We start from the raw sequence: 117525 nt of genomic DNA on the forward strand, positions 1-117525 counted from the left end.
AACACGGTAAAATAACCGATGTCAAGACTATGCTGCTAGTGTGAAATTCTTTGTACTGGCGGTGTATATGAATCAAACTCCTCTCATAAAAGTTGATGCATTTTCACCAAGTATGGTTGTTGATTCCAATTCCCTTGATAATCTTACAACTCAAAAATCTTGTCTTCATCATCAAAATGAGTAAAGTAAGATGGTCCAGTAATAAAGCAATCATAGTTTAGTTCACCTGGCTTGGCTATCTTTTGCCTTCATAGAAAAATCAAATCAAAAATAGATAAACAAAAACCCCAAGTGAATTATTAAAGCACAAAAGATGAGTAGCTTGTTACCATTCTTGGTCAATTAGCATTTCATCAGTCATTCCAAACTTCTGCAACTCCTCCCTTGTATGGTGCATTGACAAGCAGTACCTGCAGATTTTTCACAAGCAGTGTTTTTAAAAGCGCGAAGAAGCAACAACATCCATGGGGCTTGAAGAACAGATTTTGAAAGTTTGGCCAAACGGATTGTTCATCAAGAAACTAGAGAGATCATCAAATGGTCTTGTTTACCTTCCACCATAGCCTCTTTCCATGACAATCATGCCTCCATTAGTCATATTATGTAGTCCTTCAAATTGCTCCACAGTCCATTTATACCATCTCATCAAGAACACCCTTAGAGTAAGTCCATGTGAAACTATAACAAGGTTCATATTTGGACTCTGCTGACCTGGTGGTTGAAATCTTCCTATGTCAATATCATTTCTAAGTGTTTCCCTGAACCCTGCAAGCTTGACACAACCACAGTTTTAATGATAATGGGGCGGCAAAAGCATACAAAGATACTAAGGTTTCCATCGCGATAGGTCAGAAACAGAATTGGCCTATCGATTGGAAGTTAAGAGAGAAGAATAGGACTTTTGACTCCAAGCCTATCCTATCCGAAATCTTCACCTATTGATGTAGCCTCTTGTTGATATTACTAATCTTCTTGCTACCTACTAGAAATCGATGACCTATATACTTCAAGTAAAGGCACAAGGGCGTAGCGAGCACAGAACATATTAAAAATGAAGAAAAAAAATCTCAAAAGAAAAAACAGACACACCTGTGATTCTGTCATAAACATCTGCTGCTGATTCTCCATTAGGAAACCTATAAAAGAAACGACCATAACGAGCTCGAACAGCTTTCTCTATCTTCATTTGTTCTCTGTCCTGAAAATTTCCTTCATAAACACAATTCATAAGTAGCTATAATACTACTACCAAAGCCAAGTAATGCAAAGGAAATGAACGTGCCCTGGGGCATTTGGTCTAGTGGTAAGAGCACATCGTGTGACATGTGTATTAGGTACACGTTACTAGTTTGATGAGTGCCACGTATAAAAGCCTTGTATTCAAACAGTTAGTAGTAGAGGGGTGAACTCATTATCCACCGAGTTGCCCTCGGAGATTTCTCCATTATCCCAATAAGAAAAAGGAGACACCAACTCATTCCCTCACAAGCGGATGAAGCCTATTGTCTTTGAATTATACTGAATTCAGTATTTTGAGACGGAACATAAATATAAATGTGAAATACTACTAAAATTTCAAGAAATATTGAATTTTGAACCCATAATTTCAACGGAAACTTACGCAAATGTACCCTTAGTATACACTGTCGATACACTTCAGCTGTATATGTAGTGTATAGATATGTATAGGTATGTATAATATGTGTCTATTTAGTATAAAGTATACACTGTATACACATTTTGTAAACTAGATATTCGAATGGTATTTAAATTTTCCTAATTTCAAATGTTAAAAGTACTCTGCATTCCCTCAACTGATGTGGAATCCCTAGTACCCCTCACATATATGCCAAAGTAGGACATTTAGAGCGTGAACAACATAACATAGAATTCGAACATTATGTAAATCAAGAAATGAGATGAAACTAACTCTGATACTATCTAAAAGAAATGGTCGTTAAAGATTATCCAAGATCATATAACGACTTATTCCTTCGACAAATGTAGGACACTTAACAAGAAACCCAACTACAACTAGTCAAAAAAATAAAATAAAATTGATGGACAAAATATGTTCATACCAAAATCTTGTTCTCTCAAACGAGGCTCTTCTCTAACACCAGCAATTCTTGAACGTTCAAAAGACTGCGCCAAATTTCTCAATGTTTCAATTCCCCTTTTATAAGGTGAAACATAGAAATAAACTTTCCAATCATCTCCACCATTTTTCTCAATCATTTCCCTCATTTTCCTTCCACATTTCTCTGCTTCTGTTACCCCTTTTTCTGTTAATCCAACTTTAGGATCAGCAACTCTTGTGTAAACACTTTCATCAACATTTCCTTCACTTTCTCCATGTCTAACAAGAATGATTCTTTTTGGTCTAGGTGGTTTTACTATGCCATATTGATGTTGTACTAGGTTCTTTTCTGGGAAACTGCTAAATACCCAACCATTTTGTTCTTTACTAGAGTATTCATCATTATTGGAGCAATATCTTATTGTACTAGAATTTTGTTGAAACTTTTGATGATTTAATCTAAAAGAGGGTGGATAAATCTTGGAGAAAAGGTTACTCATCTTGATGAAAAAAATGTTCTTTAGATATGTAACCTCAAGACCAATTGTAGTGGGATGAGATGTATGAGACTCTTCCCACCATCTGTTGCTTGTGGCAAGTGGCAGGTATTTTGTGAAACTAGCTAGTTGAGGTGGGCACAAGTCGGTTTTGGGTTGAAGTTCAGAAAATTGAGAAATTATGGGTAAATAGTTATTTCTCCCATTTGTGAGTCTACGCCATGCGAATTTGAATTAAACGGATCACGGTGGATTGTAGTGGCATGAGATGGGTGAGATTCTTCTGTTCTTAATTTGAGATCTCGAATTGGAGTTCACGAAATTAAGAATTTAAGAATAAAGAGCTATTTTTGTTTAGTAAGACTATATCACGCGAATCTAAATTAATTGAACTAGTGGAATTCGAATATCTCATAGACACAAGTACTATGCAAATGTTGCTACATATATTGTATATAATAATGGAGAGAAGTGAGAGTTTAGTGATTTGTGTGTATTGTATTGTGAAAATAAAAAAGAGCCAAGCAATTTGTTTGCCTTATCTAAGAGGACACCATGATGGACAATTGTGAGGTGGAGGATGAACTTGTGACATTGACAAGAATTTAGAAATTTGTTGAGTTTCTTTTTGTCATTTAAAGCTTAGTTGTTGATTAAAGGACACACCAGCTTCTACTTATTGGGATTTTTTTTGTGTTTCTTCTTTTCCTCTGTAGAATGGTAGGTGTAAACATGGGCTGAATTGGATCTTGTGACACACATTGAGGTTAAGCTAGGTAAATAGTTATCTGTATCGAGTATTTATACCAAGTTGATGTAATATACTGTAGTTAATTAATTTGATGGAGTGATTATATGCATTAATTAACCATAGTTAAGTGATGTTATCGTATATACATATCATACACATAACATGTCTTTATTGGCTTGACATAAACCCTCGATGCGGATAAGGTTTTACCAAAATAAAGTAAGAGCTACATTTGGAAAGTGCCCACATTAACACGTGTCATCCTCATTTGGTAAACTCAGAGAAAAACAACTTTTGTAAGTCACGTATCAAAGCTTCGAACTTTAGTATATGTGTTTTGGAGACTCAAGTTGTTCCGTATATTTGCTAGTGATATTTTTATTCATTTATTTTTTGTATTAAAAGGTGGCTATTTACCAATTACATTTGAAACGATGGTTAAACTTTGATTGACGGCTCCATATAGTCGAGAAAATAGATTTTCATGGACAGGATTTAATCTAATGGGTTTATCAGAGTCCAGGAAGGTTATTGGACTGGATTTGTTAACATCCCCTTTTCTAATGGGCTTGAATGATATCCGTTGATACTAGAGATACAAGCCCAATTTGGTAACTCAGCTTTTTCCCCTTACAAGATGGGTCATTTGCACTTTTACCCCCTATTTTATGCCCCTCATAACATACAACTTTTTTTTACGGGACATAATGGTTATATTTTCGTATCATAATATCTTACAAGTTATGCATGGTCATCATGTCTTCAATTTCTAAAGAATTTATGTCCAAATAGACATAATTTTGATTGTTAAAGGATAAAAATTAAAAATCAACCCACTCGAAAGTGAAAACATGCAATTTTATGTTGCAGGATTGAAGATTTGATAGTATAATTATCTAGTATAACCCAAAAAAATAAAATTGTGAGTCGGGTTTGTAGTCACAATTTTTGTCACATTATTTTCTATTGATTTATTCTTCATATCTCTTCTCATTGTTTTCAAGATCTATTGAAACCAACATTTCTATCTTAACAATGTATGGATAAGGCTGCATACACATCAATATTCTCCTAAGACCCTATTAATTGTGGATGTGCACTCAGAGATGGACGTAACTTTGTGACATCAAAGTCATCTAAACTTAGTGTTTTAGATGCAACACTTAAATATTTATTAGTAAAAAAAAATATAAAAAATAATATATATGAAATCATAATTTTAAAAATACAATATTAATTACTTCAAAAATAAAACACATAAAATTTAAATCTTGAATTCACATTTTTCCTTCATTAAAGGTTGCCTAATTGGGCAGCTAAATGCATAATTTTTTTGTGTGTGTATAAGAAAATAATATGATATTAACAAGTGCAACAATAACATGATTCTCTTGAGTTATTTTCTCTTATTTTTTTTCCTTCTTTTTGGAGGAAAATTCTATAGCTATGTTGTTGAGATTATTGATTACTTTAAAGATACATTCAGAGACAAATATGCTGGCATTTATACAATGGACTGTTTTATTGGTAACAGTACCAATCATTGGAAGATATATATCAGAATCTTCCAATTATTATTGATGGGAAATACTATATAGTATAATAAGTTGACTTATAGTCAATCTAGAAGTGCACTAATTTACTTGCCTAGCTAGGCCATATGTACCTTTAACATTAGAAAAATGTGTCCCTAGCTCTATTATGTTGTTTACTTTTATCGCCTTTCCTTCATATATACATATATATATATATATATATATATATATATATATATAGTGTTTGTGATTTATTTATGGCTTCCCTTTCATGTGTTTGATATATGAGATGTATTAATTTCAACATCTAATTAAAATTTTAAATTCATAAACTTAGGAGCAAATGCATATTTTTCAAGTTCTTTGTGAATGGGGAGATAGGTAATTAGGCAAGAAACAAAGTATAATTTATGATAAGAAAATATATATATAGATCTTGAATCCAATTTCTATATGTGTTTAAGAAATTACTTTTGTTGAAATTTTGTATATGTGTTAAATAATTTACGTAAAATGTATAAATGATTTATCTAGAACACTATAAAAACTGTCTTTTCTAGAATTTAGAACACATAAATACAAAATTTTGGATTCGTCTTTAGGCGAAACATCGAATAAACCAAAAATTGGGATGATTCGACTCTATTACAATGATAAGAAAATGAATTTTGAATCTAACTCTGGAGAATTAATTCACGAGGAGAGAATTGTCCAAAATTATATCTTTTGAGACTTTTCATCTCTAAATAGCCGATTTGAGAACTCAATGGTTTACACTTTGCACTATATTACTTTATAAAATATGTAGTAGCATTAGATATTTACATCAAATCAAATAATATAAATTTAATATATAACTTGACGATAATTAATTGATAAAAGCTTGTCTCGACACATGTCTTCTATTTAAGTTATTCTAATTTCTTCCCAAAAAAGAAAATACTGAGGAAGAAGTGTGGCTTAATTTCTTGATGTGAATTGTGAAGTAGAAGAAAAATAGACTATTTCTTGAACTACTTGAAAACTACTCTTCCAATACAATTTTTTCCCTATAAATATAAATGGGTTATTTGTTTTATATAGGGCCACGTATTAGAAAATTGAAGATAAATGTCTAATAAAAACAAAATGGTTGAATCAGACTAAATTTGGCATTACTAGAAAATTTCCCAAGAAACTTCTTGTGATTGTCTGTGGAAATTATTATTCTAGGGTGGATTCGTGCAAGTTCAAATAACTTCTTTAAAAAAAAAATTTAAAATTTGTTGATATAGAAATTCTGTTTTTTTATATTAAATTGTTTATGATTTTCTTTATGTCATTTGCATTGACCTTAGTCCTATCGAAAACTTTTTTTTTCTATTTTGTGTCCGATATTTGCTCTGAAATCTCTGAATTCGAATGGCCCACTGCAATATCCACTTTAGAGAGGAACGTTTCCAACAAAAAATTGTTTCATTATCAAGGGCTCGAACCTCATATTTTTGATTAAGAGAATAGAAGGATTCTAATCATCCCACCACAACGAATGTTGGTTATCAGAGACTTCTTACTTGTTAAGAAAGTACTATTAGTTCAAGATATGCATTATTGTGAACTAATCTACCAACCATATTTGGATTTTTTGATCCAATAATAAAATATTAGAATTTTATCTCTCTACTTTTTGTTTGGCATAAAAATTGTAAATTAATAAGTGATTTAGACCATTAAAATGTATAAATTAAATGTCTTGTAGCATTTGAAGTTGCAAGTTACCTGAGATATTATTTTCTACAAAAAAAATAAAAATAAAGGAAACTTGACTTACAATAACTCCACCAACCCCCTTTCTCCATTAGGAATTTTGGTCAATGTTTCTAATGAAGAAATATTTCCTTTTGATAGCATAAATTGTAAAATATATATTTACTAGTATAATTGTAAAAATATGCTTCGTAAAGTTTGTGCATGAAAATTAAAATTTTACTCGATGATTATTATGATGGCACGATAGTGGCACACATTACATGCCAAACCCCCAAAAAACAAAAAATAAAATTCAACACATCTAATAATAACTTTGACTTATATTTCATCTAATGTAAGAAGAAAATATTTATTATAATTTAGTTTATTTATATATGAAAATGTGAAACAATTGAAGGAGTAATGGACCGCAAAATTGACGAATTAATTATTTCTTCAACAAAATTTAGCCCCACACATAAAGGAGTGTGGAAAAATAGCTTTGTGAACTTGACTTTGTGTTGATTGTTCAATGCTACAATCTTGTCATTTGATGGCCACAAATTTTGATAAGATTGATATGTGTGAAGTGAAAGGCAATTTTGTCATTCCATTGGCTACAAAAAACAAAAAGGTATTCCACAAATTCTAGAGATAATTGTTGGGAAGTAAGCATTGACGGAAAGAATTACGCAATACTTATCTAAAGTCATGTCTTTAAAGAACGATCGATATAACACAAATCAATCAATGTTGTTATAATCAACTTCCATCAATCGAGTACGCGTTTAATGCACTAGGTTAATAAAATTGCCAATGTCAAGAAAATAAGTCCGGAGAGTTGAATGAAAGCTTGCTTGTATTAAAAAGAACATCGATTTCTAGAGAGGTAACGTGATGTCAAGTATTCGGAGTTTTACCAATAAGAGTTGTGGTGAAGTGGTAAGTACTTCTTCATCATTAACCAGTTCGAGTTTTCTTGGGTACTGAGTCGTCTTTGTTAGCTAGGGAGCGCTTTACCCCCAATATAGGACTTCCCGACACAAAATCAAATTTAGTCAGACTCCAATATAGGTATATAACACTGAGTGGAAAAAAAAGTATTCGAAGTTTTATCCATATTTTTTAGCAGGGTGTGATTTTAAGTTGTAAATTGGTATAGTCATGTATTATTATGCATATATGGCAAAACTCAACGCGTACGAATGTTAAAATTCAAGAGATAGGTAAGAATATGTTTTTTTTATGTGAGTTAGGTCCAAGTTTTATATTCTTACATGATACAGATCATGAGCAGAGATTCATCTTATCCGATATTGGACCCTCATATTAAATTGCTCATGTTCTAAATATCCAGCTCTGATCAGACATGAGTTGGAGAGTTGCAGATCGAAGAAGTTCCCACATCGATAATTAATAAAATTAGTTATAATTTTATAAGATTCATTTCTTTGCGGAAAACTTAGACGTTTACTATAAAGTTGCAATTATATGGGCAAAAACATGTAACTAATTGAATTTCCCTCAAAGGTTTCAATGTAATCATTTAAAGAAGTTGATATTTAGACAATATTTAGGCGTCTCAATTTATTTGTATATATTTATTAATTATAGCTATATAATTTTAATACATCTATGTTGCATGTATAATTCATTTTAATATATATTGCATATTTTTTTAATTAAAACAAGCCTAATATATTTTAAAATACTTATAATACATTTATATTGAATACATAATTACTTTTATACATAGTGTAATACATTTATATTACATACATAATTTGTTCTTAATACATAGTGTAATTATTTTTACCAAAACAAGTATAATACATTTATAATACATACATATTGCTTATATAATTTACTTTTAATAGATGATAAATATTTTCTAAATATGATATATCTAGCTAGGTAATAAATAAAAATATACTTACAGCAGTAAATATTTATAAAAGGAACTTAAAAATATAATTATTCATTTTTTTTCATATATCACTGCTAAAGTTGGGCCCAAAAAGGACACGTGGCAGGCCATCATTTAAGTTCTATCCTGGCCCAAAACATTCCACGCCCAAAAAAGTATGTGTAGAATTGTTAATTAGTGTGTGTTTGTTAGAAATCAGATGAAAAGCTACGAAATTTTGGGAATTTTCTGTATCTCATTGCATACTGTATCTGAATGTATTTATACAAATACCTAATGATTAAACTATTAAGTAAAATAGAAAAATCCTATACATATTTGTGCTCCTCTTATTGGTCAAATGGATAACAAACTAACTAATTTTGTTTCTATGTACAGGTTACACTAGACTGAGGTGTATGGCTCAGATTCAATTGATCAAACTATTTTCAATGGCTGTGATACAATCTTGGACATTGAATGGCTGTGATGCAATCTCATATATTCAATGGCTTTGATGCAGCCTTGGAAATCAATGGTCCTGATGAAGTGTGTCCACTATCTTAGACACATAAAAGAAGACTCTGGAAGTCTTCTTGCTTTCTGAAGTGTCCGTTCATTTCTGAAGTCTTTGAAGCTGAAGAGTTGTGTCCTCATTTTCTTCTTCTTCTTCTTTCATTTTTCTCTTCATCTTCATCCTGCTTCAGAGATGGCTGTATGCCAACATCCCCCCTCAAGTTGGGGGGAAGAGTCATAACACCCAACTTGGTCATAAGCTCACGGTGAGAAGCCCCAGAGAGAGGCTTGGTAAATAGATCTGCAAGCTGATGGTGAGAGGGAACAAAATGAAGCGAAATCAGACCGGAGAGAAACTGTTGACGCACGAAGTGACAATCCAAATCAACGTGTTTCGTGAGTTCGTGGAAGACAGGATTCCGAGCGATATGAATAGCTGCCTGGCTATCAGAATGAAGTGGAATAGGAAGAGAAGGAGGAGAGGAGAGGTCATCCAGGAGGCGCACTAACCAGGTAAGCTCCGCTGTAACTCGTCGCATCGATCTATACTCTGCTTCGGCAGAAGAGAGGGAAATAGACATCTGTTTCTTTGATTTCCATGAAATAGGAGCACCTCCCAGTGTAATAAAGAAACCACTAACTGATCTCCGAGTGTCCTTGCAGGAAGCCCAGTCGGCGTCGCAAAAAGCAAGTAGATCAAAAGAGGGCGTAGATGATAGAAGAATACCTTGGCCTGGATCTTCTCTAAGATAACGAAGCACCCTCTGAGCAGCGGAGAAATGTGAAAGACAAGGCCGCTGCATGTATTGACTAAGACACAGAACTGCATAGGAGAGATCAGGTCTGGTATGAGTCAAATAATTTAATTTTCCAACTAAATACCGATATTCAGTGGGGTTGTCCAGTAAAGGGCCATCATCAGCTTGCAACTTCATATAAGGGTCAAGAGGTGAGGTTACACTTGAACCAGTACAGTCAAAATCCTTAAGAAGATTCATAGTAAATTGTCGTTGACTGATGATGAAACCTAAGGCTTCCCTGATGATTTCCATACCCAGAAAATAGTTGATATCACCCAACATTTTGACTTTAAATTCAGCATTAAGAAAATTAGTAACATCAATGATCTCGGAAATAGCATCACCTGTGAGTAAAATATCATCCACATAGACTGCGATAATAGAAATAAGACCACCAGTAGTCTTGAAAAACAAAGAATAGTCATTTAAAGAACTAGTATATCTTTTGAAACTCAAAGCTCCAGCAAGCCTAGCATACCACTGTCGAGATGCTTGCTTAAGACCATACAAAGACTTCTTGAGAAGGCAAACATGCCTAGGTGAAGGAGGTTTCAAACCTGCTAGGAATCTCATATATACCTCCTCTTGTAATTCTCCATATAAAAAGGCATTATTGACATCAAGTTGAGACACTCTCCAACCCTTCTTTATAGCAACTGTGAGTAGACATCTAATAGTGGTCATTTTGACCATTGGGGAAAAAGTTTCAGTAAAATCTATTCCTTCTTGTTGAACATCCCCCCTTACGACCAACCTGGCTTTTAGTCTTTCTATGGAACCATCTGATTTATGTTTCACTTTAAATACCCATTTACAGGGCAAAGATTTCTTCCCTGTAGGCAATTCCATTATTGACCATGTCTTATTGTCTTGTAGGGCTTGAATTTCAGCTTCCATTGCTTTGATCCAACCAGGGTGTTGGCTTGCCTCAGCATAACTTGTAGGCTCTGAAATTTGTAAAAAAGATTGAAGGAGAGTCTGGTTGGAAATAGATAGAGATGCAAAGGAGAAAGAGGTTGGTGTTGTGGGATGAATGAAGCAGGAACTTGTAACATCAGTCAACTGGATGCTGTTGCAGATGAAGTCTTGAAGGTAAGCAGGTGCCTGTTTAATTCTGGTGGATTGTCTAGTGGAAATAGGATGAATTGTATCATTGGATGGTTGAAGGTCATGAATAGCAGAAGGTGAGCCAGAAGATGCATTAGGAGGAGAGAGTTGAGAAGTAGATGGTAAATCTGAGGAAAAACTAGGAGTGTTGGGTGAGGGTGTTAATGTAGCAAGTGATGATATAGAGATAGGATGTGGGGACTCAGTAGCAAGGTCAAAAAGTGGAAAAAGAGTCCCCCCTGAATTAGGGACTTTGGCAAAAGGGTAGTACTCTTCATGAAACTTTACATTCCTATAAACAAACACTTTCCTGGTTTCCATATGCAGAACTTTATACCCTTTTTGAGTCTAAGAATATCCCAAAAAAACACATGTTTTAGCTCTAGGTTGGAATTTGTCTCTGTTTTGTACTAGACTGGAAACAAAACATAAACATCCAAAACACTTAAAATTGTTGTAGGATGGTGCTCTTCTGAAAAGAACTTGATATGGGGATTTGTTCATCAAGACCTTAGTAGGCAATCTGTTAATGATATGAGTGGCAGTGAGTATACACTCACCCCAGTATTGAATAGGAACTCTAGACTGGAAATATAACCCCCTTGCCATTTCCAAAAGATGTCTATGCTTCCTCTCAACAATTCCATTTTGTTGAGGTGTTGCTACACAAGATGTCTCATGAATGATCCCTGTTGATTTGAGATAAGCAGCCTCTAGTGATCCTTTTCCAAGCTCTAAGGCATTATCTGATCTTATCCTTTTAACTTTTACTTCAAATTGTCTTTCCACCATTGACAAGAAATCCTTGAGAACTAGAAATGCATTAGATTTAGTTTTCAGGAGAAAAGTCCATGTCCCCCTGCTATAGTCATCCACTATGGTTAAAAAATAAGAATAATCACTGTAAGTAGCTTCCTTAAAAGGACCCCAAGTGTCAATGTGAATTAATTCAAACATTCTCTGTGTTTTGATGAAACTCAATGGGAAAGGTAATCTACTTTGTCTAGCTTGAGGACATATAGGACACACATAACTTGAGCAAGAAGGAAATTGAATGAAACTTAAATTCTTCATTGCTGGAAAAGGCAGGTGCCCTAGTCTGATGTGCCACAATATTACATTAGAAATAGTGTTTGCATGCACACCAATAGAAGAAGCATTACATTCTGTATTGGACACTAAAATAGAACTAGGAACAATTTTGGTAGCTACTGCCTTTGAAACTGAAACTACTTTTCTAGGAACTGTGGAATTTCCTCCTTTTTGAATAGAAAAAGCTTCCTTGACTTGGCTTGGATCTAATTTAGTAGGCTTGAGTAGATAGAGTCCATCCCCTACTTCACCAAAAACTTGTTCCTTCCTCAGGAAAGGGTCCTGTAACACACATCCAGTAAGAGTGAATAAAAGATCAGATTGAAGTTGCACACACAATCTATGAACTGACAGTAAGTTGTATTTAAATTCTGGGATAAGCAAGACATTGTTCAGAGTCAGATTAGGAAGAACAGAAACACTTCCTATATGTGTGACAGAAATTCTAAAAGAATTGGGCAGACTTATATTCAATGGTGCAGGCAAGGGCTTAAGAGTTAGAAAGGAATTAGGATTAAAACACATATGTTCTGAGGCCCCTGAATCAATGATCCAGGTGCTAGTGTTATATACTGCAAAACATGAACCTGAATATTTTAGAATAGTACCAGCCATGGCATTGGCATTGAGAACTGAACCTGATGAATTTGATTGGCTGAGTTTCATTTCCTTTAGTACCTGCTGTACTATTTCATTATATTGTTCTTTGCTAAATTGGTTTCCTTGGTTAGTGGTGAATTGACTTGATTGAGCAGTAGGTGTGGGGGTCATGTCCTCAGCTTCTTCATTTCCTATAACAGCATTTCCTCTAATATTGTGTCCATATTTTTTGGACTTGGTGAATTCAAAATCTTCAGGGAAACCATGAAGTCTGAAGCAGTCATCATGTACATGTCCTGTCTTCTTACAGTAAGTACAAGAAATATTAGAGTTGTATTTTGCTCTCCTCTGTTTGAACCTCTGGCTAACTCCTCCTCTTGTAGGTTTAGCGGCACTATGTCCATTGAAATGAAGACTGTTTCCTCCCTTGTTAAGCTAATTATCAGGTTTGTAGTTTCCTCTCATTTTCCCAGAAACCATAAAGGAACCAGAATCAGCTGGGTTGCTGAAAGCAGTAACATTAGCCTCTCTTTGATTTTCATCTTGAAGCAGCAAAGAATAAGCAACATCCATTGATGGTAATGGATTCATCATGATAATAGTACTCCTAGCTTGAGCATAGGCATCATTGAGGCCCATAAGAAAATGAATTAACTTTTGATCTTCTAGTGACTTCATTAGCTTAGCCTTACCATCACATACACAGACACAGGTGCAATGTGAAACAGGGTTAAGAGAATCTAGCTCATCCCATATCCTTTTAAGCTTGGTAAAATACCCAGCTATGTTGTTGTTACCTTGCACTACAGTTGATAATTCCTTCTGAAGTTGATAGAGTTTAGCTCCATCCAGCTTTCCAAATCTTTGTTCCAAACTATCCCATAGCTCTTTAGCTGTTTTCGAGTAAATAACACTATCTCTAATATCTAGAGATAGTGCATTCAAAAGCCATGCTATTATCATATCATTTACACAGCTCCATTGTTCATAATCTCTAGATGTTGGTTTTGGTGCTTTAATGTAACCATTAATGAATCCTAATTTCTTCTTTGCAGACAAGGCGATGAAGATTGATCTTCTCCATCCTGGAAAGCCTCTTCCATCAAATATAGAGTGAATGAGATTCATTCCAGGAGAATCTGAAGGATTGAGATGATATGGGTGGCTTACATCATAAGGCACCATGGTGTTATTGGTTGTATCAGCTACTGATGGAGCATTGTCACCCATTTCTGCTCAGCCTTTTGTGGGCAAAATGAATCTGAGACAGTAGTAATGAAAATGATGACACAGAAATTTAGAGATGGATCGAGATCAAGGCTCTGATACCATGTTAGAAATCAGATGAAAAGCTACGAAATTTTGGGAATTTTCTGTATCTCATTGCATACTGTATCTGAATGTATTTATACAAATACCTAATGATTAAACTATTAAGTAAAATAGAAAAATCCTATACATATTTGTGCTCCTCTTATTGGTCAAATGGATAACAAACTAACTAATTTTGTTTCTATGTACAGGTTACACTAGACTGAGGTGTATGGCTCAGATTCAGTTGATCAAACTATTTTCAATGGCTGTGATACAATCTTGGACATTGAATGGCTGTGATGCAATCTCATATATTCAATGGCTTTGATGCAGCCTTGGAAATCAATGGTCCTGATGAAGTGTGTCCACTATCTTAGACACATAAAAGAAGACTCTGGAAGTCTTCTTGCTTTCTGAAGTGTCCGTTCATTTCTGAAGTCTCTGAAGCTGAAAAGTTGTGTCCTCATTTCCTTCTTCTTCTTTCATTTTTCTCTTCATCTTCATCCTGCTTCAGAGATGGCTGTATGCCAACAGTGTTTGGGATAGAGAAAAATATTTTTAGGAGGAATTAAGCTAAAAAAAATAATTGTTTGTAATTATATATTTATATTAATGAACTATTTCTTAATAGTTCTTAAGAAATATCTAATAAATAGGATAACTTAATAAACTATAATTTATATTTATTTTTATTTTTAATGAACGTAAAATTCATTAAAACAACATTTATTTTGAATCGAAGAGAGTAGTTATAATGCCAAAATATATGAGGTTCACAAACTATATATATTTTAACCTAATTTGATGTGTCAATTATGAGGAAGTTGAAACTATTTCCTTTTGTTCTTAATGCCAAAAATAATATAGCCCCACCCCACCCCCACCCAAAAAAGTTAGTTGTTGTTGCAATTTGTTCACAAAGGTTTAACAGTCAATTCAAGATGAGCATTATATCCATTTATGGTGATGTGTGCATTTGAGCAAATTATATTTGTTCCATTAACTATTCTTAAAGAGTTTCTAGTTGTATTCGATGTATACGTTTCTTCTATATCATTAGGTAACATATATTGACCTAAAATAATAGGGTAACCATCATATATATCAAAAGTAAGTATGAAACGAACAATAACTCGAGAAATAGAGTCATGAGAATTTGACTATAACTGATTAAATTATGATTAGAAGGTAATAAGTTCATTACATTGTCAATATATATAACTTATTATTGCAGGAAACTATTACAAGTTTAAAGATGTTGATATTGAATGCAAAACAAATGTCATTTTCTTGCTTTTAATGGTCATTGGTCACTCAAAATAAATTGAAAAATAAAATAAATTAGAAAGTAGATAAGATTAAAGAGAAGATGATGAACATCACCTTCATATATTTGCTTTCTTACTTATGTCTTGATTGAGAGAAAAATATCATTAAAGAAACAAAACAAAAATAAATATAGAGAAAGTGTCTATCCCACTTGCATGGAATATTGTTGTCTATAAATAACTGTATGACAATTACATTTTACTATATATTATATGATCACTTTGAAGTTCCAACTTGTTATGAGATATCAAAATCATATTCTTTCACTTTCACTCACATAATTTTAAAGAAGAGGATACATTGGTTCTTGCTTTCTTTGTGCCTCCACGTGTATGTGTGTAGGTACCTCCACGTGTAAATTTATCAATTCTGAATTTTATTATTTAATAATAAAGTTATTGAGTTTAAATTTATAATTTTGTATATATTAAGTAAAGTTATTAAAAATAAATATATGATTTGCCGCTAAATCTATATTAGGTCTGTTCAGTGCGTTAGGATTGCCTCATTTCGCGTTGTCAACCCCAGAGAAATTCTAAATACATGGCTAGGATCATTTACACGGACAAAATTTTTGAATGCTAAAATTCAAAATCAAGAGAGAAACATTGTAGCCCAAATTGTACGCTAAGGTCCTGATCAAACTACTGATGATTCGATCGGACTATAAGCCTTTTAGATTATTGAGAATTTGAAAACATATTTATTGTGTGGACGATTCCTACTAATACTAAGATTATGTTAATGTGTTTTTATTAGGGTATGAAAGCATCAAACAGAATATAGACAGTCCATTCAATAACAAAACATATGAAGCTATACTTTCATGTAACAAAGAAACAAACATTGGTTTTAACAGGCATCAAACAAAATAAAAATGAAATAAAAAACGAGTTTATTGGACTATGTCTATGTCACTATTTACATGTAAATTAAAAGTGGGCCGCCTATATATGTTTTATTAGGAAGCACATTTATGCCAAATTTTCAATATTATTAATTTATAGAATTTAAAAAGGATTTTACTAATAAGAAAATGATCGATTCCATTGATTTTTAGATCTTTGGAAATTTTAGAAAGAAAACGTTTTCTAGTTTAATTATTTTTATGCATAAAAATGCTCGGTAATGTTTAAATATATAATATACGTTAATTGTTTGCTTAATCGTTAAATAAAGAAGTAACACAAGAAGAATTCAATGAGATAAATATTTACTATTTATACATAAAAATAATTATTGATGACCTAGTATATATATATATATATATATTGTAATTGTTTGACGAAGGGTTCCTTTGTGTCCCCCTGGCTTCGTTGCTGGTCTATAAATTGCGGGATCAGTAATTTGATCAATAAGATATGTTATTTACTATGACAAGTTAAATGATATTGATACATTGTCAACATATATAAGTTAAAAATATATATCAAGAAAAAGATATATAGCTAGAGAAAGAAAATGAACCCTTTTTCTTTTCATCCGCTAAAATAGATGGATTAATTGATTGCAACCCTAAGTTTATAATAAAAGCAATATTAGGGTTAATCAAGATTTTGCCAATGAAGAGGGAAGCATGGAAAACAACTCTGAATCTTTGCTAGCTTACGATAAAATCATTAAAAAATTAAAGGAATGGTAGGGAATAGTGTAGGCAAAGGTTTTATACTTTTATAAAATAATTCTATATCATTATTAGCTCATGATTGACCGACATGAATTGTGCGCCGGATGATTGATATTTCTCCACCTTTAATCAAAAGTTTTGAATTCGAATTTTTAAAAAGTAAAAAAAAAAATATTGTTGGGAATGTTATTCTCAAAAATAAGTTCTGCAATGTGTTTAAATTTAATTTTTTTAGTCGGACTCCAAAATAAAATTTTGTCTCATAATTGACGTGAACATTAACTAATCAAAAAGATTGAGTCAAATAATAAGACATACGAGTAAAGAAAAACGTACCAATTAATTTATAACTTCAAACCAACCATAGGATTGGAATTTTTTAATTAATTTAAGTTTTTGAAATCTAGTGTTTATTTAATTATATTATTTACTAAGCCAAAGGGTTGGTAGGAAAAAACAATATATATTTTTTCGTGGTGGACAGTGATATATGAAAATGACATGTTTCAAGATTTAATATGAATCATATATACAACTTGTGGTACTGTAAATTGTAACGTAGGAATTGGTTGGTTGACTTAATATGATGAGATTTTTGTGACTTATTCTGTGTCAGCTAGCTTTTAAAGTTCCCTTTCTTAGCTGCAATTGTTTAGTTTGAGGGGTTACGGTGGAATGAATAGAATTTTTTAATTGTTAATTATGTTAGATTTTGGATTTGAATATTTTTTAATATGAAAAAATTGTGAAAAAATGTGCGCTTTCACTCTTAATGGATATTATGGTGTGAATTCAACTTAATCAACACCTAATATGGAGACTAGATATCAGATAGGAAATAAAATTTTCATGGATGAGAACAATTAGAGGCGGATTTAGTATTTTTAGCTCATAATTTTAAATTCTAAAAATAATAATTTACTTACTATACTATGAATAAATTATTTATAAATATTCAGAAAGTTATACATGTATATATATGTTTTTATATGAAAAATGAAATGGCAACAAAATAGTGGAATACAGTATAGTATCATATCAAATTTTATATTGGTATTATTATTCTACTAATTATTTGGGTATCAAACGACTCCTAAATGGAGTGATATCTCCGTTCCACTTTGTTTAGTATGGGTTGAAGTATGAGAGTTAAAATATTTAAATTTCGATGTACATTCAAATATAAATAGTATTTAAAAGTAAATCATACTTGAATTACCTTAAAAGGAGTACTATTAGTTGAAAGGGTTAATTATTTAAAATATTTTTTTAAAATGCCGGTAAGAAAACGTTATCAAAGAAGAACTTTTTGCCTCTCTAGGTAGTAAATATGTCAAATAACGTGTGAAAACTCAAAAAAAAAGAAGAAGAATCATATAGGTTGTGGAGGATGATTGGAATCCTCCGTTTTTAATTTGAAGTATTGAATTTGAGTTTTGGATATGTAATTTTTTTTTGTTGAAAACGCTATTCTAAAAAATAAGCATTGTAATGCGAAATTCAAATTAATCAAAATTTTAATATAGATGACACCAATAAGCATCACTTGGACCTTCAATTCATGATACTCTCAAAACAAGTAATTCAAGAAAAAGTGTGCCTAGAAGTAGCAAATTATTAATTGCAACAGTTTCAACCATCTAAAACTAAAAGTCTCATCATTAGGAAAAATGTAATTAAAAACTTTATATCATTACATTTCATAACATAAAATTATTAGGTACTTGATGAAATTTAATCATAATTAAGGTCTCCCCGACTAGAATTAATAAGATGTAGATAGGGTCAGAAGTCAGAAGCTACAATCATTACTGCATGCAGTACTACTACTATTTAAAATATACTTTATTAATTATTATCAACAGAGAGTCAACTAAAGGTAAATCATTTACCAAGACCAAAATTTACTATATCATAGGGGAAATAGGATGGTCCATACTAAGCATCACGGACCACACTATAACGTACCAAAAAAAATTAAAACCTAGAACAAACTAGCTTAGGCTATATATAGTACTATGAACAGTAGAGTACTACTATTTATGTACATGGTACAAATAACTCCAGCTGCAAAAAGAAATTTCCAAAAACATAACTGAATCATGTATACTGTTGGGTTATGCTTTTTGGTTTTTGACATATATGTTCGTCTAATTTCACTTATGTACGCTGACAATATTAAATTCGTAACATATTTTATTTTCTATAGAAGAAAATAGGAGTACGAAGAGGCTATTTTAGTAAATTGATACATGAGCTGAGATACGAAAAAGTAAGGGCTAATAAGAAGTCAGAAACTATCAGAGTAAAAGTCGGATAGAACTTACATAAGCAAGGAAGAGACACATTCATGAAAAAATAAAAGTCCTGCTGTGGGAGATTGATTAACTATGAATAAGCCATCTTACTTGCATATTTATCTCACTTTTATATAAACAATTACCTATAAATATTTTTATGTACTGATATAATCACTATTTTACAATATTGTTAATATATGGAAGTTAAACTCATGACCTTACACAACGCTATACCGCACTAAACTTTAGACTTTGGCTCAATTTATGAATACAATTATACAACAACAATAACAACATCTAGTTATTGATATAATTATAATTTCTAAAATATGTAATACATATTAAATTGGAGGACATTGACACAAAAGAATAGGTATTTTACTTATTAATAATTTAGTTTTAGGGCAAATTAGATGTTAGGTAACATCATAATAAGCTTTAAATTTTGGATTTCTATGAGATATGTCATTGAAGTTAATAGAACTTATCCATCAAATATAGTTAAACGAAGCAGGATTCAAATCTACGTTACAAAATTTTAATATGTCGCTCGCTTTGGATCGGACACTTTCCACCTTAGCTTCATGATAATGTTACATTAGTTGAATTTCTATCTTTAAAACAAATTAGAAATATTAATGTTATTCTAATTTGAGAAGAATTAAATCATTAATGTAGAATAAAAACAATAGTTCTCAACACATATATATCCACATAAAAACGATACCGTTAGATCCACAAAGCAAAGCAAACCTGATAAACATTATCCCTACACTATCAAGATTCTTGACATCCAATATATATATATATATATATATATATATATATTATGTAGAAGAATATGAATAAAAAGTAATTAAGCACATGGTACAAAAAATAACATGCACTAGATAGCAAACAGTGCATATTAATATGGACCTACAAAAGAAGAGAGGGGGCCTAGCACATTAAATCACAACAAAAAATTGCGTAGGCACAGAAACACCTTTTGATACACTACACAACACAAACGCCACGCCAACACCAATTAATTAGTCTGTTTGATCGAGTTTTTAAAAATCAAAGTATAGAGCGAGCTTTAAAAAGTTAAGGTGTTTATTAAGCTTAATTTTAGAGGGGGGGGGGGGGGGGAGTTAAATATCTTTTAATTACTGCGGAAGTTGTTTTTCAAAAATTTAAAAAAATGATTTTTTTTTCCAGAAGCGATGCGTACATCAGTCTTTATACAATAATAATTGGTTCATAAATTAAAGGTTGTTAACGTGTGCGCATATATGCTTCCAACTATCGAACCATCATTCTAGTAACTATATGTATAAAATGTAGGAAAAATTATCTAAATACATAATTTATTTAATATATTCTTTAAAAAAAAAATACTATTTGAAAAAATTACAATAATTCCTACTCTCTTTTATCCTCGGATACATCACTTTACGCGATGTATCAGAACGTTTTGGGATGTATTCAGATTTCACCAAATTTAAGAGATTTTTGTAATTTAGAAAATAATAAAAATATGATATAATTAGCTCTTAACACTATTAGATTTGTGTAATTATTTCCTAAAATGTACCCTCAATGGAATATGCACCCATGGTTTACAAATGAAAGGGCTTAAGAATAGTAGGTAGAGTCATCTTATCCAGAATTTAAATGATGTGAGTTTTGGGTTGATAGAATGAGTTCTATATCATCTAACTTTATTTATACTATACTTGTTTTCCTACACACATATAAAAAAAGGTTCAATATTGAAATATAGAATTTTATCGAATTTATAAATTTAGATTCGCCACTGATCATATATGGATTTAGAATTTTAAGGCTTTGAACTATATTTGATTGATCTTTGAAAAATAAAATATTTGAAGGTGAATTAAAAAATGAATTGGACATGAATTTTATTTGAATTTTAAAAAAATAAAATTGTGAGCGAAAATCATGATTTCACTTGATATACTCCTTAACTAAATCAATTTTTTCAAACTTCACAATCTCTATTTCAAGTTGAAAAATAGACAGTCAAACTAAATTCAGAAAAATTCAATAATATTGATTCAAGTTCTATATTTATATTACGAAATTAACTTAATATATATAATAATTTATCAACCATATAAGTAAGAACAATATAATATAATATCTATAAATTTAAAAATCTTAAATCCACTTCTACTCTAACTTAATATATATACATTTATAAATAAATTAAAATTTATAGATAATTTGAGCTAAAAGCAATGAATATCGGAGGAAAGAAATAGCAAACGGCAAAGAAATTAAAGGTTAGTAAAGGACCACTTGCCTTTAAAAGACAAAAAATAAAGTTAGGAATAAAAAAGTAGTGAGGTCCACGCACGTGATTTAAGCGTGGGCACATCCCCACTGTGTTACTATACTAACCCAAATATAACCAACTTCATCATGTGATTTTTTCCAACAAGTATTACTTTTGTCTTTTTAAAATTTTTGCCCCCCACTTTAATAAACCATATTGAATAACCAATAGGAATTTTACTTCCTTTTCTCAAAGTCATGGAAAATATACCATTACCCTCATGTTAAAAAAAAAAGGAAAGACTATGCTCGAAGCATTATACGTTCACGTAGGATTTAAGAAAAGGCCACATATCAAGAAAGTGTAATAGTTGTAGACAGTTTATCCTGACGTGAGCATCAGACTAATTTCATGTTTAAAAGACAATATGGTGTAGAAAGTATTTTGCGTTCATATAGGGCACAGAAAAGGTGCTTACCTCAAGAGAGTGTAATTATGTAGCCAAGCAACTTGTCTTGACGTAAACAGTAATATCTAATTCCACGACTCAAATATATGACTAATAATCTATAGATATCACATGACAAAGATAATGTTATTGTTGTTTCAAGACTTCCCTTTATTAGTTTTAAGCTAGCCTTTTAAATCTTTTTTATTTTGAATTCTTTGAGTTCTTTGTCTTATAGAAATATATCTCTAGTGTCCACACATTGAAACTGAGACATGTTTGACATGTCTTTGAGTACATGTTTGACATGTCTTTGAGTACATGTTTTTAAGTTAAGATTCTCTTTGACGTGTTTTTTGAAAATATCTTGCAAGTTCATTTTTTAAAAAATAAATAAATTGTGGAATAATATTGATGTTAGTATGTTACCTGTAGCTCTATCTCTCAAGAAGCTTCTTAAAGACTAACATATAACATAACTTAAGTAGGAGCTCAAATTGGGACAAACTTGCTGGTAGGCTTAGGATAAATATCCATTTTTAAGTCTATTATTTAGATGTGTAGAGTTAATACTGAATAAATAAAATGAACGATGGAAGTATTTTTTTTTTAAGAAAATAGGAAGGAAAAAAAAATGATGGTCCCAAAAATTGGAAAAAGAAAAGATTGGTGGGTGGCTTTAATATAAGGGGTGGGGGGGGGGGATGGTGTTTAATTAGAATTAGTTGGAAAAAAAGGACCACCTCATCTGATGACAATAGGGCCATAGTTTTGGGAATATTTTGCACTGCCACAATGTTAGTGGCATCTAATTCCAACCAGTAGTAGGCTGACTCTTCTCACTCTTTTCTGTCTTTACATGCCTCACCCCCAACCCTACTCAAAAATCTTGTTCTAAAAGGTCTAGTTGTGGAATTTTTGATCGGATTGTTATAGCCCCACAAATGAAGGAAACAGACTTGTGAAAAAAAACACCATCTGAAAAAGCCTGGTTACAAACTATAGCTTAGCTTCAGTTCTAGGGATTTGTATCTTTTTTTTCTTGGGACTCCCCCCACCCCCAATTAACTAATAATGACATAATGAGTTTTTAGGGTTTAAGATTATAAGTATAATATATGGTATAGTAGTAATCAAGAACAAAAAATTAAAAATGTGATTTTGGCAGCTTGTAATATAGAACTATGTATGATCTTTTTTAATTCTCTGACTCATGGTTCCTGTTTAGATGTCTACTTCACAAAGCAATACTTAGCTTGAAATTTTATATAGTACTCTCGTTGTTTTATTTTATGTGATGATATTTGACTAAATATTAAAGATCAAAAAAATAGATTGTCAAAATTTATATAATTTTAAATATGACATGGTATTCGTATTTATGAAATACTCTCTGTTCGATCACAAATTATATATCTATAGCTTTCTGTTTTTTCGAGATTGAAATTATGATGAACTTTGACCAACATGTTAAAATGTATCTTTCCTTCATCGTATTGACATGGATGGGAAGAACTGTAACTTATAATACTTTTCGTATCATTTTTGAATATCAAAAATTTACTTTTAAATTATTGAATTGGCCAAATCCATTCTAGGTACAATGATTAGTCAAATTGACTCTTGAAAAGAAAAGGCAACATATGTATTCTTTGGACGGTAAAAGTACATTATTAGGGGTAAAATGAAAAGTTTATAGCTAACTTATTTATAAATATAGAAAACATGGTTATTTTTAGAATTAAAAAAAAAAGGAAGTGTCACATAATTAAAGAATACTGGTATAACTTACTACAACAATAATATACTCAGTGTAATCCAAATGAGAATTTGAGGAGGGTAGATGATATGCATACCTTATCCTACTTTGGAAGATAAAAAAATTATTTTTGATAGACTCTCGACTCAAGAAAAAATATTTCAAAGCAGGTCAGAATAGTACTAGTATAACATAAATCATATTTTAAAACAATGTACACAATCTCTTTTTTAGATCTCACTTATGAAATTACGCTGAGTATGTTATTGTTGTTAGATTGAATTCATTTTACGTCGTCTTTTAATTGGTTTAAGGATTAATTATTGAAGAGGGAGAGGGGTGTCTTTAATTAATTTGATTTGATTTTCTTTCTAGGAAGTCTATTTTGTACGTATTGATTATATCTTGTTTTGCATGAGAGAGAAAGTAAGAGCAAAAAAGCATATATCAATGAAAAAACATGGCTTACAAGTCATCATCACACACCCTCTTAGGCCACACTATCTCTCTCTCTCCTTAACCTCTGGAAAATCCATAATGTTTTCTCCTTCATCTGATCATCATCATCATCCTGTGTAATTTCTAAGGATGTTTTTTTTCATAGTACGCCATGCTTCTTGTTTTCTTTGAGAAAAACAACACAAAAAAAAGGTCCAATTCTTGATCTTCTTGAAGTTTTATCTAGTCATCTATGTGCAAAAACAAGTTGGTACAAGCATTTGAATGAGTAAAAATTCAATCTTTTTGTTGAAAAAAGGTAACTTTGATAGTAACTAAAAACCCCTTTTATTTTTAGTTCACTTTGATTATTTTATTTTTCTTGTTTTGAAATTTTTAACTACTCATCTATGTTGTACAAGCACTTGAGTGAGTAAAATTCAATCTTTTTGTTGAAAAAAGGTAACTTTGATGTTAACTAAAAAAAACCTTTATATATAGTTCGCTTGATCTTGTTTTTACTTTTTTGTTTCTTGTTTTGAAGTTTTAACTAGTCATCTATGTTGGTACAAGCACTTGAGTGAGTAAAAATTCAATCTTTTTTGTTCAAAAAAGGTAACAAATATTTCTAGTTCACTTGATCTTTGCCTTTTGATGTTCTTCACTCTACCTATGTTGTTTTTTTGCCATTTTTGGGTTGTTTTAATAAAAGATATGCAGATCTTGATGGGATTTTTGTTTGTTGCAGAATCATGAAAGTACTTAAAGAGTGATAAAGCAGAGATCTTTATATATGTATATTATATATGGCTGGTCATCAAGAAAGTGAAGAGATAAAACCAAGATCATCATCAATGGTTACTAATACTGGTTATTGGTTTTCATCAGATAATCCAAATCCAACACATATGGTGAATCATCAGTTGCAAAATTTTGAAACAAATCCAGAGATGTACAATTTGAGTAGTACTTCTAGTATGGAAATGATAGGGTTTCCACCAAACAACAATAATCCTCATGTGTTGTGGAAAGGTAATTTTCTCATCAACAAGATCAATGGTGATGATCATGGTACTCCTTCATCTTCCAAGAACATTACTGAACAATTTTACCAACATGGTAGTGAAAATATGTTGGTTGCAACGACGACAACTCATGATGATGATCATCAAGAATCTTGGCATCATGAGAATAACAGAACATTACTTGTTGATGATCCATCTATGAGATGTGTTTTTCCTTGTGAAGGAAATGAAAGGCCAAGTCAAGGACTTTCATTGTCTCTCTGTTCATCAAATCCTTCTAGTATTGGTTTACAGTCTTTTGAGCTAAGACATCATCAAGAAATAGGACTAATACATGATGGTTTTTTGGGTAAATCTGCAAATCTACAACAAGGGTACTTTCATCATCATCAAGTTAGGGACTCTAAGTACTTAGGTCCAGCTCAGGAGTTGCTCGGTGAATTCTGTAGTCTCAGAATAAAGCAGAATAATGATCATTCTTCATCAAAAGTACTAAAGCAACAAGAGATCAGTGCTAGTACTTCAAAAAAGCAACTTTTACAGTCTCATGACCTCTTAGAACTTCAGAAAAGAAAAACAAAATTGCTCCAAATGCTTGAAGAGGTATGTTCTTTAAATTCTGTTTAATGTTTCTTTCAATCTTTTGACATGAAAAAGTTGAAAAAAGTTAAAGTGTTTTGTTTTTTAACTGTTTGTAACAATTCAAAGTTCAAATCTTGATGAACTAATTGAGAGGCTGAAAGACCCTTTTCCATTAATGCCCACATGGTGACAATTTCACTATTCCATTAATTTTCTAGAACCCTTTTCTCCTTTTTTTCATTACTCATACTTCACCATGCTATCAAAAACAACTTCTTTGTCTTCCAAGGTAAAGGTAAGGTTTGTGTAGGTTCCTCCAGGCCTATGTTACTCGGACTCTTCAAAAATGTCAACAGATGCGTGTCAGATTCTCCAAAAATAGTGTATTTTTGGAGAATTCATCACGGATGAGACATCGAAAATGAAGAATCCGCGCAACTTGGCCCCAGACCCCACTTGTACGTATGTTGTTGTTGTTCATGCTTCACCAGGCAAAAGAGATAAAAAAAGATTCAATTTTTTTTGCTTTTCTTGGTTTAACTTTTTTCACTGATTTTACATAGACTAACGTGTCTGTTTTTATTTATTTATGTGTAGGTGGATAGAAGGTACAAACATTATTGTGATCAAATGAAGGCTGTTGTATCAACATTTGAAGCAGTGGCTGGAAATGGAGCAGCAACAGTTTACTCAGCGTTAGCATCAAGGGCCATGTCAAGGCATTTTAGATGCCTAAGAGATGGAATTGTGGCACAAATTAAGTCCACAAAAAATGCCATGGGAGAAAAAGACAGTACTAGTACTCTTATTCCTGGTTCAACAAGAGGAGAAACACCAAGACTCAGACTTCTTGATCAAACTCTAAGGCAGCAAAAAGCTTTTCAACAGATGAATATGATGGAGACTCATCCATGGAGACCGCAACGCGGTCTCCCAGAAAGATCAGTCTCCGTTCTGCGTGCATGGCTCTTTGAACACTTTCTTCACCCGTAAGTCGAATCTCAGATTTAAATTTGATGAATTCAATTTACTGTGCGTACTACTTTTTAACTTATGGTATGTGCTTATGCTCTTTGAACACTTTCTTCACTTGTAAGATGGATCCGAAATTTAAATTTGATGAATTCAACTTACTATAAATTATATATATAATTAACGCAAGTTACACATTTGGCTGTCGAGCAAAATAATTTATATATATTATACATTTGAACTTGTCTAGTTCTTTTATCAGTAATTGTTGTTTCTTTGGCTAAGTTATTATTATTTGTTGTTACTTGTTCATTTCAACATATCTTGTTCGCTATTGTATTTATTTTACATATTTGATTTTTTATATGCTTCTATTGAAACAGTCTCTCTATCTTCACAAGATAGAGGTAAGACTGTGTACATACCACTCTTTCCGGAGATGGTTTACACTGAATATATTATTGTTGTTGTATATTATATTTTTGAATGCTATTATTTTGAGTGATGGCTATTATTTACTGAGGAAAAATCAAAGTTTTGTAAATAAAAAAATGAAACAATATAACCCCACTTGTAGTTGTAGTACCAAGGATCTTTCCATGGGTCATCAATCATTGTTCACAATAATAGCTAAATATCTTGGAGTTACTCTCAATCTGTTGTTACAGTAACTCCTTTTTCTTTTTTCCTTTGTCGGTTTTAACTATACTTATACTATACTACCTCACAACAATTCTGCCTATAGAATTTTTGTTGATTTCATTTTGTTACATCATATAGAAAGTACAATATATATGTTATTATAAACTATGCTATAAGTACAAATTATGTTTACTTTCTTCTTTATGGCAACAATATTTGCAGGTACCCAAGTGATGTTGATAAACACATTTTAGCTCGCCAAACTGGTCTTTCAAGAAGCCAGGCATGTCACTTTCTACACCATAACATTTTATTATATATATATAGCCTTTTGTCTTTGAATTTATGTTATATATATACTAGTATAAAGATTTTTTACACTATCGACCAGTTAATTATCATTCTCATCATGTTACATACTTTTGCTTATAATAGAGATGTAATGCGGAGTTTAAGTTATATGCTCTGACAGAGTGACAATATAAAGGTTTTTTATACTCTCGAGCGTTTTGACCTATTATATAGAAGATTGATTTCCATTTGCGTAGAGAGTTACTTGTAGTTATCTTTTAGATGATCTGATAGTGTCTTCAGTACATAGAACTTATACTCTTACTAGTACATATAGTAATTATCTTATAACTGGTTTGACTGTTTACATTATCAGTACATATATAACTTGAACTATTTGTCTTTTACAAATTAAAGTCATCATGCATGAAAGATTCAATGCATTTTTTCTTTTGTTCTTTTTGGGCAGGTGTCTAATTGGTTCATTAATGCAAGGGTAAGGCTATGGAAGCCCATGGTGGAAGAAATGTACTTAGAAGAAACCAAAGAAGAGGAAAATCTTGGATCTCCAGATGGATCAAAAGCCTTTGATGACATGACAATTCATCAAAATAACATGACAATTCATCAAAATAATCCTCATCAATCATCACACATTGATCATCATCAAGATCAAAAGCCAAATCTTGTAAGAATTGACTCTGAGTGCATATCTTCCATCATAAATCATCACCCTCATGAGAAAAATGATCATACCAACAAAAATTTCATTCAACATGATCATCAAGTTCAAAACTATGGAGTAATTAGAGGTGGAGATCAATCGTTTGGTGCGATTGAGCTAGATTTTTCAACAAATATTGCTTATGGTGATGGTGATCATCATCATGGAGGAATGAGTAACAAGAATCTTGGAGGGGGTGTTTCTTTAACACTGGGATTACAACAACATGGTGGAAGTGGATCATCAATGGGGTTAAGTACATTTTCATCACAACCATCACATCATCAAAGTTCACTTTTTTATCCTAGAGATGATGATCAAGTTCAATATTCATCACTTTTGGACAGTGAAAATCAGAATTTGCCATATAGAAACTTGATGGGGGCACAACTTCTTCATGATTTGGCTGGTTAAAAAAACAACAACAACAAGAAGAAGGAGAATATTATTGATTTTGGACCTTATAATATATTGGTTCTTGATGAATTATTATCGGTGGTGATGATAGGTAGATATTTTAAGTAGTAATACCTAGTAGTTGCAACAATATGGGGTATAGATTAAAAGAAGTGATTTGGAATCATACAATTATTAAAAATTCTACATTTTGGAATTTTTAGGTATTTTGGGTGACATGAATTTTGTTTCTATAGCTGGTAATTCTTGGATGCTATAGCTTTTTTTTTTGTGAAAATCTTGGTAAATGTTTACCACCATGCATCCAAATTATTGCCATGTGATTGAAGCAAATATCAGTATATACAGATTTTGTAATTTCGAAAGAAAAAAAAAATACTATATATTATTATAAATCTCTCTCTCCTGAGCCAAGTTACCGGTCTATCGAAACAGTCTTCCTATCAAAGTAGAGGTAAGATCTGTGTATTCCTTCTCAAATTCACTCGTGAAATTATACTGAGTATGTTGTTGTTCCCTCTCTAGCTCTCTTTTATGTTTGAGATTATTTGGTAGCATAAGTGATGGAATCATGTGTGGTTCTAATAATTCAAATGAGAAAAAAAAAACAATTTTAATTTGTAAGGATGCTTTGGAGATTTTGTTTTCTGGGATTGGTACAAGGAGAATTAAATTAAGCTGCAAAATCAGTTAGCCTCTCAATTACCAAGATTAAGACCATCCAACAGAAACTGGAAAAAGAAGCATCATTAATTATTTCATAATAATCCATGAATAATATCACACACACACAAAAAAAAAAAAAACTTCATTTGTCCAATTATCAGGAATTTTTTTTACCAAAAAATTGCGAAGAAGCTATTTTTCTTGAGAGTCATGAGTGTGACGCTCATGATAGAAGACCGATCGAAGAGAAGAATGAATAGACTTTTCTAGGCTTGAGATTTTCCAAGAAGGTGTACATGCATGTTACCTTAGATGAATCTCATTTAAATAAAAAAAATCAAAAAGGAGAAGAAAATGAAGAAATTTATATAAGACATATATTCACATGATACACAGTAACGTTGTTGGATGTGATGATATTATATATAATCCAAGTTGAGACAAATTCATAAGCTTTATTGTACAAAAGTGAATAATACATAACATGAGCTTTGGTCGTGACACTCAGGAAATTGAAAGAGACCTTTCTTTTTGTAGTTTATTCAATGCCCTTTCTCTTTATTGTTAGCTTAAGATTATAGTAACTTTTAGTTAATTTCCAATATTTTATATTTATATTGTAATTTGTACTATATATGAAAATTGATTTGCTTATTTTACTATAGAACATGCATGGGAGTTTAATAATTTAAACCATCTATAAAATTTCTATTCATCATGAAGAAAAAAAAACATTTTTTTATAATAATGGTGTTCAGGGTCAGCTTGCATGTATTTCGATTAATTTTATAGAATATCTGTCAACTTTCACCAACAATAGATATTAGGTAACTCTGTCCATCAAAACTAAAACAGATATGAAGAAATCACCTAATATTTTGTCTCTGCTAGGATTTTCTTTTTAATTAATTAGTTATTTTATCGTATGGTATTTTATTTTCTTTCTTTCGTGGTATCTTGTGTCCACAGCTGAATTTTAAGGTAGCAAATGGCTGGTAGTTGGAGTTTAGTTCTGCACATGTAAAATATTCTATTTTCAGAAACATTATGTTTATTGCTTTCTTTCTGTTTCCATGGTTTGTTTTAGATACTTCCCATTTAGATATCTTTTTCTAGAAAATGAAAACATTCAACCATATTTATTTGTTTTGAAATATGCATTGACTTGCAAGAGGTAATCATATTATAAAAATAGGAATTAGCGATAGAAAAATTCTATAACTAAACAATAAAAAAATTATAGCTAATCCTAACAAAATTCGGTTAGGATTAGCCACAGCCTCAAGCTAAGGAGCAAAACAGGAACGTATTAGCAAAAGTAGGAGCAAAGACAACTTTTTGATGACGTTGTAGTTCATTTAGTTGTTTCTCCTTTCTTTGTTATTGATGTTTTTATAACAAATAAATTAAAAATTACTTTTGTTAGAAATATTTTGATGTGTAATAATAGTCATAAGACTGACTCTGATACAAAAAGGAGGTGGGTTGACGCTCAATGTGGAGGTGCGAAAGGTTGGTTATAAGGGGTAACCAGAAGGGTAGAAGTAGGTAGAAAAAATATTGGGAAAAAGTGATTTGACAGGATTTGGTGTAGCTTCATATTATCGAGGACGTGACTCTAGATAGGAAGGAATGAAGGACGCATATCAGGATAGAAGGTTAGTAGGAGTGAAGTGTTGTTTTGTCTTATGTTATTATGTTTCGATTATCACATTATTTTGTTGTTATTATTGTTTTTTTCTTGTAGACTTTACATTGCCTTTTTTATTAACGATTGTTTTCTACATTGTTTTTTCTTCTTATTATTTTACTTAGGTTTGATGCATTTGAGCCGAGGGTCTTTCGGAAACAGTCTTTCAATCTTCTCAAAGTAATCGTAAGGTCTGCGTACACTCTATCATTCCCAAACCTCATTCAGTGAAATTTCACTGAGTAGGTTGTTGTATACACCTTCCATTACTAAGTGAAGAGAACTCTTAAGTTGGAGCTTTTACCATTTTCAACAATGTGACATAAGACATTTATAAATTTGATGAAATCTTTTCCTTTATTTTACTCTTTAATCTTAAAAAGTGAAAAAGAAACTTATTGTAGGACAAAGGAGTAAAATTTCAATAAATGATATATAAACATGCAAACTTGAATAAGAATCCTAAAGTAAAGTTTTCAAACGAATATTTTGAGTAATGAAGTAATAAATCCATTAACATATTCAGAAGCCGAAGGTATATTCCAATAATTTAACTTGAATTTCCCATTTTACTCCTAATAATAAGTTTTTATAACCACACAATATTTCTTTTTTAAATTTTGTATTCGATCAAATTATTTCTTATGTAAATTAAAAATGAGAGTATGAGATTTATCTATTAGTACTATATACAAGCAGTGGTGGAGCCACCTTATATACTAAACTAGGGTGTTAATTGACATTTCTTCACCGAAAAATTGTATTAGCTATTTAGCTAAGTTAAAATTCTAGTTTTATGTATTAATACAATGTGTTGATTCTCCTTCTTGTTTTTGAACATGTATCTAAGTTTTAATATTTTGACACGCCGTAGTAAAATTTCTGGTTCGCCACTACTGTATACAAGGGTGCACCTATAGCATATATAGTTTATGGGTTGCATTAACAGTAGCATAATTTGCACATAACTTCATTAAATATTTATAAATATGTAGTTGCAAACCTAATTATTATTATATATTAATTTAAAATTGTTATAAAAATTCATAAACTTTAAACTTTAAATTCTAAATTCTTATATATTATTTTTTTACTTTCAAAATAAAAACTATTTTTTTTTTCAAATACGGTCAAAAATCAAAATGGCACCTATGTCAAAAACTGCAATTCGGGTCGTGAAATCAACCCGGCCCAAGAATGAATAAGACACACGGGCCGGGCCCAGTTCAAATCCAGTCCACCCCCTTTTAACGTTTTGACCCGACTTTCTCTATTTCCGTCTCTTTCTTCAGTTCCTCTCTGCGATCTCATCTTTTGTCTCAGGTAAACTCACAACACCATAAGATTATAAGCTTTTCGTTATTCGTTTCTTTTGTACAGAGAAAAAGCGTTTTTTTTTGAGCTTTGAATTGTTTGTTCTCGTTGATTTTATGGTAAAGTCAATAGTCCTTTATTATAGTTTTGAATTTCTTAGAAAAAATAATTTCACTTGTATTTGATCGAAATTAATGTCAATTTCTTATCAAGTTTTGATTTTTTTTTCGAATTTTAGATTTGGGTTTGACCCTATTGTTCGCTATTGTTAAATGAGGGGATTTTGTTTTTTCGTAATGTATTCCAGAATTTGAAGAATTGTGATCAGCTGCTTGTAGACGGATGGATTTAGTTGCCAAGTATCAGGTATTTTTTTGGTTTCCTAAAATAGGTGATTTTTAATTTTCATGGAAAATGTAGTATGGATGGTTGATAGCCGAGGGTGTGGCCTATGAAGTGAGTTGAGCACCATCAGGTGTGAGGTTCAAATCCTGGTACATGTTGCTGGTGGGAAGCGACATGTATCCTGAGTTGCGATCAAGCTGACTCAGACCCCACGTTATCAAAAGAAGAATTAGTATGGATGGCTGATGATGAATGTTTTGATGATGTGTAACTAGTTGTGATTGAAAATGTTTTGTTTTGCAGGGTGTAGTTGGAAGGGTGTTTCGTAATGAAAACTCGGGTTCAAGTGAAGATAGGTAAGTTTTTGTTTGATCAATTCCCATATTGATAGCTCTAACGGGATAAATTCCAATGTGCATTTATGACTTGATGTTGTTTATGTGATGAACAATTCGTGCACCTGAAAACAAAAATAACTACAGACTCAATCTCAAATTAGCTGAGGTCAGCTATATGAATCCTCACTTGTTTGGGCGATATTCGATCATTTGAAAAATTGGTATATGAGTGAAGAAAGGTAAAGGGATGGACCCATTATCCTTCAAGTTCAAGCTGGTGCCGCTCGTCTTCAAGGAATTCTCTGTTATCAAGAAAAATCCTTTTAAAACTAATAACCTTACTAAGAAAAGATAATAACATAAATGATCCACTACCTGGCAGGAAAATGGATTCTGGTCTGTATTTATTCACTTTGAATTCAGGAGAATACTTTTTTTAATCATATTTCTTGATGGGTTAAGTGTTTATAGCATCCATCAAATATGAGCCCTTAGTAGAGATCGTCTGCAGAACTTATATTTTCGGTATGGTTAGAAGAAATGTCTTCTTGCTAAAATTGGGAAATGTTTAAGACATTATGATCCTGGAAATTAAGTTTTTCCCTTAGTTTCCCTTAGATTGTCCAACTGATTATCTTGTACTCTATTTGCTTTTTTTAAGTTAGGAAAGCACAATTTCCATGTTGCAGTCTAATCTAACTTGTCTAGCATGTTAAGTAATCTAGTTTGTTGTCTTTACCGATAGCTATGTCGAACGCTTGCTTGACCGGATTAGCAACGGTGTGCTGGCTGAGGACAGGAGAGCTGCTATGCTTGAACTTCAGTCTGTTGTCTCTGAAAGTCGTGCTGGACAAATGGCCTTTGGAGCAATGGGTTAGTGTCTATATTTTGTTATCTGCACGCGAAGTTCACCATCATATAATAATGTTTATTTAAATCTGTTATTTCTTGCAGGATTCCCAGTGATATTGAGCGTCTTAAAGGAGGAGCGTGATGATTTTGAGATGGTACAATTGCTTTGTTGCCAATTTTAAAACTAAGATATGTTAATGTTATTTTAGTGGGGCTTATGCATTCTGTGTATTATTATCATGAAAGTTCAAGCTATATGTTTGTAGAAACTTCTCGTCTTTTCATGATGTCTGGTATATAGTCCTAACTATATGTTTGTAGAAACTTCTCGTCTTTTCATCTACAAGTGCTTTATTGCTTGTGTGGTACCAATGATCGCTGTAAATTTGGCTTGAGTGAACATATTGATGATCAGAGTGAAATCAATACTATTTTTGTTAAAGGCTAATGTTGTCAATGTTGTCGGTAACTATGTTTCATTACCTTCTGCTCGTGATGGTTACGTGTGGACACGTCTCTTTACTGGTTCTAAAAGACAAAAAACACGTCTTATATTAATTTATGCTCTGGCTGTTATTTAAGATCTTTCCTTTTCCCCCTTCATTTTTGTTTCTTTTTTTTTAAAGAATTACTACTAATATTAGGTTTGTTTAAAGAGACTAACCAGAGGGAAGGGAACATTTGAGAACTACAGTTTCTTTTTTATTTTATTCTTTTTGGAAAAGGTAACATAAGTTGTATATATATAAAACAGACTGCAACATGTGCAGTTACCATAATTACAATGTGGAATACAGGAAGGATTCCAATCCTTTGTCTTCTTGTAAGGATTCTAAAACATCAAAAATAGATTCAAGATCTTCTAGGTACTCTTGTTTACTCCAAAAATAGAAAAGGACTAGACACTTCAGCTTCAGCTTCTGTATAATACTGCATTTATCTTCAGAGCACATTTGATTTCTTCTTTCCAAATTGTCCACCAAATACAAGCTGGGACAATTCTCCGTCTCTTTCCGGTTTAGGAGATTATGTTACTGTTCCAACATGCTAGAACTTCAGATATTCTCATTGGCATAGCCCACATGATTTCCCTTATATTGAGAACTATCCTCCATAATTGATCTGTCTTCTTACAATGCATAAAGAGATGATTATTTATTTCTGCCTCCTCTCCACATAAGTGACATTTGGAGAATAATTGGTATCCCCTCTTGATAAGATTATTCTGTGTCATGACTGCCTCTTCTGCCAACAGCCATCTAAAGCAAGCAACTGTATGTGGAATTTTGACTTTCCATATCAGTTTCCTAGGACAACAGCCAATCAGAGAAGTACAGTTAAAACAATTTTCAAATTCCTATTTCTGTTGAGATCTTTTTCACTATTACTGTGGAATATTTTTTGTGTCATTGATCAAACTGTGCGGTCTTCTGCTGGTAAAGAACAATTTTTGGTAGATACTATCTCAAAACTAAATTCTTTGTGTAACTATCTCAGTTTTGTTGGCGGAACCCTTTCTTTTCTCTTTTAAAGTTTCGGACCACAAGGTATTTACTTTTGAAAGTTGAGTAAGATCTAATGCATTTTGTTGTTTTGGTTGATGCCTGTATGATAGAGCCTGCTACTTTTTACTTTATCAAAAATAAATACACAGCAACAACTTTTTGCTGAAAAGGTCCTCAATTTTCCGTTGGTGGCAAATGATAAAATCTTCCCTTTTTGTCAATTGATGTACGTTTTTATGCAACATTATTATCTTCCTCATCTGACTCAGTACTAAGTTACTCATATTGGGTACTTGAAGGTCAGGGGGGCTCTGGAAACTCTTGTGGGCGCTTTATCTCGAATTGGTCATGCAAAAGGGCCTGCAAATGAGGTTCAGCCAACTCTGATGAATAGTGACTTGCTTTCTAGAGAAGTAGATAATATCTCTCTTCTCTTAAGTTTGTTGGTAAGAATGTTATTGCTATTATTCTTGCTTGTTTTAGTTGTATAGTCAGTAATCTCTTTGCGATTGGCTGATCTAATACTCTGGCAGTCAGAGGAGGATTTCTATGTACGATACTATACACTTCAACTTTTGACGGCCCTCCTAACTAATTCTCCACAAAGGTATGTTTAGTACTTCCACTGCATTTAGTTTCGAGTACTTTTTCATAAGCCCATTTTGAGGAGACGACATGCTGAAATAATATTCAGGTTACAGGAAGCTATTCTTAGCATTCCCCGTGGTATCACACGGCTGATGGATATGCTTATGGATCGTGAGGTATGAACTGGAAATGATAAAATTATTATGCTCTGTCTTTGTGGTATTCTAACTTATGCATGTCTTGAAGGTCATACGAAATGAGGCACTGTTACTTCTGACTTACTTGACCCGTGAGGCTGAAGTGAGTGCTGCTTCCTTTCCTTGGTGGCTGCCTCCCCCTGTTCTAAATCTTCAAAATTTACTTACTTTGTGCCTAGCATTTGACTTAACTCCCTTAAAATCTACAGGAAATTCAAAAAATTGTGGTCTTTGAAGGTGCTTTTGAAAAGATATTCAGCATTATTAAAGAGGAAGGAGGTTCAGAAGGAGGTGTTGTTGTGCAGGTTTGGACAAGTAATCTTAAGCTTAAGTCTAAAATGTTTTTTGTAGAATAGTAGAGATCAGAAAACTTGGACGACTCTGATGTTGCATTCCCATCTCCTTGTTAACAAAACAATCCAAAGAATTTTCTGGAGGGAGCTGGGGAAAATAATTTTTCAGTCATCATGTGCTCAATTCACTTCAACTGTCATTGAAATATTTTGGGTTCTTCACTTAAATTCATGCTGATTTTGGTATAAATACTTTGTAACTACGCAACACTTATTATTGGCTAATCATGCTGGAATTTGTTCAAAGGTTTTGAACTTGTGAAGTTTATCATTATCTTGCCTTTTTACCCTTTCCGTTCATTATCTAAGCATAACTTCCGTCTTGTTCTTACCTATTTATGGCATTCATTCACCATCATTTTTTATTGTAAAAATTCGTAATTCATGGTTTCTAGAAATTGCCTATATATGTGTTACAGTGCACTTCCATCTGGGTTCCTAGAAAATGTGGGACAGTACAACATACCCAGTGTAATCCCACAAGTGGGGTTACCTCTACCTTGGGAAGTATTGGGAGGTAGAGAGGAGGTTTCCGCTAGACCCTCCCTTCGGCTCAAGGAAAAGCTTATCAAAGAAGATTATTTCTGATCACTGCATTCTTATTGAACATTTATCTGAAACCCTTTGTTGCTTTTACTTTGGGAATTCTTCAGGACTGTCTTGAATTGCTGAACAATCTCCTGCGTAATAGTGCATCAAATCAGGTTTCTGCTTGGGTGCCTCCCCAATGTTCATTACTCATATAATTTTAATTTTCCTAGTACTTACTATGAATCTATTGCAGGTATTACTTAGAGAGACTATGGGCTTTGATCAGTTGCTATTAGTTCTGAAGCTGAGAGGGACGACCTACAAATTTACACAAGAGAAGGTTAAACCCATAATCCATTTATATATTCAGTGTGCTGCTGATATGATTTTCTCATGTACCTAAGCCTTACTGGTCTTTTCTCATTTCTTTGCCTTAAATGATTGCCAGTAGACAATAAATCTACTCAGTGTGCTAGAAACCATTAATTTGCTAATCATTGGTGGCCCAGAAACTGATCCTGGCAGAGATTCAAATAAGCTGACTAATAAAACAGTCTTGGTTCAGGTTTGTTCTTTCCATCAATGTGAGAACTGCTTATGTTTGGATTATTGCCTCACTTTCCTAATGTATCTGATTGATATTATAGAAAAAGGTCTTGGACCATCTTTTCATGTTAGGAGTTGAAAGTCAATGGGCTCCAGTTCCAGTGCGTTGTATGGTGAGTTGACTAGTTCTTGATACCTTCAAGTATTTGATTTTCTTTTGTAGTTAATCAACTATCATGATTTCTTTCTGCATTCATAATAGTTGGTTAGGCAAAATAAAAATAAAGAGAGTATAAGGGGGTGAGGAGGTATTGCCGGTTACTATGACTTTTCTACTTCAAATTCCATTTACATTATAATGTAGTAAACATTGTTCAGTATAGATGCTGCTATATCTAGTTCGTTCTTGTAACTTTATCTTCAAAACGCCTTTTGTCCATGTCAGGCCCTTCATTGCATTGGTGATCTGATTGCGAATCACCCAATGAATCTTGAAGAACTCGCAAGCAAAAGGCTCGGAGAGGAACCAGATTTAGAGCCTGCTTTGAATTCTGTCCTTCGGATACTTTTGCGCACTTCTAGTAAGCAAGAGTTCATGGCAGCTGACTATCTTTTTAAGAACTTCTGTCAGGTTGGCATCTTAACTGAGTTCTTACTTAAATGGTTAGATATTTCAAGCAGTTGTATGTTATGCTTTCAGAATGATGTTAGATATTGTTCAACAGAGCTTCTTTTACTATCTCCTTTGTTGGGTCTTTAGTTGTGCATTATGCTTTCTTGAAATGTGCCATTTTTTAAAGCATGTTCTGTGTCATTGGTGCAGCAAAATCCTGATGGCCAGACAATGTTGGCATCTACCCTAATTCTGCAGCCACAGTCAATGATTCATGCCCCTGTTGAGGAGGATATTAACATGTCATTTGGAAGGTAATCTATGCAGTTGACAGTTTTACTTCCTAGTTTTTCTTTTAGAGTATTTGAAATGTCTTCTGATTGATTAAAGTGTCCACTAATTACCCCCAATCATACCATAAATACACGTAACACATTCAAAATAAAAAAGCAAAAGATAAAGAAAATGAACACTTTAATTTGCTTCAAAATGACCTTCACATCTCATGCCCCTATCTCTATTTTTCTCTTCTTCTTTTTTTGGCAGCATGCTTCTACATGGTCTTACCACAGGTGAAAACGAAGGTGATCTTGAGGTAATGTCATATGTTTTATACACTTTCTTGGTGGTTCTCTGAATATTTTAAATAGACACTTTATTATTGAAGAAGTTTCAAAATAGACACTTTAATACTTGATATTTATTAGTTTGAAATCTTTAAGACTATTATTTGAGGTCCCTAGACTTATCCAGTACACATGATTCTGGATACATAATCCTTTAGTTCATGGAAGAGAAACAATTGGCAAGGATTACCTAACCTAAGGACGTAATTTGCTTGCGATATACTTTGTAAGTTGTAGAAAGTTAAACATAGTACACTAATAAAGATTCTAGAAATCATTTTTACTGAGTTGTACATAGAAGAAAGATGATATCAAATACTTACTAGAAAAAAAATTATATCAGATTGCAACACAAAAGGATAGTAATTTAATCGGTAAAATGTGGGGATTTTCCTTTATTGTTAATTTTGTGAGGGAATATTTATTGTTTCAATCTTGATGTAGTGTTCTCAAAGGTAACAAATTCATTTTCTCACCTCGACTAATTCCACGAGACACCTGCAACCTCCCATCCGCAACAGGTATCAGGTAACTCTGTCCACCAAGGCTTAGGACAGATGGGAAGATATCACCTAGTGTTTTTGTCCCTTCTGGTATTTGAACTTGAGAACCTCGTGGTTCTTAATCAATTTCATTAACCACTACCACTAGGCCACACCCCTTGGGTAAAACATCCACTTTTTTCAATTTCCTGGTTTCATCTTCCATGAAAATTAGAAAATTGTGTTGAAGGTGAAAATTGACCTGTTATTTTTCTTGAATCCATTATCATTTTACTCCATTATCGTTATTTCTGTTCTTGGTATATCTGATGTTCACAAGAGTATTGCACACTTTAGATTCTCTCCATGCTTCCGATCAACTTTTCTTGGCCAGAACACCTAAACCCACATTCCACCGGCACATGGATCATGGAATACTTGAAATATGCCACGTTAATTCTGAACAAAGAAAGCAAAATTCCTTGTTTAATTAGCTCTAAATATTTGTTGAATAATTGTCTCAAAAGATTTTAAATCTTGGTGCTTCGCCCTCAGCCAGGACATATCTGTTGATTCAGGAATTAATATGCATCTTTGGAGCATTAATTGTCATGTTGTCACTGACTCAGCATGTTAACCTTTAATATGCAGACTTGTTCTAGAGCTGCCAGTGTTCTTTCGCATGTCATCAAGGGTAATAACCAATGCAAGGAAAAGGTATGCTATGTTCTTCCCACCATCCAAAGATGTCTTCTTAATCTGAATAAAATAAGTTTTTTACACACATGAATAAAAAGATAAAAGGTATTTTCGTTTTGGAGAGGATGGACCAATATTTGGTTTTTTGGATCTTTTTTTTTGGGGGGTGGGGGGATGTAGTATGACTGTGGAGATGTTGTAGCTTTGTCTTGTACTTGGACCTGTACCATCTTGGTACCATATTAATAAAAACTTTTACCCATCAACAAAGAAAAAAATCATCGTAGAGTGCTGTTATCAATAGTTTTTTCAGCACCCTATATTGTTATTGTTGCTTTCAGTATTCGTGTGCGCTCTGAACTATTATATTTTGTGGAGCTAGAATTCATTTACGTCTTATAGATGCTGCAAGATACACCTTATATTTGGGAGAACGGTCATGCTGGACTGTGTTGCTGTTTCTGTGATAAGAATTATAAGATACAGAAGTTGTCTACCTTATTCTTTGGTTATAACATATAAGTGAATTGCAGGTTCTGCAAATTGAACTTGAAGCACCTACGCCCATTCTAGGAAGGGCGGAGCCTTTGTTACACCGTATGGTGAAGTATCTGGCTCTTGCCTCTTCTATGAAAAGTAAAGATGGAAAATCAAGCACATCCGAGAATGTGTTTGTTCAGCCCATTATCCTGAAATTGCTAATTATTTGGCTTTCTGATTGTCCAAATGCGGTGCAATGCTTCCTGGATTCACGTCCTCACCTAACGTATTTGCTAGAGCTGGTCTCAAATCCTACCACAACTGTTAGTGTAAGGGGATTGGCTGCAGTACTATTAGGGGAATGTGTAATCTACAACAAAAGCAATGCTAGTGGAAGGGATGGCTATAGCATAGTTGATGCCATAAGCCAAAAAGTTGGGCTTACATCGTACTTCTTAAAGTTTGACGAAATGCAGAAAAGCTCTCTTTTCACATCTGCTAAGCCATTTTTGCCACGTAAACCATTGACAAGATCTTCCGCTGCTAATATGGCTGAGATTGAAGATGGCGCAAATGAATCATCTGATCAGAAGAATGAGCATCCTATGCTTACATCAGTTTTTGATTCTCCATTCGTCTATTTTTTGAAGCGCTTAGAGGCTGATATAAGAGAAAAGATGGTAGAAGCTTACAGTAGCCCAAAGAGCCAGGTGACCGTGGTACCAGCAGAACTTGAACAAAGGAGTGGGGAAAACGATGTTGACTTTATCAAGCGGCTGAAGACTTTTGTGGAGAAGCAATGCCATGAGATACAGGTAGCAAGGACTTTTTGGATAAATTATGGTCCTAATAAATGCACAGTCCATTTAGTACAGGCTTAGAATTATTTGCGTCTCACTATTTTACATCTGAATATAGTTTTGCATGCACATTTACTCAGTTAGGGTCTCAGCTGCAGGAAAAACTTCATTATAAAACAAAGCTGGTGATACTTAATTCACTTGAGAATTCTATTTCAATAAAAACTTAATATACTTGAGAAAACTGACAATTATTTAAATAATTCTGTCATCTTTATTCAATATGATTGAAAATTGCAGCACGACAACTAAAAGAAGGTAAAGTACCTTCTCTTTGATAAGCTTAAGAAAGGTTAAGTTGCTAGTAGGACCATTATATACGAAAATGGACCTCTAGTACCTCAGTGAGTAGGTCTATTTTAATTCTGCATTTATGTGAATATATCTTACCTGTGTGATTTCTGAGTGGTATAATTCTTTCTATGTCCTTCTACTTAAAGTATGAGCCTCCTTGGAGTCTGCCCTGTTTAAAAGTTCTGGCTCCTCCACTCATAAACCATTGTATTAAATTTGCAAAATGAATGCTAGTCATACCCTTACCGAGGACATAACTGTTGATAGGAGAGTGTGGAGGTCGAGGATTCGGGTAGGAGGCTAGCAGTAAGTAGTTTCGTGTCTGGTCTCTACGGCTAGTAATATTTTATTAGTATTATTTCTGGTATTTTTACTATTTCTGTATTTCTCACTCTTAGCTTTCTAATATTACTACTTGTCTCGTATGCCTCTATTTTCTTACTATAATGTTATTGCTTATGTCTTCATAAATGTTGTGTGTTTGCTTTCTTTGAGCCAAGGGTCTTTCGGAAACGGTCTCTCTACCTGACAAGGTAGAGGTAAGGTCTACATACACTCTAACCTCCCCAGACCCCGCTTTTGAGACCATACTGGGTATGTTGTTGAATGCTAGTCATATTACTAAAAGTTGCTGAATCTTAGTCAAGTAATTTACTCTCCTATACTTTGAAGTCCTATCTAACTATCCTCCAATGCGACCTGGCAGACAAAAAGTAGCATTTCAATCTCCAAGCAGCTTCCTTTGCGTTTCATGCATTGTTGGGATGCATGTTTGCATTCCTCCTTTCCTTTTGCTTCATACCTTTGCTTTTCTGACAATATTCACCTGCTCCAAATAGGACCTTTTGAGTCGGAATGCCACTTTGGCTGAGGATCTGGCCAAAACTGGTGGGAATAACTCATCCCCGCTTGAGCGTAAAGTCAGTGGGGGTTCAGACAGAGTTCAACTAGAGACTCTGCGTAGAGATCTTCAAGAGGCTTCTCAACGTATAGAGACACTAAAGGAAGATAAGGCCAAGGCTGAATCGGAAGCTTCAATGTACAAAAACTTAGCTGGGAAGACAGAATCTGATCTTAAAAGTTTGTCTGATGCATACAACAGTCTGGAACAAGCCAACTTCCGACTAGAAAAAGAAGTGAACGCTTTAAAGAGTGGAGACATCGAGTCGTTAAAGGAAGAAGCAAGGGAAGAAGCCCTGAAGGAGAGTGAAGCTGAATTGAGTGATTTGCTTGTGTGCCTCGGACAAGAACAAAGCAAAGTGGAGAAACTTAGCAGTAGGCTAAGAGAGCTAGGTGAAGATGTTGATAAATTGCTGGAAGACATAGGTGATAATATTGGTGCTGATGATGCTGATGAAGAAGATGAAGAAGACTAGTTTTACTGGTGTTTTCTTTCTCAAGGAAATTCATTTCACTGTATTTCTTCTTAGTTTTTCTCTCCCCCCCCCCCCCCCCCCCCCCCCCGTGGTGCATACATTGTACATTGTAAAAATTTCACAGTACAACATAGTTTATGCTTGAACCATGTAAACCATCTTGAATGATTATCTGGTAGGTTACTTTCAGTTGCCTGTCTAAAATGAAAAAAAATCTCTTCTTTAGCAGTTAAGTCGTTTAAATGTGGCACAACAGTATGGTATTCGGAAGCAAAAACATTAGGTGATATCTTTTTATTTATCCAAGTTTTGTTGTACTGAGTTATCTGGTACATGTGTTGGTGAGTGGTAGTAGGGGAATTAGGTGGAATAGCCCATTCTCACGTATGCTATGAGTTTTTAGGCATAGTTAAATGACCACTAATGCGAAAATAATTTAAACAAGCATACCGTTGCATAGAATTAAAAAAAAACTTATTGAACCATACGAACTGCTTTTAAATTTTGAACTATTAAGTTTACGGGATTTGAAACTCTAGAAAATTTTTGAATCTCAGAACTGTTTCTTCAATTCGATGTATTTCCAATCGTGTTTTTAGTTGGTGGTATTTCTGTATTATCGAAATGAGTTCACCGTGCTAAGGTACACTTTCGATTACTGAAGTTATTCAGATTTATAAAGAGCCCTATCTTAGGAAATTCTTATGTGTTGACTGTAATTCATTTCATTAACGATAAAATAAAATAAAATAAAAATTTATTTTAAATATTAAAAACTATTTTTTTTCGCTCTCTCGGAATTTAAGAACTCATCGAGATAATAATAACATTTCGATCCAACAAGATCGTTACCAACAAAGTTAACAACCAAAAGTTTTCAAAATCTAGCTAGGGAAGGGAACTAAACTCTTTAATCCAAAGAGTAATGTTGTCAAATAATAATTTTAAAAAAAATTGGGATGAATCAAAAGAGTAATATTGATAAATTACTCTTTAATTATTGTCTTTAAATATCTTTCTTAAGGTTGTGTCCCTTCTCAATAATTTATTTTGGGAAAAGGCTCTGATATACCTTTTAGTTTTGCCATTTAGAGCTAATAAGTGATTTATATATAGCCTTATTGTAACATAAATAACTCACATATACCATTTTTCTCTAAAGAAAGTAAAAAAATTAATTTTAAATTAATTTTTTAAAATTTTTTCACATAGGAGTATATATGATCTTTCTCACACATAATTTTATTTGTTAACTTTTTTTAAAGAATGATATTTCAGGTCTAAATATAAAATTTAGTATATATGAGGTCCTTTTCCCATTTATTTATATTAGACTAGAGGGAGTACGTGAAGAATAGTGAGAGTTGAATGTTGTATCTTTAACAAATAAAAGAAAGGGACAAGAGTAGTTGGAACCTAGGACACACAATCATGTTCCCTAAATTTTTGCCCTTTCCACTAATTTGACCTAACGCACATCACTACCTTCGACTTTTTTGCCACTTTACCTAATATATTTTCTTATTAATATGCCATAATGACATTATACATAATTTTGGCCTTAAAATTATTTTGGGAAAACCATAAAAAATGGTCCCTTATCTCTAGTAGTAAGTTCAAAATAGTCACTTAAATATCACCATAGCAATTTTAAGTGTGTAGTACAACTTCTTGAACAATTTCTATTATTTTTTTTTATCTATTTATTTGTGTCTTTAAGTGTAGCTTTTGCTATAGTGATTTCTATGGTTCAAGTAAATTTCTAGTATTTTTGGTTAAACCTTTTTCTTCACATTCCGGGTTTAAATTAACAATCAAAGTTAAATATTTAACGGAGACTAAAAATATTCACTTTTTGCAAATTTAAAGGACCAAAAGTGCTCATTTTTACCAAACTTAAAAGGCCAAAACAGCTCAAGTGATACTTAAGGCACTATATTGAACATACTACCAAAGATGAGAAACCATTTTTGTCATTTTCTCAAAACTATTTTAGTCAACAAAATAATCACCACACACACTTTTACTAGATCCAAGTATGAATAGTAGATGTCAATGGCACTTCTTCCACTGCCTTTGACAATTGGCATATTTTTCAAAGCAACACCATACTTTCTTCTTGACAAAATTAATACATATTGTACCAAACTTAATAGACAATAATCAAAAGACCATTATTTCAAACTAGAGCCAAAAGTGTCCACACAACATCATTTGGTTTCTGAATAATGAATTCAAGATTTTCACTTTTCTTGATGGAGACACAAATCTTCAATATTTCAAATAAAAAAAACCAAATCATTGATGCTACTTGTAGCTGAGGAGCAAGAACTGTCTTTGACAAATGTTGTCCAAAGGACTAAGGTCTAACATTGCGAAGTCCAAACATATTTGACACAAAACACAATAATAATATAAAAGTACACTTGTAGAAAAGGTACCGCTAAGATATAGCAATGTTTAATCATAAAATAAAATTGATATTATAGTATACTAGCTTCTAGTTCACCTTTTGTACATTGAAGATCTCTTATATGGAAAATATTAATGAAGACTATGGAGGTAGCACTAGTACATGGAAGCTCCTTGTAGAATAATTTAATCTTTTCCAAATTGCAAGTGTTTCCTAATCAAATAGAGTCTCCATTTCAACATAGACATTAGCATCATCTTGCCTTACTTTATATCGTCAGTACAACACAAGAGAGCCTTCTATTTTTAGCATTGTCTTAGGCATGCTTTATGCTAAAAAAAGTACCTTGTTCCCTAAGCATTTCTTGAAGAATTTAAACAGATCATGAATATAAAATACCTTTGAATCTTCAAGAGAATTTGTCGTCTTCCACGCCGAAGATGCAAATCAAACTTAACAAAAAAAGGAAAGAGGGAACCACTAGGAAGGAAGAAGAATAAGACCTCCAAGTTAAATTGCAGAAAATTGAACTCAGAAGACTTTTGGAACCAAGAAAGATCAAAGTTCTGAAAAAACTATGCTACATTAATCATCGGACAAGGATATCTAGTGTATACATAGGATATTTTACATTAACTTGGTCGTTTTCCCTAAATATAGTGGCCATAAGTGAAAGAAACTTGGATGGATCCAACAAAATTTTTCATAAGTTCAACAAATGAAGAAATACATTCGGGAATCAATTGAGGGGCTGATACAAGGAGAGAAGACGGAAGGAGAAGAAAGGCTCGAGTTATTCATCATCATACTTCACTGAGCTCACCTTCCTTACATGCACCTACATCCACCACCATGCTTTTTCCATTTGATCTTAAGACTCTGCAACAATTCCGCCTTGGAGACTGCCAAATATCAAAATACACCGGTCAATTATATGTAGAGAACAATTGGCTACTTAATAAAAGAAATTAACTACAATTTTTTTCCCAAATGAAAGTGTCTTAGCATGCTCCGATTCTGTTGTTTAGGTAGCTATCAAGATTATGTAAATCTTTTTTTCTTCTTTGTTTTGGTAATGTATAAGTTCAAATCGACCCTTAACAGGATTCACGTTTTCCTATCTCATATCATTCTAAGAACAGGTATGCCCAGCCAAGAACACAATTGAAAGACACTGCAGTTGCGAACATCTTCGATGTTTATGAAGCAAAAATAAGCTAATTAACAAAAGGAACTTACCCGATCCCACAGATGTGGGTCAGGCTTCTTATAAACCTGAACGTGATCAACATCAGCAGGGTCTGACGTCTTCCACTTGCATGCTGGATGAGGAACTCGATGACGAGTATACTGGCTCACTGTTTGGTTGCTGGAAGGATCCATCTTGGCACTTGATAAATAAAACACAAAAGGTTTTTGACATGGATTCCTTGCAACAGGCCTCGTGTTAAAAGCATATGCAGTGTAATCTGCTCTTTTATACCAATTTAGGAAAGTTCTTGATGGCATTTCTATTTCACGGGGGGACAACACTCCACGGAATATTTGAACTGCAAATCCCCATGACACTGATATGGTCCAACTGTTAGCTTTGTCATAGCAAATCGATTGTTGCATAAGCCCAGCCGAGTCAAGCTTCAGTGGAACTGTAAGACGCCGTAAAGCTTGCACTCGAGTCACATTGGGAAAGATTGGCTCCACCACATCAAGATGGTGCAATGTTACCAATGGCGATATTGGATGTGATGCTAGCAGACCAAATAAGTTTCCGTACACATCGTACTGCATCCCATCACCAAGAAGTCATAATCAGATAGGCCTTTATTAAAATGATTAACAATGTATAAAATACAGGGTGAAATTACTTTTTCACCAGCATTTTCTGTTATGCAGTAAAAACAATAGATCGCTATAAATTCGTGGTTGCAGAAGCCAGAGACCGATAAACAAAAACACAGATTATAAGGTCTTTTTTGCTTACAAAGACAAACATAGATGAACCATTTAGGACATTCTATGCAGAATCCGGCAATTGGCTTAATCTTTCGCTACACACTTAATTAAAAAAAAAAAAAGTAAAATCCATCATTTACCAATTACCAGCAACAACTACTTCATTCCACATTCCACCCCAAATTATCCCAGACCTCATCACTAAAATAAATATTTTCTCATGGACAACTCAACAGGATGTTAAAAAGAGTAAGAAGGAAGAAAAACAATACAAACAAACATATTTTTCGAAGCAGATTTAGTTCAATCTTCGTATTAAGAGGAGTCTTTTTTCCCTGTTCTTTCACATAAAAAGAAGTCGTCTTAAATTAGTATATAAGTCTCCATGCTTCTACTATCACTCTTGCTTTCTTCTCCTGTGAGTTTGGCACACATGTGCCAACTGATTCTTTGACTTGTCACAGAATTTACAAAGTCACCAGACTCCTCTTGTGACTTACAAGTAAGCAGATACACATGTGATGTGTTTAAAGACTCATTAAGAGAACCCCACTACCAATTGTGAAAATGCAGTGAAAAGTACTCAACAATGCTTACCAAATTTACAAAACCAACATGTGAGATCCTGAGATGTTGTCAGATATGAGCATAGAGAACATTACATTGTAAAAATGGAAAAACAAATCATACAAATACATAATATATGAACAAACACTCAAACTTGGCTCAACAAGTAAACACTTCAACTTTGATTATGCATATCTAGACACCTCAACTCATCTCCACTCTGTCAGTTGAAAGCTCCTAACTTACAAAATGATCCTCTAGACACCTCCAAAATTTAAGTCCCACATCAACATCAGGTGTCTACTAGACACAATGGGGATGAGTTGGAGCATTTAGTCCTATGTTGAAATCAAGTTTAGGTGTCTAGATATGCACTCTCAAAGTTGGACTGCTTACTTGTTTTAAGAGTTTGCTTATGTATTATACCTAAAAATACATATATTCAAGATTCACCCCTGAAGAAACATCAAAAGAACATAAAGCAACTAAACAAACCCAAAAAAGGACTAAACTAACCTGGTGAAAACCAAGTTCTTTGGTTAATGGAACACCAAGTTCAGCCATACAAGCCTGCATTCTATCATCAGAACCATAAAGACCAGGGTACCTTTGAATACATTTATCTTGCATTTTCTCAAGTGCCTTGGCTAAAGGATAACTAATAGCAAATCCACCACCCCCATACGCCATACTATAAGAAAAATAAATATTCTGCAAATGGCTTTCACTTAAACTCCCAATATAATAATACTGATTATGATCATATTTGTTCAAAATCCTCACTAAATTATCAGTAACAAACACTGTATCATCATCGCCCATTACAAACCACCTCACATTCTCCATCCCCAACCTTATTGTCTCCGATACAATCCTCGATATCCGTATCGCAGACCGATGACCCTGCCGGTTTCTGTAAGCAAACCGGGAAGTGTCACCGGAGATTCTCAGCTCCGGCAGAGATTCCCCGTCACCTTTAGACGTTTTCACCGGTTTATCTAACCAAACAATCCCTCTCATTTCTTCCTCCGGTTTCCACCATAGCTTTATATATTCCTTCCGTTTCTCCCATAGCTTTGCAGAAGCAGCAATGCCGAAAACTATATGCTCCAACCCGGTTCTCTCTTCCAGTTCTTCGTTAACTATCACCGGCCGGATCGATTTAGTGGAATTGATTTCCGATGAGTGAATAAACAAACTATTATGAGCGAAAACGACGTCGTTGCAGGATTTAGTGGAAACGAGCTTCAGCGTGTAAACAACATAAGTGGCGAAAACAAAAAGGATAAACCATACCATGAGCTTCGGCAAAGCTCGATTTAGTGAACCGGCAATTGAAAATGGTGACCCAGAAGCACTTCTCATCTGATCCCAGATGATTTTTTCTGAATCTTTTTCTTTCTGGGTCACTTTCATCGTCATTAAAACCCCTCAACCCAAAAAAAAAAAACAGAAGCTTCACAAAAATGTTTCAAGAACCCATTTGGGTAAGCTAAATTTTGGATTTTTTACAGAATATTGAAAAGGTGAGTGATGGATCTGGTGAAAAAGAGAAAAGGGTGTTTGAATATGTAGAAGAAATTTGAGAATCAATGACGAAAATAAAGAGATTAAGGCTGAAAAAAAACGTAAGGGATTTCAGAAAGAGAAAGAAAAGGGGATAACATGCATTGGGGAATTGCTGCTATCAAGAAAAAGAAGAAGAAAAACCGCAACTCTTGTGATTTCTCTCAGCAAAAGATCAGAGGGAGAGAAGGAGAAGAGAGTCCTTTTTTAGTTTAAGGTGTCATCTTTTTTACTAGCTAGACATAAGATTAGTGGTGACAAATCATATCGTAATATCATACTTCGGTTAGAATTATGCAATAACATATGTAATTGATACACAAAAAATAACATGTAATAATATAATTGAAGAATAATATATTAAGAAAACATTAATAATAATATTAATAAAGAGAAATTTGATAACTCTATACTATTAAGAATTTGTTTGAATTGGTTTATAAATTGTTTATAAGATGTTTTCAGTTTTTTTGAATGTTTGGATGAAGAACTTAAAATCATTTTAATAAAAACTACATATAAGAGTATTTTTTAATAAATAATTATCGATTTTAGTGATATTTTTTATTTATTACTATTTATAACAGTACATAATAATATTATGATAAATCTGCACTATGTATTAAAAGTGAATTATACATATAATATAAATGTATTATAAATGTTTTAAAAATATATAAAAATCGATACAGTATATTATAATTATATTAAAGTGTGTGATAAATGTATTACCTATCAATAAAAATGTATTGTAGATGTTTTATAAGTTGCTTAAAATAAGTTAAGTCAAACAGATACTTATTAGATCATATCCTTAATAAATTATAAATATATCGTATTATATTTTGTCTAATTACTTCTTCTCAATAGTGTTTCAATTTTTCTCTACCCCTCCTACAATTCACCATACTTCTTGTTATTATTTTTGTCCTGTAAAATTTGTATCGTTTTTCATTTTTTGTGTCGTTATGCTATATATATATTATTTTTCTCTTTTACTTGGAGCTATGACTTTTGAGTCAAGGGTATTTCAAAAACAGACTCTCTATTTTCATGAAATAGTGATAAAGTCTTACCCAGACCCCACTTGTGTTGTTGTTATTGTTGATTATTTACTTTATTTATGTGTTATTATTTTATAATTAAAAATTTTATAATCTTCAAAAATAATTATTACTACAAATGAAATCAAAAAAAATAATTAATTTATTTTAAACTTAAAAATAATAATAATTTAAAGATAATTATTTTTAAAAAATAGTCCACAAAAGATAATTTAGGACGTAAGAGAGAAACTTTTATATTTGAATTGAACTATACGAAAAGTTCTACTAATAGCAATTTCACAGTACATCAACTATGATTTCAATTCTAAATTGTTTAGGAGACTTTACTAAATTAAATAAATTCTCTAAATTTTATCTTTTTCTCATGCATGTAATTAGTTTAATCTCAACTTTATTGTTATTTGTGTCGATAATTTTGATTTCATCATTTTTTTTCTTCTGACTAGATCTCTTTTCATTTTAAGAAAACTTTGGATCCTCTCAAAAAAAAAATTGTTATCTCATATTATAAACTCTTTTAACACGATGTTTTATTCAAATAATTATATTCTCATTTCCTTTCAATACTAAATTAGTATAACTTACTAACATAACCAATTAACGGCGTTTTTCTAAATTAATCCCAACAGTTTTGATTAACATTATGTGATATGTGAACAAATTATTCAATTGTAAAAGATAGCACCTACTCTTTTTCGTACTATATTTTTTAAGCATTTTTTTTACTACACAATTCACCACCTCAATTTTCTGCAAAATACATAAAAATAAAAATGGAACTATAGATTAATTATACCTGAGTATTTTTTTGTCGGGTCGGGTCGGTATCCATTAACATTCTCTCTCACGCAGTGAGTGGTGTACTTTATGTGAGCAGAAAGAGAGAGTTTCAACACTCTTTTTGGTATTTTTCACCTTCGGTATTCAAATTGAAACCCAATTTAATTTAAAATTTATACATTGTAGGATTCATTAGTCATTACTATAGTAAACGCTCTCGAAAAAATTTTACAAAAATATTTTAAGATTTCGAATTCAAATTTTTTAATTAAGAACGAATGAATCTTAATTATCTCACTACAATTCTTATTATATCAGTGAGTCTCAACACTATATTGCTTTAGATATGTGACACGTGTATCGTCCGAATATTATAAACAGAGGGAAAAAAACACGTGGCAGTATGTCAGTATTGGCTGATGGGATCGGTGGGATATGATCCCATGTGAACCTACTTAAATCTATGTACCTGCGACCTGTCAAATGTCGGTGAATTTTATTTATTTATTTATTTAGATAGAAATCTTGTGGAAAATAAGGTAATTTCCAGCTTAAATATTCCTTTAGAAAAAAAATTAAAATGATAAAAGATTTACAAAGTAAAAAGCGGCTAATTGCGTTTGATTATACATTTTATGAAAAATATTTGACGGATTTTGGTCTGAACAATTAATTAACGTTTTGCCTTGCAAAACAAAAGGGATGACATAATTAATTTAGAGAGCTTTGGGTTTGGCAAATAAATTAATATATCTACTCTTTAAGTCTTTAATTAATATGCCAACTATATATAACGCCCCATAGTTATTACTCCTCCATTAATTTTCTTCCACTTAATTAAGAAGTGTTAGCCATACATTTACTCGTTAATTGTAATTATAAACATAACTAACACAATTCTAAATTATTTTTTTGTTGGACTTATAATAGTATGTTTCAATAATTATATATTTTTTGATGATGAAAATTCAACCGACCATTGTCGTATATAATTATGTTACTGGTCAATATTAGGGGTAGAGTTAAAGGGGCGAAAAATGATTCATTTAAACCTCTTTAGTCAACAACAACAACAACTCAGTGGAATTCCATAACGTGGGGTCTGGAGAGGATAAATTGTACTGCTCCTATCAAAGTAGGACGACTGTTTTCGAGAGACCCTCGGCTCAATAAAGCATAAAAAGACGTTAGATAAGGCTAAGAAGTTAAGAGGTCAATAAGTTCAAAGCGATATGATAAGGCAAATAACGGGAGCGCTACAAATAAAATAGAGTAATCAAAGTACGAAAACTACGGAAAGTATTGAAAGTAATAGATAATAGCAGACATCAGAAAACAAGAAATTATAGTTTGCTAAAGCGTCTACTAATACGATAGAATACCGTGGCTATGTACTAGCCTTCTATTCTAATGTGTTAAATATAACTTTATATTATTTCAAATTGTTTAAATATACTCCTGATTATATTTTCGGTTTAAATATATTCTTCTCATTATACTTTCGATTTAGATATATCTTTCTCATTATACTTTACATTAATTTACCTTTATTTTTAACCAAATAACACGTGGCGAGCTTAGAAATAAATCAGTCATCCCTAATTTTAAATATTCGATTTACTTTGCAAACCCTTACACTCAAACATAATATCAGACCACCATGTTATCATAGTGCAACCGTGAGTTTCCTCAGCTCATTTCTTAGTTTCCTCGATGTTTCATCTTTTAAAATGGGTTTGTGATAAATGTTTGATAAATCTATGAAAAGATGTTTGAAAGGATAGCACTACTTAGCAGGAAAAATGTTAATTATTATTGCATTGTTTTTAGCTATATAGAAGTTGGCCATAAGGCAGTACTATTTATTTGTTCATTGTGATTATACATTTTCTCTTGATGCTTTTGTCATCGTTTTGAAATTCAAATTCTTTTAACTCTTTTAGCATTATACGTTTAAATTTTATTTTAGGCTTTTTCTAATAATTATAATAAAATCAAATTATTTTTATGATGAAGCAACCACTGCAGTTAGCTGAATAAGGATTGGGGGATTGATTATATGGAAAAAGAACTCAAAGCACAGGAAATGAGTCAGAAATGGATTAAATGCATTGAGATATTTGTTTCTAAGTTCATCACGTACTCTTCAGTTAAAAATAAGAATAAACTGGTGTAAAAATACAATGGAAAGAGTATATTTGAATCAAAAATATAATGAAAAGAGTATATTTAAACTAAAAATTTAATAAAAAATATATTTAAACTATATTCAATAATACAAAGATATATTTGACATTTTGCCGTTTAATATTTGTAATATAAGGAAAAGTAACTAAAAAATGAAATGTGGATAGATAAAATTATTCAAAAAGCACACATTATATTGACAATATATTCAAAAAATAATACTCCCTCAAATAATATTCTCATCATTAATTATAATCATTTTCGTATTATATTTTTTAAAATATCATATTCAAAATATGATATGATAAAATTGTTCTTCTATTTATAATTTATTAAAAAATGTATAAAATTAAAAGTGAACAAATATGGCTGGAGAGTAGAAAATAATACGCATAAACCAAAATTTAGGTTGCTGGTGAGGTTTCATTTTAAGTGTTGTCTCTATCAACTCTGCTACTTTCCTGTTTTTTCTGGTCCACCACATAAAAAGATAAAAAGGGAAAGTTTCACATTTGTTCACCTTTAAGTAGAAAATAGATGGAAATAAATAAGTTAGAGAGATTGGAAAATGTATATTGCCATCTATTTAATATAGAGATTTTTAATCTAAACATAACTGTGCAAAAGTTAAGATGTAATTTTAATACTACGTATATTCATATACGTTTTGAAACTTCAAATTTCTAGAATTCAACACCTATAAGGTAATTTGTTAATTTAAAATTAAAATACATATCATAAAAGAATGTGATACACTTCATGATATAGTTCAAAGATAAATTCATTGAATCATTTGCTAAAAGAATAAAAGTAATTAATTACATCTTGAAGTAAACAACTATGTATTTCAATTACTATTTGGGTACAAGATTTGTGCAATAGCAAACCGTTATACCCTTTTGATTATCAAAGAAAATTATCATATTTATGTCGTTATTTCTTTATGGAGGACATAGATAATTACACTCAACAGGATAATTTTTTTAAAAAAAGGATTAACCAACTACTTTTGTCTTTTTTCATTATTATTTTATTTATTTATTTCAATGATTATTTTTTTTTATTTCTATGATGTGAGGTTGACTAATTCAGATTTGTACCGTGTAGGGTCCCATTTGGGCGGAACATTCCCTATCAAAAAAAATTCATACCCAAAATTCAAATCTAAATCTCTGATTAAGAAAAGAACAGTCTCATCCGGTGCATTATATCCGTTAGTGGTCACAATGATTATCAACACTAAATTTGATACGTATCAATAGAGGGTCAAATGGGTGGATTGTTCCCAACACTCTTTAAAACCAAAAAAGTGTTTGAAAGACTTATTCATAGTGACTTCAAACTGTTCAAAATTGGGCTTTTGGGCTATGCAGAGATGTGCTCTTAATTGTAAAAAAACCCGCTTGTTTAATGCAACTTTGAGCCCAAATTCTTTTGGATCAACTTACCATCCTTAAACTTTTGGGATAAAATACACAATTTGGATTCTTTAAACAAACTATTTACCACCCTATACTCCACCCCTAAATAATTTATTTATGTACTCGTTCAACCCAAACTAATTACCTCTTGTACCGCCTTTAGTTTAGGCTCAATTCGCATTCATGATACCATCATAGTATATATATATATATATATATATATATATATATATATATATATATATTATAATGATATCATTCAATATTTGTGATGGTATCATGTCAGTATATGATATATACTTGAAGGACTGCTCATTAGTGAATGATATCATGCTATTATATGATGGTATCATTGATATTCACATACTGTGATGATATCATACATGATTTGAGGAGTATTACTGATTATATGAAATAATCTGTAATGATACCATGTTAGTATATGATGGTATTATGGATATGTTGTTGAAAGATTGAAATAGACATCAATGATATCATAACAATATATAGATATACTGTGGTGGTATCATTACGGGTTGAAGCAAATCTCAATGATACCATGTCAGTATATTGATACTGTGATGATATCTTGATTGCGAGTCGCATACTTTGAGAGATATGAATTATAAAAGGATATTTATCTATAATTATTTTATTTTTATGGAGCATGAGATTAGTTTTCCTTAAACTTTTTCCTTTTAGTCATTTTGTATTTAAAAAAACTTAGACATAATTAATATTAGTTATATGAGCATCCAATATACATATTGCCAAATGTTACGTGCTCAATGTTGTACTTACTTTTTCGCAAAAGTATTTATTTGCAATATAACATAGAACTTAGTATATAGACAACTCTTTAAATTTGTCAGCAAATATTATTCAGATATTTGAACTATTACTTGTTTCAATTAAATACATAAACATGAGATAAGAGCTCATATTAGATATTTTTAATTTAAATTTTAAAAATTATTTCTGTGCATAATCTCAAAATACTCATTACTTAGACAAGTTAATCATTTAGAATGCATCATCTTACTTAATTATACACGTATATCATCCTCAATTGGAATACGCCTAAGATTTTACAACTTATTAAAACTGATCCGTACAATAAAAAAAAATTAACACACTTTAAATGATTAACTTATATATGTCATGAACAATTAACCCCCCCCCCCCCCAACAAAATTCAAAATTTTAAATAGAAAATATTTAATAAATACACATTATCAAATGTTTAATGACACAAACAATAATTCGTGCGACTAAATAAAATACCAAATATGTGACTTGCCTGAAATTTTAGTTTGACCCGTTTGAACGTGACCCTGCAACTCAAAACCTCAGTCCGGGTTTTTAATTACGGGGTTTTAGGGTCACTACAAAATCTCTATTGAATTTCTTATTCTTCTTCTACAATTGCTTCGCTGCCTTCAATTTTTCCTCCATTTTGATCCACCCTTTATCCTCTATGTTCGTTTAGTGCCCTAATCTTGTTCTACAAGTCCATTAAAACCTTGCTTTCCAAGATGCAGCATGCCAGGAGAACCGGGTTTTCATTGAAGACGAGGTGGGTGTTGTCGAATGTTGTAAAATCATGCAACAAGTTTGATTCTTTCTTGGAATATGTGCCATCAAGAAGCTTATCTGATATGGGTATCGGTCGTTTTTCGTCTATGGCTGCTGAAAGTGCTGCTTTCAATGTTTCTGCTGAAAGGGTATGTGAAGAAATTCCCATTGTTGTACTTAGTTTTTTTCTATTGTTGTTGCTTCTAGAATGGATATGTATGAATCTATTGGGGCTTTGAATACAGTTTAGTACTTATTAGATGTTGCATTTTGAACTTTCTCTTTGAGAATCTATGCTGTGCTTGATGATTTTGATCAAATGGTAAGGGTTACTTTCTCTCAGCTGTTGAATTTATAGTGACTAGAACGATTTATCAAAAAAGAAAGTTTGGTAACTTTTTCTCATATGAGCAGGGGTTGTTTGGTAGAGTATATAAGAATAGTACTGGATAGGATGTATTGATAATGTTGGGATTAGTTATGCTGGGATTGTTTCTTATTCATGTATTAATAGCCCTTGGCAGTACTATGTGTTAGTTATACATGTATAAGAATAGTACTGGATTGGGTGTATTAGAAATATTGTGATTAGTCATCACTGAATAGAAGTTCGGGGGCTACTAATTCCTATTTTTAATTCAAATTTTTCTTTTTGCTCAACATTTATATCTCGAAAAAGTAGAAAATTATATTCCATATGCACTTTTTAAGAGGTTTTAGTTAGGCTCAGAGAGTTATTTACTGGTCGAGAGGGAAAATTTTTTGTTGGCCTTGTACAGTTTCCAGAAGTACTTTATCAAACCGCTGGAATTGAATGCTCAGAAAACAATTCCTTATAACCGATGATACCAAATTATGGCTTTTGAGTGTGGTTAGGCATGATTCATGAAACTAGTTAAGATGATAAAGTGGGGAAGGGGATTAGGAAGGGTCTGCTTTGGCATTATTGCATGAGAATAGAGTATTCTGAAATTCAAATGCTGATGTACTTTAGCTTCATGCTGTAAGCTAGATGATATGTATGATGAAAACTCTTATAGAATTCATTAGTATGTTGCATTGTTGAATGTTGTATTTTAGAATGATGTACCCTCCAGCACCGTCTTAGTTTTGGCTGGTCTACTAATTAATAAAAGCATTTATTCTATGGGAAAAATGCACATAAAAATATGATTGACTTTTAAGATCTTAGTTTTAAACAATTGCTTAATTATGTGAAAAAGCTCTTTCTTGTTTGAATCAGTATATATGAGATTTTACTGATGCATCAAAGTCTGGACTGTAAAAATTCCCTCCTTTACACAAAGAAATCCTCCTGTATGCACCTGATGGAGTGTAGCATTCTATTTTCATCATTTACAAACTGTAGTCTGCGCCAGAGAGCTCAAGTACTAACACAAAAGTATTTTTAGTTGTGTGGGAGACTGGGAGCTGTATTTCTGCCTTCAAAGCGCCTCTGGCACCTTTCCTCCAGAGTATCCAATAATGCAAGCTGGCTCTATCACTGCATCCTATTTTTAAGAATTACAATGGTGTATGGCTATCTTGCGCAAACCTTGACTATTCCACTCTTTTTATTAATCTTCTGTAAGTCTGTAATGATTGGGTGCTATTTGTGGACCCCCTTTAAATCAGGGAAACCCAAGCAAGCTTATGATGAAATGTTAATGCCTTATTCCATCATATATTTTCACCGTGGGTTGAAAATTATGCGCACGGATCTTTTACAATATCAATACCTTTGACATGCTTTAAGTTCATGACCTGAAACTGCTGATCAAATCTTTTTCCAGTTCTCATGTTTCAATATGCGGTTGGGTATGTTCTTCTTCTGTTCTTTCTCTGATTATAATGTACTTGCAGGAACTGGTAAGATCAGATTGTGCAAGGAGATCCGTATGTGGTTCTTATCCTGCTGCGAAGGTGAGTTGAAATGTTTTGCTACTTTGATGATCCTAAAGCTTTGTTGGCTGCCTATTGATAGCTTTTGCCCCCCCAAAATTCTGTTGTTATGCAGGTTATCGCTGAACCTGCTGGTTAGTAGATGCTACATTCATGATTGAAGATTTGCAAACTGTAAAAGAACAATTTGGATTTCTGCAAGTGTTAGATATCCAAAGAATTTAAATTTAGGATTATTTCATTTATCTTCATAAAGTGGATCTTGAGTCTGCTTTAACATTCATCCATTAAGTGGTTTTTGTTCTTCACGTGTGTCCACTCAAAAGGATCCTTTGAGCATTTTGTAGTCATGAGAAAGTATATGTTTTTGCGAATTTCATTTCTTGAGAACTTTAAGATGACGATTTTTCAAACATGTATCTATAGAGAACGGTTTTGTTTTCCTTAAGAAAAAGGAGGTGCCTTGCTTGACTCTACATGTTGTGGACTTACTATCTACTTATGTGGGAGTAAAGGGACAAAGGTTTAATAGAATGTTCTGCATCTATGTTGCATGGGTCATTATGTTACATGGCTATGCCTTGTAGTTGTGGGATTCTTGCAAGAAATGGTCAATACTTTGGCGTACAGATGTTAATTTCATGTTGAGACTTTTGTTATATTATCATGGCTGTGCCCGGCAGTTGTGGCACTCATGTTCGAAAGGATCAATACTTTAAATTACGTCCCTTACGCTTTCAGTGGGATCATTTCCTGTTGAGATCCTTAGAAAAATACATGTGCATTCATGCATTTGCTTCTAATTGTAAATCTTTTGTCTCACCATGTAATTCCCGTGTCCAATCCATTTCACAATCGTGTGTCCATGTGACATCAATTTTAATATTTCTGTAGGAACATATTCTATGTTAAGAAAAGTACTCAGACGTAGATCTTGCAGGAATTCCTGTTCTGTACAGAAATCGAAGGAGCACACAATGCTTAATGACCTTCAGATCACCGTTTCAGCTTGTCAATACTGCTGGCATAAATCCTCAATTGTCTTGCTTTGCTAGATCATTTGCATCAAAAGCTTCTGGATCGAGACAAAAGCAATCAGAGGTTATCTCTCTCTCTAAATCATGCATTTATGTCTTTCCTTTTTCTTTTAGATTGTAAAAGGAGAACTTAGTTGAAGGGAAAACAAGACTAAAATGTTATAAGGACCACACAGCAAATAATGTGGAGTATTAAGTTTCGCCACAATGTTATAATATATTGGGTATTTGAACGACCAAAATTTAGGTCCAAACTACTTATAAAAAGGCAATCTTGAGTTAGTAACCTTTTGTTTTACCTTCCAATAGCAATATTTGTTAATAAATGCATCTCAACTTAAGAAACATGTGATTCCAATTATCAAGGTATTTTACTATTTTAAGCTTGTCAATTCCAACATGTGAAACATTTATTACTTTAGTTAAGTGGATTGACATATGAACTAAAGAAGCCTACCCTCAGTGAAATGTTTATAAGTTGGTGGTGAACTCGAACTCATTCCCATTCCACAAATCAATTCTAAGATAACATGTCTTTAAAAGACAAAAATGGACTAACAAGAGGATATGCTGTTCTACCACAGCCTCTTACTTTGTTGCAGGTCTCTCAGTTCTACACTCCCTAAAAACCATTTCTCTCGATGCACAAAAAAGCAAGAAAGAATGTTTCCCTCCAGACCAAGTCAACTGATGTATATTGGTCCTGAAATGTTGTTATATTTCTTTACCATAAGCACTTTTTCAGTAATTAGTCTCAAAGGAGCTGCATGTTGTACTAGTTTACCTTACCTTATCCTGTGCCTGGTTGCTAGAAGCTCATTCAATGAGAAAGAGTCACTATAGTTTCCCCCCAAAATTTCAAAAAATCTCATGTGAAGCTCATTTAATGAGGAGAAAGTTACAATAGCTTTCCTCCTAAATTCTGATATTCTCCACAATTTATGCAAATTGCAGTAGGAGATGCTTAGAGTTCCATCATATGCTTCACACCCACGTCAAGCATTAGGACATGAGGCTTGTTGGTGTATGTACCTGAAATAAGCCATTCCTATTATGTTTTTTAAATTTTATAGACCGAAGAGTCGAAGACTATGTAAAAGGCTTACTTTCTAGGGAAATATAACTTTCGAAATAAGTGAAGTCAAAGGGAAAGGAGTGAAATTTTTAACGTGCACAAAGGAAAGGAGAATAACCTTCTTGAGCAGACACCTCCTGAGTTTTGGATCACAAAGTGTTACTAGACCTAATGAACACAACGAACCTCTGTAAAGCAACTGTTATTCTCTGTTAGGTTCAGTGCCAAGTCTGTTAAGTTCAGGTCATTTGTCCTTCAGATCTCCAAACTGTATGATGTTTACAGAAGTAACACTGGCAAATCATTGATTTTATCGCTGTCAAACTAAGTTTTTGCACAGCTGGCTTGTTGGTCTTTTCTATTTCTCAATGTTGAAGATTTATGCCTTATTGAATGCAGCTCTCTCTCTCTCTCTCTCTCTCAGAGCTGATCCCTTAAGCGGCCGTTTAGTTGGATGGATTAGCGAAATAATCTCATCATAAAATTTATCCTATGTTTGGTTTAGAGAGATTAAAAAGATATTTTCTGCATAACTTATGCATTGTTTGGTTGGTCGTATATGAAAATAATGTATATATAATTGTGTAGCGTTTGGTTGATTGTGTTAAATGAAACCTGCATTAAGTTATGTGGGAATTTATACATTATTTATGTGGGACAGAATGTGAAATAAGAATACGTGTAATGTTTATAGGGGGATTAACGTATTTAAAGATTTTATGTTAGGTAGAAATTTTAATTATGGGACTAGTAATCCCGGGATTGTTTATACCACAATCGTGATATTATTTTTATACCGTACTCCATGTGGGATAATCCCGGGGTTGAGAAACAAAATGACACATTTGCCCTTACCAAAAGTTCTTCCTCCAGAGACTTTTAAGCAAGCCAAGGTTAAAGTTGGAAATGAAAGTTTATCCATGTTATCTAGTTTAAACCGAGAACATGTTTAATATTGTACTATGTATATCCCATTTTTGTCCAATGAACTAAACATCTACCACTAAAAGTATATTTACTAAATAGTCCCGTCATTATTTAGTGCCTAGATTATAATCCTCTCATAATAATCTCCGTATAATTTGAAACCAAACGACGTGAGATAGGGGATAACAATCTCGGGATAAAATACGAGATTATTTTTATCCCGCATTTGGTTGAGCTTTTGACTCCGGGATTAACAATCTCCGGACTACTTATACCCCCATTATGGTATTATTCTTATACCACACTCAATGTGGGATAACAATCTCAGGATAAAACACCAAAATGACAAAGATGTCCTTCTCCAAAGCTCTTCACTGAAAGCCCTTTAAAAAAAGATAAGGTTAAAGTTGGAAATTATAATATTCCCAATTTATCTCATGTAAAACCAAACACATATTATACCTTAATGTATTGATGTGCTATCCCGATACAACATCGGACAGGTGTTTTTCCGAAACATGATTCCAGTAGAGTAGTTCAAGAGGAGAAGAAGCATGATACTGAACCACATATGACTATCGTATGTAGTTCCACCATTTTGGTATATTATTGGGGAAAATTATCCCAGAATTGTGTAAAACTTGGAGATTATCATTCTCACACTTAAATGTATAGCTCCCGATATAACAATGAATGCATTTCTCAAATCAATGACAACGAATGTGTTTGTTTCTTGTCCTACTTGTACAGGCTCGAAAGGATGTATCTACTGTTGAGGATCCTTTTGATGCTCCTACCTACAATATCCCAGAGAAGCCTGTGACTTTTACTGAGGGAGCTTCCTATAGTCTTATCATTCTTGCGGGACTTGCAGTTGCTGCTGCTGCTGCATATGGAGTTTTTAAGGAACTCATATTTCAGCCAAAAGAGTAAGGGTTGCATTTACACTCTAAATAGGTTGACAGAGAACTTGAGTTCTTGTTTTCAATCTAGTTTAAAGTAATTTTGTGTTGTAGGTACAAAATTTTCAACAAAGGTCTCAAGAGGGTTCAAAATGATGGTCAAGTATGTTTGTTGTCTCTATTGTCCTTACCATGAAATGTAGCCTATAATTTTTGAGATTGAGTTGTAGACAGAATACTGCGAGGCTGCACTGAAAGATCTTATTTTCTAAGTACCATCTGGGGCAGTATTTTCTGGCTTGTCGAATCATATGAGTAGATAAAGTTCATACATCATGGCACTAAGTATGGCCAATCGGTTTCTTATGTATTTTGATTCTGGTTGTACTTGAACTGATCAGTTACATGTTTTTGCTATTTCTTCACTCCAGGTTAAGGCAAGAATCGGATCTCCTGTAACAGGCTATGGATCAGAAAGTAGAAATCGTGCTGCACGCCAACGCATCCCTAACAGGATATGGACTGACGAAGACGGAGTTGAGCATGTTGAGGTGACTATTTTTTCTTGTGATCCCTATCTTTTGATACTCTGTGGCTGATGTTACTTGTAATTTCTCCAATATATATTTAGGTTGGAAATCATATATGATTAAAAACTGAATGCAGGTCAATTTTTATATTCGCGGACCACATGGAGCTGGCAAGGTTTATACAGAGATGTTTCAAGACAAGGTGGATAAGCAGTGGAAATTCACATATTTGATCGTTGAGATCAAATCACCTTCCCCAACTCAACTGATGCTCGAGTCATATGTTCCTGCGTGAATATCAACATAAGCAAATTATGTGTTCTGTCCTGCTGCTATAATAGTGTGGATGCAGTCGATATGCTCTGAACTTTTTCCCAACTCGTGTGAGAGCTCTCCAGATGACAGTTCTGATGATTTCAAGTTCTTTTGGTTGAGCCATTGACTCTGATAGCAGTAAGCATTGCTGAGATAGTATTAGAAAGTTTACTTTTTGTGGTTCATAAAAATAGTTGCAAGAAAAGCTGTTAAATTCTTTCAAAGGGAAGACTTTCCTTGCAGTTCAAATCAAAGTTGTTAAACAAAATTGATTCAATTATGTTTCAATGAATAACATGAACTTTATCCCGAATGTGGGACTTTTAGCGCGAATTTGAACTTAGTCAAGCTCCAATAGGAGGATCGGAGACCGTATGGAAAAATCAGAAAAATAAAATAAATGAATAACAAGAAAGAAGAATGAAGTGACTGCAGCTCTAATTATCTGCCACTTTCATCTATAATCAACTCAACCCAAATAAAGACCAACAAATTGTTTCTACCACAGAGATATTTCTATATACTACTACTATTAGCATTCCTAATCAGAAATTCATTTCAATTCTCTGATAAATTACAAGACATAAAAAAGAAAAAAACTAAGAAATTAAACAAATACCATAATTGGTCATTTTCAAGATTTCTATTTTTCCAATCACAAATTGTTAGCTATTCCTCATAGAATGGTGATGTGAAGAGGCTTTTGACAAGCACTGCAATGATGGAATGGAAAGCATTTGCTGCAATTCTTGATTTTATCTGACCCCTTCTTGGTAAAGGCCTTGTAGAAGCTCTAGCAATATTGTGATTCATGATTTAGTGGTGAGTGTAATTAAAATTGATTTATGCAAGTTCTCAATAGGGACAAAATTGTTATGAGAGATTGGACTTGCTTTTGATTGAATGAGTTGGGTTCTTTATATAGAGGGCAGACTAGGAAAGAGAGTTTTATCCGGGAGAGGTTTATTGTCAAATGGTTTCAGATGGGCAGATTCGGAATTAAAACCCGAAAGATTCAATATTTAGAATTTACATCCATTCATATACGATACTCTTGAAATGACATAATACACAAATAAACATTTAAACTTGACTTCAATTTAACAAGCAAATACTTCAACATTTAAAATTTATGTGCCACATCAACGTTGGATGTTTACGAGATACATTGAGGACGAGATAAGATGTGTACTTTCAAAGTTAAAGTGTCCACTTACCAGTTAAGATCAAATTTAACTGTCCATCTATGTATTATATCTTTTAAAATTATGGTTTCTGAATATAATATTTGTTAAGGTTTTGATAGTTTCTGAAAACACTATTTTAATGCACCATACTGAAAATACTAAATTCAATTGAATTAACCAAATAAAAGTATATTTAGAGGCAGATTTTGAATTTAATATTTATAAATTTTAAATCCTAATCCTTTGAATTACAACATTCTAAATTAATATTCTATAATATAAAAATAAGTTTTTGTCGACAAATATAAATTTAATAAAATTACTAAATTCTATTAAATCTGCAACTCTACTTTCTTGCTGACTGCACCCCCATCAGTTTTGGACTATAGGGTAAGGGGGTTGGGCGGCATGCCAGCAGGATTGTCTGGCCATACAAGATTCTTTTTTCCCCAACTTGTGACATATAGAAATCGTCAAATTATTTATTCATTTTGACGTAATAGCTTACTCCACTTTAACAAACTTATTTATACGACGGCTATTTATAGTATACATTCTGACTTCTGAGTATCAAGTTTCCATTATGCTACGTTTTTAACATAAAGTATGAAATTGAAATACAAATCAATCGGTAAGGATTTGCTGGTTTTTATTTTTATGAGAATACTCTTTTGAGTTTTGACAGCTAGCTTATTCAATGTAATAACAAGAATCGTCTCAAAATAATTATTACTTTAAAAAATTCATGATTACCGTTGACTATTATTTCAAAAAAAAATCTAATAAATAAAAATAAATTAGTAAACTATATTTTATATTTATAATTTTTTAAATAAATATGAAAGAGCTAAAACGACAGTGTGAGAATTGAAATTGAAACAACATATTCATAATTTTATGCTGCTGCACATGGTCAATAAGGTTGTCGCCTATTACCAAACAAAAAAAATGGTAAAATACTCATTCACAGAAAAAAATAAAAATCAAACAGTTTCCTATGCCCATGTAATAACAAGTGGTACTAAGTACTAACCTTTTATTTTACATTATATTAGTGGATAGACTTAGGCCGTTTGACCATTCAATATAAAATTATAATATAAAATTATGAGATGAAATTAAAATTTTATTTGAATATATGATTTAAACTTTTTATGTTGTATGTTTTTTCATAAACATAAAAACTTCATAATTATAAAAATATCAAAATTATCCCAATTGTTTATACAATCTTACAAAATAAATAAAAGTTTATAAAGTCACATTATACATTATCACAAAGTTATTCTAAAAAAATATAACATTTATTGATCAAACCTTAATTAATTCAATAAAAATATAAAATTGAACATAAGTTGCATTGTTCAAGTTGTTACTTGTTAGTAGCTAAGAAAATTATTTTTGTAATTAATGTTATAGACCATAGTGATTAATCTTCTCCACTCAATATAATGATGAAATTTTTTTAATTATTAAACATTGATTTGAATGAAATAGTAATAATTTGATCAAAAATAATAAATTTGATGAATATAAATGGTAAACTAAGAATTGATTTGAAGTAAAAATAATTTTTATATTGAAGAGAATAATCATTATATGAGATATAAACGATTTTAAAAGTAATTATATGAATTATAAATTTTATTTACATATGAAACAAATGGCTAGTAGATAGAGATATTATAAATTAAATATGAGTTATTTTTATAAAACATAAACTTGTGGGTCAATTTTTATATTTGAAAAATCCCATATCATGATTTTAAATTTCCAAATCATGATTTTTGATCTCATGATATGAAATTATGAGATTAAATCAACGTAAATCCTAATTTCATCTCATGGCCAAACACCTACTTATTATCCCAATACTGCACTTAACCCAATTATTTAATTTTCATTCCCAAAATGCAGTGCCAAGTGGTCAGCAATTCTTTATAAAAACAAAGACCATCTTTTATGATTTTGATTGAAGTATTCTTATCCATATATACCAACCCTGGAAGGCTAAAACCAAAAACCAGCCTCATGTTTCACAGTTTCTCAATTACTTTCTTGCTACTTACCAAGGTACATAACTATTTGAATTATCTAGTTGTTCATACAAACCTACAAGTTAAAAAAAAACTACTATTACGCTTGAACAGAGTTATCTAATATTTGTCAAATGACAATTCTTTCTCAAGGCAAAAGTAGCACATAGAATGACAACTTAAAAAACATGAGCATAAAACCAGACGAAGAGTATCATTACAATTTTTTTAATTATTTTTCTTTATAGGCTAGAATCATCATGCCTATGTAGGTCGTAGAAAAAGAAAACACATAAAGCCTAACAAGCTACCCATGATGTATTCATCCTGATCTTGACCTCCATTAGCTAACAATCTACTCTATTGTGTATTTAATAAATGATTAGTTGCAATATTTTTGTATACTTTATTAACTAATTAGTTGACAAATGTGAATTGCACGGATTTATTTAACTTCATAAATACTCAACAAATTCAATTCTTTGATTTTATTATTACCTATTGTTTCTTTATTATGACTTCTTCATTATAATATACCTTTTCATACATGCTTTGATTTACTTTACTTGAACCGAAGGTCTATCGAAAACAATCACTCTAGATAGATAGAGACCCCATTTGTGAAATTATACTGAATATGTTCTTGTTGTTGTTGCATATATAATCAACTAATGATATGAAAATAAACACTAAAATCTACATTAGGGAATAGTTTTGGTCAAGAAAAAATTAGCTGTCATTGCCTCCCTACTGCCTTACCTAGTGATGAACCTACTACAAGAGGCTGCTAATAACTTGTCCTTTTGTCATCAAAACAACCTTAATATCGTAGCTACAAAGAAAGGGGCGCTGTTTCTTGAATAAGGAAGCAAATTTTATGATTTATATATAATCATAATTCATGAGGTTGAATTGTCGAAACACTAATATTCATGAGGTTGTTAAACAAAGGTTCCAGAAAAGATGTCCCTTAGAATAAATGATGCACCAACCACTCCAGTGTTATTTGACAAGAAGATAAAAGGGCATAGACCACTTCCTAAGAGAGGGCAAGTTAAGGCAAGGATAGTTGCCTTGGCGTTGCATTCGTTGGCAGCCATGATCACCATGGCTGCCACTCGACATTCAAATTCCACCCCAAAATCCTAAGAAATACGTTGACGCATGGGAAGCGTGAACAATTCTTTATGCATGAGATAACAATGACAGAAGATTGACCAGTCAGAGTAGAGCGACCTCAAAGGTTATAGAGAGTTTTGTATAGTGTCATTTTCATTGGTTTATTGTATTTATCAGATGTCTTTTCCGCGTGTTGTAACAAATTTCCAGTGTCCAAAAAAAGAAAAGAAAAAAAGCCAAGAAAATAGAAAATCTCATGATACACATTGTCATAAAACCATCTTGAAGATTGTTAAATTTGGTTCTATACTAAGTGGATACCTTAAGTACAATGCAAGGCAGAGACATCAAAGCAAATAAAATAGGCAAGGAACAGGTCCTTTCCTCAATTTCAAGGCTTTAAAGCAAAGTTTTTATGCTTTTTTTCAATCATGGGTTCATATATAGATAATGTATAGTTTCAATAGTTTTGATATTATCAATTAAAATGGCATTATCAGGCCAACTTCTCCAGCATAGTCTATGGTCCAAACCGGAGTTTACGCATACCCTGAGCGTCCCATCATTACTGAAAGCTAAACATGAATCAGTTAAGAAGCTATCACAACGAAAACTTAAAATACGAGGCATCAAGAACAAATCCAACTGTTTGGTTACATTTTCGAAGTTAAATCCTGAGAATGGCACGAGTATGAGTGCACTTTCTCCAGCCGACACAATCAAGAAGTTCTACTCTAGTATCAACAACAAGGACATGAACCAACTAGCACAGCTCATAGCCGAAGATTGTTTCTATGATGATTTCTCCTACACTCAACCATTCCAAGGGAGAAAGGTTACCTCTCCTTTTCTCTCGGAAACATGAACTGTACTTTTCTTTTGTACAACTTTTGAGCTCAATAACAACTACTTCGCCTCAATCCCAAGCTAGTTGAGATCAACATAAGGATTACTAACACTAAGGATTCTGTAATATACTATAGTGGTTATATCTTCGATTTGTAAATTGATGCAGGAGGCTCTGAAATTTCTGGGGCAACTAATCACATGCATGGGGAAGAACACAGAGTACTGCATTGAACACATTTATGAGGGAGTTGACCTCACAACTATGGTAAACTGGCACTTAGGTAACGATGAATAACTTATTTCTTACATCTAATGAAAATGTAAATATTCAAACATGACAAAAGTATATTTTCATGAAAAGAGTGGAACAACAAACAGATTCCTTTCACTAGAGGCTGCAGTTGCTACGAATTATCAAGAGACGGAGAAGAAATAGTCATAAGGTAAATTTCAAGGTTTTCTAACGCCATCTATGTTTACCTTTAAGCCTATTACTTTGTCAGCACAAGCATTAAGTGCTCCAGAAATGGAAATTTATGCAGGAAAGCTCAAGTAATTGTTGAATCACCAATCAAACCAGGAAGCGTAGCTTTGGTATGAATATAATCAATGCTCTATTTCAGAAAAGTGCAAACTAGACAAGCTAATTTATCAACAATAGGTTATCTAGCTTTGGTATGTTAATCACAAAACTTTATCTCAGAAAATCTCAAATTATACAAGCAAATTTATCAACAATATGTTATCAAGCTTTGGTTTCAATACCACCAAACTTCTATCTCAGAAAAGCGCAAACTAGACAAGCTAATTCATCAACATGATGTTCACTCTTTTTTCCTGATATTGGCAATTTGCAACTGCAATTCTTGATTTTTGTTCAGTTTCTATTTCATTAATGCACGCGATGTTCCTGTCTTCACAAAATGCAGGAAGCATTCCAGAAGGTCATTTCAGTATGTGATGCTTTCCCTCAGGCTGCTGAATGTATGTTGATTTCTTTATGTTCTTTATATTTTCGCCAACAAGAGAACAGAAATATTCTCAACAGGGCAAAAAAAATTCCTATGCAGGGTTGTTCGTGATGAGTCCTGAACTGATAACTTCCTATTCCCGCTACACATCATGGCTCAGTTACATGTCAACCTTAAGTCCTTGGAGTGGTTCAAAAGATCAGGATCAAACTCCAAAGAATGACTAGCTTTGTAATTAAGTCCTAAAGCCCATTTGGCCATTTATGTAATTAGACTAGTGCTACTATAAATAGTTACACTTGGGGATATCTGTTAAAATCTGCTCGAAAACAACTGTATGATTGAGTGTTGGTTTTGAGAAAAATTGGAACCCCTACCGAGACCTCTAATATTGACTGTTGAATAAGCTGGGTTGAATTTCGATCTAAAAATTCAAGTGGTAAGCTATTCTTTATGGAAAGACTATCTTTATGGTTGTGAGTCTCTTTATTAGTGATTCTCAGTACCAAACATTGAGTGATTGATGAATGACATGTCCAAACCTACAAGTTAAAAAAAATTGTTCGCACACCCCGTCTACGTGAGCTTTGGAGAACATGATCTGTCCAAATAAGCATGAATAGGAGGATTACAATACATTAACAATCATTAAGAATAAAATAGTCAAACCATATACAAGAATTCAAGACTTAAAATGAATCCAAGTGGCAGTTCTTTCTCAGGGGAACGCAAAACAACAACAACAACAACATACCCAGTGAAATCCCACTCGTGGGGTTTGGATAGAGTAAAGTGTACGCAGACCTTACCACTACCTCATGGAGGTAAAGAGACTGTTTCCGAAAGACCCTCGGCTCAAATGTGTCAGCCCCAACTGAGAGGAAAAGAATAGATATAGGAAAACCAGACAAAGAGTATAATTACAACTTCTGTATTGTTTTCTTTATAGGATAGAATCATCATGCCTACGTGGGTTATAGAAAAAGAAAACACATAAAGCCTAACAAGCACATATTGTAAATGATTAGTTGCCAAATTTTGTATGCTCAACAAATTGGAGGTTGACAAATGAATTGCACAGATTTATTTAACTTCATAGTCAACTAATGTTTGAAAAATAAACATTAAAATGAATATAGGGAATATTTATGATCAAGAAAAACTTAGCTGTAATACCCATCCCTACTGACTTACCTAGTGATGAACCTACTACAAGAGGATGCTAATAACTTGTCCTTTTGTCATCAAAAGCAATCGTAGCTACAAACAAAGGGGTGTTGCTTCTTGAGTGAGCAAGAAACGTTAGTGGTTTATATAGATAGTTATAATTCATGCAATTGCATTGTCAAAACACTAATAATCATCTTGTTTCTTGTTAAACAAGCAAGATGCCCCCCAGAATAAATGATGCAGCAGCCACTCCTATGTTACTCGACAAGAAGATCAAAGGACATAGGCCACTTGCTAAGAGAGGGAAAGTTATGACAAGGATAGCTGCCATAGTGTTGCAGTCGCTGGCGGGCCATGGTCACCACGGTCACCACTCGACGTTAAAATTCCTCCTCAAATCCTAAGAGCTAACAATGGTTATGATCTAAAATTATGTCGATGGATGGAAAGCATGAGCAATCCTTTATGCACGAGATAATAGTGATGGGAGATTGATCAATCAGAGTCGAATGACCTCAAGTGTTTTAGAGGAATTTTGTATAGTGTCAGTTTCGCTAATCTCTTGTATTTAGATATCCTTCCCTAATCCCTCCCCATCTTGCAAGAGATTGACAAGTCAGAGTCGAGTAACCTCAGGGTTCTTAGAGAGTATTGTAGTGTCACTTTCGTTGATTTCTTGTATCTAGACATCATTTCTTCCCCATGTTATGACTATGTTCTAGTGTTCAGAACACCTAGAAAGCAAGGTCTTTATCAATCTAGTGATTATATTTCCACTTTTATTATAAAAAGCAGTATTAGCATGAGTGTGTACAACCTCTTCTAATTCCACTAGAGGAACATAAGCCATACGATCGCAGCATCATTTTTATTAATGTTTGAGCAAGCTTGCACGCACCTTGACTAATTCCAACAGTACCTACTGCTTCCCACCAACATAGGTGGAAACTCTTTCCACGAAGGATTTGACATATGGAAAAAAAATCACCTGATTTTTTTATGTCTTTGCTGGAATTTGAACCTGAGACCTCAATTCACCCCAATTTCCTTGATTACTAAGCCCCACCTAAGTTTGCAATCAACCTCGTGGTTCACCCCAATTTCCTAGACCACTAGGCCCCATCTATGCATTCAACATTTACTTGACACTTTAAATAGAATTGGCAACCCCCCCCCCCCCAACCAAAAATAAAGAAGAAGAACGAATAGGATAAGAAAAAAATCAGAAAGTAGAAACCAAGAAAGTAGAAAACCACATGTCATCTTAATATGGATAAATTTGACTCTATACTAAGTTGGTACCTTGAGTACAGAGCAAGGCAGATACATTAAAACAACAATTTTAGGAAAGGAATAAGTCCTTTTCTCAATGCCAAAGCTTTAAACCAAAGTTTTTATGCTTTTTTAAATTATGGGTCCATATATAGATGATGTAGTTTCTATAGTGCTGCTATATACATTAAAATGTCATTTTCAGGCCAGCTTCTCCAGCATAGTGTATGGTCTAAACCGGAGTTTATGCGTATCCTGACCATCCCTCCATTCAAAGCTAGCCATGAATCAGTTACGAAAGTATCACAACAAAAATTTAAAATACGAGGCATCAAGAGCAAATCTAACTGTTTGGTCACACTTTCGATGTTAAATCCTGAGAATGGCATGAGTATGTTTTCACCATCCGACATAATCAAGAAGTTCTACTCTAGTATCAACAACAAGGACATGAACCAACTAGCACTGCTCATAGCTAAAGATTGTTTCTTTGAAGATTTCTCCTACAGTCAACCATTCCGAGGCAGAAAGGTTACCTCTCTTTTCCTCACAGAAATATGAATTGTACTTTTCTTTTATCCAACTTTTTGAGCTCAATAACAACTATTGTGCCTCAACCCAAGTTAGTTGCGATCAACTGTATATCATAAATGCTCTGTTTTTATCCATAATATTTCTACACTCCATACTTAAGGATTATCTAACACTAAGGGTTCTCTATTATACTCTAGTGGTTATATCTCCGATTTGTAAACTGATGCAGGAGGCTCTGAAATTTCTGGGGCAACTAACCACATGCATGGGAAAGAACACAGAGTTCTGCATTGAACACATTTATGAGGGAATTGATCTTACAATTGTAGTAAAGTGGCATTTAGGTAACAATGAGAAACTTATTTTTTACATCTAATGAAAATGTAAATATTGGAACATGAGAAAGCGTATTTTGGTAAGAACAGAGTGGAACAAGAAACAGGTTCCTTTCACTAGAGGCTGCAGCTGCTACGAGTTATCAAGAGATGAAGATCAAGAACTAGTCATAAAGTAAATTTTCAAACTTTTCTGAAGCCATGTTAGCTTTCACCCTATTACTCTGTTATTACAAGCATTAAGTTCCCTGGAAATGGAAATTCATGCAGGAAAGCTCAAGTAATCTTTGAATCGCCAATCAAACCAGGAAGCTTCTCTTTGGTACGAATACCTGTACCAAGACATTCATTGTTTTTTCCTGATATTGGCAAGTCAACAACTGCAATTCTTGATTCTTGTTCAGTTTCTATTTCATTTATGCACACGGTGTTCTTGTCTTGAAAATTGCAGGAAGTCTTCCAAAAGGTCATTTCAGCATGTGATGCTTTCCCTGAGGCCACTGAATGTATGTTGTTTTATTTGGGTTATTTATATAGTTTCATCAACAAGAGAACGGAAATATTCTCAACATGGCAATTTTTTTTCCTATTCAGGGTTGTTTCTGATGAGTCCCCTTCTGTTACCAAGTATCTACAATATAGCTCTACAGCCCAGCATACGTCCAATTCTTGCCTGCTACAGCAAGTTATGGAGTATCATAGTCGCCTTTCTTACACTTATCTACATGATATTCCTGTTCATTATAAAGAAATTTCACGAGTAGAACATGTACACAGCTTGACACTCATGACATTGGACATCATTCAAGGCTTTACTTTTCCTACATACATATAAACGGTAGCAGACAAGACAGATTTCACATTCATAACAAGCACAGTAAAACCTTAAAAAATTTCTTACTTCTATTGACAGAAGGCATAAGCCATTAACCATATCAGCTGTCAATCATCATTGCTCTCTCGTGTTGACCATGATTCAAGCAATGAAAGAGCAACTAGAGGTCCAAGGAAAGGAGGCATCGGAGGTGGCCTGCTAAAAGCAACGAGAGGTTCAATGTTCTCCGCCTTCATCTGGGCTTCTCCAGCATCATCATTTACTTGCTTCTTAGGGGTCATTGTTCCAACTTTATCAAAGTTTGCCATGATTCAGTAATTCATACTCAAAATGAATATAACAGTAAATCAAGCAGTCAAATGACTTTTTCTTCAACTACAATTTTCTTGTACATTTGTAATAACAATTCTATCTCCATGCGAATTTATGACACTCTTTCTGTTTCCGAACGAAATATTCTCTTATACTATTCCATTGATAATACTCCTATTTACTTATCAAAACTTCCATAAAACTTCTAAGAATTCAAATTCATTTCAATGTTCACATTTTGAACTTTTTCGTTTCATTTTTCTGCCAAACTATATTTTCTCCACTACAATCAGTATGATACATCGTCCCAGTTTAAGTGTCTTATTTTACTTTTTAGTCTGTCACAAAGAGAGTGTCTCTTTATATGGTCCGTAAGTTTCAAATTCCAGCCTCTTACATGACACGTTAAGTTTAAGACCACATGATTTATACAACTACACACATGTTTAATTTAACCATACAAGATTCAAAAAGTCTTCCTTTATTTCTTAAATTTCGTAACTCCCGACACTTAAATTGAGAGGGAAGAAGTATAAACTGTATACATAAGTCAAACATCTAGATAAAATGGATACAACATTTGTTATGTAGTTCCAAAGCATACATTTTTATCTTAAGAAAAAAAAAAGAGAGTCCTTCAAGACCAATCCTTTAAAAAGAAAAATAGTAACACTGAAGAAGTTTGAAATTACCAATTCTACTTCCAGGTGGATATATGTTTTTGAATTTGCTTATCGCAGGAACCAAAGTTTTAGTTCGAATCATTTCACCAAAGTCCTGTAAATCATGGAAGAAATTTGTGAAAATAAACATACAATACTGAATTATGGAACCAACTGAGAAAACCCATGATTAAAAAGATTGATGAAATTGAAGAAATGTACCTCAAAATCTTGAATTTTTTTTGCTAAAAAACTGATTTTTTTTTTGGCTTAGAGAATTGTCAGCAGTTCCAAGGTGGTCGGAACAAAAAAGGAGCTGGCGAATGTTCTTGAAAGTTCAAGTGGGCTTGCTGGATTTTTGGGTACGGGCTGGGTCATAATGTGGGCGGCCTTCGTTTAATTAAGATTATTTGGGCCTATATTGTTACTGACACTTGCTAATAAGGGCCCATTTTGATGAATGTTGGGCTAGTCCGTTTCTTTACCCGGATATTATACTAATATAAAGTACAGAAATCCCATACATTTGGGAGTTAATTACATCCTATCTCAGAAGTTTCTCCAATTACAAAAAATTCAGATTTTTCATTGATCTCAGATACATTTCTTAGTTGTCCGATACATTGCAAATGATACATTACTTACTGAGAGAGATGTATCCGAGAGGGGATAAGAATGTATCCGAAAGGGAATAGGAATGTCCAACAGGGGATGAAAGTATTTGAGAAAGGATAGGGATGTATTTAAGAGGGATATGAATATATCCGAGAGTCATTTGTGCATTTGTCCCTATTTTGTGTTGTCTTTAATTTTTTGGGGGAAAAAATCAAAGTTTACGGGATATAAATTTATATTTTTTGTATCACAAGATTTCACAAGTTATGTATGGACATGACTTTAATTTTTAAATAACTTATGTCTTATTAGGTATAAAAACAATTGCTAAAGGGCAAAAATTAAAGAACAAACTATTTGAAAGGCAAAATATGTAATTTTATGAGTTTTCACTTGTATTTTTATGATTATAATGATCATAATCATAGTCATCTCCATTGTTTTGCTATTGAATTTATCCAAACCCTATGTATTAGCGCATTGATTTTTTTGATAAAAAATCAAAATTTTAGATTTTTTAAATTTGAAATCATAATTTAAAAGTTCAATGAATTTAATATTAAAAACCTTAAAAATTAAAATATAAAATCTTAAATTCGCCTGACTACAACAAAAACTAAAGTAGAAAGAAAAAAAATTATACATATATATCTCAACCTAACAAAACATGAAACCATAACATCTTAATTAGTAGATTACAACTCATAAAACACATAATTCAACAATTGGAACCCACTAAGCCTAAATGGGGTGTGATTGTCTACAACTTCATTGCAATTAGTCATTAAACCAACTCCCATCTGATAGTGAACTTGTACCTATTATAACTATTTATCCGTATCACATCTTTAAGTCAAATCAATTTAATTTTTTAATATAATAAAACACACTTACAAGTAATTAGCTCTATTTAATAATCATTAATTTCTAATGAAACATAGGTGGTAAGTAACAACGGGGTATCATATTTGAACACCACTATTTAATCGATATGTACTAGGTTTTAATGATTTTTGCATGTCTTCTTATTTTGAAATAACTTTAGGTATGTAGTATCTGAAATTTTTATATGATTGAAGTTCAAACAAAAATGATTGAAGTTCAGATAAAAATAACTAAATTCAATCACATATGACATGAAATTTAGGCAAAAATGACTAAACTTCAGTGATATGTGTTTGGACCCCATTTAATCGATATGTACTTTTATATTAGTATAATATCCGGTATGAACTTACAATGGGAGGTTTTAAAAAATATTACTACACACCACATTTGCTAATCTTGCATTGAATAAACACATAAAACTTATATAATCAAGTTTAACTAATTTAGAATCAAAATATACTTGATTTATCATTAGAAAACATATATATCAATAGAAAATCGCTAATTTTTCATCGAATCTATTAAAATTTGATTTGACATTAACATTTTGATGTATTTTTTTTTTCCAAATCTTATATCAATGAGATAAATTCCGACAGGACGTTTCTAATAGTGATATTACATCACAAATCAATGGGCCAAGCTATAAACTAGAGGATGATGACTCAAATCAATATAATAACTTTACCCTACAGGTACCCTTCCTACCGAACTCTCCCTTAATAAGCAAAACTACTTAATTCTTTTAGTTTTACCTTTTTTCCCCCTTTTATTAAAAATAGTATGATTCACTCTTTGGGTCCATTTGGTATTTTTTTTGGCAATCAAGTCTATAACTACTCACCTTTTTATTTATTCAAAGTAAAAAATATCTAATTATCCTGATTTAACACCATTAATGAACTTCTTTTTAAGCTCTGTCACGTGTTAACTCATCACCCGTTAAAGTTGATTGACAATGGTTGAATTATAGTTTGCACTTTACATTAACATATTCACAATATAGAATGATGTTATTCTATTGTTATTCAATGTTTTTTGTGTTTCTATTATCGCACTAGTTTATTATTGTTGTTATTCTTTTTTTATATTATGTATTGCTTTTCACAATATCCTATTTTATTGTTGTTATCACGTTCATTTTTTTATTTTCTTTTTCAAATCGCTTTTGAGATGATGCTTTCTCTATATGTTATGTACTGCTTTTCACAACGTTCTATTTCGTTGTTGTTATTATTTTCATTTTCCAACTTTTTTTTTTCAAACTGCTTTTGAGATGATGCTTTACTTGAGCTGAGAAATCTATCGAACACAACCTAAGGCTTCTCTTCAATCTCACTTGTGAATTACACTGGATATTTTATTCTGTTGTTGTTTTCTATTCCCGGTCATTATTTTATTCATTGATTTCTTTGGCTTAGTTCAAGCATCTAGATTTTACAATTTTATATTTTTTCCGTCTCTAGTCAATGAAAGAAAAAAATTATGTTGTATGTAAATTGAATAGGAGCCCATTTGGATGGACTTAAAAAAAGTGACTTTTATATATAAAGTGCTTTTAAAACTTTTAAGTGCTAAAAGTTATTTTTATAAATAAGCAGTTGAGTGTTTGGAGAAAAATGCTTATGCTGAAAATAAGTTGTTGATGTGTTTGGAAAATAGGTGCTATTAAGCACTTATTTTTTGTCAAAGTGACTGAAATACCCTTAAAGCTGTTAACACCACAATAAATTGATTTAAAAGATTTTTAAACTCTAAAGTTGATTTAAATCAAAAGTAATTTATATTGTAAAATCACTTTCACTATAAAATATTTATTTAAGTTAATTTTTTATAAATACATGTTATTTAAGGGGGGGGGGGGTGCATGAGCTAAAAGAGACACTTATTTTAAAATAAAGAGTTGTGTATTAATTATGAGAATAATAATTAAACCATTCTTCTTCCTTCAACAGATATATCCTATGTTAACGGTGAAGAGTGGATTTTACAAGATTTAATGATACTTCACTAATAATAAATGTTGAGTTCTTCTCTGTAGAGCGTGTTTTTGACTACTGTATTGTTCCTGAAAAGTCCTTCTCGTGTATAGTCTTTAAAAAATGTTCATCTATAAATTCTTGTGAAGCCAAATTTTTACCACTATGTTATTCACTATCACCACACAACTACCAATTACCCCCACTACTTGGCATTTCCACCACTGCCACCACCATAAGTTGGCCTCTACCAACACTTATTCACCTCCACTGCCAATCATATCCACAACTAATCACCATACATCGATCACCAACCTTCATTGTACAACATCTTAATAGTCATTATTAGATTTTAAATATAGAAGTGACTTTTTGGAGAGATACACAATAAATACTTTACACTTTACCTAACCTATTTTACGTGTTCTCTTTTTCTAAGTCACATGTCACAACCTCTTTTACCAATTCTGTAGAATTAATTATTTCATACTCAATTGAACCTCTTTATCACATTCATTGTTGAGTTTTCTTTTTCAAATAGTCCCTTGAATATGGAATTTACTCTAGTGGTGGAATACACCAAAATATTAATACTTTGCACTTTATATGTTTAGTCAATTTTAAAAACAAATAGAGCCTCACTTTTCCTTGTTTCAAGCAGTGTTTTAAAAAGTACGGGTGTCAAAGATGGAGAATTTGACACAAAATAAAAAGTGCTAATACAACCGAAAGCACTCCACTATAAATACAAGAAGTGGAAAATATTCATATAATACAAGCATCAAGCATTAGAAATGTCACTAGCAAACATATCACGAAACTCCATCCAATAGACATCATTTTGTTCTCCTACATCTTTGACATCTATATTGTTAGCTCTTGAGGTTGTGCCAATATCATTAGAATCAACCGATAGAATATAACTCTCATTCTCGGCTATTTGGAATGTATCATCCACATTGCATTTCTTTCTAATATAATTGTGAATGGCCATAGTAGCAAGTACGATGTCCCTTTGTGTGTCAATGTGATAGTATGACATGTCTCTCAAAATAGACCATCTTGCTTTCCAAACGTCAAATGTGCGCTCTACTAAATTTCTACAAGAAGAATGTAAATAGTTAAATTTCTCAATGCGTACTCTTGGCTCTCGCAATGGTCAAATTGCACCGCGGCGAAATTCAGCTAGATGATATCTTACATTATTTCCTTTGTATGGAGCCATGTATCCTTTCATGTGTGCATTTAACCCAACACTCTCGATACGAAATATAAAATTATGTGTAACATTTCACTAAAATTTGAATAAATAGTACATAAAAAGATATCAATTCATAACTTGAAAAATATAATCAGTTAATGCTAAAGAAATTAACGGTTAAATTCATTAACTCTTGAAGTTACGTCTAATTATGTTTTTTAAATTTCTCACTAATAAAACTTCAATTATGTTTTCATGTCCAAATATATATGCACTTAACTTTCAAATAACTTTGCAAGTTTACTTCAAATGTATTCTTTTAATTTCAATTATTAGTCAATTCATGTCGAAACACCTATCAATTTTTTTTTTCTTTTCCATTTTTACTCTAAAAGTAGCTCATTTAAAACTCTCATGATCTAGTGGTAATAGTAAGGTCTGCGTACACTCTACCCTCCCAAAACCTCATTTAATAAAATTACACTGTGTATGTTGTTGTTACGTTATTGTTGATGAAAATGACCTAATTACATTTGTACTAATTACCAACATAAAAAGGGAAACCACCTACACTTAGCTTTCAAGGACAAAAGGGCTAAATCTTTCTACTAAACACAAATTAATCTTTTTTTCTAATTCCTTAATCCTCTCAATAGATTTTTAATGGAGAAATCTCCAAATTCAGGTAGAGGTGTTAGCTATGGTGGAGGTCAAAGTTCTTTAGGTTATCTATTTGGTGATGATAAAAAGCAACAAAAGATTGATGAGCCTCCACCTTCTCCAACCATTCTTGCACCTCCCTATGGAATTGATGATGATGCAAATGAATCACAAAATAATTCTAATACTACTTCAATTACTTATCAAAAATCTCAGGGACAAAATTCTGGAATTTTCATCACTGTGAGTATTATTTTATGTTTATATATATAATATTATATAATGCAATTGTCCTTGGTTATAAATTATCAACAAAGTTTGTTCATAGTTGTTTTCATAATATAGTTCTCAGATTTATTTACAGCTAGTAGCTTGAAAATAAAGAGAACTTAGATCTATAGGTAATTGTCATTTTTTATTGCCCTTGGTTATAAAATAAAATAAAATAAAAATTGCCCTTTGATTTCTCTTTTTCCCTTTCATTCATTCATAGTTATTAAATTTATTATTAACTAGTAGCTTGAAAATAGGGAGAACTTTTAATGATTTTCATTTTAACTGCCCTTGGTTAATTAATTATCAAGAAAGTATGTTCATTTTATCTTTTTTTTTCTTTTCATTCATTAATAGTTCTTAGATTTATTTACTAGTAGCTTGAAAATATATAGAGAGAGCTTCTAATGATTTTCATTTTTGATTTCCCTTAGTTAATTATCAAGAATATTTTCATTTGAATATGAATTTTTTTTCGAGATTTGTTTTGACCCGATGCATTTAAACTTAGTTTTAATTTTCAAAATTTGTGATATTAGCCGCAATCCAGAAATATAGTAAACTTCAAGTAATTTTTGTTTTGTATAATGTTGATAGCTTAATAACGGCATGGTCAGTAAGAATTTATATAGCTGACTCTAATTTTTGTTGCTTGGGATAGAGGAACTTCTTGTTGTAGTTGCTCTTGGTTTATCAATTCTTCGTGTACATTTTCTTTTTTTCTTTCATTGATTCATATTATATAGTTGTTAATTGTTTTTTTTTTCTTTGTTTATTTAAATTAAATTCTTAACTAGGGTCGTCCATCGACAAAGGTGAATTCAGTTCCAGGAGGAGATTCATCATTGGGCTATTTGTTTGGAGATAAGTCTTGATATTTCTTCATGATCTATCTAACTTCTAAGCATGGATGAAGTTTAATTAATTAGGGTTTGAATAAGGGAGAAATTTGCAATTTCTCTATAGTTTCAATATTTATATTTTACCAGTGAAGGGGAGTCTTAGAGTAATGATAAAGTTATTTCTGTGTGATCTAAAGGTCATGAGTTCAAATTTACGTGGAGATAATCGCGCTCATGCTTGCATTACACCAGGTTGTCTACATTGCAGTATACTTTGTGCTATCGGACTGCCCATCCCCCTTTAATTTGCCTTTTAACTTGTTTTTAGAAATTCCAATGTTTGTATTTGTGTGCTAATTAGTAGTCTTTTAATATAAATTTGTGTGCGGTTGTGTAAGAAGTTAATTTGTGTATGATGAAGATCATCATGCAAATTTGGTTAGGGTTTGTAAGGTTTTCAGTATTATGTATTATATCAATCTTTAAATGAAATAAATTATTCATGTTGTAATAAAGGGGTCTTTGCTTTCTTTAATTATTCTGAGTTTGTCCTGATCCAAATGTTAATTTGAAAAGAGCTTTGAACAAAAATTTTCCAAATATTAATTATAATATTCTCTTTCTTCTCATATATAGAATATAGTTTCCTCTCAATAATATTTGCTGGGGTCATTCCTTTTGTTTCTATTTTTTAAAAATATATCTATGAGTTGTTTTATGTTCCTGATCTTTTGTTGGCCACATTTAAAGAATGGATTATAGTTTTGTGCAGTCAATAAAAAAATGTATTTTCACTGCCTTTCATGCAATTGGATACTTTCCTTATTATTGGGGATTTTGCTTTCCTTTGCTTGGACCAAACCCTACTTCCTCTCTTCCCACCGATTCCATTCCACCGGTCGTGATAGAGTCAAATTTTATTAAAGAAAATTAAGATATAAGATTAAAGAAGTTAATACACAAAAAAGTTAGAGAAAATTCAATATCTAAATATATATATAGGGCATGGATGGTTTACGTTCAACTCTATGATTCAGAGGTGAATCCAGAATTTGAAGTTCATCAATTTTCAATTTTTTCATATTTATTTTTTTTTGGAAAAAACTTCATTCCCAAGAGGAATTGAACTTTTATCAAGGTAACAAAGCTTATGCCAAGTTCCATTTCTTTAGCTGGACCAAGAAACTACTTAATTATTGAGTTCTCAATAAATATTTCTTATAATTTTTCAATATAAATACAAAGTGTACGCAAAAGTTATTGCATTCCTAGGAAGCCGCTCCCACCACCCTGGATCTTCCCCACCTTAGTGCAATAATGAAACTTATTATTGTACAATCAGAAAGTCACGAGTTCAAATACTTCTGTCAATATATATGCAAGATAATTAATATCTAGTCAATGCGTTATTCAACCGTTCTCCAAATTAATCGAGCATGTAGCGGGATCGTAATGCAACCGATTAAGTTTCTTCTTCTCTTAGCTATACATGTTAATAGATTTAGAACTGATCATGTTTTATTAGTAAAGAAGGGGAAAGAGCTAATATTTCTCTAACTTCTTCACCGATCGTACCTTTCAGTTTTGTTTTCTACTTATTTTGCTTTATATGGTAATTAAATTTATTGTTCCACCTGCCACTTATAAGGTCATAATCATTTTACATATATATGAATTGAACTTTAATAATAAGAAAATCTTAGAACAACAAATTCCACTTTGAAAATAGTAATAAATAATGTACTATGACACGAGTATAGTCTTGTTTTCATGGTTCACTCCGTAGAAATTGACAATTTTGTCCTGTAGAATATGTTATTTGATGGTGGTTAATTAGTTATTTTCTGCATTAATCACATAGTTTTTGTGATGAAAATTTCAAATTAATCACAAGTGGATCTTGACTAGTTATATAATGTGGGACTAGGAATTGATTTGATTAGAGATAAGATTTGCATGGTTATAATTAAGGTTCAACATTATAATCATGTCTACTCCTTCAGACACGGGTGGGTTTAAGATTGACATGCTGCTTCCCTGCCCTACTTGTACTCATCTCCATTCTTGCAAGTGTTACTTTTCATTGTTTTAATGTGTTTATTTGGTTTTTGCTTGACACGATGTTTGAGAAAGTAAGAAGATTTTTGAATCTCTTGATTTTTGGTTGAGCACCTTAGATTGAGGGTGTCACGTCCCGGGAGGATACCCTAGATGTGGCCGGCACTCAGAAACCATTACTGGCTCCCAAGCGAACCACTTGGCCTGATCACACATCCGTTCATTCATTCAATCAGCGGAAGACTTAATATAAAGAAGTAATTAAGTGGGCAATTTCAATCAACAATCTAGCTCAAGGAAGAAAGGCCATGGGCCAACAAATCGAACTCCAATCTATGTCATTAAAATAGCCTGACAAGAACAATTCAAGAAAATAAAATACCCAATCGATCCATCACTATCTAGTCTATGAAGCCTCTATCACTACTATCTAATTGGTGCCAATGACAGGTTCATGGCTACCTTAAATCAGAATGAAGAGACTAAACTCTACGCAAGAATAACATAAGTGGTATCCTCCGAATGTAGGGGAGCACTCACCAATAAGCTGAGTGTAAACAGATCCTCAACAGTGCGCCTATTGATGATCTCTTAAACTTGTCTCTGCATCTTGAAATGATGCAGGTCCAAATGGACGTTAGTACGTGGAATGTACGAGTATGTAATATGGCAGAATGAAACATACATGAAGGTAGAATAATATCAGTTCAAATATCTCAAGTCAGAAAGATAAGAAAGATTCAATCAATGTGTCATAAGTCTAAAGTAAGAATACAGTTTAGACAGAGACCAATCATATACAATCCAATCTAATCATTTACAAATCGATCCAATCCAATCATATACAATCCGATCCAATTCAATCATATACAATCCGATCCAATCCAATCATATACATTCCGATCAAATCCAATCATATATAATCCGATCCAATCCAATCATATACAATCCGATCCAATCCAATCATATATAATCCGATCCAATCCAATCATATACAATCCGATCCAATCCAATCATATACAATCCGATCCAATCCAATCATATACAATCCGATCCAATCCAATCATATACAATCCGATTCAATCCAATCCAATCATATACAATCCGATCCAATCCAATCCAATCCAATCGTATACAATCCGATCACATACCATCCAATCCAATCATGTACAATCCAATTCAATCCAATCATTTATAATTCGATCCAATCCAATCATATATAATCCGATTCAATCGTATACAATCCAATTACATACCATCCAATTCAATACAATCATATACAATCAACTCAATAATAAAGTCAAAGGACTCAACTCAATAGATATGCAAATTAGAATTTAGCAATGTTTTATAATTCGACTCAATCATCTACAATCTCAATCAAATCAATCATATCATGCACAATCCACTCAATTTGGAAGTTTTTCTAACCGACAAACATCACCTATGAGCCAGTGCAACAAGCCGGCGTTGTTGCCACGTTCGTTCAATACTTTGCCAGGGTATGAACGAATCAACAATCATGGATCCATCAATCAATCAAGTTCTATTATTTCAAGACAATAAAATAGGGAAACATCCGACTTTAACATTCTAATCCCTTCCTACATTGGCTACGTAATTCATGGGATTTGAGTATGGACTATACTCTTACTCAATTCAGTGCTCAATACTTCTCCCAAGACTCAATATGCTCATATCTATCAGGTGAGTAAAATACTCAAAATACTCATTTAGTCTCTTTGAACTTAGTTTCAAATTAGCTCATTTAATCTTATTGGATTCTTTTCAAAACTCAATCAATCTGGTCTCATTGGACCTTCTTTCAAAATTAACTCATCTCAATCATCAAACTCTTCTTTTTAAATTTGATACAATCTCAACTTAATGAATGTAGTAAATATTAGATGCATTTAAAATATAATTTTAACCCCCCAACTCAATCTCAAAATAGATGATTTTAATGTAAAAATGCTCAATTCGTTTATACTCAAAATACTCATGCTCAAAATGATAATTAAGAGACTTCTCAAACTCAAATCATGCTTAAACTCTTTCTAAATCAAAGATGAAAATAATCATTCTTTAAACTCAAAATAGTGCATAAAAAATTTATTCAAAAACGTTCACAAATCATTTTTAAAACTCCTTCTCAAATAATCATTTATACTCAAGATCCTCGTATGACTCCAATCAAATCAATTTATGCAAATCATATCTTGTAGTCGTATTAGACTCCAATCCATTACATCTCAAAACATCATCATCACCATTACATCTTCATCAACCATTTCACTTTTTAAAGATGAACATCATTTTCATCATCATCAAACATCTTGCTACAAAATCCTTATTTAATTCTATGTTCAATTTATAGAGACACAAAGGAATTTCTAGCTTCACCAAGGTTTCGTTCTTATTTATGTCATTCACATTCATAGCTATCCCAATTCATTCTTTTCATTCCAATTAATACATATACATAATCATTTGCAGTCAATATATAGCTACGGTTTATGAAATGAAATATGAAAAGTAATTATTCAAGAATTCAAGTCATGAAAATCATCAATCAATTAATAGTATGTAAAAATATTTTAGAGTTTAGGAAAAATCAAGAAAACATTCATAGAAGGTTCAAGTCTTTCACAATTTCCATCCAACACATCTATGGGGCATATGGAAGAACTCAATCCATATTTTAGGTTAGCCTTACATACCTGGAATAAAGATTATCTCTCCAAAAATCAAGAACATGGCTTGAAGATCTTGAATCCTAACTTTTCTTCTCCTTTCTAGTCTCTTCTCTCAAATCTCCTAAGGTGAAGGAGAGGAAAACCTCCTTGGATATTATGAGAGAACTGATTTTCAGTCCCAAATCGGCTAGGGTTATACTTGGGATAGGTGGAAAAAAGTCCGAAATGCCCTTTCTTAAGAAAAAATCTGAAAAACGGGTTCAAAACCCTACAAGCGCGATAGTGGCGCGTCGCGCCATCACCCAAACTACTGTAGCTAGTTTCGGGTGCTTTGTGGCGCGCCGTGCCAAGCCCATAAACTGCTGCAGCGGTAGTCTTTGGTAAAATGGTCATAGCTTTTGACCCCAAACTTGGAATGAGTCAAACAGTGGAGTTGGAAAAAGGACTCAAAGTCCTTTAATTTGATAGGTCATGGGTCATCTAACTTTTAATATTCTGAAAGTTATGGTCATTTGAAGTTGACCCTTATATGGACTCATCCGAAAACTTAGCTGATAGAAATTCTTTGGACTTGACTTGGTATTAGAGATCCCTCGTTAACCTAAATCACATCTAATAATCTTCAAATACTTAGGAATTGATCCTAACTCATAAACACAACTAGAAGTCATTCCGTTCGAGTCTATACGCATATGAAGAATGGTTCGAGTCTTTGCCAATTTTTTTTATATAGGGTTCGAATCACGCTTAAAGGTAAGTGATAATACTATTGATCCTTTTGATGGGGCGTGGTGGTAAAACAAAATGTTAAATGTACCAGATTGAAATTAAAGAATTGTCAGCAAAAAAAAGACATTTTTTTAAAAATGAAGTAAAAAAGAAAGTAAAACAATAAATTAAAAAGTGGGGGAGGGGGAGTATATAGTATAATAACATCGTTAACACTCTACAAATATTTATAGGATTTAAGTTCTATATACTAACACTCTAACGGTATAAATAAATTTTACATTATAGGATCAATTTAACCTATTGACGAGGTTACTTTTCTATTTTTCGAGTTATTAAATCGAATTTGCGTTAAGATTTACCTATTATTATAAGTTAATTTAGCTTGATGATATAAAAAAAATTATACAACAACGATGCGAATAACTTAAACTCATATTTGCATAGTGACTGCATATTAACAAATTAAAGAGTCATGTTGTACACTTTCATATACTTTAATTTTAACATATAATAGCATGAAATCTACCATTTATACAATACTTAACAATTAATCCACTTGGGCTAAATGGCTAGTGCGCTCATATAACCAATGGCCCATTTGGGCTAAAAGGCTAGTTGACTCATATTGATGATGGCCTATTAATTTGGGCTGAAAGGCCACAAATTCCATGTCATGACAGGCCTAAACCATTGGCAAGAAGCAAGCATAGTAATAGCGAATGAATTGCCAAGTAAATAGATCAGATCAGATCCGGATGCAGCTGTTGCTCCTAGGCGATACAAGCTCGATCCGTTCCTCCCACTCCGGGGTACCGTCTTGTCACTTTTCAGTCTTATGATTGAAAAATAATCATATCATGAAGTTTCAATTAGAGTTGTCAATACCGATCAGCCCAATTAATCATATTACGAAGATGAATACAATTTTAGACATAAAATTCAAAATTGTAGGCTAATATCATGCCCCAACTACTGGTTGTCTACTGAATTGACTGTGATCTTCCCGTGTTAAGTGCAAAGTTGTAGGTAAGATTTGAATTATTATTATTATTATTTTTAAAAAGGGCAATCAAGATATATCAAGACAAAAATGGAATACCAACATGAGTTGTGGTGCAGTGGTGGAACTACTTCATCCTTAATCAGAGGTCTCGGTTTGAGCTTTGGGAATGGAAAAAACCTTGTTGGGAGTGTCACCCCCGAATGGATCCTGCAGTGCGTGATCCGAATTTAGTCGGGACTCCACGGGCTCCGGACACCGAGTGGAAAACCCAAAAAAAGAAAAAGACAAAAATGGAATCTCACGGAAATGACTTTTTCCCTTGAAAAAAATAAGAATGTTTACACAAGTAATTAAACAAAAATATATATCATAAAAAACAAGTTAGTTAAATCATGCATAATTTTTTTTGTATTAATAATAATTAAGTTAAAAAAATATTATAACAGCAGAGACAAATATAATTACCACAAAGAAACTTGAGGTGAGTTTTAGGTATTATCATTTGTTACTTTAGTTTATTTTGGCTATATATAATAACTGTATAGATAAATTAATTAGATTAAATTGAGTGACTGTGTTAACATAAAATAATATAAGTGACTTTAGTGAGGAATTTGCTAAAATTGAATGATCAATTAAGTTATTATTCACTTATCACCCATACACTCATAGCAGAAAAAGAATATACTCATTTATACCAACTCAATAAATAAATTTATTTCTTACTAGTTGATATTAGTCATATAGACGCACAACGTATCAGTATGTCAGATATCCAAAACATTTTAGATAATTAAACCTCAAAATGAAATTTCTTTGATGTTACGTCCTTAACTAATTACGTAGAATTAAGTAAAATATTGCTTACAGAATGTGCAAAGTTCCATGCCTCAAAGTTTTCCACTCACTTACGACATGAGGAAATTTCTCCATAACTTGATATGTGATTCTGCAGAGTTGCTTTTAGCTTTCAATTTCTTATTTTTTTTTTTAAAAATTAAACAGAAAAAGAAAGGGCTTAAACAGAATATTTAGGCATTTAATTTGGCCCAGTAGTGCTTAAATCACCCCACTACAGGCCGGTCACTAATTTTAATCACAAAGCAATTTATTTTAAGTGAGTACGATGTATATAATAAATATAATTCATATACACTAATAATGTATCGATTTTTTTGCATGATCAGCATAATTTAATATGTTGTAAAAGAAAAAATTATCTATAGTTACTACTAAAGGCCAAATATAACACACTGATTAAACTGAGAACGAATATTTGAAGAAAAGGCTGATTTTTTCTCTTTCATAGCAACACAATAGAAATAAGAATGAGTTTTACCGACGATAAATATATATAAAAAAGTATACATTAATTTTATATAAAATATGTATGTCATCATTAATATAAAACAATATTATATAATTATTAACTATTATTTAATAGACGACTATATAATGTGAAATTCCGAGAAAACAAAAAGGACCGTGACCCATGACTAGTCCCGCTCCTAATGTGCTAGATCATCCCCACAGCCTTGATTTTAATTAATTGAATGGTGGGAGTAGTGCACCATTACTGGTGGGCAAACTGGTGCCCAGAGTCCGTGCATTGGAGCTCGATTAAATTCGAATCGTGCACTGTAGAGCTCATTCGGGGGTGACGCTTTCAATAGGATTTTCTCCATATCCAGGGCTCGAATTCGAGACGTCTGCTTAAGTATGAAACAGTTCCACCACTGCACCATAACCCATGTTGATAATAATATATACTCCCTCAGTCCCATTTTATATGAGTTAGTTTGATTTGACACAAAGTTTAAGAAAGAAAGAAAGATTTTTGAAACTTTGGATATAAAATAAGTGACAAATATTTATATAGCTATAAATCATTTCATTAAGGTGGCATTTTAAAATTAAATTATTACTTAATATAGAAATATGTCATTATTTTTTGAATTGATTAAAAAAAAGTGAGTCATATAAACTGAGATAGAGAAAATAATACGGGTTTTATTAGGTGAAGATTAATGGTGGGTCCAGAGCACAACCTATAAATTTACAAAAAATCAATAATTATGCATAGATTATGTTTATATATTAAGACTTTACTAAATGTTCTAATATCGTAAAAATACATGAATATTAAATTATGAATCTATCTCTAAAATAAGTTATTTTATGAATTGATCAGTTCTTATTTGGAAGGCTGAAAATTTTTCATTCCAATAAAATAGTTGATGATTTATTGATCGATGACATATATATATATATATATATATATATATTAAAGTTTGTCGTGGTGAAATTAAATCATGAGTCACGGGATGAAGAATGGGAAGCAAAATCCGACAAAAGGAATCCCCAACTCGTCATGCATGTGTACACCACAAATACCACAAATTTCTTTGGTCAATTAACCAAAGTTTTTTTTTAAATAATTGTATTATAATTATTCATGTGGGTAATTTTTTTTTTATAGTTAACAAAAAATTAAAAAGTATTAATTTTCTTAGATTGAGGCGCAAATATGTTACTTTCTCTAAGAAAATTGAAGCCTACTATAATAGAATATTAATCACCAATCTAATAATAAATTTTTTGACGTGTCCCATCCAAGATATACACAAATTAAAACCTCTCAATCTTTAGATAATCATATACTAATTAATCCACTTGAAACTTTTACCAAATTAAAGATAATTATTGTATAGTAATGGGGTTGAGCTTTAATAAAAGAAGTAGGCGCCAAAAGCCCTAAACTAAAATCATGATGGACATAACTTAGTGGTATGGTGCAAGAAAAATGAATGAGAGGTGGAGTTCCATAGAGTTACTACTTTATCACTTCAAAAAGTGGCAATCCTTTCCATAACTTCCCTTGCACCCATTAACTTTCTACTTTCAAGCAATGTGGAGGGGGTGGGGTGAGCATGACAAAATAAAAACTATTGGGACCATATTGATATCCCCTCAACCCCCCCCCCCCCCACCTTAAAACAAAGAAATCATAATTATATAGAAATTTTAGTGTTATATATAATAGGAAAAGGGCCTAAAGTCCCCCTTTAACTATTTAAATTGGTATAAAATTACCCTCATCCATCTTTCGACCTCAAAATATTCTTTGACGTCAATCTTTTGGCTAAAAAATACCCTCGATATTAACCCTTTGGTTCATATTTGCCTTTGTTTTTAATAACTTTCCTAAAGTATAATTATTAAATATTTATTTATTATATTGTCTAATCTGATTGGTCTAAATTGAAATTCTTCTCAAATAAAAAATAAAAACTACATATGATCCATATTTGACACGATATGCTTGAAAATAATATTAAAAAATTTATTAATTTCATGATATATTCCTATTTGGTTGATTTTAAATCAACTCCCCGATTTATTATAGCCCTATCATAACTAGGGATCCAATTAAAATCAATATTTGCCCCATCTGATTGTCCTATTTAAATTTTTTATTATTTTGATTAATATAAAATCTTCAATCAATTATTCAAATGTATTGTTCTTTTCCTCTTTTTATTCTATTTTTTAAAATTTCTTATTCTTAATTAGGATATCAGAGACTCAAACTTGAAATGAACTTATATGTTCATATTCATTTAATTTGTATCATTATCATGGTGGGTGGGAATGGGGATATGAGAAAATTTTAATTTCATTCTTTTATTTTGAATATTGGGTACACACAAAAGAAAAGTGTAGTATATGTACATAGCTGCATAATTATGAGCCCATATATTGAGTAATTTCAAATTATTTTAACGAAAAAGTGCATAAAATGCCTTTAAACTATGAGATTTTGTACAATATTGCCCTTCATCCACCTTACGAGTGTGGGCCGTTAAAAATAAAGGTATTTTTGAGCCAAAATATTGACGTTGAGGGTATTTGGGAGCCAAAAGGTGGATGAAGGGTAATTTTGTACCAATTCAAATAGTGGAGAGGCATTTTAGGCCCTTCTTCTTATATACTAATTTTTGTACATCCTTACAACCAGTCGGTATTCGGAGCATATTCTCCTGATTAATCTGAATTCTCGCTGCAAAAAAAGAAGCGACTACCTTACTTAAGCAATTCTGCTTATTCTTCTTCTTTCTTCAGTGCCCTTTCGTTTGGTCCCCTGGGTACCTTCTCCGCACTTACAAGTAAGCATTTCAAGTAGATAAGATCATAAAAGAAGAAATTTCGAACCATTCGCCTCTACTCTTTGTTGTGAAGCTCATTCCCCGATCCCTACATAAAATGAGTCTGTTCTACGCTTTTAGGTTTGAAAGACCTCAATTCATTCGATTATTACAGGGATGAACCCAATCCGGAATATGAACCATAAAAGAAAATACCTATTAAACCAATTTCAAAGAATCGATTAGTAGTATGCATGTGCCAGAAGACCGATGAGCCCTACCAGAGCGGCACAACATCTTCTTCTTTTTTCCGGCTAGCTCTAGCCCTAGTAGAGGTCCAAATAGACTAGACTATAAGGGCCGAGATGCGAGGGAAAAACTTTTGTTTAACATTTCCGGAAGACCACCTATTTGTTCGTTTATCGGGTTCAGCACGAAATCATAAATAAGTTCCTATGTTAGGCGGCCGTAATATTTTGTTACGTTCTATCGTTGTTACGCCAGAATAAAAGGTTCCACACGAGCTCCCATTCTGCGGCTTTATTTCGATCAGGTGTTGAATTCTTTTATCTTTGCCAAGATGCTTTCTCAGCGATCTTTTAACAGATAAAAGAAGAAAAAAATCAATATTAGATCAAACTGTCTTTTCCCCCCACATAGTTCGTCGGTCAAACCAATGATTCTCTTCTTAAAGTAATAGAGAGAGTCTTCATAAAAAGCCAACCGAGCCCCAGTGCTTAACGCTAGGTTTCCTCCACATACATTTGAAAAGTAAGCCAGCCGTATAAGTATTGGTGGGGTTGCCTGAAAATAAAACTGATTTCACTCCAAATCCTGACAACCAGGTTTGGCTTGGACGCATCTTAACATACTCTCCTCTAGCACCATTCACAGTTGACTCTCAACTTCATCTCTGATCTAAGGATCCACTAAGAGGAAAACAATCTCAAATAGATATTTTTTTCATTTTTGATACTTGAACTGCAAAAGCCGTGGTTCAGTAGCGTATTGGAATAATAATCTTTACTAAGAGGAGTTACAATATGAAAAAAGTAAACATACAAAAAAATCAATAGTATTCAACAACCAACACATAATATATATACATAAAATAAAATTATGTATATATTTGTACAATGTAATTTTCTAATGAAAGAGTGTTAGTTGACACTCCTTTGATATGTGTGATCGTGTCACCACTCTTAATTAAAAATAATAGAATCTGATTCATCCCATTACAATCTTATTTGGTTAGCACACTAGTAATTGAATTCATGTGCTACATCTTCTAATTTTCTCCTTATCATGGGCTATTCCCATATAAAATTAAAGAAGACACGTGAATAGCTAGTCTTAAAGAATTAATCTACTTAAAGTTCCTAAAACTTAATTAGTCAATCTTTTTAATGTTATCATTTTATTTTATTTTGGAAAGAACAAGCTACTTTAATCTTTAAAGCTAAGCCTATTGATGCATCCCACTCTTGATCTTCAGCTAGTATTAAAATTACTACTATCTAGCTAGCTAGATGCCGAAACAAGTAAAAGAAAAGAAGAAAAATTACTCATATGGCTTGTTGGAATAATTAATATTGCTTTGAATTTGGAAATTGGTATACCATTGTGTAATTGTGAAACTAGCAGCAGACGTCAACTTTAACAAACAAAATGGGCAGATAATACTTGTTGTTTTGGGCCTTATATATATATATATATATATATACTTTGGTTACATAGTCGGTGTTCGGTATAGGCTAGGGCTCAATTAAATTTAAATCCGTGCATAACATGACATATTTGTAGGAGTTACACTCTCAACATGATTTTTTTTTATTCTCAAAAATTCAAACCCGAACCTGCTAATTAAAGTTGAAAACATCATAACAATCACCCCACAATATGTCTTTTTGGCCATTATACTGATCACCCACAAATTGAAGGTAGTATTAATTATTCTCTCTATATTTAAGGGTTTGGTTGCTTCAAGTAAAAAAAACTTGTGTATTTTTTATGCTATAGGAGTCTTCGTAAAGCTGACTATACTTAATACGGTTATAGTCTTCAACTTGCACGTAAATACTTATATGTATCAGGTATTTCTATGGTTATATTAAATCGATAAATATATGTTTTCATATAGATTTCTAGCACTTAATCAAAATTAATTAATTAACCCAAACTTGCATTTCCGTTAATTCTTATTCAAACCGTTTTACTTAACGGTTAATAGACATTTCATCTAAAATCTTAAATTGCTAGTACCTATATTACATAATTTATTTCTTTATTTGCTTCTCGAACTCTAACCAAATCTAACTAACTTAGGTCAAAATCTAACAGCCAAAGCTACACATTATTCCAATGGGGCATCATACTATTATTTAAAACTTAAAAGTAATGCAAATCAAGTCAAATGTCTAAGGTAAGTAAAGGAACAGTAGAGGAGAATTGCTAAAAAAAAAGTCATCAGTCCAAAAAATCGCTCACATTCTGCAAAACATTAGTTCAACTTCTCACCAACTCCTTTAATGTTAGAATTATAATTTTCACTCATATAATTCAAAATATAATTAAATAAACATAAGAAGATAGAAGATTTAATATATACTATATATATAAATAAAAAATAAGTAACATTTATCTTGCTTACCGCTAACTACGCCTCGGCTCATATTGTGTAAAATTCTACACAATTTATATATCTTAATTCGGCAAATATTGATTTATATATATTTGCCTATTTGGTGTTTACTTCAAATCAATAATGGAATGATATGCCCAATGTATACTCTTCTATTTTCTGACCATTATTGATTAATGTACATGTTCATCTCAATTATTACGTGACCATATGTTGATAAGTTTTTACCTTTTAATTTGTTATACTAGATAATTTCTCCGTCTCAATTTCTTCGAAATTATTTTATTAAATATTTATAAAAAATAATATATTTTTGTATTTGTAAATAATTGGATATTTTTTTAAAAATTATTATCGCACAAATGTTACGTCATGTTTAAAATGGCATGTTGTTAAAAGTTTTCATTTATTTTTAAAATTTGATGTCTACTCAAGTTATACTCTCCTATCCCAATTTATATAAAGATATTTGACCGGGCATGGAATTTCATAATGAAAGGGAAGACTTTTGAAATTCTAGTGTAAATTATGTTACGGATATTTGTCTGATAATAAAATCATTTCATTAAGAGTAACATTAAAAAATTGAAGTTAAATTGTTACAAATATTCGTTCTTGTCTTAATTTATATAACATTGTTTAAATTCATACATCATTTAAGGAAAATATAAAGATTTTTAAAACTTGTAATCTACGACAAACCTCAGATATTTTTACTCCACAAATCATTTTACGAAGAACAATATAGAAATTGAAAAGTTAAGCTATTTTTTTTATATAACAAAAAATGTCATTCTTTTTGATATAGATTACGAAAAAAAGATGTCATGTGATTGACACAGTACACACAGAAAAACATTATTGTTTTTGAAATTGACTAAAAACAAAATTATATTACATATATTATGATGGAAGACTACCAAACATAAAATTGGAATAAAGAGAGTAATTTATCTTAGTAAGTATTATTTAGATCACTAATTTTTTTTTATTTAAAAAATACATTTTTTAAATGAAAAAAGTATTCACAATCACATTTTTTTTTTTTTTGTATATATGCCTGACAAATCCGTGAAGCTCAACTTACAAAACAATGGAGTTTCCAATTAGCCCTCTCACACACATTCCTGTAAATTCTCTCTCTCTCTCTCTCTCTTTTTATTTTTTTCGACATTTTCTCATTTTAATTGAATTAATTTCTTCTGATTAGGCATTTCGCCGAGTTTTACTACTCGCCGTGGTGATTCTAACGGCTTTAGGTAACGTTCACGGACGTCATAAAGTACAGAAATGGGAAACCGTCGAGTATTCCGCCATAAGTTGCAGAGCACACACCGCATCGTTGACGGATTTCGGTGGAATCGGCGATGGAACGACGTTGAATACTGACGCTTTTCGAAAGGCCGTTGATCATCTGAGTCAGTTTCAATCGGATGGAGGTTCGATGCTGTATGTACCCGCCGGAAAATGGCTGACGGGAAGTTTCAATTTGACGAGCCATTTTACTCTGTATCTCGATAAAGACGCCGTTCTTCTCGCCTCTCAGGTAACGTTTTGTTCATTCGCCGATTCCTTATTTTTGAATTGACGTAATCCATAAATATATACTTTAATTTGATATCATCTATGTGGTTTAACTTTGGATGTGCAAGCAATTCACATCCTACATAAAATGCTACTTGTTTAACTTGATATAAGTTATTTAAGTACTTAATTGTGCTAATCTAAAATTGAAGAACATACCTATCAAATAAAATCAAGTTAAATTTTTGAATTTGTTATCAATTTTCGAACTGCGTGAATTTTTCTTCACCTATAGATAAAACTCTTTATGCATTTCTGTTTTTTTTTGTTCTTCAATTGCATCAATCCTAAAATGAATAATGTTAACACTAGGATGGTACATAAAGTATGATCTGTCCAATCTTTTTAAATTTGAACGGATTCATTTTCCACCTATTTAGCAACTAAGCTATTTTCACCCGACTCATCTAAATATTGAGCTGATTTGGACCAAGTGTATAGTCTAAATTGACACATGAAATTCATTGTAAAAGTATTTAAATCTAATTTTTTTATTTGATATGTTATATAGAGCTATATACAAAAAGAAAAAAAAATAATGTATTAATTTTATTTGATAATTAAGCAAATTACGAGGAAACAAACAAACAAAAACTTAATTAGAATTGAACGAAATTAATCATGAGATATTGTTTAGCTTATATGATCCAACATGTTTCAGTTCAAATAACATACTAAATGTAATTATTTGACAACATGTTGAATATAGCTAGGTGTTCAACAAATAAGTCTCATATGAATTTAATATTTGCACCTTATTTTCCGGTCCGTGATTAAATGCAACCCACTGAGAACAGTACAAAAGTTCCCCTACTTTAGTGGTGAGAATATCTTTTAATTAAATAAGTCCAAATCCACGATAACACTAAATAATTGTGCCCCAAAATTAAAAAAAATCAAGCAGTGGAGCTTAGTAGCTTGGTATAAAAATAATAATAAGGCATTCCCATTTGAATAAAGTATATAAAGAATAAAAGAAAAGAAAAGCCTTAGTATTTAATTAGTTTTACTTTTCTTCTTTGCAATTAATTTAGAATATATATATGGTTGCATACTTGCATTGTTAGATTATATGGAGCGGCATAGTTAATTAAATTTCAGATAATCACCTTAACTAGCTTACAATTGAGGGATTATTGTAATTGTATGGTACGAATGTCAATTGACATTTAAATTATCATCTAGCAATCAAGAATCATGAGATTCAAATTTGAATTCCAACTAAATATAAATATTAAATAATTCTTTCTTATTTTATCCAAGCCTTGATGCATATAATTACTTGATACTTGTAATGACAGAACCCATTGAATTAATCGAAATAAGTGCGGACTATAGCAAACCAGTTTCAGGACGTTAAAAAGTTACATCCACTTATCACAAGGAATAGCTAGTTTTTATCCGATTATGCTGATGTAATATCTGAGTATACTTTTTGTATTTTTAGAGTTATTCATCATGTGAACTCATTTTGTCCTTTTTTCTATAACCTGAGGATCACATTACAAGCTATCATATGGGGTCTTTCAGTGTAATGTTGGTAGCATCTCTCTCTTTTTTTAAAAAAAAATCTTTAAAATTTACTTGATATCTTTTTTATGACAAAGGAACATGCAATCGTTATCCTTCAAATGCACATAGAGTAAACCTCGCTCCAATATAATGGCCTACAAATCATACAAAACAGGTAAACCGCACTAGACGAGCTCGACCGAAAAATTACGCAAGAGGTTTTGTACCTAACGCCTCCCATTTAGAAGATCCCTGCTCAATCAACTCGGTCACTCTTAAGGGTTAATAGAAGATAATAATATACATGAAAATGATTTAGATGTACATAAGTTGGTCCAAACACCACAATGAAAATATGAACCAACTCGACCACCTTTATTCTGCTCTCTCACTGGTTTCCTATTGTTTATTAGGATGAAAATGATTATCCGGTGATTGCACCATTACCGTCCTACGGCCGAGGAAGGGATACAGACGGTGGTAGATTCATTAGTCTTATTTTTGGAACCAACCTCACTGATGTTGTCATCACAGGTACTCTTGTGATGTCTTATTTTATGTCACTGTTACATTTTTAGTTAAAAATCTTATGTTTGAATTCACATCGAAAATTCGAATATTTGTCGCTGATAAGCTAAATCTAACACATTTTTTAAGCACAGAGGGAGCATTATAGAAACTAAGATGAACGACTCTAACTCTGTTTAGTAAAAGAACCCTCTTTTTGTTTCTCTTTTAGACCACAGTCTAAAGATCTCTTATAGCAAACTGAATTTTTTATAAGAAAATGTTAGATGATGGTCCAAAATTTTGTAAGTTATTGCAAATGAAAGACCTGAGTCTGACGTTGTCCGGAAGGATAATTTCTAGTAGCGGTTCTTTTTCTTCCTAAATCATGTAATATTTCTTTGACATTCACTCAGGTGAAAATGGAACCATTGATGGTCAAGGGCAGCTATGGTGGGACAAGTTCCACAATGGAGAACTAAATTTTACAAGGCCTTATTTGATAGAAATCATGTTCTCTGATAATATTCAAATCTCCAGTCTTACTTTGGTTAATTCTCCTTCATGGAATGTTCATCCTGTATATTGCAGGTAATCAAATTAATCTTGATTTCCAATAGTTCAATATTTAATTACTTCTAATTCAATAACAACTGAAGCAAAAAGCTCAATTTCTTTGTGAAATGCAGCAACATTATCATCCAAGGCATCACTATCCTTGCACCAGTCAGATCTCCAAATACTGATGGAATTAACCCCGGTACTCTTCCGTTAGTGTTTAAGTATGATGATTATATGAAATGAGCGCAAATGAAGAAGTTGAGATTCATACAACCAACCTAATAGTATATAAAAGTCTTATTGTATACTTTTGCCACTCTGGTCTTTTGATTAGCATGAAGTTGTTTTTGATTAAACTGAGACTTACTTGCAGATTCTTGCATAAATACTAGAATAGAAGACTGTTACATTGTCTCCGGAGACGATTGTATTGCTGTTAAGAGTGGCTGGGACGAGTATGGAGTCGCCTTTGGGATGCCAACAAAGCAGCTCGCTATAAGGCGAATCACCTGCATTTCTCCAACCAGTGCAACAATTGCATTAGGCAGTGAGATGTCAGGAGGAATTCAAGATGTAAGAGCAGAAGACATTGTAGCTATCGATACAGAATCAGCAGTTCGAATCAAGACAGCAGTAGGAAGAGGCGGATACGTGAAGGATATATACGTTAAAGGCGTGACAATGAAAACCATGAAATACGTGTTCTGGATGACAGGAGATTATGGTTCACACCCGGACAACAACTATGATCCCAACGCGTTACCTGTGATTGAAAACATCAATTACCGCGATATGGTTGCTGAGAACGTGACCATTGCTGCCAAGCTTGCAGGAATTTCTGGTGATCCGTTTACTGGAATCTGCATATCAAATGTCACGATAGAGATGGCACCTAAAGCAAAGAAAGTTTTCTGGAATTGTACAGATATTTCCGGGATTTCAAGTGGTGTGGTACCACAGCCTTGTGATTTGTTGCCAGATCAAGGGGCGGAGTACGCTTCACCCTGTAACTTTCCAACAGAGAACTTACCAATTGATGATATGGAAATTCAGACGTGTTCCTGCAGGAAGAAAATATATTACTAATACATCAATGTAATAAGAATTTCTCCAGAAGGAAGACCATATCATAATCAGTTAAAATTGTTCTGTTGATTCATACCACTGAACTGTCCATGAATATACATCGGCGATCCCACTTCACTTTGTGGACGAGACATGCTAATATCTGTAACTGTTACATATATTGTGAATGCCATGAATTACTGCAACCAAAATTTCAAAATAAAGTATAGCAAAAAGATTGTTCGTAAATGTGTGTTGAACCGCAAATGAATAGTCGTTAAATAATTTAATAGATGAAAACAAGCATGTTTTACATTTCATATCACTAGGAGAAATGCTTTCTCCTCAACCAAGATATCGGTTTAATTTAGCTCTCTCCTCGACATAACTTATACAATGTATTGAAGGAAGAAAAATATGTACTACATATGATACAGAATCCAGGGCAATCCATCAGATACTTTGTTCAACAAAGTCCGGATAAAACTTCACGGACTCCATCCAAATCAGTTCCTTGATCTTTTCTTCAGAGATTGAGGGCTCCTCGAAGTCAAAACTGAAAGGCCTGGGACAAATTGGCTCATCATTGAGGTCATGAAGAGATGACAAAAATGGGTGGCGAAGAGCCTCATCAACTGCACATAGAGAAAGAAAGTCGAACACACATGAGGTAAATATGATGAACTAAAAAGGAAAACATATCATGCAAAGGTTCACGTCAGAATTTTGGTGCTTCACCTGTAATCCGTCGGGTTGGGTCAAAGACAAGCATCTTTTCAAGCAAATCGACAGCCAAAGGAGACATGCTGGGAAATCTTGCAGAAAATTGTTGCTTAGGATATTGAGGAAGCTGTCGGACATATCTTCGGGCATTGTCACTTCTCAGAAATTGAAGGCTGGCATCATCAGGAGAACCTAGTAGCTTCAAGACAGAAGAAACACAGTCGAAACTGGGAAGGATAAGCTGATCAAACTGCTTCAGAAGCAGAAAATAAAAGTCCCATCAATACAGAAAAGCCGTTTTTAATCAGACCTTTTCTTCAACCCGTTGTGAAAATATAAAATGATTTACCTATTCAATGAGCATTTGAAAGCATTGTCTGCATGGAATTACAGCTTAGCGCCAGCTATGGCATTGGAAATCACTCTCAACTCCCAACTTCAGAGGGGAGGAATGATTTAATCTTAAAAGGAGGGGAAAAGAGAGAAAAGAGGAGGTTCTTTCAGATCTCAGTTTTCTAATAATTTTTAACTTTTCCACTTCAATACATGCAGGTAGAATGTCACTGGATCAATTTCTTTAAGCTTCCAAATGAATTTTTTTGGACAGGTTCTTACTAAAGAATCTTGGAAATGTATTGCAAACCAAAGAAAGAATTTGACGTGACTTTTTACCTCAGTAATGAGTCTCAGCTGCTGCACATAATCTTTTCCAGGAAACAAAGGTTCTCTTGTCATTATTTCACCAAGAATACAACCAACAGACCAAACATCAATGGCTCCAGTGTATTCCGAACAGTTAAGGAGCAATTCAGGTGCTCGATACCAGCGAGTGACAACATACTCAGTCATGAAATCTGTCTCAGAAGTTGTCCTTGCCAATCCAAAGTCTCCAATCTTGAGGTCGCAATTTGCATTTAGGAACAAATTGCTTGGCTTAAGATCACGATGTAAGACATTTGCTGAGTGTACATATTTCAGTCCACGTAATAGCTGATACATGAAGTACTGCAAAATTAATCAAATGTTATCCAACTATTAGAATCCAGATAAGGTAACAACAGTGTGCCAGAGTAACTTTAGGAAAGAAAGCATCTGAATGCTCCCAGTGAAAGCTGGGCCAATTTCTAGGATTTCCTCCATGCTATTAAGCGAAAATACTGAATAATTGTCTAGCTTGGCATGCCAGAATAAGTCTGGCACCCCAACAAGAGGATTGATAACATTGTCAGGAGAATGGAAGAGATGTTACGACTGAGCAACCAAGTCATTGACGCCTTTTGAATCTATTCCAGGAACTTAAGAATGACCAACAATTCTGCATTAACTGACCAAAGAGTTAAGGTAGCTCCTCACCCTCTACTTAATTAAATTTCCTTAAACATAACAATAAACACGTAATATAACATAAGATTTTCGCTACATCATTTCATTGATCTCATCCAAGTTGATTAACTAGGAAATTGTGTTACAACAGCAGCTAGACTAGCTGAAGTAATATATGCAGGAGTTTGTTTCTAAATCCTACAACATACTTTCTGATAAATCAACTATAACTTCATGTCTCTTATGATAAATAGATGTCATTTTTTGGATGTCAATTTTAAGTGGGCCCCACTTGTTATTTCACTCATCTTGTGGCTATATAATGACCCTTCTCAGTATAAAAATGAAGAACACACAGATACAAAAATTTCATCTGCTCCTTTCTATTTTCTCTTACTCTCTACTTCTTATTTTGCTAAGTTAGTTTATTTTATAACACGTTATCAGCACGAGACTCCATCGCTTTGAGCTATATTTTTAAGAAGGTAAGAAAAGGGATAAGAATTTTATTTTCTTAAAATGTCTAATATTTCTAAACTTGAATTTGTTGCTTTAACATATCTGGAAAAGGCTACTCATCATAGGCACTAGATGCCGAAATACATCTAGAATCGATAGTCTGACAGACATCATCAAAGATAACAATACGGCATCTAGTCAAGACCGTGCCAAAGCCATGATATTTCTCCGAAACCATCTTGACGAGAGATTAAAATTACAGTTCCTTACATTAAAGGATCCCCTTAAATTGTGGAAGAATCTAAAAGAAAGATATGACCACCTGAAGTTGGTCATCCTTCCACACGCACGTCATTATTGGCTAAATCTGAGATTAATAGATTTTAAAAATATAACTGAATATAATTATGTATTGTTTAGAATTATAGCTCAGGTAAATTTATGCGGAAAAGAAATCACCGAGCAAGATAAACTTGAAAAAACATACTCCACATTTCCACCCGCGAATATGCTCCTGCAGCAGCAATATCGCGAAAAGGGGTTTAAAAAATATTCTGAATTACTTTCTCACCTTCTTATTGTTGAACGCCACAACGAACTGCTAATGAAAAATCATGATAGTCGGCCCGTTGGTTCTTTTCCACTCCCTGAAGTGAATTAGGCAAATTATAACCAACGAGAAAGAGGTCATGGCCCTAGTGTGGTCGTGGTCATAGTCGAAGAAGAAATTATAATCATGATGATCGGCTGGCACCGAGAAATGATCAGCAGTACAAAAAAAAGAGTGAAAAGCCAAAAGTTTTACCAAAGAAAAATTCAGAAAGTATATGTCATAGATGTGGAGGTATGGGGCACTGGTCGAGGACTTGCCGGTCATCAAAACGTCTAGTTCAGCTATATCAGGCATCCTTGAAGAGGACAGAAAATAATCCAGAGACAAACTTTATCTCTAAGATAATATTGAGTCTATGCATCTGGATGTAGCTGATTTCTTCAATTTTCCTGAAGGAAATATGAATATCAATAACCTTGATAATATTTTTAAAAAAAAATTTGTATGTACTAAATAATATGTTTGTATTTTTCTAATCCATGTAAATAAATAAAACTTGTGTTATAAGCCATGTTTTAATTATAATATATACTTTATTTTTTTTGAAGAAAAATATGAATATGTCTCAAATTTTGTTTTGATCAGTGATCAATCACGAGGATATTTGTGTAATTGATAGTGAAACAACTCATGACATTTTTAAAGACGAGACATATTTTTCCAACTTGCTTAGAAGAAAAGCAAGTATTACTACAATTTCTGGTAATTCAAAAATGATTGAAAGCTCCGGAAGAGCTACTATATTTCTGCCTAAGGGGACAAAGATTGTTATAGACGATGCACTATTCTCCTCTAAATTCCAAAAACTTGTTAAGTTTTAAAGATATCGACAGAAATGAATATCATGTTAAGACACTAAATGAAATGAATACTGAATATCTTGGTATAACCAAGAGTGTCTCAGGCCAGAAAGATATTTTGGAAAAATTACCAACTTTGTCGTGTGGCCTATATTATATAAAAATTAGATTGAAGCACATATGATCGTAAACCAGAAGTTTACTGATATAAATATATTTGTGTTATGGCATTATCGAATAGGTTATCCTGGATCAATAATGATGAGACAAATTCTTGAAAATTCATCTAGACATCCATTAAAGAACCAGAAGATTCTTACGAATGATGATTTTTTATGCGTTGCTTGTTATCAAGGCAAATTAATTGCCAGACCATTGACCCTGAAGGTTAGCATCAAATCTCCTGGCTTTTTAAAGCGTATACATAGAGATATATATGGACCTATTCATCCACCTAGTGGATTGCTTAAATATTTTATGGTCCTAATAGATGCATCATCTAGATGGTCTCATGTGTGTCTCTTATCATCTCGCAACCTAGCGATTGCGAAAATATTAGCACAAATAATAAGATTATGGGCGCAATTTCCAGATTATCCAATTAAGACTATTCGCATTGATAATGCTGGAGAATTTACATCCCAAGCTTTTGATGATTATTGCTTATCAATTAGGATAAAAATTGAACATCTTGTTGCTCATGTTCATACTCAAAATGGCCTTGCAGAGTCATTTAATAAGCGCCTACAATTGATAGCCAAACCTCTACTAATGAAAACAAAATTGTCAATTACTGTTTGGGTCATGCTATCTTACATGCAGGAGCACTTATATGTCTCAGACCGACACATTATAATAAATACTCTCCTTCATAACTAATATTTGGTCATGAACCAAATATATCCCATCTACGAATTTTTGATTGTGCGGTATACGTGCCTGTAGCACCACCACAACGTACAAAGATGGGCCCTCAACAAAGGTTGGGCATATATGTTGGGTTTGACCCACCCTCCATAATTCGCTACCTTGAATCGTTGACAGGAGACTTATTTACTGCTTGATTTGCAGATTGTCGGTTTGATGAAACAATTTTCCCGCCATTAGGGGGAGAGAAAAAGGACCCTGCAAGAGAAATTGCGTGGAAGATTTTATCACTATCTCATTTTGATCCACGTACCCGCACATATGAGTATGAGGTCAAGAAGATCATCCACTTACAGAACATAGCAAATCAAATGCCAGGTGCATTTACTGATTTGAAACGGATAACGAAGTCACATATCCTTGCAGTGAATGTGCCTATCCAAATTGATGTCCCGAAAGGACCATCTACTAGTATCATAGCTTCTGAACCTCAAACACGCTTAAAGCGTGGTAGCCCATTAGGTTCAAAGGATAGGAATCCTAAAAAGAGAAGCGTAAGGAATAACAAAAATAATACTACAAAAGAACCCCCGAAAAAGGTCAAGATTTGAGTAATCTTGATATTCTTGAAGAAAACAGTGAACCCGAGACTCAAGTGAATGAAGAACTTTCAATAAGTTCTACCGGCGATGAGATAAATTTAGATTGATTGAAAATTACGGTGGATAATGTTTTTACATATAATATTGCAATTAACCTCATACAAGATAGTGAAAGTCTTGACCCTAATTCCATCGAAGAATGTCGACGTAGATATGACTTGCTAAACATGAGGTTTTGGACCTGTAGTCCAAACTTCTGAAGGTGTAAAACCAATTGGCTATAAATGGGTTTTTGTGCAAAAACGAAATGAGAAAAATGAAATTGTAAGATACAAGGTACACCTTGTTGCACAAGGATTCTCTCAAAGACCCGAGGTCAACTATGAAGAAACATATTCACCTGTTATGGATGAAATAACTTTTCGATATCTCTTCAGTTTAGTTGTACATAAAAATCTTAAAATACATCTAATGGATGTAGTTACAGCTTACCTTTATGGTTCACTTGATAATGAAATTTACATGAAAATCTCAGAAAGATTAAAATTGCCTGAAGCATGTACTAAGTCTCGGGAGATATACTCAATGAAATTGTAAAGATCATTATATGGTCTGAAACAATCAGGGCATATGTGATATAATCACATTAGTGAGTACTTGATAAATGAAGGTTATATAAATGATGTCATTTGTCCATGTGTTTTTATTAAGAAAACGGAATCAGAGTTTGTTATACTTGCCATTTAAGTTCATGAAATAAATCTCATTGGAACCCATGAAAAGGTCCAAAAGGCGATTGAATATCTAAAGAAAGAATTTGAGATGAAAGACCTTGAAAAGACAAAACTTTGTCTATATCTGCAAATTGAATATTTAGCAGACAGGGTCTTTGTCCACCAATCTGCCTACACTGAAAAAATCTTAAAATGATTTTACATGGACAAAACACATCCATTAAGTACTCTAATGGTTCGTTCACTTGAAGTGGATAAAGATCCATTTCGACCCCTAGAAGAGAATGAAAAACTTCTTGGTCATGAAGTACCATATCTCAATGCTATTGGTGCACTTATGTATCTTGCTAACGCCACCAGACCTGATATAACATTTTTTGTTAATTTGCTGCCAAGGTATGGTTCATCCCCAATGTGAAGGCATTGGAACGGTATCAAACATATTTTGCGATACCTAACAAAGGTTTGTTTTATACTAACAAAGATTGTGCAGATCTTATTGATTATGCAGATGCAGGTTATTTATCAGACCCACATAAAGCTCGATCTCAAATAGGCTATCTATTTACACAAGGGGGAACTGCTATATCATGGCGATTTACAAAGCAGTCTATTGTTGCTAATTCTTCAAATCATGCTGAAATAATAGTAATTCATTAAGCAAGTAGAGGATGTGTGTGGTTGAGATCGATGATACAGCTCATCAAAGAAAGATGTGGCCTAGAAAATGATGTCAAAGTACCCACAGTTATATTCGAAGACAATGCCGCGTGCATAGCCCAATTAAAAGGTGGCTTCATAAAAAAAGACCGAACGAAACATATTTCATCAAAATTATTCTTCACACATGATCTCCAGAAGAATGGTGATATTGATGTACAACAAGTTCATTCGAGTAAAAATCTTGCAGATTTATTCACAAAGGCATTACCAACATAAACTTTTGAAAAACTAAGTTATAAGATTGGAATGCGTCGTCTCCAAAATATCAAATGAAGTTTTCTTCAGGGGAGTAAAATACACGTTGTACTCTTTTTCCCTTAACCAAAGTTTTGTCCCACTGAATTTTCCTGGTAAGGTTTTTAATGAGTCAGCACTCAAGGCGTATTACTAGATGTGTGTACTCTTTTTTCTTCACTGGGCTTTTTCCCATTGGGTTTTTCCTAATAAGGTTTTTAACGAGGCACAACATCTATGAAAAATAACTACATATATATTTGTTCTTTCACTAGAATTTTTCTTTGGACATCGAAGGGGGAGTCTTATGATAAATGGATGTCATTTTTGTGGATGTCAATTGTATGTGGGGCCCACTTAAAGTGGGCAAGTTGCCCACTTGTTATTTCACTCATCTTGTGGCTATATAATGGCCCTTTTCGGTGTAAAACTTAAAGTGGGCAAGTTGCCCACTTGTTATTTCACTCATCTTGTGGCTATATAATGGCCCTTCTCAGTGTAAAAATGGAGAACACAATGATACAAAAATTTCATCTGCTCCTTTCTATTTTCTCTTACTCTATACTTCTTATTTTGCTATGTTAGTTTATTTTGTAACAATGTCAACCATTTGTAGAATCAAAATAGAAAATAAAAGTACACATTTTTACACAAATCATAAATATCCAATAACAGGATTTTCGAGAAAGAAACAGAACCTGGCAGTGATCATTTGTCAAAGGCTGTTCAGATCGAATAATCTGATGAAGATCAGTATCCATTAATTCATAAACTATGTACACGTCATTGAAAGCCTCTTTCTTTGGTGGTCTTATGAGGTCTTTGATTGCGATAATCTGAATATTTAACAAAACATTGAAATTACTCAGCAATCAATCAAATTCATTCACATACTAATCACCAAATAGAAGCAAAATACACTTACATTTTCGTGATCCATGTGTCGAAGTAGCTTAATTTCTCTCAATGTCCTCTTCGCATCAATTCTATTATCAAATGCATTTCCTATTTTCTTAATCGCAACTTCCTCTCGCGTCTCTGAATTTATAGCAGCACTAGCAAATAGCAGAAGATAACAAACAATTAAAATTACTCCATCATATAAAGCCCCCAAAATTACTAATATGAGCAAAATTAATCATTAGGAAGAGATTTTTGCTCTTTTTTTCACGTATTTATACCTTGAATCACATAAGCAGCATATCAAAAACAACACACAAGTTATAAACGTTTACCGGATACCTACCATACAAGGCCGTAAGCGCCGCGGCCGATTGGACGAATTGGAGGAACGTATCTGCTGGAGACTTCAAATAAGTTGCCGTAAACATTGTAGCGGACGTATTGACCACCGTGTATGAGAACTCCTCTGATGTCACGACTGCCGGTGCTTGAAGCTCCGCCGATTTGATTAGCCATGACGACGGTGTCGCGGTAGGTAATACTGGTAGTGCAAAGCAGCCGGTAGAGTAAGTCGCCGGATTCGAGCGGCGTTTGACGGAGGCTGGTCGGTGATGTATGGTGATTTAAATATACTTTTTGAATTTATATGCCATTGGACACGGCATTGAAATTTGAAAAATGCGTGAAGTCAGTAGACTGGACTAAACTTCAGTCTTCACTATATGGGGAAATGCAATATTAGAGAAATTATTTTTAAAGTTAATGTCAAAAATAAATTTTAAACAAATCATTTTTTCCGTGAGTTTGTATTTTAACTATTTATTGTTCATTTTATTTATTTGAACTATTATTTTTACAGAATTTAAACATATTTAATGTTGAGTTAGCCAAATATATGTATTCAAAGAATAATAGATGCGTGAAGATTAACTTAACATCGATCTGTGCTTTAACATATATGCAAAGAGAACCATGAATAGTTAAATACGAAACTTGCAAAAATAACTAAAATGTCTTTTTGATCATTAATTTTATTTTATTATCATTACTAAGTAGCAACATTTGTTTTTTTCTAAAATAATTTGCTAATTCTTTTCTATTGTCAATAACTTTTTTTTTAGTATTTTTCTCAAATACTTTCTCTAGGCTGTATAATGTGATATATTTTTTAAAAATTTCTCATAAAAAGAATAACATAATGTATGCTTAGAAATGAAACAATTTATTTCAATCTTTTTTATTTTGTCTTTGATGCGATAATTTTTAGCAACACAAATGACAATGACTTAGCTTATTTTAGATTAAAAGTTTCAAAATCTATTTATGTTAAACAAAAATATATATTAATGCTTAGGATGTACATAAATTAAGACAAAGGAATTAGTTGCAAAGTATTTTTATTCTCTTTTTATGAGATAGACAAAATTATGATCTCATAGATATTTCATAGGATAAGTTATCCTATTATTATATATAGAATAACTTATTTTATCATTATAATTTATATAAATAGTGGGATAAATAATCTCTAGATTAACTAATACCCCTAATCAAACTTTACAACAACAATAACAACCCCTAATTAAACTTTAACACAAAATAATTTTATATTTTATCTCGAAATCATTATCTATTATTCTTTATCCCTCGTATCAAACGACTTCTTAAGTCTTTATATGCCAGTCAATAGTCAAGATTTTGTGTTAACTCTATAGAAAAAAAATGGTGAAGTTCTCCATTAAAATCTGTTCAAAGTCGTATTGTTTTTCTTTTGTTCTTCTTTCTTGAAGAATATTAATTTTAAAAAAGAAATATAGTACTAAAAAAATCAAAACTTTCAACATCGAGAACCTAATACGCGTAGATATATAGCATAGACAAAAAAAAAGGGGGGGGGGGGGTGTACAAAGATATTTATATTTTCTCAAATTTTTTTTATTAAATTAGATAAAGTAGTTGAAAATGAAATTGAATGAATAATGATTCTTAGGTCAACTTGTTGGAAGTCCTACTCCAAAGACCAACTTGTACATATTTCCACGTACTGCTGAGTTTTCCCATGGAGTAAATCTTGATGATTTTTAAGCGTAGAATCATCGTCTTTAATTAGAGATTTTAAATTTTAAATTTTAAATAATTAGTCATAAATTTTTGAAAGTGTTTTATTTTAACTGGGGATTTTTCAATATGAATTTGAATTAAATTGGATTTCAACACAAATACTAAAGAATGAAAAGAAAGGAAAAAAACCTTGCTTTTTCTAATTAATTGCACTATGGTATATATTCTTGTAAGCAATCAACAAATGGAAAAGTGAACCAAAAAGATATAAAGAACTATTACCAAAATATACGGTGGGGTTATAAGTTTCTTTGAGACTTAGTTAGAATTTAATTAGACATCTCATTTTAAGTTTTGGAATGAAATTATCTTTTATTAGAGAGTGTTTTATCTTTAAAGTGATTTTTTTCTACACAAATTCATATTTTTTTAAATCTTCCCATGAGAGTCTAAAGGTCTATAAATTGCAACGGAAAAAAAAGTTAATAAAAATATCTTTAAAACACTATTTACTACTACTACCAAACAATTATCCCAAAAAGAAACCATTAGCTTAAAATGTGTAATTTACATAAATATCATAATATTAAGAGCTAATTACATTATTTTTCTACTCTTTTCTAAATTATAAAAAATCCTGAAAATTTCTCATAGTATTAAGAACCAATTACATTATTCCCCTACTCTTTTCCAAATTATAAAAATTCCTGAAAATTTATGAATTTCGGAATATGCATCATTGGACTTCTGGATACATCAGCATACCTCCGGATACATAGGGGATGGATGTATCCGAGAGGGGATGGATGTATCAGAGAGGGAATAGTGATGTATCAAGGAGGGGATACGACATTCAGATACATAGGAGAGGAATGTATCCGAGATGGGAGGAATGTATCCGAGAGGAAAGGGATGTATCAGAGAGGGGGATAGGGATATATCAGCGAGAGGGGAGTGATGTAATCGAGAGGGAGTTTTAATTTTTTTTTTTAAATAGTAGAAATTTTTTGAGATTATGATATAATAAGATGCGTATTTAGGTAATTTTTCCTAATTTTTTGGATAATAACTACAAAATGGCCCAAACTATTATTACTCTAAGGCCCAAAAGAAAAAAGATTAAAGTCCTGGACTGTCATGCCCCGGGAGGGTACCCTAGTCCCCAAGCAAATCACTTGGCTTGTTCATACAATCATTCAATCAACTCTCTATCAGCGGAAGACTTAACTCATCAAGATGATTAAATAAATACTTATAGAATAAGACCAAAGGCTAACAATCTATCTAATCCAATCAACAAGACTAGTACAAATGAAACTAGCCAAAAGATAATCTCGAATCTACAAGTCAATAATCTAGTCTATGAAGCCTCTATCAACTGTCTGAGTGGTGGCAATGACAGGTTCTTGGCTACCTCAAATCAAATAAAAATAAAATTATAAACTCTAAAGCTAGATGATAAAAGAATGACATCCTTCGAAAGTAGGGAGGATTCACCAATCAGCTGGATTATGAACGGATCCTCAAAGGTGCGCCTGTTGATGATCTCTAGAACCTGTCTCTGCATCATGAAATGATGCAGTTCCAAATGGACGTCAGTATGTGGAATGTACGAGTATGTGATATGGCAGAATGAAACATGCATAAGGTAGAATACTATAAACTCGGATAACTCAAATCAAGAAGTAAGCAACTCGAGCAAGATGTCGAAAGTCTAAAGCAAGAGTAAGGTTTTAGACATAGACCAATCATATACAGTCCAATACAATTAAATCAGAGTACTATCAAGACCTATATAAGAATTTCTCTTATCCGACAACAATCACTTATGAGCCAGTGATCGTACAACAAGCTTGTTGCTGTTGCCACAACCGTCCAGTACTTTGTCAGGGTAAAGGACGAATCGTCCAATCAAGGATCCAATAAAGCAATCAAGTCCTATCTTTTCAGGACATTCAAATCAAAGGAAACATCTGACTTTAATGGTCCAATCCTCTCCTACGTTGGCTACGTAGTTATTAGGTTCGAGTTATTAGTTACTGTTACCCAATTTGGTGCTCGATACTCCTCCCAAGACTCAATGCTCATAAGACAATCAATTCCAATCAACCAATGGACAAGTCTCATATGGACTTTTATTAGTTCATCGGTTCTATCAAATTAATCTTTTCGGACAATCAATCTTCCAATCATTCCCAGATCATTCATTTATGCGTAGTTGGGGCAATCATTTATGATAACATTTAGTTGAGACCATTCAATTTAGTCCAATCGTGAAGATACAAGGACTATCAAGTTTCACCAAAACTATCATCATGCTCACATCACAATCACAATCATGCATTCACAAGTTCAAGGCTCTAGACTCAATCCTTAGGCATATATATTCAATGTTTGTCAAATTACTATTAGGGTTTATGAAGCAAATAGTCAAAATCATTTATTCAAGAACAAGTTCATAGAAATCATCAATTACGCAATATTATGTAAAAGTATATTAAGTTTAAAGAAAATTCTCAAGAAACACAATCATAGGGATTCAATTCATTCACAATTTAACCTATCATAATCGTGGGGACTCAATTCATTCACAAATCAACCTATCACAATCATGGGGCACATGAAAGAAAAAAGTTCATGCTTTAGTTTAGCCTTACATACCTGGAATGAAGACAGGACAATCAATCTTGCAAGAGTTTGCTCGAATCTTTAGAACTCTAGCCTTTTCTCCACTACTTAGCCTTAAGTCTCTAGTTAGAATGCGTAGAAGAACTTAGGAATGTTTAGAAACTCTTTTAAGGTCGAAAACAACCTATAGTCATGGGTTAAGTATAGAAGGGGTGGAAAAAATACCGAAATTCCCCTCCCTTAAAATAAAAACGAGCAGAAAATTGGTCTGTGGGGGAACAAGTGCGCAACGCAGACTTGTTCCTTCATAGTGCATTTTTTTTCTGAAAATTTTCCAATCGAATTCTAACCCTGTAGAAAATACCCAGGATAAGATTAAGTGCAAGTCCGCGCCAGGCCGTGTTGCGCACTCCTCTGTCTTCCGTCATTTCACTCAGAAAAATTAATTTTCGATCCGATTGGCCTAAAATTCGACCAAGACCATTTTCCCACACAATTTTCCCCCTGATCGATAGTTCAACCTCGGATTGGCCGAAAAAGTTAAGAACGATGAGCGTTCTTTAGTCTAGGGGTATTTTGGTAATTTTATCAGGTGTAACATGGATTAGCCTGAAAGTTGGTCCAAATCAAACTGGACCTATCTTATACCTAGTTCTTACTAAATATAGATTGTGTGCATTTTTACTTCTTTTTTTTTATATAGATAATTTCATAAACCTCCTTTAACTTTAACTCGGGATTTTTTATGAGCAATATCAAGGTTTAAAGAAGTGAATAAATCAATACATTACTATAATAACAAGGGGGGTCACTTTCAATATTTATACATAATACTTTCATTTTGCTTTTATCTACATATTTATATAATAGGTGAATTAAAGGATAAGTGAAACATTTCTCATAAATCAAACCCAATGTTATTTCCCTCTCTTTTAATTTTGAGAATATGTCCAAAGAAATACTTTTAATTAACATGCTTTCATTTCACTCTCTAATGTATTTCACAATTCAATTAATAACAAACCTCCCGAAATAAATCAAAAATAAAAAATAAAAATCAATCTTCAATCATCATAGAGAAGAAGGAAAAGAAGATAAAATTTGTCCCATATTGTTTGATGTACTTGGATCTATAATCTCATGATTCCCACCCATTGATCCATTTTCTTGATCCCAAAATAGATAACTTGGACAACATTGTTGTGTGTCCACTTGACGACTCCATTCATTCAATTCATTATTATTTTCTTGTCTTTCCAACATTATATTATTGTTATTATTATTATTATTACGAGGTATTTCCATAGGTGGTACCATACTCTCTATCAACGGTGGCAAATAATTTGAATCCATTTCTATCGCGTACGACGATGTCTGTATTTGAAGCTCTTCTTGTTGTTGATCGACTTGCCAGCAAAACTCTGAGTTCAATATCGATGTTTCTTGAAATAATGAGGTGTTATTAGTAGTACTTCGATTCGTGGCATCGTTAATAATAACATTTGTCAAAGAGTCGAGTGAACCACCATCGAAATATAATAATTGGTTTGGAGAATTGAATAGGGTAGAATCTTGGTAGAGTACTTGAGATTTTGTTCCAAGATCTTGAGTGAAAAATATATCTTGTTGGCTTGTAATTGTAGTATAATTTGCCAATTGGGATCTTTGATGTTGCTGCTGGTGATGATGATCAGTAATAGAAGTTGTGTTTGTTGATGGCTTTGAAGGTTTTTTCAACTTCTTTTTTATCCATGAGTTCCAGTAATTTTTTATCTCGTTATCTGTTCTTCCAGGTAAATGGCTTGCTATATGTGCCCACCTACAATATTTTACATGGGAAATGTTAGAAACTAAGTAGAACGTATATCAATTTGAGAGGACAATTTTTTTTATTTTCTAGAGTTTAATCTCCATAGTCTGAAGGGAGTTTTATAATATCACGATCGAAAAAGATTGTTATATGAAGATAAAAGTTAATTGCATGTGGTGTATTCATCAAACCATACTTCTTTACTATGATTAAGTCAAATATGAAGTTTAGATTATGTATTAACTAACTATAGTTTAGCAATAAGAGTGTATGTGAAGACACGTGTTATGTATTATATTAGGCTGGCATAAATAAGTTTTTACCGCTATAATTAATTTTTGTCCATAAAAAATGTAATTAGCGACCTGAATATTTGAAGGCAGTTTACATGCTGTAACATTTTAAAATGCACCGATGCAGTAAAAATTATTTACAATATAATGTATATAAGCTAAATCCATTTTCAATACCAATATAAATTATTATTCTCTTCGTTTTATTCTACGTGACCCCTGCTCCAATATGTTTTCTTAATGTCAAGTAACTTGTCGTGGACTTTAGAGAAACTATTTAACTAATTGAGTATTAATATCAACTGAAAATATATGATGTTGCCTCTTTAATTAATTTAACGTCCTTTTCTAGAAACTGCTTTGACAATGAAATTAATTCTGAGTGCGTTTTTTGTGTGTATACACATAATTTAATAATAAACCAATATATTATAAGAATCTTGCTTTCAAAGTGAAACATAATTTAGAAATAGAAAGGAGGAATAAGTGTATTATAAATACTTTGTTTCACTACTTCACACCACTACTACTGTACTTGCTGGAACAACAAAATGAGTGAAATTTTATAAGTCAACTTTAAGAAAGATAGAATGTACACAGGTTTTATCACTATTTTTCTAAGATAGATAGACTATATATCTTTGAAAGAGGCTCGACTCAAGCAAATCAAAGCACTAGTTAAAAGAAAAATATGATAACTAATAGCAAAGTACTACGAACATATATGCAACGAACCGTAACAACAAGGTGTGGTCGTTTAAACACAGTAAACCACATATGGTATCAAATATCAAAAGCCAAAAACTAGCTAATACTATGACCAATACGGAGCTCTATACTTCCGCCGAGCCAAAGACACCAATAGTACTTATTTCAATTATATAGAAAAGTTATATTTGAATTGTGCAATTAAGTTGTTGTTGAGCAAAGTACATTAACTAACTAGATAGAATTACTAAAATTTGAAGAAAAAAACATTTAAAATGTAATGAAATTATGAAAATAGGACATTTTTTAGTAGTAAGAAATTAAAATTAATTAACCTGTTGCCTACAGCTCCATGTAGACTGATAATCAACTTTTCCTCTTCTGGGGTAAATCTTCCTCTTCTAATATCAGGCCTCAAATAATTGATCCATCTCAAACGACAACTTTTTCCACATCTTTGAAGCCCTACATGACCCAAAACAACCCATCAATCGATTAATTAACTACGTCTCAATCTCAAATTATAACAATGTATTTAAGGATGACTTAGTAGTTAATGAAACGAGTTGAGAATTATAATATCTCGGGTTCAAATTCCAGCTAGCAGAGGCAAGAAATCACTAGATGATCATTTCTTCCCTTCGTTATGAAATTATTACTAGAACTGACTTGAACACTACAATTATTAAAAAAGGAACAACAGAACTTCATTCATTCAAACAATGTGGTTTAATTATGTCTTGTGAATAATATTGTACATTATATAGTACAATGACGTGTTCAATATTTAGAGTCCATGGATTCTGTTCTTTATATATGTGTGCGCTACTAATTAATATTCTTTCACGCACACATATATATTCTGCAAACTAGACGACGCATATGTATATATAGCAAATGACAATGAAACTCTCTTAATAAAAATCATGTCTCCGCCACTGAATATAACTGATATTATAGAATGTAAAGAAGAGTATAGAGTTAAAAGAGAAACCAGCTTTTTCAGGGACTTCACTCCAACAGCCATAACCATGAGAAGTAATATATCTGATGAGCTTTTCATCTTCTTCTGGGGACCAAAGTCCTCTCTTAACCTTTTGTTGATTACAGCATGAATGGTGCCCCATATATCCCTTCTTTCTTTCTTTCTTTCTATGATTAATTAGTAAAAAGAAAATGATTAATTAGTGTGTGTTGGAACTTCCATTTGCTATAAATACTCCATAAATATGTGATGATCTTGCAAAGAGTGCCGACATGAATTACTATTCAATTTGGCCCCATCTTGTAGAGTACTAATTTCCATCTAACCCTAAAATGACGTTCCATCAACTTTTTTTTCTTTTTTCGATCTCATTTCACCCTTTGCGAGACAAAGATCTCGAACATCGTAGAAAAAAGTCCTAACTAACCAGTCAAGTGAAAGGAGCCCGCTTACCCACTCCCCTTTCCCCCTTTAACCTAGAAGCACTCAGTAAGCCTTCAACAATGTCCTTCCTGGCCTCTTGTTTGAGTTGACCGAAGGCTTGTGTCCGGTGTCCACATTATAGCTACGATTAAATCTAGATCGCACACTACAAGACCTTTTAATAAGAAGCGTGGAGTTTTCAACATAATTTTCTCAATATTCAAGGCTCAAACTTGAAATATCTGATTAAGAATGAAGCAGTCAAGTTGGTATCAAGTACTTTCTATTCTCTGTCATTGTGTGAATCAAAAAGTCATTCAATGAATTATTCCATTATTATAATTATTATGTCTTGTTAATTCTACGTAGACATGAATATTGTGTATTTTGTAACAAACTCCAATAGCAAATATTTTTTCAACATACTTGATTCAATCATGCCGCTTTGTTCGGTCGAGTATCCTTTACCTATCTTTTTCGTCTTTTTTTTTCTAGCACAAGTCACGTACGTAAGTTGTAAGATCATAGTGGGGTGGGGGTTTGGGGAGGGGGGGAGGTAAAGAAAATTTTACACAATTTACTCGTCTAAGTCACTTGTTGTATTTTTAAGTTAAGTAATATTCAGATTGACAATGATAATGTAAAGAATCTTTATATTATCAAGTTACTCTTATCTATTATAACGTATAATCTGTTTTATTTTTAAGATTATGAATTCCATTTTCTATGGAGTGTTATACCTATAGATATTATTGGAAAAAGAATAAAGGTGGGAGAGAATTCATATATATAGCTTTGTTAATAAAAATGATACTCCGATCCCTTTGTTACAATTTTTGCGACGTAAGTAGGTTAATTCAGATAATAAAGGAAAATAAAAACTTTAGAAATTAGAGGTTTTAGCGGTAAGGCCATAACCTTTGAATGGTTATAAACACTTTTCACTAAGGTGAAAGTAAAAAAAATATATATATATATTTATATGTAAAATGGTGTCTTTTTTGAGAAATACTCTCGAGACCTCCTAGAGGTAGAATAAGGTCTGTATACACTCTGCAT

The 117525-nt window shown here is 32.5% G+C and overlaps 12 protein-coding genes across 18 annotated transcripts in view; 7 read left to right on the forward strand and 5 right to left on the reverse strand.

The window, feature by feature from the left end:
* The window catches only part of LOC129890083 (phosphoglycerate mutase-like protein AT74H), a 3163-nt gene extending 103 nt beyond the window's left edge, over positions 1-3060 (reverse strand). Inside the window, exons 1-5 of the mRNA XM_055965611.1 lie at positions 2082-3060; positions 1090-1209; positions 552-765; positions 330-410; positions 1-246 (exon numbers count right to left, since the gene is read on the reverse strand). The exon at positions 1-246 is cut by the window's left edge and continues 103 nt beyond it. Of these exons, the coding sequence (XP_055821586.1) occupies positions 144-246; positions 330-410; positions 552-765; positions 1090-1209; positions 2082-2580 (1017 nt within the window). The 5' untranslated portion in view covers positions 2581-3060 and the 3' untranslated portion in view covers positions 1-143. The remainder of the gene's footprint in view (positions 247-329; positions 411-551; positions 766-1089; positions 1210-2081) is intronic.
* A 20993-nt stretch (positions 3061-24053) lies between these two features.
* On the forward strand, positions 24054-29063 carry LOC129890084 (homeobox protein BEL1 homolog). Of its 3 annotated transcripts, none has more exons than XM_055965612.1 (5): positions 24054-24427; positions 24857-25736; positions 26313-26704; positions 27552-27612; positions 28090-29063. In XM_055965612.1, the coding sequence occupies exons 2-5, from the start codon at positions 24915-24917 to the stop codon at positions 28756-28758; spliced, it is 1944 nt and encodes a 647-aa protein (XP_055821587.1). In that variant the 5' UTR covers positions 24054-24427; positions 24857-24914; the 3' UTR covers positions 28759-29063. The 3 variants fall into 3 exon arrangements, with proteins under 3 accessions (XP_055821587.1, XP_055821588.1, XP_055821589.1); XM_055965613.1 differs by having other exon boundaries at positions 24054-24321; XM_055965614.1 differs by lacking the exon at positions 24054-24427 and adding an exon at positions 24552-24570.
* A 3308-nt stretch (positions 29064-32371) lies between these two features.
* LOC129890086 (golgin candidate 6) lies at positions 32372-43265 on the forward strand. 2 transcript variants are annotated; one of them, XM_055965615.1, is made up of 20 exons: positions 32372-32440; positions 32739-32797; positions 33080-33132; positions 33860-33987; positions 34069-34121; positions 35771-35917; positions 36005-36078; positions 36166-36235; positions 36306-36359; positions 36466-36561; positions 37263-37313; positions 37394-37480; positions 37592-37705; positions 37788-37859; positions 38132-38317; positions 38510-38613; positions 38846-38894; positions 40059-40124; positions 40640-41401; positions 42580-43265. In XM_055965615.1, the coding sequence occupies exons 2-20, from the start codon at positions 32774-32776 to the stop codon at positions 43114-43116; spliced, it is 2727 nt and encodes a 908-aa protein (XP_055821590.1). In that variant the 5' UTR covers positions 32372-32440; positions 32739-32773; the 3' UTR covers positions 43117-43265. The 2 variants fall into 2 exon arrangements, with proteins under 2 accessions (XP_055821590.1, XP_055821591.1); XM_055965616.1 differs by lacking the exon at positions 32372-32440 and adding an exon at positions 32449-32550.
* Positions 43266-45575: 2310 nt separating this feature from the next.
* Positions 45576-49867, reverse strand: LOC129890087 (uncharacterized). Its single transcript, XM_055965618.1, has 3 exons — positions 48566-49867; positions 46769-47311; positions 45576-46431 (listed from the first exon to the last, which is right to left on the reverse strand). Exons 1-3 carry the CDS (start codon positions 49469-49471, stop codon positions 46333-46335), a joined length of 1548 nt encoding a protein of 515 aa, XP_055821593.1. The 5' UTR covers positions 49472-49867; the 3' UTR covers positions 45576-46332.
* A 6498-nt stretch (positions 49868-56365) lies between these two features.
* LOC129890088 (probable mitochondrial import inner membrane translocase subunit TIM21) lies at positions 56366-63646 on the forward strand. The gene is made up of 8 exons (XM_055965619.1): positions 56366-56794; positions 58509-58568; positions 58663-58681; positions 59488-59648; positions 62337-62515; positions 62603-62651; positions 62920-63039; positions 63155-63646. The coding sequence occupies exons 1-8, from the start codon at positions 56606-56608 to the stop codon at positions 63311-63313; spliced, it is 936 nt and encodes a 311-aa protein (XP_055821594.1). The 5' UTR covers positions 56366-56605; the 3' UTR covers positions 63314-63646.
* Positions 63647-67499: 3853 nt separating this feature from the next.
* Positions 67500-69747, forward strand: LOC129890090 (uncharacterized). 2 transcript variants are annotated; one of them, XM_055965621.1, is made up of 6 exons: positions 67500-68510; positions 68691-68805; positions 68886-68967; positions 69049-69118; positions 69454-69508; positions 69595-69747. In XM_055965621.1, the coding sequence occupies exons 1-6, from the start codon at positions 68163-68165 to the stop codon at positions 69720-69722; spliced, it is 798 nt and encodes a 265-aa protein (XP_055821596.1). In that variant the 5' UTR covers positions 67500-68162; the 3' UTR covers positions 69723-69747. The 2 variants fall into 2 exon arrangements, with proteins under 2 accessions (XP_055821596.1, XP_055821597.1); XM_055965622.1 differs by having other exon boundaries at positions 69067-69118.
* Positions 68074-74935, reverse strand: LOC129890091 (uncharacterized). Of its 2 annotated transcripts, none has more exons than XM_055965623.1 (4): positions 74838-74935; positions 74646-74730; positions 73708-73930; positions 68074-68243 (listed from the first exon to the last, which is right to left on the reverse strand). In XM_055965623.1, exons 2-3 carry the CDS (start codon positions 74716-74718, stop codon positions 73749-73751), a joined length of 255 nt encoding a protein of 84 aa, XP_055821598.1. In that variant the 5' UTR covers positions 74719-74730; positions 74838-74935; the 3' UTR covers positions 68074-68243; positions 73708-73748. The 2 variants fall into 2 exon arrangements, with proteins under 2 accessions (XP_055821598.1, XP_055821599.1); XM_055965624.1 differs by lacking the exon at positions 68074-68243 and adding an exon at positions 69745-70369.
* Positions 72086-73570, forward strand: LOC129890089 (uncharacterized). Its single transcript, XM_055965620.1, has 6 exons — positions 72086-72468; positions 72701-72815; positions 72897-72981; positions 73077-73128; positions 73258-73312; positions 73401-73570. The coding sequence occupies exons 1-6, from the start codon at positions 72130-72132 to the stop codon at positions 73568-73570; spliced, it is 816 nt and encodes a 271-aa protein (XP_055821595.1). The 5' UTR covers positions 72086-72129.
* A 4931-nt stretch (positions 74936-79866) lies between the features above and the next one.
* On the forward strand, positions 79867-81611 carry LOC129888587 (protein SPIRAL1-like 5). The gene is made up of 2 exons (XM_055963540.1): positions 79867-80201; positions 81029-81611. Exons 1-2 carry the CDS (start codon positions 79962-79964, stop codon positions 81104-81106), a joined length of 318 nt encoding a protein of 105 aa, XP_055819515.1. The 5' UTR covers positions 79867-79961; the 3' UTR covers positions 81107-81611.
* A 13774-nt stretch (positions 81612-95385) lies between these two features.
* Positions 95386-99673, forward strand: LOC129890092 (probable polygalacturonase). The gene is made up of 6 exons (XM_055965625.1): positions 95386-95477; positions 95559-95894; positions 97858-97978; positions 98368-98542; positions 98641-98711; positions 98886-99673. Exons 1-6 carry the CDS (start codon positions 95442-95444, stop codon positions 99596-99598), a joined length of 1452 nt encoding a protein of 483 aa, XP_055821600.1. The 5' UTR covers positions 95386-95441; the 3' UTR covers positions 99599-99673.
* Positions 99674-99844: 171 nt separating this feature from the next.
* Positions 99845-108268, reverse strand: LOC129890094 (mitogen-activated protein kinase homolog MMK2-like). Of its 2 annotated transcripts, none has more exons than XM_055965627.1 (6): positions 107902-108268; positions 107581-107710; positions 107354-107491; positions 100973-101305; positions 100316-100499; positions 99845-100212 (listed from the first exon to the last, which is right to left on the reverse strand). In XM_055965627.1, the coding sequence occupies exons 1-6, from the start codon at positions 108072-108074 to the stop codon at positions 100031-100033; spliced, it is 1140 nt and encodes a 379-aa protein (XP_055821602.1). In that variant the 5' UTR covers positions 108075-108268; the 3' UTR covers positions 99845-100030. The 2 variants fall into 2 exon arrangements, with proteins under 2 accessions (XP_055821602.1, XP_055821601.1); XM_055965626.1 differs by having other exon boundaries at positions 100316-100550.
* A 4849-nt stretch (positions 108269-113117) lies between these two features.
* On the reverse strand, positions 113118-116234 carry LOC129888588 (MYB-like transcription factor EOBI). Its single transcript, XM_055963541.1, has 3 exons — positions 116053-116234; positions 115394-115523; positions 113118-114066 (listed from the first exon to the last, which is right to left on the reverse strand). The coding sequence occupies exons 1-3, from the start codon at positions 116183-116185 to the stop codon at positions 113319-113321; spliced, it is 1011 nt and encodes a 336-aa protein (XP_055819516.1). The 5' UTR covers positions 116186-116234; the 3' UTR covers positions 113118-113318.
* Positions 116235-117525: the final 1291 nt, after the last annotated feature.

Source organism: Solanum dulcamara, chromosome 5 (genome assembly GCF_947179165.1).
Source record: "Solanum dulcamara chromosome 5, daSolDulc1.2, whole genome shotgun sequence".
Taxonomy (NCBI): Eukaryota; Viridiplantae; Streptophyta; class Magnoliopsida; order Solanales; family Solanaceae; genus Solanum; species Solanum dulcamara.

Bases quoted from the DNA above. Each gene is read 5' to 3' on its own strand.
- LOC129890091 (XM_055965623.1), bottom strand. From the start codon at position 74,718: ATGATTCGAACTAAAACTTTGGTTCCTGCGATAAGCAAATTCAAAAAC. The intron at 73,931-74,645 runs GTAATTTCAAAC...ACTTTGATAAAG, and splicing joins TCCACCTGGAAGTAGAATTG to TTGGAACAATGACCCCTAAG.
- LOC129890087 (XM_055965618.1), bottom strand. From the start codon at position 49,471: ATGACGATGAAAGTGACCCAGAAAGAAAAAGATTCAGAAAAAATCATC. The intron at 47,312-48,565 runs GTTAGTTTAGTC...GATGGGATGCAG, and splicing joins AAGAACTTGGTTTTCACCAG to TACGATGTGTACGGAAACTT. The intron at 46,432-46,768 runs GTAAGTTCCTTT...GATATTTGGCAG, and splicing joins ACCCACATCTGTGGGATCGG to TCTCCAAGGCGGAATTGTTG.
- LOC129890092 (XM_055965625.1), top strand. From the start codon at position 95,442: ATGGAGTTTCCAATTAGCCCTCTCACACACATTCCT. The intron at 95,478-95,558 runs GTAAATTCTCTC...TCTTCTGATTAG, and splicing joins GCCCTCTCACACACATTCCT to GCATTTCGCCGAGTTTTACT. The intron at 98,712-98,885 runs GTACTCTTCCGT...ACTTACTTGCAG, and splicing joins TACTGATGGAATTAACCCCG to ATTCTTGCATAAATACTAGA.
- LOC129890084 (XM_055965612.1), top strand. From the start codon at position 24,915: ATGGCTGGTCATCAAGAAAGTGAAGAGATAAAACCAAGATCATCATCA. The intron at 26,705-27,551 runs GTAAGTCGAATC...CAATATTTGCAG, and splicing joins TTTGAACACTTTCTTCACCC to GTACCCAAGTGATGTTGATA. The intron at 27,613-28,089 runs GCATGTCACTTT...CTTTTTGGGCAG, and splicing joins CTGGTCTTTCAAGAAGCCAG to GTGTCTAATTGGTTCATTAA.
- LOC129890089 (XM_055965620.1), top strand. From the start codon at position 72,130: ATGTCATTTTCAGGCCAGCTTCTCCAGCATAGTGTATGGTCTAAACCG. The intron at 72,816-72,896 runs GTAACAATGAGA...TGGTAAGAACAG, and splicing joins TGTAGTAAAGTGGCATTTAG to AGTGGAACAAGAAACAGGTT. The intron at 73,313-73,400 runs GTATGTTGTTTT...TTTCCTATTCAG, and splicing joins TTTCCCTGAGGCCACTGAAT to GGTTGTTTCTGATGAGTCCC.
- LOC129890086 (XM_055965615.1), top strand. From the start codon at position 32,774: ATGGATTTAGTTGCCAAGTATCAG. The intron at 34,122-35,770 runs GTACAATTGCTT...GGGTACTTGAAG, and splicing joins AGCGTGATGATTTTGAGATG to GTCAGGGGGGCTCTGGAAAC. The intron at 37,314-37,393 runs GTTTCTGCTTGG...AATCTATTGCAG, and splicing joins GTAATAGTGCATCAAATCAG to GTATTACTTAGAGAGACTAT.
- LOC129890088 (XM_055965619.1), top strand. From the start codon at position 56,606: ATGCAGCATGCCAGGAGAACCGGGTTTTCATTGAAGACGAGGTGGGTG. The intron at 59,649-62,336 runs GTTATCTCTCTC...CTACTTGTACAG, and splicing joins CGAGACAAAAGCAATCAGAG to GCTCGAAAGGATGTATCTAC. The intron at 62,652-62,919 runs GTATGTTTGTTG...TCTTCACTCCAG, and splicing joins GGGTTCAAAATGATGGTCAA to GTTAAGGCAAGAATCGGATC.
- LOC129888587 (XM_055963540.1), top strand. From the start codon at position 79,962: ATGGAGAAATCTCCAAATTCAGGTAGAGGTGTTAGCTATGGTGGAGGT. The intron at 80,202-81,028 runs GTGAGTATTATT...ATTCTTAACTAG, and splicing joins ATTCTGGAATTTTCATCACT to GGTCGTCCATCGACAAAGGT.
- LOC129890094 (XM_055965626.1), bottom strand. From the start codon at position 108,074: ATGGCTAATCAAATCGGCGGAGCTTCAAGCACCGGCAGTCGTGACATC. The intron at 107,492-107,580 runs GTAAGTGTATTT...TTAAATATTCAG, and splicing joins GACACATGGATCACGAAAAT to ATTATCGCAATCAAAGACCT. The intron at 100,213-100,315 runs GTGAAGCACCAA...CTCTATGTGCAG, and splicing joins CCCAACCCGACGGATTACAG to TTGATGAGGCTCTTCGCCAC.
- LOC129888588 (XM_055963541.1), bottom strand. From the start codon at position 116,185: ATGGGGCACCATTCATGCTGTAATCAACAAAAGGTTAAGAGAGGACTT. The intron at 115,524-116,052 runs GTTTCTCTTTTA...TGGGTCATGTAG, and splicing joins TGAAGTCCCTGAAAAAGCTG to GGCTTCAAAGATGTGGAAAA. The intron at 114,067-115,393 runs GTTAATTAATTT...AAAATATTGTAG, and splicing joins CATGGAGCTGTAGGCAACAG to GTGGGCACATATAGCAAGCC.
- LOC129890090 (XM_055965621.1), top strand. From the start codon at position 68,163: ATGGCATTATCAGGCCAACTTCTCCAGCATAGTCTATGGTCCAAACCG. The intron at 68,806-68,885 runs GTAACGATGAAT...TTTCATGAAAAG, and splicing joins TATGGTAAACTGGCACTTAG to AGTGGAACAACAAACAGATT. The intron at 68,968-69,048 runs GTAAATTTCAAG...TAAGTGCTCCAG, and splicing joins GGAGAAGAAATAGTCATAAG to AAATGGAAATTTATGCAGGA.